General features: G+C 44.9%; 1 protein-coding gene across 7 annotated transcripts; it reads right to left on the bottom strand.

The window, feature by feature from the left end:
• Nucleotides 1-4,043: 4,043 nt before the first annotated feature.
• Nucleotides 4,044-108,963, bottom strand: ASXL2 (ASXL transcriptional regulator 2). Of its 7 annotated transcripts, XM_061350220.1 has the most exons (13): nt 108,712-108,961; nt 80,025-80,235; nt 77,897-77,979; nt 56,909-57,017; nt 54,221-54,371; nt 29,731-29,846; nt 25,188-25,314; nt 20,127-20,267; nt 18,565-18,728; nt 15,009-15,105; nt 13,089-13,194; nt 9,072-9,789; nt 4,044-7,176 (listed from the first exon to the last, which is right to left on the bottom strand). In XM_061350220.1, the coding sequence occupies exons 2-13, from the start codon at nt 80,046-80,048 to the stop codon at nt 4,762-4,764; spliced, it is 4,251 nt and encodes a 1,416-aa protein (XP_061206204.1). In that variant the 5' UTR covers nt 80,049-80,235; nt 108,712-108,961; the 3' UTR covers nt 4,044-4,761. The 7 variants fall into 7 exon arrangements, with proteins under 7 accessions (XP_061206204.1, XP_061206201.1, XP_061206202.1 ...); XM_061350217.1 differs by lacking the exon at nt 80,025-80,235 and having other exon boundaries at nt 108,712-108,956; XM_061350218.1 differs by lacking the exons at nt 80,025-80,235; nt 108,712-108,961 and adding an exon at nt 105,350-105,439.
• Nucleotides 108,964-117,916: the final 8,953 nt, after the last annotated feature.

The following is a 117,916-nucleotide window of genomic DNA, read 5'->3' as shown; positions in this document are numbered from 1 at the left end:
AAATATATATTACTTAAAATATATTACTGTAAGCTTTTAAAATTGATCTTCAGTTATATCAAATGTATAGCATTAAAAAAAGAAACTGACACTAGGCAACAAAGAGAATTCTGGCTGTCACCCTCTGACCATGCACTCGACCGCTCTCCCCATGCAACGTGAGGGATGCCAGGACATTGACCACCACGCCATGGGTCAGCCAGAGGCAGCAACAACCTGGAACAGCCTCCTCACACCTGCACCACTGCCACAATTCATCCGTGCTCATTGCCAGAGGTAATTCAGCGTGCATCTGCCTGCCTTCCCCTCTCAAAACCATGACAGCCATGGAGGCAAAGGCAGGTGCCGAGGGCCAACTTTTGTGGTCTTCAAACAACAGAGCCTAAGCACAACTCCCAAGTGAGACTGAAAGGTTTTCCCAGGGCTCCAAGAGCCCCTGGTGAGGGGGTTCCAGTGAAGGAAGCTGCTGGCCTTCCAATGGAGACACTCCAGCCCCTTCCTTTTTTCCACACTGCAGCACTGATGTGTGCCATCACCTGCCCCTGGAGCAGCAGTGGGTTCTGCCTCAGCCCTTCCACAGGCCACGTGCTTACCCTGGCACTTCTGCACTGCGATGGAGACCATCCACCTCCAGGGAGGCAGGAGGATGTCCAGGCAGGGCATCCTTCTGGGATCTCCCCACCAGAGATGCCTCAGCCCACTTCAAACCTACCACTGCATACGCCATGCCCAAAATGATCTCTGCACCTGAACGAGACTCACCTAATGTTACGACCTGAGGACAGCTCCTGGCTGTAACTTCACGAGGAACTTGCTGTCCATCAGCTATTCCTTACTACCATAAACTTTGCCAAGCAGCCTGTCCATCTGGCACTGTGGTCCTTCCTTTTGGTTTAAGAGGGGACATGAACATTTCACTCAAAAGCCGGTCCCTGTGCTGCCAATCTGCCTCAACACCCAAACTCATTTAGAGCAGCCTTCACGGCTCCACTGCATCAATATGTGTGTGTGGGGAGTTTGCGTTGGGAAGTTAAACTCCATGGCTTAGTCTGTATTTCTAGTTCTCAGGCTGCAGGACTTGGATGTAGCTCGAAAGGGAGAATTTAAATCCAAGTATCTTTTCTTATGCAAGTTGCTTTTACTGCCACAAACATAGTTTGACATTAGGCTTTGAAAACATTTTATCTCAGAAAATTAAGTTTTTATGATGGCATTTACTATAGCACTATTAATACCTGAGGCGGGGGGGGGGGGGTGTCAAAGTAATATTTTTCACTATGTCATGACAGTAGTTTCATTTATAAACCCTGTGTGAACACAGGTTTGTTGACCATCTGGAAGGAACAGTGGGAAGGTCAGATGATGGGAGGAGTGGGGAGTGCCAGCAGCAGCTCCACACTGATGTGGCAGCAGCAGGGGCTGATGCTATGGGGGGAACTCTCCCAAACTGGCTGCTGGATTTCCCTCTTCTAAAATACATGACTCAGCAACCAGCAGCGTAAAACACTCAAAGACTTGAAGGCGTTAATGGCGACCTGTACTTGCACAGATTATTACACTGAGCCCCATTATGTCTAATGACTTCCTAACTACTTAATGCCCACTCACAAACCTGTGGAGATCGTTCCATCAAGTTGCACCTAGTAGCTCATAGCACATGTTAAAATCAAAGACATGCAGTTAAAAGAATTTATTTTCTTAAAAAGAAATAGAAGTAAAGTAGCCCAAGCAAAGTGCTGATCCATTAAAAGATAACTAAGGCACTGAACAGAGTGGTAAACGTCTGAGTCAGCACACAAGATGCCCAACACGAGTCTGGAGCCACAGGGATCTTCACCACACACCCCAGCTGGGGCTCACTAAAGCCAAGCTGCTGTGCTTCCTACAGGGCTGCTTGGGAAGGGGCAGCTTCCCCCACTGCCAGGAGCCATCTGAACCCTCGTGCTACAAGGGGACTCCTCTACAATTTAAAGGGAGAAACAAGAAACCCCTCAGCCAGGGTCGGTGACTGTGTTAGAGAATGGAACAGGCCCAGCAGCAGGTTGAAAAGCCCATGAGCACCAAGGGCAAGGTGGCAGATCTCCTGCATCTTCTCCTCCTTTCCCCTCTTAAGCAGCCTTGAAAAATCCCATTGATAAAAAGCCAAGGTATGAGCAGAATTGACCCAATTATGCCAGCAAAACCTCTTTACTCTTATTTGAGGCAAGAATGACATTTTCACTTCATCTGTAACTAGCAACAGTCTTTAAATTAGTTATACTGGGAGATCTGTCTTGAACAGGAATGGATGTGTCTGCCCAAGGATTACACTACTGTAACTCCTTTCAAGCCTAGATGAGGCATTAATAAGAGACAGGCCCTGCTCTCAGTCCTGCACTGCCCAGGGATGGCAGCTTGCAACCTTTCAACACTGCATCTGAGATTTAAAGTGGCAGAAATTCCTGTTACCGAAGCAGTGATGGAGGCAGGCAGTAATGGCTGCCCTCCAAATTGGTGCCAATGGACGTGGCCACCCAGGGACGGAGCTATTCCCATGACAGCACAACAGGGTAGAAACAGGGTAGCAACAGGGTAACAACAGGAGAAGGAACCCTTCGCACGTGCACACACAGACCAGTGGGGTGTTTCCTGGGCTACAGCCACCACTGGGCACATGTGCAGCCTGCATGCACACGCCAGCAATTTTTTATGTGATTTTTTTTGTTGAGATTTCAGTTTGGGATTAAAAATATGGATTTCACTCCTAAGCCTTGCCTCCTCTGCGCTGCTGGGTGTCTGAGCAGTGATGTGCAATTAGAAAGCAGGGTTGCTGCTCCCCACTAAATATAAAACGAGCAAAATGGAGATCAAGATACGCTGCAGCTCCTGCCACCTCACACCCACTAATCCTGCTCTGGGGGGGCCATGCTCTGCTGGGCAGGGAAGGAAACGCTTCTGTTATGATTAAATCTGCAACTCGCTATTCTTTATCGTTACCAACTAAATCACCACCTCTCCTTGGAAAAACACACTGCTTCACAGGGAGTATCTCTGGGCGCTACGAACAACGTGAGAGAAGGGAAAGGGAAAAGCAGTAGTAAAAGTCAAATGGGGAGAGGAAAGGCAGGCTGAGGACCCCCGCTCACAAAACAGCTGTCCCACCTATTTTGTTTATATTGCTTCATCTTAAAAAGGCCTTTGGATTAAAAGTGAATTCAGTGCTTTTCCATCAAAAACATACACAGATCTGTTACCTGACCAAGATGCAGTATGGCCCCCACCCGCCCCCAACAGTGACAACATGGGACTGGATGTGATCAGTGAACCTGATGTTCTGTGTTTCGGAAGAGAAACACCACACAGATCCTCGATGTGATGCGGATGCGTTGCGATACATTAGAACGCAGGTCGGCATGTACTTCGCTAGCCAGCCTGGCGCCACTTGTTGAGGACAGAGTACCATTTTGTAATGGCTTTCATTTGAATTAACCAAACTGAATGAATTCCCGAACACTGGGAGTGAGGATGAGCATCACTAGAGATATCCCAAGACTGGGCTGAGGCAGGGGGCACAGCCTCCTCCCCAGCCCCACACAACCCCAAACCTCAGCTGAGCAAATCTGCGCCGAGTCGAGCCTGATTTGGTATGTTAAAACACAAAGAGACACCCACAGCGGGCAACAGTGAGGCCCAACAAGACACTTGTTTTCCTTTCCCTATACGTAGCTAAATATAAAATCCTCTATGGAAATGAGAGACATCTGACTGTGGTGGAGGTCTGGAGGAGCATAGCAAGCTTCCCAGAAAGCAGCAGGACTGAGCTTGGGGCACCTCACTCGCATCACGCACTGACACAGCTCTTGACTGTGGTACAGCTCTTGCTAGCTCCCTCGAACCTCCTCAGAGAGCACGTTTCTGTTGAGTCCCAACAGCCTGAAATGAAAGGCAGTTCAGCACATATTTGTGATCTCTGCTTTACATGGTTCCTGGGATTTACTGATCATCACGGTCACTGAGTTGTTTTAGTGACTGAAATTCTTGAATCCTATGGTTAGTACAGTTGCTTTCAGTCTTTACCAGTAGGAAATCAGACACTACCTTCCTTCAAACAAGGTTACTGCAACTGACCCCCTGAAGAGGAGAGGATATGCCAATCAAACCCATCAGCCAATATTGCACAACCCAGTATGCCTTCCGGAAACAGCCAGGTCAGAAGTGAAAGGCTGGCACAATGTTAATGCCTTCCACATCTGAAAAATGGGAACTTGGATTTAGAGCTGGTGAGCGAGCCCGTGCAGAGCTCCTGCTTCGGTGCTCTGTCATCAGTCAGTACAAATACTGTGTTTCTTGACTATCCTGGTCTACCCTTTGTCAAGAGAAGACCAACAACAGGCTAAGGTTTTGCCAGGGGGGGTCACTCCCCCATCTAGAGCAGAGCTCAGCAAACGTGCCGGAGAGCAGGCTGGGGTTAATGAAACTGCAGTACAAGTCAAACACTTATCTCCTAAAAGATTGAAAAAATAGTTTTAAACAAAATAATGTGACATATTTACATAATTCCTTAAGTGCAAACTCTTGTCACAATTCACGTAGTTGAGCTCAATTTAGACTCACTGTACAAGAAGGTGCTCTTTCTTTAATGAAAGAAGAACTCTACTCTGTATTCCTGATTCAGTAATGTGTCTCTTGTGCAAGGCAGTAAATTTCCTGTTTCTTCCCCACGTACTTCCAAAAGCAAAACCAAAATCAAGCCATTCTCCTCCTCCCCGCTTCCCGTCCCAGTTACCGCACGACAAGGCAGGAGACACAGAGCTTAGAGGGGCCGATGCAGTCATCATGGCAGAAGGCCCCACAGCCCTTGCACATGATCATGGCTTTCAACCTGCAGTAACATTTGGAAGGGGAATCCTCCATGCTGCTGTCTTCAGCAAAGGCTTGAACAGGGATGGTCTGACTGTGGTTGCCAGAGTTCACAGCTTGGCTGGTGGGGATGGTGGTTACAGTCACTGAGAAGGACATGACGTTCCCCATGCTACTGGACAACTGGTTGCAGTCAGACAGCCCGGTCATGAGGGACCCCTGGTTCACGTCTGGGGAGGTGGAGACGTTTATTGTGCCACTGTAACTGGGCCCAATGAGCTGTGCTGCAGCACTCGTGGAGAGCTTTGGAGGGTGCGGCGGGGAAAGCAGCGGAGGCTGCTGCGGCGCAGAGTCCGAGGACGGCACAGAAGTACTGAACAGCTCCGGGTTGCTGTGCATCTTCCCCCTCATCGCATGTGCCACTTGCTCTTGAGCGGCCTGAATGAAGTCTCGTGCTAGTATAGTTCCATCAAACGCCTGAATGTTCTCCTTGTTGCCTGCTGCCTGTTGGGACGTGGCTGCTTCTGCCTTTACACCCTTTTTAGCAAGGGTGCTGTAATCCGAAGAATTTATGCCATGTGAGACCTGCTCTTTTTCACACTGGCCAGACACCTGTGAGGCCTGGGGCTCCTCTTTCACACTGGTCTGTTCATGTTCATCACCGGTACTCTCATCATCTGCATCTCCTTCATCACTGCTGCTGCCATGGCCAGCCTCCTCACATTCCCCGAATTCTGGTTTTGGAGCATCAGCAGGACTGTTTAGACAGAACCGGTTTTCAGGGTTCAAGAAGAAGCTTCTCCTCAAACTCTCTGAGCCGCGACCATAGGTGGAAATGTTGAGCAGATAATGACCAGACATGGCAGGCCTGGATGTCCTCCTGCCCATGAAGCCTAACATAAACCTCTGGCTGGCAGAGCTGTTTTCTAACTGGAAACCTGAGGGAGCGAGGTTCAGTTGTGAGGGTTGGAGGACTGGCAACGAATTCTGCCTCTGGACCCTCTTGATCAGGGTCTGGAGGATCTGCTCTTGCGTGGTTTTGCTGAGTGCCTCATGGCCCTGGTGCTGGTCAACATTGGGGTCCTTTCCCGAGGGGAGTGGAAAAGTCCTTGGAATGTGAGGCAGAGGCCTGTTCTGGCAGAAGACCTTCCCAAGCTGTTGTGTGGGTAAACTTGATTGCCTTTCACCACCCTCGGCTCCAGCGCTGCTCCCAGCTACACCTGTACTACTAGCTGCCCCTTTTTCTTCATGGGAAGCTAACAGGACAGTTTTGTTTTCTACTTTGGTGAGAGCCTTCGGCAGGATTTGCTCCAGAGGGACGTTCTTGCCTTGAAGAAGCTGGGTGACTAAAGGGTTGTTAGCAGGAATACTGGAACTTGGCTTTGGGAGGGCCCCACTTGAGCCTGAACTTGGATGGGTTTTAAGGCTAGGTGCCACTGATGATGCATTAGAGGGTGGGACGGATGTTGTGGATGTGACCACACCTCCAGCCTGCGCTTCTGAGCTCATGGATGTCAGCGAAGACACCAGAGGGCAAGGAGATTTGCTTTTACAAACATCTAAGCTGGTCCCTCCTAAGGCCGTAGGTGCTACCTTCGTTACACTTGTGTTGGCATCTGCTGCGGCCATAGTGACGCAGGCTGCTCCATCCCGGACCGCTGCTGTCCCACAGCCCTGGCTTGGGCCTGCTGGAGCAGGAGGTGCATTCTCCCGCTTTTCCCTGCTGCCCGCACACAGGGAGCCTGACACCTGATTTATGGTCGCACTGGGGGTGCATGGTTTTGTTCTGTTGATATTCTCTAGGGCCGCTGCTGCTGGTGAAGAGGAGCCAGTGCCTGTATTGCTGGATGGAGCTCTGGACTGCAGGGCGGGAGTTTGCTGTAGTTGTGCTCTAGAAGGATGGTGAGGGGGTGCCTGGTCTGGGGCCTGGGTCTCCCTGTGGGGACAGCTCCCTGGGCAGTGGGTAAGAAACCTTCTCGAACTTCCCCCGCTTCCAGTTCCTGCCAGTTCCAGTGCATTTCCTCGAGTTCCAGTTTGGGTGGCTCCACTTGCTGCTGTGTTACTCTTCTCTCCTCCACCACCCGGTGGGTCCCCACCACCGCCTGGTCCAGGCCCTGGGACAGCCCCCCCTGTCGAGGCGGCAGCAGCAGCAGCAGCGGTGGCGGCAGCGGCAGCGGCTGCTGCCCTCTGAGCCTTGGCTTGCTGGGCTTTTGCCTTGATGTCTGCCAAAGTTCTGGCTCCCCTTCTTCCTGGACTGGTAAGTGAGATTGGGAAACGTGCCCTGGGAGAGACCTGGCCCGCAGGAAATGGCATTGGGGAGATTCTGGAAACGGGAATCTGAAACAGAGGAAGAGAAAAACACAGCTGAGACATGGGGACCATTTAACCTGTGTTTAAGAAGTGTTTATAGTTTGGTCTTAAGAGAAACAGTTGTAGTTTTGGAGGAATCCCTTTGGAGAAGTCCCTTTGCTCCCTCACTTGAGATAAACAGTAAGAGATGCCTGGCACCCCTGTTTTAAGTCCTTACAATCTTGATAACTCAGACTGGAAGCTCAGCCCTTGCCATTGTGAGCTACTACATCACACAACCTTACTCCAAAAGAGAAAAACCCGTATGGGTGTTCCCAAACTCAACACCTATTGTCCTTTATTCTGTATTTAATACTTTATTCATATGTAATTTATATTCTTTTAAAGGTTTGTGTCAACTTTTTGCTGGATTCTGCACGTCTCTTCCACCCCTGCAGATCTGTACTTGTTTCCTCAGTACATCTTATTGTTACAGTTGTTCCCATGTATCTGCTGACTTCCCTCCTCTGAGTAACCACTCACCACATCTGTCTTTTCTACCTCACAGGGGAACTATTTGCAATCATCCTTCAATTCATTCCATTGTTAAATTAAATCCCATTTTTATTACACTGGCAGATCAACTGTTCTTCCTGTAAAACATTCCAAATATCTTTTATTGACAGTTTCCTCCCAGTTTTGGTTTCACTAACAAGTTCTGTTAATGCTTTCCTGCCCTGTGCTATACTTGTTAGCATGGTGAGAATTACAAACCATTTGTAAAATGTGTTTGTGTGCTTCCCAGTATAAACGACTCTTACTAGGAGAGTAGAATTCTTAGGACATCAAGAAATACACTAACTAAGCAGTTCTCCATTTACAACTTCTGCCTAAGGCCCCAGATGAGGGAGATGAATCTTTACCAGAGCACATTCTGGTAGAAAAAGCAGAGGCTCTATCCTGCAGAAACCAAACTTCTCCTGCCACAGTCACACATGACTGCAAAACTTTTTCTGTGTTGGTTCATCCATTTACCATGCACTGTTGAGTATAAAATAACACCGCTGAAGGAACAATCAGGATTATCCGTGCTGTGCAATCTTGTGATCATTATCTGGAAGAGGATGGAACACCTGGATTGAGTGGATGAGGTACTCACCAGCAGGACACCTCCTGGCAGCGCAGCTGCAGGTGTGTGCTCCCACCACCTGGGTCTCGATGCCATAGGAGTGTATTGTGCAGGCCATAGGCTGGAGTGGTTCTTTCATGCTTCCTTCCTCCTGCCCTATCCCCATGGTGAACAACTGCCTGATTCCTCTCCCATGGAGGTTCTCATTAAGACTCAGCAGCCAAAGGACTTTTGGAATGGAGGCGTTCCCTGAAATGGTCTTTTCCTGCAACCTAGTCTGGTGCTATGCTATATCCAGCTGGTATAAATGATAACTGTGCTACTTCTAGGTGGTCTTTCTTTAAACATGGGTAAATAATTTAGCTACTGGGTTTGACAGATCAGAGGAAGCTGCTGACAGTTAACAGTCTTTGTGGACCATACTGGGGATGCTCACACACCTGCCAAGTTTTGTGCACCTCTGGGTTACAAACTGCTTCATTCTTGTGGCCTTGCAGTTCCTCCCCAGTTTCCATTGGGAACTGCAGTACTCTGTTATGCTTTGCCCTGGGCTTTTGCACTACTCTCTGAGCTTCTGGCCCAAGAGATCTTTCAACAGAGGCACGTGTACAAGAGATACCTAAGTCATGCTGGTTACCCAGCCAGCAGATCCCCTTTAGCAAACCACTGACATGATTTTGGATCAAATATTTCCATCCCTGTAAGCGGGTAACACAATCTACACACATAACTGGAACTGAACTGACAAAGCCACCAGCTGAGCTGCGCTGACCCACATGACCTGCTCTGTGGAGCTGCCTTTGTTTCGCTTTACCTTGAGTGGGGGCACACGTGGCACCGGGGTCCCCGCAGCAGGAAAGGGCTGTGCCTGGCTCCGAAATGCCTGGTGGTGCTGACAGGTCTCCATGATCCGGGGCTTTTTCTCAGGAGTGGTTGGAGCTTCTTCCCTACTCTCTGTCTTCCTCTTAGGGGCTTCCACACTCACTTCCATGTCTTCATTTACTGGGGGCTTCTTTTCTGGTGTTCCTGGAGTCATCACAGGGCTTTTCATGTTTACTACTACTTCACCTGCTTCGGGGCTCTTTGGTTTACTCGGGGCCACACCTGAGGCACTGACAGTCTCTTTGCCCAGCACTTCCTTTGAGGCAGGGTGCTTTCTCTGTTCGTCTGCCTTTTGACTGCTGGCAATTTGTGGTTTCTCTTGAATGGACTCTCCTTGAACGCTCTCTTTTAAAGGGAGGGAATGGTCACTGGGTTTCACTGCACACCCACCAGGGGAGACTGAAGCCTCTGCAGGTTTGGCTGGTTTTGCCTGCACGTCCTCCCTTCTTTCCTCCCCTCCTTTTTTCACCACTGGTGCTTCCCAGACTGCTTGTGCTTTAGACTCTAATGGAGAGGTCATCTCCTCTTTAAGTGGGATGAGAGAGGCTGGCGGGCATTTTGGTGGCTCAGCTGCTAGATTTTCAGTCTCTGTCTCAGCAGGGCTGGTGTTTGCTATCAGTCTCTTGGACTCTTCAGGACTTAGCCCAGAACTATCAAGAAAAACAGATCTTTAATTTTGTGAAACATTCTTGCAAAAAAGCATATTCTGCTCACAAAAACTGTGAGGATTTTCTACATACAACACCCTAAATCACTGAGTCTCACACATCTAATTCTGTGCCAGGATCCTTGAAAGCTTTCTGTACTGTTGGTTCTTCCACATGAAACAGAACTAAACAGCAAAGTTTAAACCCAACTAAGATAAATACTTGGAATACAGGTTAGATCTAGTCCTCTATCCTGATACCAATTTTCCAGGCTGCAAATCAAATTAATCTGGTGTCCTGAGTTCAGCAGTAGCAGTCATTTTTCTCCTTCTTAGTAGCTGGTGCAGTGCTGTGGTTTTGATTTTCAGCCTGGGAACAGTAATGATAACACCGATGTTTTTAGTTGCTGCTCAGTAGTGTTTACTCTGACCAAGGACTTTCTGAGCCTCATGCTCTGCCAGGAGGAAGCAGAAACAGGACACCTGACCCAAACTGACCAAAGAGGTATTCCATGCCACAGCATGCCATGCCCACTATATAAACTGGGGGCAGTTACCTGGAAGGGCTAGATCACTGCTCGGTTGGGCTGGGTATCGGTCGGTGGGTGGTGAGCAGTTGTATTCTCTTCCCTTGTTATTTCCCTTATCATTATTATTGGTGGCAGCAGCAGTGGTTTGTGTCATACCTTAGTTATTGGATTGCTCTTATCTCAACCCGTGGGAGTTACATTCTTTCAGTTCTTCTCCCCATCCCTCTGGGAGCAGGAGGAGAGAAAGGGGGTGAGTGAGTGAGTGAGTGAGCGGGCTGCATGGCAGCTGGGCTTAAACCACAACAGTTCTTTTTGGCGCCCAACATGGGGCACGAAGGGGTGAGATAATGACAGATCTGACCGGAGTGTGTCTAATAGTGTTTGTGATAAGCATTCATAGTCACTTGTCACAGTGCTGATTTATTGGCTCTCAAAGTTGTTCTCTTGATCTCACGGTTTCAGCATGTCACACCTTACTTACAGCTGGTATTTGCTGTGTTAATGTTTATCGGCTGGGGGCCTTGGGCTAAGGTTCTTGTTTCATTGTACTTTATGGTAATGACTTGTAACACAATAGACTCATTGATCCTGAAACTCATCTGGCTTGTGTTCCCAATGTGGTCACCATCTCTATATTTTGGGAGGCATATAACAGAAGTGTATAGCAATTACACATGTTTTTTCCCCTCCTTGGGTGGTCAGCCTATGAGGGAGACATTCCCACACACCCCTGCAACAAGCACAGCAGCTACTCAAACTCCAACCACAGCAGACAGCGCAGCTACTCCAGCTCCAAGCACAGCAGCTACATCAGCCCCAAGCGACAAGTACAGCAGCATCGTTTGAGAGTTCTGAAGGTTTTGAATGGCCTTTGGGTACCCTTGAGACCTGCCTGCTGATTGTGATGGGGATCAGCATGTTGGCACACATACAGAGTGTGTTTTATCCATGAGCAGTTTGTCTGATCTCGAAAGTTAAGCGGAGTCGTGTTTGGGCCTTGTCTAGGATTAGACAACAATATAGGAGGACCAAGAGATTTTCCCGGAGGCTGGACAGTCATGAATAGCAGGATGTGTGTGACAGTATGGGTGAGTATCTAGTCCACTGGGCCCCTCCAGTGCTTTGGAAGCGTTGGAGATGGAAGGCAGCTGTATGGAGTCCCTGATGACAAGCTGCAGGAACTGCTGAAGGGGAGGGTGAATTATTTTGAGCCTGGTGGGCCTATGACACTTCAGACCTTCAGGGCAGAGACGGAACATACAGATGGACTCATGATCAAGGGGTGGACTTAGCAATGGACACCACTGCCCCAGTTATTCACGAGTGTGAAACGTGCTGCAGTTAAGCAAGCCAAGTGTTAAAGCCTCTCTGGTATGGAGGATGACAGCTGAAGTACAAATATGGGGAGGCCTGGCAGATCAACTACATCACACTCTCTCTCCTGCTCTGAAAGACTGTTACAAGAGATGGAGCCTGATATGGACTGGATGGACTCAGCAGCTTTATAGGGATTGGTCCATGCACTAAAGAATGATCTCTCTCTCTCTCTCTCATTCTCTGTGGATGTGTATATATATATATATGTATATATATATATGAGATAAGAGTGATAGTATATTGAAAATGTGGGATCTGAGCATGACGCAAATGGTATGGAATAAGGGGTGGATACTGTCCTGGATTCAGCAGTAGCAGTCATTTTTCTCCTTCTTAGTAGCTGGTGCAGTGCTGTGTTTGTGACTTTCAGCCTGGGAACAGCGCTGATAACACTGATGTTTCTAGTTGCTGTTCAGAATGTTTACTCTGACCAAGGACTTTGTGAGTCTCATGCTCTGCCAGGGAGGAGGGGAAGCCGGGAGGAAGCAGAGACAGGACACCTGACCCAAACTGACCAAAGAGGTATTCCATACCACAGCACACCATGCCCAGGATGTAGAACTGGGGGCAGTTACCTGGAAGGGCTAGATCACTACTCAGTTGGGACTGGGTATCGGTTAGCGGGTGGTGAGCGGTTGTATTACCTTCTCTTGTTATTTCCCTTATCATTATTATTATTATTGGTGGTAGCAGCAGTGGTTTGTGTTATACCTTAGTTACTGGGCTGTTACATTCTTTCGATTCTCCTTCCCATCCCTCTGGGAGCAGGGGGGGAGTGAGAGAGTGGGCTGTGTGGCAGCTGGGCTTAAACCATGACATCTGGCCAACAAGAAAGGCTCCCATTATTAGCCACCACAGGCACATCGCTACAGCACTTGAACAACCCCATGCAGCTTCCATCTGACTCCAGCTCATACAGTGATATTTGCAGAAAGGAACACTGAAAATCATTCTCTAGAGGAATGTGTGTTAATTTAACCAAATACATATCTGACTGGATGTGAAGAAACACAAGATGTTGTGTAGCAAATGATTTGCTGCAGGGTAGAGTATGCACCACCACCATACCTGGGGATCCTGATACTAGAAGAACCCTACAAGGAGTGCCCCAAAGTACTGTAGTAAGGAGTGGGAAAAGTTAAGATGTAAAATGTAAAGGACATCCTTGCCAGAGGAAACCAGTTCTATGCTGGTTATTAAAGCATTAGAAATCCCAACAGCAAACCCATCACTTCTGACCTAGTTCCCTCGGGTCAGAGCTGGATGAAGCTGGAGGCCTTTGTCAGCTTTCAGGACTCATGAAAAATTGTGTTTATTTGTGGGCATGCTACAAATGGAGCAAGAGGTACACCTGGACAGGCAATGAAAGGGTAAAAAAGACAGTTGAGGGTCTTACCTCTGGCCATAGTAGCTCTCAAAAAAATGTTCCTTCCACAGTTCAACCTTCTTTTCCTTTTCTATTTCTTGTCGTATTCTTAGTTGCATTTCCGGTGTAAACTCACCTGCAAAAAGCAGTAAAGGGTATCTTCAAAAAAGGGTATAGATGAAATGTAGCCATGTAACCACAGGAGCCTTCCCACTTACACTGTCTCAGACAACCCTTCACAGCATGTGACACTGCAGCCCTGCCTGCAGTACTTCGGGCTCCTCTCCTCAGCTGCAAAGTGCTCCTCTGCTGTCTGTTGCTCCAGGCAACAGCTTTATGCCCGACAGCTGTAACTCCCATCCCTGCGACTGTCCACTCTGGTAGCCAACAGAATCATAGAAGGTTGACTATGACGATGAGGACATCATCTTTTTCAGGGCAACTCTTAGTTAATTCCATTGGTAATCTAAGTGTGCTCATAAAACCCAGATTCTCATGTTCTGAATATTTTAAAATGAGTTAAACCTCATCTTGATGTTATTTCTATCAAACATTCCTCCATTCCATCCATATTCCTCCTCTGCAGACACCCCCAGCATTCCCACCTCAATGGCAGTAATGCAGAGGAATCAGAGAAAAACAAGGGCATCCAGAAGTGAAAAAAAGCCCAAGACAAATACATACAATGTGTGTCCAGACTTTTCTATTTTACTTCTTATGTCTTTTTCTTTTAAGCATCCTGCCAAAATTACTCCAGTGAGGGGATTACTTAGAGGATCAACAGAAATCAGATACTTCTATCATTGCACAGTTTATTTCTCAACAATTTTTGGCTCCCTTTTCAGCACACTGGTACCTGGCAGTATTAAATCATAATCAAAAATTAATATAAACTCACCTTTTCACTGCAGAAGAACAGAGGGCCCAAACAGAATCTCTGATACATCAACTTCCTTTCATATTTTTATATAAATTTGGTCAGGTAAATAACTACAGAAAATTTGTTGCATCAAAATCAGCAGAACACATGCTTAAAAGACTTAAGAGTAATATAGCAACAGGGTTCAAAATTCAGCCCTTTGAAACAGTCTCTGTCGCAGCAGTGAATTCCTGGATTTCCAGTGATGTGGTGTTCTTTTATTTCCCAGTTGGGACATTTCAGCTGAAAGCACACACTGTCATAAGCTCAGGTGTGCCCTAAGCACAAAGTGCTGTGGAGACGGTCCCTGGCCACAGTGCATGACTGCCCTTCTGGTGATGTGATTTGATCAAACGATGGAATTAAGCCCCTCTAAGTTCAAGATGCAAACTGCCATTGAAGGTGCAGGAATCTTATCGAATAGTAAATATCTGATGTTATGTTATATAAGAAATACTGGCTCAAAGGACTTGACCACACCAGCTGTGTCCAAACAGCTTTGCTAATGATCAAGTGCATTACTTGGGGAATATGATTTACCTTCTCCACTGAGCTCAGCAGTGGGCTATACTTAGCTACCACCACTTCAGAATAACATAGCTATACAGTCATCTCAGTACTATTTTTCCCTCTTGTCTCATCTCTTTCAGAGACTTGCTCATTTTTCAAGGCCAGGCTGGATGGAGCTTTGAGCAACCTGGTCTAGTGGAAAGTGTCCCTTCCTGTGGCAGTGGGGTTGGAACTGGATGAGCTTTAAGGTTCCCTCTAATGCAAACCATTCTATGATTCTATGATTTTTGTACCTGCTAAGTTCAAAACTGAACTCCTTACTGCAGCCCCTCTATGACCTCGAGATGACATAGTTTTGAGCTTGCATGTGCTCTCAGCCTGTGTTGACTACAGCTGTCTTTACCTGGGAACCCCTTCCAGTGCTTCAACCTCTCCATGAAATCTTTTTCACACATCCCCCAAAACATTCATTAGGTGAAAGCCTTCTAAGAGCTCTGCATCATTGTCTGGGGAAGTTTTACCTTCTGACAACCTCTCCTTCCAGCCTTGGGCAGCTGAAGTGAAGAACTCATTGTTGAGTGCAGAGCCACTGAGCTTCATCAAACCGTCTGCCCCAACCTGGAACACATGACAAGGCAAAGAGTATTAACTAGCTGAAAAGGCAAATGTCACATTTCATCATGTGTGATCTGAAAACAGAGCAAGAGCCCCAACATTGCCAAAGATCTCTCTCTGGAAACTGCCTTTGCTGCAGGAGAAAACCTGCAGCCTTAGTCAAGGCTGGGATCCAGGAGGCTGTGGGAGATTTTCCTCATCCTTGCCTCAGCCCATCCTCTATAGCCGCACAAACACACATGAGCAGCGGATGGTACAGGTGGCAAGGAGAAGCACATGGAAACAGAACAGCACAGCCTCTGAGAAGCTAATTCAGCTGCCCTTTCCCCTGTAGAATGAATGAGCTGCTTACCACCCAAAGCACCAGCTCTGCTGCCTTCTCATGAACATGAAGTGTGTGAGGGAAAAGCAAGGACATAAGAGGTATTGTATACAAGTAACTTTTACATGACACCTGAACTGTATGTAATCATAACCACAGATGCTTCAGGAAATGGACAAATAAGGCTCAAAACCCATTCTGTCTTTGAAATATGGTTAATCAAATAGGGCAGTCATGCTATGGAGTAGGACATAAATGAGAAAGCGTGAGGCCAAGACTGGAACAATTGCAGTGGGAAATGATAACCAGGGTAGTAAAACACACATGAAATTTGCTGTTGCTCTTTATTCCACAGAAGTAAATGTGGAATTTCTCCACCAGAAAAAAAATACATGTACGGATCAGTTAGTGGCAAAAACTTGCCATGGGCAAAACTGATGTGCTTCCATTTATTGCCTAATAAATCAGAATGAACAAGCAAAATCCAGCTGTCCCAGTGCAAGCTACTCTCAATTACACTGGGAGACTGTGCAGGAAACCTTCACCAGCAGGACTGACAGAATCTGTGCTCTCCCTGAGCCAGTGTTTGTGGTGCAGGTAACAACAATAATGGAATTGACCTAATAGAAGGTTTTATAGGTAAGATATAATTGGTAGATTTTTAAATTAGAAGCTGCCATTGTAGGGATTACAAAAGCAGAGATTTATTTTCTAGTCCCAAACCCTATTGATTGACTAGAGGGAGCAGAATTGTCATGACTATCCTGTGCTGTGTATATGGGGTTGCCCGTTCCTTGTGCTGGAGGGCAGTCAACTACCACAGGGCTGGGAGGGTCAGGCCTCAGTACCTGCTTTCTCCTCTGCAGAAACACCAGCTGAAGCAGCTCAGACTGAGTCCCTGACAAGCAACACAAGCAGACAGGCAACCTTTCACAACTGGTATGTCCAACGCCTTCGCCTCTTCTCCTGTTTACTACAGTGAAGACTGATGTGCAATAAAGCATGCAGCACCACTTGATGTGGTGGGCTGCTCTAGGAGATTTACTACAGCAAAATGTAAGATCTGGTCTTTCAGGAGCCAAGCAATGTTATAGGGCTAGTCAAAATTTGTTCTTGGTGAAATTCTCATTCAATTTAAGGACAATTAAACTTAAAAGCCAGGGCAGAAATGTCCTACCATCTGCTGTGAGGTTCTTGCCAGTAAACTCCAGCTGCAAACTCCATCACATCATATTCTGACACATACCTAATTATTACAAAGGCCACAGGACTTAAAAAACAATTGCTTCAAGTATTTACTGGATCAGCCTTGGACTAACAAGTCCCCAGTGAATGCTGACTGAAGATCAGAATTTATGAGACAATGTAAAAAGTTAGAACTCCTCCTAGCTCCAAAGGAACACTGTCTGCTCAGGGCAGTGTCCTTCTAAAGCAGACCACAGTGCAGCTGCCAGACCGCAGACATTATTAACACTGTGTGAGAGCCAGGAGAGCAGCATGGCCACAGAGATGGGTAACACTTTACTGCACATGGATGTCTCGGCTCCATCTAGCATCTCCATCTAGGCTGGTGTCCCTTCACAGTCTATAGTGGTCAAGTCACCTGGGTGTGCGGAGGTAGGGACTTGGTTCAGCTCAGGCTGAGGCAGACACCTGCATGTGCTCAAAAGGCTCTTGAGTGTACCAACTGGAGTTCCACTTTCTATAAGAGAAGCCCTGAGTAAGCAGCTGAGACAGACTCCAAGGAAGTGACTGAAGTGCGTAAATGCAGGCATCTAGTACTGATCTGAACATCACACAGGAAAGTATCTTAAAGGGACTTGCAGACCTGAGACAGGACATATGGAAGACTCCCATCTGGAGTGGAATCTTGAAGCCAGCTTTGCTATCTAAAGAACATTTAAAATGGCTCTAGGCACATATGTTAAGGCATCTGAACGGACACTCCTACAACCGAGTAGCATAGCACAGATTCCTGCTTTGCTCAGAAGCTCCCAGCCAGCTGGGGTAGGAATACTGAAGACTAATATAATACAAGTAAGGTAAAAGGAAGGAAGCATCCTTATTCTAGCTGCAACTTTTCTAGTATTGAGCATAAACAGATTGAACTTCACTTCCCCAACTGCATATTTCTCTTTTTACATGCAAGTGCAATGTTTAATCTTTTCTAATTTCTCAGTATCATCCCTGCCTTCTCCAAGCTGATTAAAAAAGCTCCTGCAAGGTTGAGATTGCTTCATGCATCAGAGGAAATTCATCAGGTCCAGCTGAGTTGAAATAACTGTCCTACCAAAAGATTCTCTTAGGTATTCTTTCAGTCCTGAAGGCTAAGTTCTTACCCCCTTGTAACTCATATTCCTATTATCACCGACTGTTTAGTGAAGAGCTCAATGAAAAACCTCACCATTTCTTCTGTGCACTCCCAGAGCAAAGGAGCCTACTTCTCCCCACTAAATACTCCTCTGCCTTTCCAAATTCCTCTCTTCACTTGCAAAGAGATCTTAGACAATCCACAGACATAAGCTGCCTCCACAGCTGCCACACACTGTGTGCTTGGTTCCTTTAACTGTGTGTTTTGGGTCAGGCCTGCTTTGCAGTCTGGACAGTGTGAATGTGCCATAGAAAACTTGTTCAGTTTTCACTTCACCAAATTCAGAATTTGACAGCAGTGATGCCAGAAAAGCAGAAAAGGCTGGAACTAGATGGCAGCATCTGTATTGGTGTTCTGTGGGAAGGCACCAGCCTAAGAAGCTGCAGGGTCAATACTGTACTGAAGAATCCGCGTGAGGACAGGAGACAGGAGGACATGGAAACTGCTGCATGCCCATCACTCCTGGTCCTCTGCAAGTCCAGTGTAACAGAAACATTGTTCTTGCTGTAGCTGGGATCATGGACTGATTTAGCCATCTTTAGATGGCTTTAGATCTTTTTCTGGTAGCAACAAGCACCCAAACACCAAAATTAGATGAATTTTCCAATTTTTTTCCACACTGCACAGAAGCAGCACCCTACCTCATTAGCTATAAGCACAGTGTTTGGGTGTCTAGTTTGAATTTCCTCTGCAGATGCTCCTTGCTGACATCAAATAGCCACTTCCCTCCACAGCAGAACCTAGAAGAAACAGCACACAGAAGACCTACCTGCCTGTCCACCTCGGGCAGCAGCAGCAGCAGGCGCTGCTGGCATTCTGTAGGCAGGACGGAGAACGTGTGCTTGTTGATCAGTGCCCGCAGGTTGGTGTTCACGAGGATGGAGTCAGGAGTTTCCACATCAATTTCAGCACACTTTGTTCTCTTCAGCTGCCCTGCAACAAACCAGCAAGATGTGAGTAACACTGTTCCTGAGAGAGGATTCCAGGCTCCTTTTGGAGTTTACTGCCCCCAAGATTTTCAGAATGCCACCTCTGTGATCTGTTTCACACCCTGACTTTAAAACCACATTTTACCTTTGCACATACAGTTCAAAACAAAACAGGAGGTTCTTTCCAGCACAATTTCCATATCACTGTAGCCTGTGTCAGCTGACCTAACTCCCGCAGAATCCTGCTATCTGGGGAACAGCAAGGAGTCTTTTTCAGAAGGGTTTCTAGAATTGCTTTTAGCCACATTGATTTCTATTTTAAGCCTCTCACTAAGGTCAGTTTGTTCCTTCCTTGGGAGTTCTTCCTGGATTTTCCTACTTTGTTCTTAGCAAAAGCATTTCAGAAAGATTCGTCAGCTCATTGCACTTGGGTGGGAAGACAAAGCAGTAACAATGAGTAACCAGTCTCATTCTGTGTTTGAAAGCCAGCAAGTCAAGCATTAACCCTTACGCCATACCCAGCATCATACATGTGCTGTGAAAGGCAGTGTTTGCACTGTGTGCTCTGTTTCCTTCAGATGCATCCGCTGTCTGTAACTGGCAAAATACCACATATTATGAAGCTTAGATTAAAGCACATTATTAGCACAATGGGTAGTACTACCCTGCTCCCCTGACATCAGGGATGACAGCAATTACTTTTAAGTTAAGAAAACCTAACAAAATAAGTGCCATGGAGGCTTGTTTCTGTAGGGAAAGTGTTTTCCATCAGAAGTCATTCAGGAAACAGCTCTTCGGGTTTATAATCTATTTAAGTTGCTGAATTTCCTAATCACACAGGACAAACAAAACATGCTTTGAAAAGTGTTTGTTTCACCAATGACAATGTAGGACGAGGAGCATAGAGAGAGACCTCAGAATATCCTTAGTTTCACCAAGGTTGAGTCCACCACTGGTGTATGTAAAAGAAACCACAAAAGGTCTGGAGGCCTGAGAAGGACCTAACTTCAGTGAATGGGAAGGAAGTCAAATAACAGGGGAGACTGAACTATAAAGATCTAGGAAGGAATTTCTTTTTTCTTTTTAATGTTATCAAAGTCTCTTCAGTGCATTAACAAGCCTGCTAAATAATGCAAGTCCTTTTTTGCTTCTCAAACAGCAAGCTGGAAATTCACAGGTAGAAAACCCTGATGGTAAGAAATGAGAAAAGGCTTATTTGCATATATACAGTTTGAATTATTTATCCCAGTTCACACAGCATACTAGCAGTACCATCCAGAACTGTACAGAAGTCACTTTAGCAATGCAATTAATTACACATTTTACTCAGTTTTGTTATTTAGCTTTTGCTCTGTCATCAGAGCAACCAAATCTCCTTAATCAAAAAAAGTAAGGATCTTACTTGCGTGAAGCCTGTCAGATCTCTGGAATGGTTTCTTCCCCAACCCTGGCAAGGAGTTATCAAGCTTAACAGAGGGAGAAGAACTAGAGGTGGAGTTCTGAGGGCTGCTCGACTGTCCATCTGACTGCTTTCCTTCCCAAGCTGCAGAGGAAACACAAATATTTAAACACCGGGATGTACAAAGAAGTATTATACGAGACATCTGTTTGGGCTGAAATAAAGATTCTTTAATGTGTATACCCTAGTTCTAGCAGCTCAGGGACAAGCACTCCAAGGATACGTATACTCCTTTGGTCTTGTAGCACTTGCTTCCCAGCAGGGTGGAAATAGAAGTGCCCTTTGTAGCTACCAGACTATCACAAAATAAAGGGCAGGACAACAACTCTGTTTATAGTTTAAGTCTGTTTCTCAGTTTGCCCCATCTTACTTCCCATTTATATTCAGTCCAGTAATGATCTTGTTAAAACTTCCTTTCAGAGGCAGCTTTAGTATCTGTTGGAGTTCACTATCAGGAAAAATCTCTTCATACTGCATGTGTCCTTTCTAAATTTTAAACTACAAGTATAGCTTTTGTTCTTTCAGACCACCCTCGGGAATTCCTCCTCCTCTTGCCAATACTCAACGGATATTTTTGTGTCCTCCTCCAAAGTCACTACTGGCCCAACGAGACAGATTTCATCACTCTGATTTCCCCTTACAATCCACTGACGCCCACATTCTCTTCTGTACAACAGCATTTTTAATGCCAGTAGGAACAGCTTCTTCCCAAGATTGTCTCAGCCTTCCTTTCCCTCTTTCTCTTTAGTGAGATGAATTAAGAACATGAGCTGGTCTTTCCTTTGCGCTCTCCAGGCTTATGTTACAGTAACATCACTCACTCAAGTAAGGAAAGGCACTGGAGTGCCACAGCTTGAAAGAGAAACTCCACAATACATGTGGTTAATTCACAAACAGAACAAATGCTGGCTGTCACTAACAACATGCACTAATCATTGTTTCACCTAGTCTGTATCTCATTCTTCTCTCTGCCTGTGAGAAGAGGCTGAGGGCCTGGGACTTCTTCAGGCTGGAGAAGAAGAAAGACTGCAGGAAACCTGGTTGTCACTACTGTTCCTACCAGGACAGCAAAAAGATAGAAGCCAGGCTTGTGACAGTGGTGCCTGGCAGGAGAACAAGAAAAAACAGGCAAGAATCAGCCAGGATATAAGGAAAAGAATGTGTCTCTGTGAGTGGTCCCTGCAGTGGAGCAGGGACCCAGAGGGGTTGTGCCACCTCTGTTCTTGGAGGTTTGCAAAGATCTGACTGGCCCCTAGAAATGCTGGAGGTCCAGCTGCAAGAGACCTCCCAAGGTCCCAACCAACATAAACAGTCCTACGATTGGAACATATTTTCAGAGTACTACTAAAAAGGCTGCATAAGTTGACATGCACAATGTACAATACCTTGCAACTGTGGTGTAGCAGCAAAATATGGGAAAGTCCGAGAGAAAAAAACCCCAACCCAATAACAAAAATTAAACAGATATGCTGGAAGAAAATGGTTCCATTGTGACTGAAGTGGATGTAGCAATAGTTTGGGAAGTGTGAATCCAAATGTCATGGTTTAAACTCAGCCAGACAGCTTGTTCACTCACTCCCCCCCTTCTTGTCCTCCCCCTACTCCCAGAGGGACAGAGAGGAGAATCAAAAAGAATGCAACTCCCATGGCTTGAGATAAGAACAGTTTAGTAACTAAGGTATAACACAAATCACTGCTGCTACCACCAATAATAATAATGATAAAGGAAATAACAAGGGAAGAGAATACAACACCTCACCACCAGCTGACTGATAACTCGCCCCCCAACCAAGCACTGACCAGTACCTCCTCCAACTCTGCACCTTCCGGGTAACTCCCAGTTACATCCTGGCCATGACGTGCTGTAGTATGGAATACCTCTTTGGTCAGTTTGGGTCAGGTGCCCTGTCTCTGCTTCCTCCCGGCTTCCCCTCCACCCTGGCAGAGCACGAGGCTCACAAAGTCCTTGGCCAGACCAAAACGTCAGTGTTATCAGCTCTGTTCCCAGGCCAAAAGTCAAAACACAGCACTGCACCAGCTACCAAGAAGGAGAAAAGTGACTGCTACTGCTAAACCCAGGACACCAAAATAAGAAGAGAAGGTGATGTGCCTCCTGCCCACAGGGCCTGCCTGTGGCTGGGAACGGCCAGATGGCAGGCTACCAGCACCAGACAGCCAGAAAAGGCAAAAACCTCATTATAATCACAAAAAATAAAGACACCAAACAATACCTGAAATACTTTAAGTAACACGAGTCTTCCTCTGTTAGTCTATTTTATAATTTCTCTATGTTAGCTAATAATCTTACAAAATACCCTGCTTCATTCCCTCTCAGGTCTCCACTGTTCCTACTTCCCCAAGTAGAAATCCAATTCCTCTGGGGGCAGGGAGCTCTGGAGACGAGGTCCTCCAGACCAGCATCTGCCTGTTGCGCTGCTCAACCATTCAGAATTAATCCTGGTTAGCCGAGAAAAAGCAGGAGGGTTTTAAGCAGTCATTTTATGCTGAAGACCTCATAAACCCGGCACTGCATTGTCTTCATAGTGACACGAGAAACATAAGTTTTCCTCTTGGCTTCCTTCTAAGGCCACACCACCCAAGGTGAAAAGGGCACAAGAGCCGTTTAGGACTGCGTTTCAACCAAGCAAGATGATATTAATTTTTTGCCCTTTAACTGTTTTAAAAGAGTCTGAACTGGGAACAACAGGCAACCTCAAGACACTCGCTCTGCTATTAAGTGCTGCATGAAGTATAGCTGACAAACACGCCTGCTCCTTTCTGTCGGATATACGGTGCCCAGCAACAGCAGTGCATATGGCTTAACAGATGTTACAGAAACATTCCAGCCGTACATAACCAGCATGCCCAGCCAGATTGGTCTAGTTTTGGTTTGGATCTGTTTAGAGCTGTTTGGAAAGGGAGAATAAACAAAAACGCCAAAACACAGACAGAATTTTATCCTAAAGAAAATCAGCATGAGATGAAGAAGCATCTCTAATAATGTAGAAGGTGGCAAGGAGAAGAAATCAAATAACCTGCTCTCTATGTCCATGGTGGATAGGACAAGAAATCTTGGGTTTCAAGCCAAGGAAGAAAGAGAAGATTCTGATTACAGACTAAAAAAAAACATTTTAAGTTCAATGCGACCCAGCAGTATGTGCTTGCAGCCCAGAAGGTCAACTTGACTGTACAGAAACACAAAGTGATGTAAAAAAGAACTCCCTAACCTTACACACACACACTGTCAGGCCCTACAACAGAAAACTTCTTCCAGACTCTCAGGAAAGAGTTTGAGAACTGTAATGTAGGAAAATGCCTGCTTTTGATGGGGTCAAAAAAGGAAAATTGAATGCTAGGTATTGCTGAGAAAAAAGATGAACAAAATGTAGACTGCTAAAATGATGCTATACAAATGCAGAACGTGTCCTGCACCGTGAACACCGTGTACAGTTTTCATTCTCTACTGCAAAAAGCACAGAGCTTTGCATATGAGGAATGAGAAATTACAGTGGGACTCCTTAGACTGAAGAAAAGATGTCTACAGAAGTCATGAGTGGCAATTTTTTTTAATAAACAACAGTTGTTCATTGCCTGTTTGATAATGAGAAGAAATGAAATAAAGGTATAAGAAGCCTGGCTCAAAACTAAACAAAAATGAGTCGTTTTCACAACGTGTTGTTTGCCACAAGGCATTTACAAAGTCAACATTCCCTGAGATTAGGCAAAACCAGTGAAGAAAATCCCACCCAGTCCAATGAACACAAAAGACACTTCCTCTTGATTTGGAGGTCCTACTAGGACCTGCTCTGCTATTACACATTCTCAAAACATGTGCCATCAGCACTGCTGGACCCAGGTCACCAGGCCAAATGTGTTGGATTTCAGAAGCCCATGGTTCTGCTTTGGTGCTCAATGATTTGGGAGGTGGTTCAGAGCCACTACAGGCAATGCTTACAGATAGAATCATAGAATAGTTAGAGTTGGAAAGGACCTTAAGATCATCTAGTTCCAGCCCCCCTGCCATGGGTAGGGACACCTCATACTAAACCATGGCACCCAAGGCTCTGTCCAACCTGGCCTTGAACACTGCCACGGATGGAGCATTCGCAACTTCCCTGGGCACCCCATTCCAGTGCCTCACCACCCTCACAGTAAAGAACTTCCTTACGTCCAATCTAAACTTCCTCTGTTCAAGTTTTAACCCATTACCCCTTCTCCTATCACTGCAGTCGCTAATGAAGAGTCCCTCCCCAGCATCCTTATAGGCCCAAATAGATGCCTTGACAAATTGTAGCTTCATAAAATGATGGCATTAGTCTACTAAGTCATTTACTTGTACAACATGAAAATTGCCCTATACAAACACAGAGGCACTTCTTGCATCTGAAAGAAAACAACTTGAATCAGGCTTACAGAACCAGAAGATTATGGCAATCAGTTACCCTGAAAAGCCTCCAGAGAAAGCTAGCTGGAAGCAATTGCCAACAATTTAAGATAACTAGTGAAATGCGGCTGGTGGAAAGACAACTAACACTCCTGAGTGAATAAGAGCAGTGATCTCAATTTCTAATGCAGCATAAATGCTGGAAACCTCTTGGGGATCTTTCCGAGCAGAGAATACATCTTTGGAACAAGACATAAAAGACTTGCTACAGAATGAGAAGCCCATTTCGAAAAACATAAATACTAAGAGAAAAACTACCTCATTTGCTTAGCCATGAGAACTACCTGACCACAGCGTACAGGCAGCTACAAGGAACACATTTATCACAAAAAGAAGCTTTTCACCAGACAATGGCAGAGTAAATTCTATTCAAGATCTATTCTCAACTGAACAAATTCTGAATAAAAACAAATCCAGGGAAACAGAAACTAGACTATTTCAGAAACAAAAAGAACACCGTCAGAAAGAAGCACTTTCTTTTCTCATCCCCTACAAACAATAAAAGGCCAGTTGAAGAGACCCAGCAGTAAAACAGCACACAGAGTTGTCGTTGCACGTACCAGATTTTGCAGGTGTGGAGTCGCTGGCTGCCTTGACAGCCTTCAGAAGGACGTGCTGGTTAGACGACACAGGCATGCCTGCTCTGCATTGCTGCTGCTGCTGCTTCTGCTGCTGCTGCTTCAAGGCCTGTGGAAGAGGACAGAAGAACAGGACCAAAATGAAATTAAAAATAGTCTTAGAAATTATTAGTACACAGTACAAGCCACTTGTTTTACAGCAACTGATAGCTGGATTCTGATTCTAACTACGTCAAAAGTGAAAAGCGACTTCCCAAACACACTCAGTTCACACGGGACACCAATACCATGTTTAAATATGATACTGGCTATTTAAATACACTGTTACAAGCAGACAGATCTCCTACCTTTGGCATCTAAAGGAAAAAATTAATGGTTGTAGAACATCTAGGTTGAGTTGTTTCATTCTCTAGGGGATTCCAAATCTGGAGGTGGTTCAAGAAGTAATTATATAAGTAACTTCAAAGTAAAGGTACCATCATGCTATTAAGTTCTGTCTCCTGAAGAAGTAACTATTACCTTACTAAAAAAACACGCCATTAGAAAAGACTTTGATAATTTAGAAAGTAACAAACATTTAAACACTAGAAGTAAGAAAATAAAATCCTTTGCTTTAGAAAAATAGAAAAGAAAATCCTCTGCTTTAGCAAAGACTGTTAAGGCAACCATGACACAACTGAGGAGGCACAGACAACAAGGCATTGGGTTAGATTGCAGCATCTACCCAAATCAAAGTGTCTGTTCTCAAAAAATGAAATCCAAACCCAAATAAATTTAACAGCAGAATAAATTACAACAGATCGAGTATTCTCTCTCCTGGATCTAACTGCATTATTAACACAGTGGTGGTCTCCAGTTAACAGGCCAATTCATTCGGATAGAGACAGCACACTTCCTGTCACTTCCCATTTTAAAATTCTGCTGTATACTTAGAATCATGGAATGGTTTGAGCTGGGAGGGACCTTAAAGCTCATCTAGCTCCAACCCCCTTGCCATAGGCAGGGAGACCTGGAGCAGCAGAGTATCCCCCAGAGCCCCCAGCATAGCAACCTCTCCACCATAACCAGCCCTCTGCTCTCCTTCAGGCTCTGTCTGCTGCCCCATATGCCCCCTCTGCTCAAATCAGGGGCTTGTTATTTTCCTTCTGTTTGCCTTCAGGTTGTCCTTTGTTCTCACTGTGCCGCCTGCAATTGAAGGCAAATGTTTCTCAGCACACAGGTGTGTTTGCACAAAGGGCAGCTCTGAGGTAAACCCTACTGTGCAGGGCGGAAACCTCCACTTTACTCTAAAAAGAGTGAATTCAGAATGAGTGTAATTCAAAATGGTACCACTTAGTATCATCAGCACCTGACTGCAATTTAAATAAAGAAACTGGTGTCCTCTCAGCACACTCCTCACCAGCGCCGCTATGGATGACGGCAGTGACAACAGCAGGACCAGGAGCTGCTCCTGAACCTCTCGCTTTTCACCTGCCCACAGACTCTGACCATGGTGTTAAAAACCCATTGGAAAGGGGGGGATCCACCTAGTAGGGAAGAAACTACTGTACAGCTCCCTCCTTCATGAAAAAGGTGATAGAACAGCAAAGGGGGTTTCTCCCCATCACTGTTTTATCTTTCCAGCAGGATAAGCACTGACATGTCCACCAATTTAGATTCAGGTACTGGAAACCTCTAGCTCAGGATTCTTCCCAACAAGAATAAGGAATGCAGCCATCCGCTTACTTACCACACTGTGTGGTGATGGCGCATCAGTGTATGCCATACTATTAATCTGTATTTTACAGCTGTAACTCTGATACGCTTATGAACTAAATCATGACCCTTATTTCTTCAAGAACCTGATACTCACTGTCAGTATAGCAACAGCAGGTGTTCCAGGGTTAAAAGTTCTCACTCAGAAATCTGCTCTCTCTTCCTTCCAGTAGAATTACAATTACTTAGCACTCAAGACAGGAGGGCTGAGCCCAACCAGCCATCTTCTCCAGTGCACTCTAGCTAATAAGCTAGGTCTCAGACAAAACTAAAAACACTAAAGCTTTCTTGAATTCCTGTTTCACTCAGGATCTTGTGTTTTTCCTGCTACTCTATTTATAACACCTGCCTCCTTCTTGCAATCTGTATTTTTTTCATTTTATTCACTCTTTTTAACTTTTCCTGACCACAGCGGCAACCATGTTTGGGAAAAGCTGAAATACGTCAAAATATTTGACCATATGAAATATTACCAAAATGGCAGAATTCCATTCAAACTAAAATCAAGCAGTGGTTTAGGCATGCAACGTTTTTAATTTGACCCAAAACTAGAGCAAACTTTAGAAGATCACAACCAGTGACAAGCAGTGCTCCTCAGGGGTCGGTGCTGTTGAACATCTTCCCTCTGAGGGTGCTGAGGCCCTGGCACAGTTTGCCCAAAGAAGCTGTGGCTGCCCCATCCCTGGCAGTGTTCAAGGCCAGGTGGGACAGGGCCTGGAGGAACCCGGCCTAGTGTAAGGTGTCCCTGCCCAGGGCAGGGGTTGGAACTGGATGGTGCCTTCCAACCCAAAGCATTCTGTGATTCTATGACCATCGGAAATAGCTTTTAGCACTACAGACAGCTGCACAACTGTTAAGTACAAACAGAAATGCTACGTAGACATCAAGGCCTCCATGTGGTTCCTATTTTCTTTCAGGGTTTCTGATTTTTTCCCCAAATCAAGGAGATTAACAGTGAAACTGAGAAGACCATCTAAATTTTGGAACTCTCTGACATACTTCATTACATTCAGCACTGAAATAAGGATGCTCAGGAAGTAGATATCTCAGAGTATGAAAGCTGAGGAGCAGAGGAGTGAGAAAGCAGAGAGAGGGGAATGAATAAAAAGCTGAGGGAAAGCTGGTGGGAGCAGTAGCATGCGGAATTTGGACATGACCCTAACTAGTCTATGATTCTATGAAAAGCAGAAAATTATTAGGCATGTAAGGACGGGGGCTGGAAAGAGAAGAGAATGTTAGATGGAGTGTAGGTTTGGAAATGTAGCTTGGGTTTATGCAGAGGTCCCTTCCTTTTCTATGAAACAGGGACCTACAGACCAGAGAAAATGAAGAGGAACTGCTGAGTGCAGGAGAGGAAAGAGTTTTGATAGCAAACTTGCAGTCTGTTTGATCACTCTCTTGAAAGAGAAGAGTCTTTGCGGATGTTGGAGAGAAATGATTGCCAGCCAGGCTTAAAGAGGGATGGATGAGGAGGGGAAAGCAAAGAGTGTAATTAATATCTTGCTGAATTAATGAGAAGCTATTTTGTGAGGATTTAAAGGCAAGCAGAAAAAAAGAATTCTGCCTGAAGTGAGAACAGAATCTCACTTCTTTATTGCTGCCATCAGCAGCAAGCGACATCATCGGAACACTGATGCTTCTGTCAAGAAACAGCCAGGTGGGAAAAGAAAGAAGATTCCCTAAAGCCAGCATCTCAGTTGGACATCAACTCAACTCCCTATTGCTAGAAACAAAGCTCCAGTTTATTCAGTTGCTTTATCTCCCACTATAATATTCTCCTTGATAATGTGCCCTAGTTCATTCTTCTCTCTCACTGGAGATCCTTTCCCAAGGCCACAGGCAGCTCTATCACCTGAATGCCATTCCAAGTGTTGCTTCTCAGCTGGTTAAACTCAGAAAAACATGCTGGGCTAGAAAAGGTAAATCCTATCTGGAACACATCATGATTTCATCTGTCTATGACAAGCTTCCATAATCCCTTGACTAGCACCTCCTATGCAGCTTGATTCATAATTCCTTACAGATTTTTGCTTTACCAAGGAGTAAAGCTAACCCTGATAAAGCATTTCCTTTCTAAGAATCAGGCAAAATCAAACAATGCAGTTGGGGAAACACCTGCAAATAAGGCACTTGGGGAACTAATTCATCTTGCATGTTTCATTAGGAGAAACAAATCATTTGAAGTGCAGACACTCACCCATCCTACACTGCATGCACATAATTAACACTATCTATACAATAGTCATTCTTCAAGCATGGAAAATAATTGGTCCCCCTCTTTCTTCCATTAAATCCAGCGGAGGTGCAATGCAAAGCCAATGCGCTTTCCTTCCCTTTCTTACCTCTATATACCTATAATATCCACAGAACTCCTAGGAAGGGAAAATACACTGCTAGCCAGGGGAAGAAATCAGTGCATTTAATTTTTTTCCCCAAAACCCCTTCATTTTAATAAAACAGACTGTAGAAAACTAAGCACACTCATCAAAAGATTTGGTGAAGAGAAATAACATCTTATATCCATCTTCTAAAATAATAATTTTAAAAAGTCCAAATGCTTATAAAGGGAAAAAGCAAAAGAGCTAAACAGCACAGTATTTTGAATCACCTCTAAGAGAGAGGAATGTTTTAACAAACCTCTATTTACCATGAGACAGCCATGAAGTCCTGTGTTACTTCCCTGCAGAGCACAGTCTCACCAAGATGATTAACCGGAGAAGCAAATTTACTGCAGCAGTCCCCAAACTAGGCTCCAGGAAAGGCTACTTACCTGTTTGAGTGCCTTCTTGCTGTGCTTCTGGGATGAGGAGATGACTTTGCCTGCCTGGATGGAAGGGGACTGGCAGCCTGACTGAGGAGAGGATGTCTGTGACAGTCTAGATGACACTACAAGAAAAAATAAATATATGTGTACACATAACTCGACCCGTATACATTTGCCTGCAGCACATTAGCCAGTCCTCACCATTTCAGATCATCTCATGAGGCTCATAAAAATTGCACCTTTAGCAAATGTTACTTTTTGCATGAAGAATCATTTCTGTTTCCTCCCCACCACCAAAGCAGCTGTTTGCCTCTGAAAGCCAACAGTGATTTCTATGACCAACTTCACATTTTTCATCTCTTGTCCACTTCTATTAATCTTGTAAACAGCTGCTATCAAACAACACTACAGCTTGAGAAAGCACTGGGATTAACCTGGTTTAGCCAGCTCAAATCTAACAGGAAATACAGGTAGAGGCAACTGCTGTCTTCATCTGGAATAACCTGTGGTCAGACACTTAATGGACAACAGTTTCTGATCAGATTCAATCTGAATCCTGTTCAAGAGTGGGAAGATAAATAACATGCAAAGGAAGTGGAATTTGACTATCACTTGCTCATTTTTTGAAAAGAAATAAGGGAATACACAGGATATACCAGCACATGAACGTGTATTTCCAGTGTATGACCCTAAACGCTCAAAGAAATCTCTTCCTCACCATGTGGAGTCCTATAACAAGGCTCCTAGTTTCAGGTAGTTTAAACTTTGAAATGGTATCATTACAACAAAAAAAAAAACAGAGAGGGGAATTAAAGAACAGCTGGTGATGTAGCTCAAATGCACCTGTTTGGCACTGGACACTCAAAACACTGCTCTGGCAGCAGAGGAGTGACAAGACACATGGCCAGCCAGGGAATCCAGTTGCTCCCAGTCTCCCATAATCACAGGTTTGCCTCTGTTGTCTTGGCAAATACATACTGCACTGGCTAGCAACCAAGGTGAACCCACTCCATGTACAGAAAAAGCCTAGAAATCAGCACAGTAGGGCTAGTCATAGAATCACAGAATGGTTTGGGTTGGACGGGACCTTAAAGCTCATCTAGTTCCTGCCACAGGCAGGGACACCATCCTCTAGACCAGGTTGCTCAAATGTGTTTAGCTGCTAAGGCTGAAGTAGTACAACAAAAAAAGCCAAAAGCAAAATGATGTTATGTAGACTGCCTTCCATTGCACAATGGCTGTAACAAAACACACGCTATGGACCCAGAGCCAAAAACATCAGGGAGATACAGTAGCTCCTGCAACGAACACTAAAGTTAAACCTGTGAGACCAGGCATGGAGGCAGATGGCTAAAAAACCAACATAAGTTCACAAATTCATGGTCTGTCTATATATCTGCATGTGAATTTTTGTAGGTGATAATGCCCACTGTAAGATCAAGGAAGCAAAACGAAGAGTAGAAGGTCTGATCACAGGGAGATGGGAAGGAACCCCTACCATAAAGGCTGGTAAACAGATTCACATTTAAATTAGTGCTTCCTGAAGCAATTAGCTCTATAAAACACAGGGCTAAGCTAGTGTCTTGCAACAGAAAGGATTTAAGATGTAAGGACCACAGCTCTTCATTAACAATAGCCACAATAGGATCCCACTCTGGATCCACAGAGAGGGCAAGCTCCCCAAAATAATGCAGTGACAATAAGCTTCAGAAAGGAATATTTCAACAAAATGCACAGAATTACTAACAAAAAATTATAAAAAGTAAGATTCTCACATGTGGCATGGACAGTAAATGAAAAGAGACATGGTTTTTAGACAGGGTGAGGTGATACCACACTTGGAAATGTCACTACAAACAAAATCAATAAAAGGTATGGTAAGAAACTGGTAATTGAAAACTAACTGACAAGATTACCATATGCAGCTGATACATGCACACAATAAAAGATGACACAGTCACACAGCAAGCAAAATTACCACTTAAAAGGATAACACCCCCCCCAACCTTGATGTTATACCAAGATCTGGAAAGCAAAGGAAAGGTTGTAAACCTGCAATTGTCACTCAATTTGGTTGAACCTGCAGTTCAAGAGGAATAAGATCATGCTGGAAAAGATCCGAGTCCAATCAGCAGCTGAAGAGGAAAAGCAGATCTCAGACTCACTGGGACTCTCTGAATGCATCAATCAAGAGAATGGGAAGAAAAGAAAGTCTGTTGCTAAGAGTTCACTCATACTTCTACAGATTTTCAACAAAAGGCTTCTAAAAATTATTTGGCTATTGTTGAAAAAACAAAGAATTGGCACAACTCTGATGCTGGATGGGACAGAAGGCAAAGAACAGAATTAAATGGTAATCAGGCAAGAAACCAGCAGATATTCTGCAAGGTCACGTACTAAGTAGGAAGCAATTTAGTGCTTAGCAAACAGTAAAATAGGAAATGTTTAGTTAAGGTCCGAGAGAACTGTGTGGAAAATCAGAGAAATATAACCTAGAAAACAAAAAACCAAAAATACGAAGTAAAACATAAAAAAAAAGGAATAAGCAAATTTTTTTTTGGAAAAAATTCTAAGATCCTCATAGAACCTGTAGTAAATCTAAACAGTCATCTCAGAAGGGGATCCATTACAGCCAACATTTGCTCTGTTGTATGAAAATGGACATCAAGACGATGTTACATGTAAGGATGCAAAGATAAAGTGTATACAATTCTTATTGTATGTTCACACTGGCAGTCTCGCATAACACATCAACAAAATTTGATGGGATTCAGGGAAGTAAGGAAAACAGTTAAGGACATGGAGAGCCTTGGCTCAGTGGAGCCATCAGCCTCCCTCCTGCAGTAACCAGGCACATTCCCAGTCTGCAGCTGCTGGGAACACCACCCTTGGCTGGGCAAACACCACAGCCCCATCCTTGTAAAACTAACCCTTGGTGTTGAACTACCAAGAGAAAGTAAGCTCAGTTTAACATTTCAAAACCCAGGCCCAGAAACAGATTGACTGTTACTGGCATTGAGACATCTGAATAGCGGGAATACGAACCACATCCTCTCTGAAGCCATCACTGCTGAAACTACAAGTTCTGTATGAAATAGAAAGATTAAGCCAAATACAGGCTAATCTTTGCCAGCCTCATATTCTATTCACATTTTAATTTTTATGCTGCCTCTGGACAAAGAAAACTAATTTTTCAAACCAGGAATGGCAGCACAGGCTAAAACCCACATCTAAGAAGACAACTCAAGTGGAGATGAGACAATAAAGCTGCATTATGATATTCTGCACATTTTCTGACTGGGTAAAAGCCCTTGGTGCTACAACGGCTGCTGTGCTGGACTGACAGCTGCAACCACAACAGAGTCTCAAGAACAAACTGGAGAACTGGAGAAGACCAACCATGTCCCAGCTGCTTGAGCTCATATGTGGGCCCCTGAAGCGAAGGGGGGGGGATGGATGGGAGGATAAACCTGTGAGAATACACTCCTGCATCCTCACGCTCAAAAGCTCTCAGGGAAGTCATATCCTTTTAAGAAGTTTGCACACAGCCAAGTGAAGGCACAGCAAAGACGTGCACGTGTAGAAGACTCCCATAAGGATCAGGCTTTGACAAGCTGAGTTTTGTTTCCTTTAAACAGAATTTGAGTAAAGTTAGTTCTTTCTTCACTTCAGGCTTATAATTTGAAAAATATGTGCAGATGAGATTGATGCCCTTAAATCTTAAGAGCACTTTTGGAGAGAAGATGCAGAAATGATTACCAAATGTAGAGGAACACTGGGAAAGCAGTGCTTCCAGAGAGGCACTCTGATATTAAACTACTCCCTGAGTCGCTGTGCACTGTTTCTGTGTCAATAAGGATTTCCTTGATCAGTTTAAGATTAGGGAAGATGGCAGGCCAGTATCTGGCAAAGAAATTTCAGTAGCTTTTGTAAACTAGGAACAGTAAACAGAATCCCCTCATCCCACAGAGGCATACGAGAGACAGGATGGCAACATCCCTTGATGTTAACTGGTAAGGACAGAACATGCTTAAAGAGCAATCACAAAAAGCCTCTTATGTTTGAGGGTGCTGGCTTGGAGAGGCAACAAAACATATGCATCCATAGCCAGAAGAGCTCCAAACCAGCCCAATCAGCACACTTGGCCCAAAAGTCACTGAGCCAGCTGGTCCATCACGAGGTTTCATTGCTTCCTGCACTTGGTTTGGCGGGGAGAAGAATTTGCCAGGTGAAATGTTAACAGTTCTCTAAGATGAAAGCAGATGAGATTAGAGTGGAACATGTGTCAGCCAACCCTCATGAACCCTGACTCATTAGACAAACTCAGAATGGATCCAGTACAATCCCATGTCCCAGCTGCAGGAATGAATACCAGAAGGAGATCCATCCACAGCCAATTCAAGTTGTAATTTGAGGGACAGAGACTCCTTTACACTTTGAGACTTCTTCCTTGAAATTTAATTCATACAAGAGCATTCCTTCTAATAAATGCAATTATAACACAACTTCAGCTATGTTAGAGATCAATTAAATTAGAAATTTAACTCTGGCAAACCATTTTACAAGGTATTTGGTACTCTTAAGATTTGCAAATCCAGAACTATTGGTCAATCAATTGTATACATTTATAAAGAAACTGCTAACACAGCAGCAAAGAGAAGAAATAAGAATTATTTAACAATAACTTACCAAAGATGAGTGGCTCTTTTAGAAAAATCACAGTAAATTGCTACAGCTATCAAACACGGGATGTAGCCCAGGGATCCCTTCTAACAGAAACAGCCCGACTGCACAGTTTCATCCAGATGCTGCCTTGTGCCTTTCCTTTGTAGAGTCCCAGTTCAGGTAAGAATAAGGACTTTCTGCTCAGCCCTGTTGGATGAAGGAACTCAGATCCCACCATGCCCTCCCCGCTGTCACCTCCCAGAACAGGACTGAGAAGCTGAAACTATCTCACCACCAAGGAAACACTATAACTCCTAATTCTCACGGTGTCAGGTACCAGCATGGTTCAGCAGGAGACTGAAAATAACAGAACAGGGAATGTGCTTAGAATATTACTTTTTTGGCTCCTTGGATGTCTCACCTTGCATGGGTTATTTACCTTTTAGGGTATGAAATAGCAGGATATTTGTTTGAAATCCCACTGGCTTCCACTATATATCTGCTCACTTGCCTCAGATACTTATTAATATTCTGGCTTAATGTCTGTCTTTGACAAACAGTGTCAAATAAACCACAATGAGAAAATACAGAGACATGACTGATCCTCTTTTCACAGTATCACAGTATGTTAGAGATTGGAAGGGACCTCAAAAGATCATCTAGTGCAATCCCCCTGCCGGAGCAGGAACACCTAGATAAGGTTACACAGGAACGTGTCCAGGTGGGCTTTGAATGTCTCAGCAAAAGTAACTGTTCAGGAGTAATGTCCTCTGAGATTACATGGCCATTAAGCAGAACTATAGAGATCTCTGCTCACTCAGCCAGCCATTTCCTTTTTGATTTACTGCCTTATCCTCCCTGTCCCTGTGTGGATCGCAGCTGGCTGCAGGACAGCGGGTTAAGCCACTGCAGGAAAACACCTGGATCAGCACTGAGCCAGAGAGGGGGGAACAGGAAAGTAGAGGGAGATCTTACAGTGAAAGAGCAAGGATGATGACAGAACTGGGGACTTTTTTGGCAGGCACTCAAGCAACTCCTAAATAAAGATCAAGATTTTCTTACACTCATGCAGCAGAGATGACTGCTGGGCTTCTCAGGCTCTGGAGAGAGACTTGTTTTGCAAGGGCCTCTAGGGATAGGAGGGAAGAACTGGATGAGGGTGCTGAGGCCCTGGCACCGGTTGCCCAGAGAAGCTGTGGCTGCCCCATCCCTGGCAGTGTTCAAGGCCAGGTTGGACAGGGCTTGGAGCAGCCTGGTCTAGTGGAAGGTGTCCCTACCCATGGCAGGGGATTGGAACTGGATGACCTTTAAGGTCCCTTCCAACACAAATCATTCTGTGATTCTATGCTTCTATAACACTGCTGAGGAAAGCAAACTAAAGGAATTATCTTTCATTTATACAAAGGTTTTATTTCAGTGGGTGCAAATAAAATTACTCTTAGGGTTATTCAGCTTAAGGTCAACCATGGCAGTTCACTTTACCAAATACTGGCAGTACGGATACCTTCACTAATGTACTGTTTAACAGCATGAAACAAAATAAAAACAGTAAAAATGTACTAGCAGTAAAGGAAAACACAACCACAATTGTTAAGAGAATCTGAGAATCAAAGTACTTTCAAGAAAGAAGGAAAAAAGATATAACAGTCTGCAAAACCAAAATTAATCTGACAAGAAAAGTCTTCTGCTTGAGCTATGGCTGAAGACAACCAAAGGCAACCTACCCAAATGCCACTAGTGTAAAAACACATCACAGACACTGTATTTTGACAGCAACAAGGCCAACGATATAGGCAAAGGGCATGGCCTTGCAAACCACTCACACAGCGGTTCCTGGAACAGTGGGCGTTTACTGGATCTCTAACTTCTTTTTAAAGCTAAGAGCTAATTATGGTTTCAAATATAATATGCAATAGAGGGAACTCTCATCTCTGGGTAAGTGGAATCAAACTATTTTGGAATAATGAAACCATCCTGCTAAATTTATACTCAAGAATATTAGGTAAAAATTCTATCAGGGATAAAAACGTTTATGCTGGGTAACTGCTTCACGAGCACTACCAAAGCACTGCTTTGGTTGCATGGGCTGCAGAAACCATTGCCAACTTACAAATGGGCAACGCATCCTGATAATTCATTCTACCCTTGAGGAGTCCAAAATCTTTAATCCCAATGCCAAGGTAAATTTGATTTATTATTTGACATAGAAGCAGCACTCTTCTGTATGCTCTTCAGGCATGACATTTAATCTTTGCCTTCAGAAGGACCAAACTGCTGCGTGGTCATGTCCCACCAGTCAGCCCTGTGCTTGCCCTCCTCACTCTGGCAGCAGAGCTCAGTGCAAAGCCACGTGGGCACACAGATGAGATGCTCACCTCTGCTGGAGCTCAGAAGCAGGAGCTCTGCTGGGATTTTGCCTCTGATTTTGTTCGAGCATGGGAGAGGATAATAGGAAACAAAATTAAAATAGCAGATCCAGAGCTCCTGCTCAAGGGGTTGCATGCATTTCCATGGGATTGTCTGCCCCCAGATCTACACATTCAGAAAGTAGAGGCTGCACTTCACTCACGTGGGAAGAAAGTACAGTCAAGCTGAACTAAAAATACAATACTCCCCCCACCTATGTGCAATCATAAGCTTAAAATAACCTGATTTTACACAGCTAATGGGATCCAGATGTCTTACATGAAAACCCTCTAGTGAAAGCCATTAAAACATGTTTTGAGAAGCACAGAAATGTCTCCGGTTAATCCAGTACCCTTCTTTTCTACAGGTAACCCATTTACCAGAATAAGAGCAGGAACTCAACCTGGAATTCACATCAGAACATCATCATACTTACAAGTGAGACAGCCATTTAAAAGAGTTCTCCTCCACATGACTGTTCCTGCTAAAATGAAGGAATAAATAACGTCCAATTGCGACTTCCCAGGACTCCCCCTCCCACACTCACCCTGGGTAAAGCTGGAATTTGGACAGGGATCCCATATTCCTCTTATCAGATTAAGGGTTTATAAACATACAAGAGATCAATTGCTTGCTTTGTATGGAGGGACTGGAGTGTGTCTTGCACTGGCAGCTCTGAAGTACTCAACAACTGATAAACTCAACAAGTCTGGGTCTGATCACTGATTTGTCTCCACATGCTGTCTCCTGTCCCAGTTTAAATCTTTCTTTTAAATTTATTATTATGTGCTTTTTTGGATACACTGGGCAACTCCTCTGCTCTAGGAAAGGACATCACAAACATGTTATGGGAGAAGGTGAATGAGAACAGGAAAGAAACAGCTCTGCAGCTCTCTGCTCTAGTGGAGAAATAAAATTGGCATCAAAGACCTCTGCCTAAGTAGTTTAACACCATGAAGAGGATAGTGCTGGGTCACTTAGAGAAAGATCTGAGAAGTGAAGCTGCCAACAGCAGCCAAGACTCAACATTAAATACTCGAGACACTGCCACCAAAATGTGTTCCACGTGTCTATGATGGCTCTTCATTAGAGGGACAGGTCACTGAAGAGCTCTTTGAGATGCAGGACCAAGCACAACCCTTCAGACTGGCCGCAGCACTCTCCAGCCTGGGCACAGAAACATCCATCAGCATTATAAACCTCTCAGACAACATCTGTCATAAAGCCTTACTGACAGCAGAGATCTCCCAGTTAACAAACCCCAGGCTTACCTAAATGACACAAATTTAGTTCTGGTATCAGCCCAGGCATGGGGAGAACATGTGGCTAGGGTTGTTATTTGCAGCGTGCAGCACCTCTAGAACACCAGCCACAGACAGATCTTGCTGCAGACAGAATACGTGCAGAAGGAACCAACCCAGCCTGCTGAGGATGCAATTATAAAACAAATGAAACTAAAAGAAACATTAAAAAAAATAAAAGTAATTTGCATCCCTATTACTTCCTAGGCTCAAGCATTTTCAAGTTTCCTGGAGGACACACAGCAATCACAAAGGCACAGCTCCCTGGGTATTTAAATAGTCAAATCATTATCACCAGTATGTTCTGGATTTAGAGCTCTTTTACTGATCCAAACATTTTTTCAGGTGTTGTACTGGAAGGAAGAAGAGAAATACAATATTTTACATATACTCATGAAAAAATTTACTGCAGTAAGTGGTAATGACCTCAGCTGACATTAAATTAGCCAGCATCAGTGAGTTGTTGAACTGGTTGGAGCTTTTTGCTAAAAACCAAAGATCACAGCAGATGTGTGCCTTCAGGAAAATGTCAAGGCTGTACAGGTGAGCAATAAACCCAAGTTATCCATGATACACACTATGGCAGCCCATACAATTGACAGAAGCGATCATTCATCCCCGATCATTCATTCCCACTGATGATAAACACCCAACACTCACTGAAGAATGAAATACTCTTTTCTGAATTCAACATAGAATCATAGAATAGTTAGGGTTGGAAAGGACCTTAAGATCATCAAGTTCCAACCCCCCTGCCATGGGCAGGGACACTTCACACTAAAGCATGTCACCCAATACACTTTCCTCTTTCCTAAAACATATCTTCAGAGCTCAAAGCACTTTGCACTTCACCTAACTTCTCTCCTCTTGGATGCTGAGAAGCAGAAGTGAAATTATTCAGGTTAAGGCCTTGTATAAAACCAAGAACTGAATCTCAGAGTCCATTCTGTCAACACTTACTGCTGAAGTTGGGTGCTCATGTTTCCGGTGACAGCACATGTGTGCTTCAGGCCTGCCCCTACAGCTCACCACAAAGGCAGCAGAGAAAACCTACCCCAAATACCTGAACAATACCTTCATGATGAAAGACAGAAACACAGGCTGTGAATACCAGCACTGATGAAGAAGAGCTACCATGCAATGGTGGAAGAGCTGTCTTCTTCACAGCCACTCCTCTGATGGCTAGAGGCAGCCAGGTGATTCCTGCTGTGAGGCAAAGAGGTATCACAGAGATGTCTGTGCCCTACAAGTGTGCTGGGTACTAATGGCCAATGATGCCTTGAAATGGGAGAGGAAGAAGGATGTGATACCCACAAGGGAAAAAAAAATATTGTAAGGTGGGTGGTTCTATATAATGATATAAAGTAGGGAGAATATCTACACTGAAGCAAGGGAAAACAGGAAAATCTCCCTCTGAGCATACTAGTGCATGAATTATTTTGAAAAAGGCCAGTATCTTATGTTTTTGCACCAGAAAAGCTTCCAGCCCTAGCATTCAACTCTTAAAGCAGCCAGTTTTGACATGACAGACACCCAAACAGATACAACCCTTGCCATGCCAGCACCTCCTGCTGTGATGCAAGGACATGTATGGCACAGAAGCAGCACCACATCTCTTCTCCCTCACTTTGCAGGCATTGCAACCAGAAAAGGAGCATGAAAGTATTTCTGTATCACACATGTGAAGAAGAGAGATTAATTGTGCAATAGTCAGTACACACACTAGGTGGGTTCGCTCTGGCTGTCATGGCCTGTCAGAGGAAATGAAGGTAGGTCATGGCCCCTGCTCTGCCGATGCATGAAGCTCTACAGAAACAGTCAGCTTGAAACCCAGCATCCTGTCCACACAATATACAGGCTTCAGTAAGACTCCTTCCGATATGTACTCAAAAGAAAGGATGTGAATTCAAGCACACCATCAATAAGGCCCCATGGAAGCAGAAGCGGACGCACAGTTTAGTGGTGGACTTTGCAGTCCTGGGGTAAAGGTTGAACTTCATATCTTAAAGGTCTTTTCCAACCTAGCTGATTCTATGATCTACTGAGAAGCGCAATCAGCACAAATACAGCAACTGTCTTCCTAAAACATCTACCTTGTAACAGAGCTCAACAGTTTGGCTTGGCAACAGCAACACCAAATTAACCAGAGAAAACCAAGGCACCCATGTGCTCATATGAAACCACAGCAGTGCATCTGTGTGCATTCATCACTGTTCCTAGGAACAACTGGTTTTAAAAAATTAAACCAGAAATTGCAGCACACACACACAAAAGGCACTGGTGGCATTTGCTGTTGAATGTTTTCAGGCAGTGCCACTTCCCTGAAAAGCTTGTCAGAAGCCAAAGCTTTACTTCATGACGTCAAGCATGAAATGCCCATAAAGCTCAAGGGAACTTCTGTTGGCTGGCGTGACCGCTATCACTGTATTTTTATTAACAATTGTATTTGTCGCACTGTATTTTTATTGTATTGTATTTTGTATTTTTATTTACAATTTATTTTTAAGAGAATCCAATCTTGATGCAACTCATTCTGCATGGAAATATTTGCTCTGAGGAAGTAGCACACCTGCAACTGAAGTTGCACTCAGCTTTGCTCCCTGTAAAGCAACCCCCTTTGGGCAGCATATACTTGTGTAAAATCCCTGTAAGTTAAAGTGAAGATTCTTCTTATGCTTCTTTACAGAATCCTTCAGTGAAGTATCCTTTTTTTTGAGTATTATTTGCGACTACCTACTAATAGCACAGCATACTGAAGACACGCGAGTACCTGAGCAACAACAATACATCTGGAGCACAGGAAGGCTGTTAAGCTACACAAGCAAATGAACAGATTGACTGGCTTGCTGTCAGACGGAGGTCTTATACAAGCAACCTGAGACCATCTCCCATCCCTTCCCTCAAACTGTCTCCACATGCATCAGATCCCTTCATGAGCTGAATCACATTGCTTATATCACTGTTTTTGCAGGGCTACTGAAGCACACTGGCTCACTGCAGGGTCTCTGTGGCCACCTAAGTCCAGTAAACAGAGGCTGCAGACTGGAGTCCTGGACAGAAACAGTCTTTGAAGCAGCTCAACTGACCCTCAGCATCTCTGCACAGTGGACACTTCGAGGCCAATGTAAGCAGGACTGTATCCTTCGGATGCACTGTTTTAGGGTAACAGAACATGCTTCTAGGTTGCTGACTCACAGAGCAGATTAGAGGTGGCCAAACATGTAACGTATAGGAAGCCAGTAGAGGTGTTCAAGGAGGGGAAGGTGTAGTCATGGTTCTTTGAACTCCCATCTGAGCACCTGCATCCCCTATTACGCTGTTGTGACTGCTTTGGGACAGCATGGCTGCTCTCCTGAAGTCTGGAAAGCTGCTTACAACTAACTCATTAGCTCCTGGGTCTTTTGATCGTTATTACTGCAGCTTGTCTCTGCCAATATACATTTTAATAAAAGAAAATAAGACAATTAAAAAACTTGTATCTCATCCAACCCAGCCATGCAGCAGCATGACCTGGACCTTGCACAGGGCAGTGCCGCAATTTGCCCATTGAACTCCGAGCTACCACCTTTTGTGTGCCTGCGAGGTCTCTCACAAACTAATCCTCTAATGAGGGTTTGTTGCCAAATACACAAGCATGAACACAAATCTCAGGACAGCACAAGTGCCTGCGAGGGGATAATTTGGTTATTGTGTGCTTCATGACAGTGATAAGCAGCGAGGCCTGGACTGTAGCAGCAGTGATGCCAATGCATTTACTGTTGAGATGGCACTTGTACAAGTATTCACTTTCTTGGAGAAAAGCCACGAATTACTCACTACACTGAGCTTCCTGATTTTCACCCCATGAAGTAGCATTTTTCTTTCACTGGTGAAACCACTCAGCTGACATGGAATCAGTCGACTTAGGCAATTTAGGAGTTCTCCCAATAACTTTAATGCAGAGAAATGGATAAAGATAATATGATGCCAATAGCTGCATTTAATACCAACTCTAAGGCGCTCAGCTGAAATGTAAGCTGAGTCCTAAATCAGCGGTCAAAATACAGTCAGTACAGATGAACTTGAACTGTTTCCCTGTATTCCCTCCTCTGCTTTAACCTACTGTCACTTTAGTGACATGCCTACATCTTCCCAGGACAGGAAACCTGCGTACAGCATCCAGCACTGCAGCTTCTGATCTGCGAGCCATGCTAAACTGAGGCTGAGACATGTCCCAACTAAAAGCTCGCGATTGGAGAGCAGGAAAATTCACTGCTCTTGAGAGACCAGTTTTTAGATAACACTGGCCAAAAAAATCAGAATAGAGCCATTACAGCTCTTCCCCACACAGTTGTTTGTGATTAACTCTTCCCGATTCTGTCCACACGGGAGTTATCGCTCAGGATCAGCAAGGTCCACATATGAAACTCATTGTTAGCAGCACTTCCAACTCGCACCCCAAACTCATTTTCATTAATTCGCAAATGCACGTTAAAAATAGCTGAGAAACATTCAATCCTGTCAGCTGCAACTGGAGTGCGCATCGCACCTATCGGCAGCTGCAGCACAGGCACCCAGCGGCTGCTGTGGAGGGGCCGGCCAAAAACCGCTCATCCTGCAGTTTGACAATGAATTCCATGATTTGTAACGGAAAACAAAGGAAGAGCCAAAGTGAGGTACTTACAGTTCTGGTGGAAAACAAACAGCATTTAGAAACTTGCCTCCCAGATGACCCCTGGACTGCACTCCCTCTGCCTGTTGCTTCTTTGACCCGTGCCCTTGCCCATGGCTCTGAACCGAGAGCTGCTCCAAAGCACAGGCACGATGTCAAGGAAACAAACTTGATGTTTTCTTTATTTTTTTCCTTTCATCGAGAAACTACGCAGTCAGATTTCCAGTCCTGGGCTGAGGCGCTGCCATGGCAGTATCTTACACCGCTAAAATAAAGCTTTAAAGTGGACAAAAAAATCCATTTCCCTACACTTTATTCTCAGCAGCAGCTGAAGAGATCCTGCTGATGTTAAAAGACACTCCCCCTTACCCAGAAAGACAGACAACCAAGCTCCAAAATTAAAGTTTGCCAAGTGAAAAAGGTCTGTAAAAGAAGATTGCTGGGCAGCCTTTGCTATAGGCACTCCCACTTCCATTGCCTCCCAACACCACTGAGGAGAACATGCTGCTCACAGCAGGAATGGGGAAGTTTTCCTGCACCCCTCAACTGCCACAGCACTACCAGAAGGCAGAACAAATGCAGGGAAAGAATCCTCATCACACATGGCTGTTTGCTTCACACTTACCGAGGTCCTTCAGAGCTATCAGCTGTTTCTGAATCAGTGTGGTAACCAGTACGGCAAATCAGAGACTCATCACAGAATGGTCTGGATTGGAAGCGACTTCAAAGCTCATACAGTTCCAACCCTCTACCAGGGGCAGGAACACCTTCCACTAGATCAGACTGCTCAAAGCCCCGTCCAACCTGGCCTTGAACACAGTCAGGGATGGGGCAGCCACAGCTTCTCTGGGCAACCTGTGCCAGGGCCTCACCACCCCCACAGGGAAGAACTTCTGCCTAAGATCTCATCTCAGTCTCCCCTCTGTCAGTTTAAAGCCATTCCCCTTTGCCCTGTCCCTGCAGGCCCTTGTCAAAAGCCCCTCTCCAGCTTTCTTGCTGGCCCTTTTAGGCACTGGAAGCAGCTCATAGGTCTCCTTTCTCATCCTTCTCCAGGCTGAACAAGCCCAGCTCCCTCAGCCTGTCTCCAGAGCAAAGGTGCTCCAGCTCTCAAAGAATCTTCTTGGCCTCCTTTTGACTCACTCCATCAGCTCCACATCCTTTTTACACTGGATATGCCAGATCTCATGCATCTGGCTGTAACATACAGAAATAAACTGCAAAGTCTTAAAAACATCAGTTCATGCAGCCTTATGTGGTCACCAGTAAAAGCTTTAATATTTACAAAAGTCAGGTTACTACTGGGGGCCATGTTTTGCAGGGAAAAGTGGACTACTGGACTAGAAGGTGGCAAAGTGCTGAGGGCACAGGGAGTGTGACCATGCTGTAGTCCAAAATGGTAGAGACAGTCTGAAGCACTCATATCAATACTTCATTAGTACTTCACTTTAAATTATTTATTTGATTTCCCACAGTGATGAAAACTCTGACTGGAAAGAGGAACATTGCCAAAAAGCCTAAGTGAAAACCACAGATCATTAGAGAGACATTCATTAGACCATCAGTAACAGGTAATTTCATCACTCATCGGAAACATGGAATAGGAACATTCTTCTCTTAGAGGAGAAGCAAAGGAAGCAACTAAAATAAATAATATATTATACATCACTATGAGTCCTTCACAGTTAAGACAACGGTAGTCACTGCAAGTTCAAACTTTGCTACTACTGATGCTAAAAATGCAAAGCAGCAGTTATGTGGCCAATACTTATTTGAAAAGCAAAGTGCAGGAGGACAGGAGAAATGCCAGTTCCTCTGCGGTAAGCACAGGGCAGTGCTACATAGCCAGGACTTTTAGAACATGTTACATATTTCTTAAAAACTAGATTTTGGTAAGGCAAAAAAAAATTTTCTCCTCTATTGGTAACACATAATGGTTTTGGTCACTTGGGGCAAACACTATGCAATACCCATTAACAAAGAATCCTCACATCCCTACATTTCAATAATGTGTGTGTACATGTATATATACATATATATATGGATTACATATATTATTCCTACTTTAAAGAACATTTGGACAGGACACTCAACCAAATTCAAAACATGAATGAAAAACACCCTAATGTGGTCAAATCCCACTAGCAATACCCCATTTGCATGGATCTGATGCTGCCACCAAACCTTGATGTGCATGTGGCAGCACACTTCCCTACTGTAACGCCTCACTGAAATACAAATGCTTTCAGCTGCCTAAAATACACCTGTGTAACAAACAGAGCTCAAAAAGGACAGCAGGTTTTGCGCCAAAGAGAAGACAATGAGTTGTTCCATCAACATGGTTTTGACAGGCTCAAGCAATTCTACCGTGTAAGATGGTTCATCTCCTTGAAAAGCTGACATGATCATAGAATCATACAATGGCTTGGGTTGGAAGGGACCTTAAAAAGCTCATCTAGTTCCATCCATCCCTCTGCCACAGGCAGGGGCATCTTCCACTAGACCAGGCTGCTCCAAGACCTGTCCAGCCTGGCCTTGAAAACTTCCTGGAATGGGCTCCTCCGATCAATACCACGTAGCCTAGTTTCCCTCCAGCATTTCCAAATTGCACAGTGACATATCTCCTCAGCACACCGCTCTGTGAAGTTTGCTTTTTAAATGGTTTCTGCAACAGGGAAAGAGGGAAGATGCCACAGCCAAATACTGCCAGACCAAGCTACTGCATCCTGTATGCCCTGGTTGCTCCTCACAGGACCTGTCCAGCAGCCAGGTATTACATGTGTAGAGCAAAAACATGTCTGACAGCCAGCACCATCAGGTGGATGTCAAGATATCCAAGTATTATATTCACAAGTTGTGTGGAAAAAGTAAGTAAATAGTGAAGTGGCAAAATTTACTGATAACACCAAATTACTCAAGGGAAAACCCATGGGCTGACAGGCAACTTGCAGGAGAGGGGAAAATGACCATGGAGGAATGTTATCTTAGTGTTATATTAAGCCCTGGTACAAAAGCCTCAGGTCAACAGTGGTCAAAGCAAGCAGAGCCAATAGGAATTACCAGGGAGGAAACACAGAACAAAACATACATACATGCACCTATTTCTTGAAGGCCCTGTACTCTTTTTATACTGGCTCTAAATACATCCAGCTGAGCTAGAAAAGTCTAACAAAGATGGAATGGCCATTAAGCATGCAACAAGATGACCCTGGACCCTCTCTAGCCCATCCACATCTTTTTTACATAGCAGGGACCAAAACTGAACAAAGTATTTTCAAGTTTGCATCCCCTTTTCTCTTACAACATAGAACCTAGAGGAGTGGGAGGTCACAGACAGTCTTTCTTGTAGAGATAAAATGCACACAGCATATGGTTTTGCAGGTTGAAAGTCAAAGCCATTAAGAACTTGTTTGACATGGAATGACAGAACAAACTGCAATAATCTTCAGGACAAGTCAAAGAAACTGAAGCAACTAAAAGGGGAAAAAAAGTCCCAGATAAGAAAGTTCAATCCCAAAGCAGCCCTTGCTCTCTCAGACAGGGCTGCACGTACTTTGCTTCATGTACCCATGTACTGCTGGTGGCAGGTGGGTTTTGAGCTTGTCCTGTCAGGTACCACATAGCAAAACCTTCCCTGCTCCACATGAAAGCCTGTACAACCAACTCCTGTATACCCTGACAGACTGTCATGGAGAGGAGACTTCACTGCTTTGAACAAGAACACTTCCATCACTCTGGGGCTTCTGAGGCTGGACTGTCCCTCAAAGACTGCTGGTGTTCCATCTCCTATCAGCAAAACCAAACCCTTGGATGTGTTCCTGCCGCATCCCTCACCACAGGGCCTGCTGACAGGATCAGAAGCAAGAGATTTCTAATTGTATCGCAGTGTCACTGGAAGGTCTGATCTGAATTGCATGGAACAACATTGATACTTGGCAACTCAACAAATGTACATGCACCAGGTTTTCCTAAGCCTCTGGCTCAGAAAAGCACCAGAGAAACCTGCTGAACATAATCAAAATGCATTAGGACAACAAAGCTCAGGACAGAGACAGAAGCTGTTTTACTGCTCCTCCAATGACCCCATGCAGCTGCAGACACAAGGCAGCAGCTTTCGATTCCTCTTTGCTCTCCCAGCTCCTTGGCTGAATCTTTCCATCCACCATCCATTATGCATCATCAGTGGACATGCCTGAGGGTGCAGGGATACTGCTGAAGACCATGCACCCTTCCCTGCTACCACATACATACCACATATATTGGCCAAGCTCCCATCAGGCCCAATGCTGCCAATCCAAACAGCACCTACACGGATGGTAAGAATAACCACCCCAAAACAGCCATCCTCCCCTACCAGTTGGAGACACAGGGCAGGAGTGATGCCTAAGACTTCTCCAGTTCAGCAATATGTTATCAACTCCTGATAATATAACTGCCTACAGCTTCTGCCTGGCTCTTCTACTTAGGAAAGAGGACCGGGAGCTAGGATGAGCTCTGCAGAGAGCAAGTAGAGGCAGAGAGCACAGCTTAATCAGGACAAGACTGTGAGCTGAGGGTTTGTTAAAGTGCTGGGAAAGCATGGCAACAGCTCACTTGTAAAGCACAGACTGAAGGTGTCCTGCAGAAAACTGACCTATTGTTTCTTCAATAAGCCTTCAGGGTTTTAGAGGCTGAGGAAAATTCATGCATGGGAATTCATGCAAAAAATCTTCTACTGTAGACTCTTAAGTCTATAACCCGTTTTTCTACATGTCTAAAATGTCCACCAAACACAGGGCCGCACGTTAAGTGCCTATGACTGCAGCTGAATGACATGCTCAAACAACTTAAACTGCTGTGAAGTCTGATGGAAACACAACTTCAACCTGAAGAAGGCTCTGGGGAGACCTTAGAGCAGCTTCCAGTACCTAAAAGGGCCAATAAGAAAGCTGGAAAGGGGCTTTTGACAAGGGCCTGTAGGGACAGGACAAGAGGGAATCGCTTTAACCTGACAGAGGGGAGATTTAGGTGAGATCTAAGAAAGAAGCTGTCCCCTGTGAGGGTGGTGAGGCCCTGGCACAGAGAACCTGTGGCTGCCCCATCCCTGGCAGTGTTCAAGGCCAGGTTGGACAGGGCTTGGAGCAACCTGGTCTAGTGGAAGGTGTCCCTGCTTGTGGCAGGGGGTTGGAACTGGATGAGCTTTGAGGACCCTTCCAACCCATAGGATTCTGTGATTTCTGACCAGTAGAGAGTGAGACCTCAGAGGCTGTACAGCCCACTATAAGAAACTACACCTAACTCAAAATTTGGATACTGTGATACACTAGCCTAAAGAGGAAATACACTAACCTACATAAAGGAAAAAGGACTATTTTTTGCTTCATGTTTGCAGATTCCTTGGTAAATTACATAATGTGATACTTGGGGAACAGCTTCCTCATGAGTCATGAGCAGAAGTAGGAATCGGCTGTATTTAGAAAAGCTGATATTTCTACCCAATCTTTAGCAGGAAGAAACAAAATGACATAACCCAAACAGAATTCTTTTTTTAAATCACTTTTGGCAGCTGTTAGGGTCACATGGGATCAGGCCCCGGATGTTAAGGAAGCTAAGAGCCACCACCACAGCAGAGCTCAGAGTAAAACAAGGTCATGCCTCTGCAAACTGGTACTTCTCTGCCTCCAGGTGCCCAAGGTGTGCTAAAGGACAGGGCACAAACTTTCAGCTATAGAATATAGTTAATTACACATGTAGTTATTTATTTCTTATTCCTGTATTCCCAAGTATGGGCTATTGGCAGTGAACACAACACAGAAATTTAACTACTCTACCTATTTTATTTCGCTGCCCTATTTAAGAAGAATTTAGGGGGACACCCTATTTTATAAAATCTTCTAATTCTGACTCCCTGGGAGCCCCAGGGGACCCACTGGTATGTGTCTGCTGCGTAAAAATGCAAGTCAAGCCAAATCCTGGCTAATGGAGAAGGATTATTGATAATCTTACCAAGTTTGTTTCCCCCTTTCCCCTTAAAGTTCATTTTAGCACCTGTTTTTTTCTTTCCCCTTCTTAATGCAGCAAACTCTGGTTGGGTTTTGCTAGAGGAGAGACCTGCTATTGCAATGGCTCGCACAGACAGTAGCAGTTACAAAAGTCAAACAAGATCCTGCTCTTTCACAAGGACTCTGATTAGAAAGGGCACACCACAGACATGTAAGAAATTCAAGGAAAAACCCATTTTGACAGCCATTTTCATTACCAGAAGCCATGAAAGTCCAGGCAGCTATGCACTGGAGCCAAATGACTTTTAATTACTTGTACCAGCCTGCAAAGCCAGGTGTAGGCACTCTGACTGTGGTTCCACTCCAGTCAACCCAAGCTTTGCAGCTGATCACGGAAATACAACTAAGCTATAAATGTTTATTTCCAGACACCATAAGGACAGACTATATTAGTAAACCCGAGCTCAGGTACAATCCTTGGTGTACAAATAAGGTATACACAGACTGTCTCCTCACATTCACAGAATGCATTACAACAAACCACTTCCAAGTTGTCCTGCAAAACATACTGGTGATAAATGCAACCATAATGAGGCATTTAGACTGGAAGTTTGAGGATGATTTAAAACAACACAGAGCCCAAGGAGCCTTGCTGGTATCTTTTACAAGTGCTGTATCCAAAAAAATGCTTTGTTTTATCAGACTCAAAAGACAAGACCCATTTCACTTCAAGGCTGAAGAAAAGGCATCTGCCTTGCCTCTGGTCAGCACAGAGGGACCCCAGCCAGGAAAAAACCCAGTTTGAGCTCAAAAATGAGCATCTGCTGCAGCCACCGCTAAAACAACAGCAACTTACCTGCAAGGGGAACTGCACAAAGCTGCTCCATGAACATCACTGCTGCTTCAGCTCTGCAGTCAATCCTGCTATTGGTTTCCTCTGCCTCCAGCTCAGGTGCAGACATGCAGGTGAAAACGTGAGGTGCTTCTTTTTAAACCTCTCCCCCTGCGCTGCTGACTGTGTAATGCCCATGTGGGTCTACAAATGCACAAAGGTTTCCATCCTTTCTAAAATCAAAGTGTCAGTTTTGCTGCTGTCAGAGCACTTATTTTTGTACATATAAGGAAGTGGCTGTTGATGTTATCTGAATGTACTTCCTGTTTTATATGTATATGAGCAAAAATAATGTCACGTTAAGCTAAAGTGCAGACTCAAAGAGCTCAAGTCAAAGCCTTGAAGCAAAATAATATGCGTGCAGCTCATCTGTTCGCTGTCTACCCCAGTTTGCATTCACTTGGCTGATCTTTATCACAATTTCGTACACTCACAATAAAACTACCGCCCCAAACCCCTGCAAAAACAGCAACCGTGCCCTGCACTAACACCGCTTTCTACCAAGACTTCCAGGATCAGTTGATTTACAATGGGCTTGTGTAAGTGCTGACAGACCAAACTCAAACATCACATTGGTAAAAACATGGCTGGAGTCAAGCAATGCCACGAGGCAACTTGGGCTGAAACTGGCATATTTTTTAAGTGACTAGATATTGATATATTTTTTAATTTTTTTTTAAACAAGGAAGGATGATTTTCTGTGGTTTTTGTTGCACAAACAGTCCAGGAAGCAGCCGTGTAGGAGTGCACATTCCAGAGCTGATGCTACACAGCCCAACACTGAAGGAATCTCTCTAATTGGAATTTAATGATTTGCTGGTTATTTTCAAGAGCAAACAAATGTACTAACAAAAAATAAAACTCATTTTGAAGTAGAAACTACTCTACTTTTCGGGACTTTAACAGGCTTGAGAGGTGAACCTCAGTGAGTTCAACAAGGCCAGCAGGTAGAGGGAGGGGATTCTCCCCCTACGCTCCTCTCTGGTGACACCCCCATTTCAGTCCTGCATCCAGCTCTGGGGCCCCAACATAAGAAGGATGTGGAGCAGTTGGAGTGAGTCCAGATGAGGCAATGAAAATGCTCCAAGGCTGGAGCACCTCTGCTATGGAGGCAGGCTGAGAGAGCTGGGCTTGTTCAGCCTGGAGAAGGCTCTGGGGAGACCTCAGAGCAGCTTCCAGTGCCTAAAGGGACTGACAAGAATCACAGAATAGTTAGGGTCAGAAAGGACCTTAAGATCATCAAGTTCCAAGCCCCCTGACATGGGCAGGGACATCTCACACCAAACCACGCCACCCAAGCCTCTGTCCAACCTGGTCTTGAACACTGCCAGGGATGGAGCATTCACAGCTGAATGAAAGAAAGTTGGAAAGGGGCTTCTGACAAAAGCCTGTAGGGAAAGGACAAGGGGGGGTGGCTTTAAACTGACCGAGAGGAGACTGAGACGACATCTTAGGAAGAAGTTCTTAGTAAGATCTTAGGAAGGTAGCGAGGCCCTGGCACAGAGAAGCTGTGAATGCCCTATCCCTGGAATGCTTCAAAGTACTGGAGCTTAACAGGCATGTGGGTGGCAGCAAGTCAAAAGTACCTAGCTTTAAAGAAAAAGAAACTGCTACCTTCTTGGATCCCAAACACATGTTCATCAGCAGGAAGCACTGCAGGAGTCCCCAGGGCAATCTGATGTGCCTGGGAGCCTCCCACCAAGCAGGGTGGCAGAGGTGGCACCTGGGGGACAGTGGCACACAAAATGATGTGAAAATGCTGCCCTTAATCCTCACTGCGACAGCCAGCAGAGCAGGATGAGACAGAGAAAAGGGAGAATAACAGAGAAAGGAAACATGCACTGCAAAGCAAAACCTCAAAAATCTGCCAGCACAGCAAAAAGCCCTTGGGGGAAGCCCCGGTGTGGTTGCTCCCTTCCTACAGTGGATCAGTGACACAGCAGCATCAACCAGCACCGCACAGGGTAAAGGGATAATACATGGCACACTGAACAACTATGTACTCTTGTTTTGCTGTAAGAGGGAGCTTATTATGACAGATATGCAGTGTTCCTCAAATTGAGGTTACTTTCATGGTTTTGGGGGGCTCCTATTTACTGGAGTGGGCTCACCCCAGCCCAGAGAGGCTCCAATCCACAGCAGGAGGCGTGTCTGGAACCAGCAGGACTTGATCTTTTCTTAGCAAAATTCAGGTAATATCCCAAGTACAAAAGCAAGCTCTGCACGTGTACAGTGCAAAAACTGCCACCCACAGGTTCAGAGAAGCAAAAGACTGTATTTTAGATAAGAGTATGCAAAGAAACATATGCCCATGTTCCTGCCCTCCCCCCTCCAAAGCAACATCCAAGCATCTTGTGTGACACAGCTGAAGGTAGTATCAGAATCTGTGCACACAGGTTTCAGTAGGACAGGGTATTGTCATCATCCTGTAATACCCCATAAAAACAAAAGGCTGCTCTTCTCCTCTTGTTGGGGTTATAAGTACAATGTACTTGCTTGTACTTTGGTGTTGCACAAACTGCTTAAAAAACCCTCCCATATCAAAACCTTTTAAAGAGCAAAGTACCAGGGCACTTATTTATGCCTTTGAAAGTTCTTTTGTGTAATTTAGGTAAGAAAATTATGTTCTTGCATGAAGCTGCTGATTTTTAGCTGAAGAAGCTTTAGGTTTTTTTGTTTTGGGTTTGTTTTTTTTTGTTGTTGTTGTCTGGTTTGTGATTTTTTTTTAATAAACAAGCAAAATTCTAAGGGTAAAACACATGCCATTGGCAAAGACATCACTTACATAAACCAGAACAGATTTCTAGAGGAAGAGCTTATCACAGATCGAAGATGACTCAGGATTTAGAAGTAAACTGATCTGGTTTAGGAAAAGAGTAAAGGAGTCTGCTTTAAGTCCTACAGATCTTGACATCCTGCAGATAATAACCAATTAATATAACAGGAGGTAAAACCAGTGAGGCTGCCCCTTCATCAGGGACCAGTGGGGTGTCCAAGGCAGTGTGCTACAACCCACGCCAAGCAATCTATGCAATCTGCACAGAGACACAGCGTGCAGGCATATGATAAGAAGTTATTCTGCATAATGAAAGATTAAACCAGACTGCAAAGAACGGCAAGAGGATCTCACACACCTCCTGAAAGGGCGCAAACCAGCAGGTGTAACTCGGAAGATACAAGGCAACATGATGACCAAAAGGAAGAACAACTCAAACTGCTGTTCTTGTGAGACGCCCCCCTGAAGTCCTGCATCCAGCTCTGGGGCCCCAAAAATAAGGAGGATGTGGAACTGCTAGAGCAAGTCCAAAAGAGGCCATGAAGAGATCACTAGGTGGGGTCTGAGCCACATGAGCTTCATGCACCCATACAATGAGAGTACATTCTCATTCAGTGACTCCCCACTGCACACCTTTGCACCAATGGAAGGATTTTGGCAGACCCTACCTGTTACTGTCTTTAACAACTTCAGAAAACCTCTCATGCACTTCCACGCAGGTATCCTGTTGCATGGGAAATAAGTTTTAAATCGTGTTTTATTTCAGCCAGGAAATTCTGTACTTGACTGAGGAGAAAAGGAAAAGATTGGATTGAAGGGTAAAGATACAGCACCAGGAGCTGCACGAGCAGCTGTCCAGGAAGACCCAGAGCTGTGGTCTGCTACCTCTGCCCAAAGGGAGGGCTTCCTCACATTTTACTATGGCTTTTTTATTAATTCAACTCCGAGCATCTAAGCAGACAAGCAGATACCAGAGCACGGAACTCAGTTTATTACTAATACAGGGAGTAAATATTATAACTCATTGGCTAGAGCTGCTGGTTTCCACTGTTCCTGAAGCAGCACGACAGCATGATGTGGCAGTATCTGAAAAGATCCATTGCCTTCTCAGGGTGGTAAAGGCACCAGGATTCAACACAGAGAACGAAATCCATTATTCCCTCTGCTTGGTACTTCTGTAGAAAATCCAGAACCTAGATATCCTAGAGCCATCACTGAATCGTCAACTTCAGCAATCACTAAGATAAAGTAGTGGAGGAAAAAAATCAACAGTTTATCAGCTAAGGTGTAAACAATTTCATGTTTAACAGTACTGAATACCTAAATATTTCTGGGTTTATGAGGGAAAGGAGTCCAAAAAGACAGAAGAAAACAGCACAGCAGCTCCATCCCAAATCTTACAGGACGCATCAGTCCACATGCTTTAACCTCAGAGATTATGCACTCATTCCTGGTCAGTGTTCCACCCAAAGGCATCAAAAGAGGCCAGAAGTAAGAGGTAGACTTTTCTTGGGAAAGCTGGTGGATGGCAGAGAAAAGCTGGGAAAAAAACAGATTCCCTGTTCCTGGGTGTGCAGCACAGTAGTCTGTGACTTGTATCAAGGCCTTAAACACACTTGATTTACAGACACCTCCCTTTTGGTGCCCACAACAGTAAATCAACACTTGGATCAATTCAGGAACACCAATGGTAACAGCAGATTTTAGGCTGTTAACTCATTAACAGCCCATCTTTATAAAGCAACAGATGAGATGGATAAAAACCTCCAAGTCCTTCACAGACACGGACCATGTTAAAAAATCATCGCTCCTGAAAAAGAAAATTACCTTTCCGTTTCCATCTGCTTTTCTTCCCATCTTTGTTACTGCACCCATCACTGCTGCTGCTGCTGTTCTCGGAGCTCTGAGAGTCAGACTGGGCATCACTGCTCTCCTCTGAGCCATCTGAGAGCTCCTTCAACCCATCAGGAACATCCTTCTGCAAATGGAAGAAACAGACATAGTTACCCACTCCACCATAAACTCTCCAAATTAACAAAATTCTTAACAGTAGCAGTTTCCTTTATTTACCCAGCACTGATTATGGATTTTTCTACACTTCAGAGCAATATCAGAACAGCTCAGCCACTGCCCTCAAACATGCACCTGTCTGCTGTGAGCCTGTATGAAATACTTAACCCAGGCCAAGCTGGCACATCTTTTACACCACCCTTGTCACCTCTTTCCCAGGTACACTCTTCCTTAACTCATTCTCCATCCCCAATCCCTAATTCCAGTATGATCCCACTTTATGAGAAATTCAGACAATTTTTGAACTTGTGACAGGAAAACAGCCGGACAGCTCAGTGCCTCATAGTCCCCATTATGGTCACCAGTAAGGTTTCTGCAGCCAGGTCCACAGCAGCCCCTGCCCTGCTGACACAGGTCCTTTCAGAACTGTGCCTGGCTGGTGTTTCTGTGTAGTGAGACATTTGCACTGGCACAGACAGTGGGTTCACCTGCAGGGTTTTAGGCTGGTAATCGCCAGCAGGGAGAAGCAGCAGCTTTCGCCCTGTTAACACCTAAACCCAGACTGCCCTCTAGTGATCCATAGGGCCATAAAATCAAAGCACGGTTTGCGTTGGAAAGGACTTCAAAGCTCTAGCTCCAAACCGCCTGCCACAGGGCAGGGGCACCTTTCACTAGACCAGGTTGCTCCAAGCACTGTTCAGCCTGGTGAGGGATGGGGCAGCCACAGCTTCTCTGGGCAACCTGTGCCAGGGCCTCACCACCCTCACAGGGAAGAACTTCTGCCTAAGAGCTCACCTCAGTCTCCCCTCTGTCAGGTTAAAGCCATTCCCCCTTGTCCTATCTCTACAGGCCCTTGACAATAGCCCCTCCCCAGCTTTCTTGTCAGCCCACCTCAGCACTGCTGCTCCAAGGTCTACCCAGAGCCACCTTACTATTACTGCCAGGCTGAGATTTTAACCTACATTGGAAATCAGTGCTAATTAGCAACAACAGACTGTTTGCTGCTGCTGTGGTCTTCAGCTGTGGTCATTAATGCTGCCACTCTCCAAACACCTAAACCAGCTCTGGACACCTTGCAGTGGTGCTGAGCCAAGCCAGGCAGGACAGCAGGCAGAGGCATCAGTCCATTCCCACCCAGCATGGCCACCTGCATCCCCCTCTGCTCTGCTTCCATCCCACCACCTCAGTGAGTCACATGTCAAAGCTGAAACTGTACTGTCATCCTCAACTCCTGTTAATAAATTAACTGAAGCTTAAATGTCTACTGTATAAGCAAACAGGATAGTGGCCATAACAGCTGGACAAGTAGACAAGTCCGCGTGCATCAGGTGGGCAAAATCCTTCTGTTAATACCCACTGGCAGAAGCAAATCAAAACACTTCTCTATTTAACTGGAGACAGTTGATTTCTTGTTCTTTCTCTGAAATTAGAGCTGAGTAATTTCCACATGTAAGGCCAAAGAGTATGCAAGACAATACAAGCGTTAACAATGTAATTGACTCCAGATTTCTTCCATTAGCACAGTGAACTACAGATTCAGATAATCAAGAAAGAAAGCAAGCAAGAGGCAACAGGCACATACTGAAACACATACATTCCACTTCCACATAAGGAGAATCTTCTCTACTACAAAAATGATGAAACACTGGAACAGTGAGGCTGAAGGTTTTCATCCTTGAAGGAATTTAAAACCAGACAGACAGGGTCCTGAGATACCCACTGCAGCTGACTCCGTACTAAACAGGCAGGTTAGACCAGATGATTCCTCAAAGTTCTCTTTTCAGGGAAATTCTTAGTTGATTCCATTGGTAATCTAACTGGTACTTGTAAAACCCAGTTTCTCGTATGTTTTGAACGTTTTAGGATGAGATGAATCTCATGTTCTCTCTATTGAGCATGGAAAGAAATGAGGAGAGCAGTTCCAGTGGAGACACCTGCATGAAACAGGTCTACATGTAGGGAGGGGAATGCTACGTGCTCTGACGGCACAGTCTTCAGAGTCAAACCTAGAGAAAGTCAGGAACAGTGAGAGCAGGCTTCCTCCTAACAGTTTAACTGGGGTAAAAGGTTTCAAATGAATGTTATTGTTAAAGATGCCAATTGGACAAATCAAGGAATACACACTTTCTCTCAACAGATGCTCTCCAACTACTATTAGCAGACTGAGGAAAGGTAATTGTTCATTTCTAGCTGCAGGCTGAGACCAGTAGAGATGAAGTTACCCTTTTAGGGCTAAAATTCCATTAAAGTTTTAATTACTCTTTCATTTCTGGGATAATAATATCAGCAACCATGAATAAAAACTAGCACCTCCAGTTGTATATCCAGCACCCACGTGCTCACTAGCAAGCAGGAAGCCTTAGTGTTTGCTTTCACAGGGAAAATTTATGCTACAATTCATGCCAATGAGGAATAGTCCCCTCTTCAGGATTATCCTAATCCAGCATTTTTAAATGGATAAAAGTGAGCTGCACATTCAAATGAGGTTCCCCCCAAGCCACTTACCTTCAAAGTGTACACTCCCATGCGCCCTGGGACCTTATAGAAAATGCCCTCTTCCCCTCGGGAGTTTGTGTGTAACATGGCATTCAGGCAGGCAAGAGGAGAAGTCCCACTGAAAACAAAACCAAGAGATTAACGTTTGAATATATCTGCTTGGTGTTAAGCTTCTGCTGGGAGACAACCGCAGCCCCTCACCGGACCATCACACATGCAGAGGCAAAAAGAGCACAGATCCAACTTCTATTCCCAAGCAGAATACAAGCTGAAGCTGTGGTAAATAAGCAACAACGAAACCACTTCACATACCCATGCTCCAGTCAAGGGAAAAAAGCAAACAAAAAAGCCCCCGAGTTCAGGCTCTCCAATACTTCTTTGCCAAACATCAGAATGATCCCGCATTTTTGAAGCTCTAGGTACTCAATGCTGCCCATCTGAAACTCTGAGCAGGTTTGTTGTGAGCTAATGATTGACTGCAGACATATTTAAAGTTGTGTTGTTTTCAAAAAACAACCCCAAACCCTGTGTCATACTGAAATAAAGGTTGTGGGATAAAGAATGGAAGCCAATTATGCAATTTCCCCTGAAAAAAGTGGAGATCTTCAATCCCAGCCAGGAGATGGAAACAGAAGATCCACCTTTTCACTGATGCTGGTGGGGGTTTCTTTGTTTGTTCAACCCATTCTGCTGTAGACAGAAGCAAAATCAGGAGGACACAATGATGCAGGTAACTTGTTCCCACTGCAGGCTCAGGCATCATAACCTCTACTAAATAGGTGTCTCTGCTTGCAAAGGATATCAAGCACAATACCTGCACAGAAACTGAGAAGTTTTCACCTCCCAACACCCTGTCACAAAGGCAGGACCAGAACCACCAAACTGACTAAAAAACTAAATTTGTGACAGATTCACTGAAAACCCTGGGCCAAAAGTACAGCTGTTTGTCTGGAGTAAACTGTGCTATGAACATTCAAACCACTCGCACTGAGAGGGGTGAAATAATCCCTGCGAGGAAAAGGAAATAAAAGTGAGGAGGATCACAGTCCTCAATCATGTGGGCAGGCCACACATGCTCCAAGCTCTGCTCAAGAGCTGCAAAACAACTCTGCTGAGTTATTGATGCCGAGCACAAGCAGAAACCAATGCCCTGACACAGCTCTGTCGTCTTCTCCATCCCAGAACGTACCAGTTAACTGGGAGGAAGCAGCTAAGTCTCGGGCACACCAGGGACCATCCACCCGTTTTATTTTGGTTCTTACATGTCAATGGTTTCATTTGGGTACCCTTACACTGAGCCAGTGACTCCACTGGCTAACAGATGTCTTTTGGAGAGACAGCAAACGGTAGTACAACAGAGACATCAGTAATGCAAGCACCTCAGTTTGATTCCTGCCAAGATTTCATGCCTGTCTTCAGACACTGCATACCTAGATCAGCCAGAATTCTGATCACTCAATACAGGTTTCTCTTAAATCATAGAATCATAGAATAGTTAGGGTTGGAAAGGACCTTAAAATCATCAAGTTCCAACCCCCCTGCCATGGGCAGGGACACCTCGCTCTAAACCGTATCACCCAAGGCCTCGTCCAACCTGGCCTTGAACACTGCCAAAGATGGAGCATTCACAACCTCCTTGGGCAACCCATTCCAGTGCCTCACCACCCTAACAGGAAAGAATTTCCTCCTTATATCCAATCTAAACTTCCCCTGTTTAAGTTTTAACCCATTACCCCTTGTCCTATCACTACAGTCCCTAATGAAGAGTCCCTCCCCAGCATCCCTATAGGCCCCCTTCAGATACTGGAAGGCTGCTATGAGGTCTCCACGCAGCCTTCTCTTCTCCAGGCTGAACAGCCCCAACTTTCTCAGCCTATCTTCATATGGGAGGTGCTCCAGTCCCCTGATCATTCTCATGGCCCTCCTCTGGACTTGTTCCAACAGATCCATGTCCTTTTTATGTTGAGGACACCAGAACTGCACACAATACTCCAAGTGAGGTCTCACAAGAGCAGAATAAAGGGGCAGGATCACCTCCTTCGACCTGCTGGTCGCACTCCTTTTGATGCAGCCCAGGATACTTCTACATGCCACAGACCACCTCTTCCTTGACTAACCCCACTGAAACCAGCTCTTGGCTCATCAATCCCTGCTGCCCCATGGCTTTTCCATGCACCTTCCCCAATAGTGAGGCAAATGCTGTAAACATGAACAACGCAACTGGAACTTTTCTCTCACCAGCTTCACCAAGGCCATGAGCTAACTTCACAAGGTTAATCCTCTTCTCCACAGGGTCTCTGAAAGTTACAATTCAGTGTGATTTCCTACAGCAACCCAAGATTCTTTCTAAAGACACTGCTCCCCAGGGTACACCCATCTCCTCATCTCTCCTCCTGGATTCAGTGTCTGCACATGAGCACTACGTGTGAACTGCACACAAGTGTATTTCATACAGGTGCAGCTGTATGTGGCAGTATAAAAAATGTACCCATCCTTCTCCTATCACTGTTCAGCATCATCTCTCATAGAATCATCAAATCACAGAACAGTTTGGGTTGGAAGGGACCTTAAATCTCATCCAGTTGCAACCCCTTTGCCACAGGCAGGGACATCTTCACTAAGACCAGGTTGCTCAAAGCACTGTTCAAACTGGCTTTGACAGTAATGGGGGAGCCACAGCCTCTCAGGGCAACCTGTGCCAGGGCCTCACCACCCTCACGCTGCATCTAGAAAATTATCAGGAGTCACTTCATACTTTCTTCCAGATCACTCCTAGTGTGCGGAGCAGCACTGAACACACCAAAGCATTCCTGTGTTCAGGAAGCTCAGGAGCAGTGAGGAGAGCTCTGCCTGTGTACCCAACCTTTAGCTCATAGAGCTCAGCCTTCTTAAAAACTGTATCAAAGAAGAAAACCAATGTTAAGCCAAGCATTTTACAAAAGTCTAGGCAGAGCTACGCTTTGGAAGCTCACCAAGGAATGAAGCATTGGCAGGCACGATCTTTACTCATTGGCACCTGCACTGCTCCTATTGAATTGACTCCATTATCTAACAGCTAATTCACTCTTCTTACTGTATTGTTTTCTCATGGTTACCCATCTCCAGTTATGTGCCTTCCTCTACAGGCTCTTCTGGAAAGCTAGCACAAGTGCAACATTATCCCAGCCTTTCGCACAGCTTGCTGTAAAACATTTTAAAGGTTAAAACCAGTCAACAAATCCCACCAAACTTTCAAGAAAAGCGGGTTTGATTTGAATATAAGGTGCATGGGTCTTCATGTCATATCAGACCCTTTCTGCCTCTCTGATCGAGTAGCTGTGAGCACTTGAGCCCTTTCTATACAGACCATCTCATTCTCATAACTAGTGCCATAAGGCACCACTCTGGGCACAGTGTGGCAGATCACACTTTGAGCAGTTCCCCACTGCAGCTGCAGAAGGGCTGGAGAGTGGTTGTGGCTGCAGGGTTACAGGAGCCAGCAGCTTCCAACTTAAGTGATGCAGGTCTCAATATAACATATAAACCTCAAAGCAGGGGGTATAAGAGGTGAAGCAACCCCCCCAAAAAACCCTGAAAGTGAGCCGAGGTGCTCATGCCAGAATTGGGATGAAGCCCCAACCAGCAGGGTTGTGTCAAACCTGTCTGCATCCCACGGGAAAGCATAATTTTGGGTGTGTTTCTTTGATAAAAGGTGCTGTTGCCCACAGCTCTGGCAGTTTGCTAACAAACATGCAGCAAGACTGTGGTTACATTGATTCTTGGGTATGAAACTTGTTCTCCTCTGGATGGGAAGGTTTCACCCCTCACTTTTCTCTGCTGCCCCTTTGCTCAGAATCCCTGAATGTTCATTCATCACTTTTTCCAACTGCCTGTTTTGCACCCAGCCTACCTTTTGTTACTTCAAAATGCAATAGCTGCCTAAAAACAGCCCTGGGCACCAGATGTTATTATGCCACTTATTTTATTGCTTTTTTTTTTTAATTGATGAAGGCCATCTCCTCCATTTGACAGGAACACACACCATGTACTCATCAGCCATGCTAGTGGTTCCCATCATCCCACCTGAAAAACAGCACTTCAAGAAGCAGATGCAGTTAAAGATGAGTTCCTGCCTATTCCATATTCATCATTACCCACTATTTCATGTCAGTCCCTTCCATCCCACTTAAATCTGTGCTGTTCCACATGCAGAGCCACTGCAATTCTCCAACACTGCTGACCACCAACTTCTATTAAGGTTACTGCTAACATACCAGTCCTTGTGGAAGTCTCAAAATAGGATTAATCTTTCACAAAATATTATGTGGAGCTCAGCAGGGTGGCAACATGAATAGTTTGTGACTGCTGTGCCTCTTGGTGTCCCCTTAGAGGAAGCTGGGTCAGATCTGCTAGAGCTCAAGCCCCTAACTTGGTTTCTAAAGCTTCTGAACTGAGATGTTCTCCAGCTTTGTGCTCATGAACATCAACCACTCTAGGCTCTAAATAAGCTCAAGCTGTGGTTCTTGGCTTGAAGATGAGAGGTCTGAGGTGCGGATGCACAAACCTTCTCAGTTTCCAGAGGCAGGAATTAAACAGCTGCTTTGGAGTCTCCTGTTCTACCAGTTCTCTGCAGCCAACTATCTTGACAGCTTACTGCAGCATAGGTGGGTGGCATATGCACAGCTACGGCAGGAGGAGAGACAAGAAGGGTATATCCATGTACATCAAGTTCTCCCAGAGACAACTGAGCAAACATTATCCCTTCCACCAGCTCCCCTCCATCACCTTCCCCCATTTAATGCTCAGGGTCCCGCAGCTGCTTTGACCCTCTCCACATACGGCTGTTTCCATTTAATTAGCTAATTGAGAATCTTCCAAAATGAGCCAAATACCACTGAGGTGAATTTCCACTTTCCCCTGGTCTCCCTGACTGCCCTGTTTTCAACCAATATTAACTGCTATGAGCAGCAGGAAGAAGCAAACAAATCCCACTTACAGTTAAATGCAAGGTCAAAACATTTGGCCAGATACTGGCATATTGGTGCAAATGCATTAAAAGAGCAGTTATTTCCTACCTGAGCAATTTCAATGCAAGGGGCACAGCACCTACAACCCCTCCAGGACCTCCTTTGATATTACACTTAAGGTGTGGGGTTTGGGAGTTCCATTTAGGTCTGGAAACAAAGGAAGGCTTCTGAATCAAAATGACATTTTCTCTTAACTCAGTGCATGAAGTTCTTACCCGAGATGGAATGCACACTGTTGAACGCAACAGTAGGCACAACTCTAAACTCAGTTTCAGGGCACCCAGCTCAGTTCAGATGCTTCATCTAGAAAGAGCATGCTTACAATTTTACTGAACTACTGGGGTATCCTCCAAGAACTAACTATGGTAGGAGTAGACGGACATCAGCTTATGTCAGCACCACAGGGGATAATCCCCATGGCCAATTTACCTGGACTGTTTCTATCCCAAATCTAATTTATACACTGAAAAAACATAAATACACACACTATCAAGATATTGTAACATTATCCAACTGCCAAGTAATGCAAGCCCTTATCAGATCTATTCAGATATTTCATTAGTGTATACTGGTGACGTAATTCTGTTTCATGAGGCCACTTTCCTGACGAAAAAAGGATAAATTTCCAATATAGAAAATAACTGATTCAGACATGCTCCACCTCCAGAAAATTACAGTGCCTCATATAGTGTTCCTAACATTGATTTTTGACAAAAAAAAACAGCAGGACCATTCCTACTGTAGTTCATCATGACAGCAAGAATACTGCTCCAAATACAACAGGCGGAACAACCCAGGGGCAAGGTATTCAGCCTCTTAATGCTAGCAGCATGCTGATGCTTTTTCATAGAATCATAGGACAATTTGGGTTGGAAGGGACCTTAAGGCTTATCCAGTTCCAACCCCCTGCCACAGGCAGGGACACCTTCCACTAGACCAGATTGCTCCAAGCCCCGTCCATCCTGGCCTTGAAGACTGTCAGGGATGGGGCAGCCACAGCTTCTCTGGGTACCCTGTGCCAGGGCCTCATCACCCTCACAGGGAAGAACTTCTGCCTAAGAGCTCATCTCAATCTCCCCTCTGTCAGGTTAAAACCATTCCCCCTTGTCCTGTCCCTACAGGCCCCTGTCAAAAGTCATTTTGCTCTCCCAAAACTTCCTCATTAGCCTCACTCGCAGTATTTTTCAGGTTGAGAAAAACTCAGGATTAACTTACCCACCCATTCAAAGCTACCTTTATCAAAAGCAAAAATGGTTCATGTGCTGACACATGCTTTAACCACAGAGAATATTTTAATTTAGTAATGCTGCTTGAGAGGTCAAACACAAGCAAGTACCCACCAATAATGCTCTTAAACCTGTATCACTGGAGTGGGCACCAACCTTTTAGCTACACAGCACCTTCAAAAGCAGGGCCTTAATAATACTCATTTTGTCAGCCAACAAGTGAGGTACTGCACAAACTCCTGCTTGAGATGTCTCCAGTGTGCTGTGGTGGGGCAAATAACAGATGCTATTCCAGTTACAAATTCAGTTCCCAATCCTTCTGCTGCTATCACTGTGCTCCACAGTGCTGCCTTACTCTGAAAAGGGTGTTTTAGTAATTATTCCCTTCTAACACTAGCTTGCCAGCTAAAGCAAACCAATTCAGTGGATTTACTGGAATTTATAAACCTGTTTATAACTTAGAAACCTGTGACTGCTACACAAACTAAATTCTTACACTGTTGACTCACTGAGAGGTTTTGGTAACTTCCAAATATTTAGTCTATTCTGAAAATTAACATTTTCCATATCCGCACTTTCATTTCATTAATGAGTTAAAAAACTGATCTCAACTTGGCCTCCAGCAAAGACAGGCCCTCTTCCTGCAGAGCTGCCACATTCTTTACCCACTTACTGGACTGCTGAAGGGACTAAAACAGTCATAGCAATTTCTGTAGTTAAAAGAGAGTTATAAGGCCAGTCAGTGGCATCAAAAGAAACACATTCTGAGCTTTCACCCCCCCAGTATTTTCTAAGCTACTTGACATTTCAGATGGACGCCTCTATACCGTATTTCCCATCAGAGAATCACCAAATTTAAGCCATCATTAAACCATGTCATTTTAAGCTCCACATTAAATTCAAAGCTTCTTCAGACTGAGCAGGAACAAAGGAATTTGGGAGTGATAAAACACATAAGCATAAGGTGAGAATTCTCTACTCCAAGCAGCTGCTGTTGAAGAGGAGGAGGGAGGTGAAGTGCTCCTGCTCATGCTCTGAAGTCCGACTGCAGCATCCCTCACCATTCACCTTGCTCCTGAGCCCTCAACGACTGAGCCAACCCATTCTGACTGGAAAAGAGCATGACCAAATAACTTTTTTTCAGTCACATGTGGAGTGGAATTTTCAGTCATGATGCATTGCAACTCCTGTAAAACCTTGGCCTCAGAGCATCATGCAAGGTTTATTTATCCATCAAATGGTTAGTTTATATTAATGGTCCATTTTTAATTTGGTTGGAAGATTTCACCGTATTTCTTATGTGCACAACAGCATGGTGGACCCAGCAAATCATCATCAAATTGAATCACAGAATGGTTTGGGTTGGAAGAGACCTTAAAGCTCATCCAGTGCCAACCTCCTGCCAAGGGCAGAGAAATCTTCCACTAGACGAGGTTGTCCCAAGCCTCATCCAGCCTCGCCTGGAACACTGCCAGGGATGGGGCAGCCACAGCTTCTCTGGGCACCCTGTGCCAGGGCCTCACCACCCTCACAAGGAAAAGCTGCAGAGTGCTGTGGCACTCACCAACCTCAACAACAGAGAAAAGTTAATTATTGCCTCCTGCTCTAAATATAAGCTTAATATAAAGTGCATCCAGCAGCAAGTATCTTCATTTCCCGTCATCACTGCACATGGATTTAACTGGATAAAAACACCCAAAAAGACAAGGACTGTGCTTATGGGTGAAGTTTTTTTTTCCCATTTTGTTCTTTGGAGCATCCTCTTCTTCCCCACTTTCCATTTGAATCAGACATTCACACATATAGCTTTTGTTTATTAGTATATTAAAATATGATTATTTTAAACAACAATAGTTTCAGATCTATGGAAGTGTCAGAGCAGAGACATACCATAAGCAGACACCACTTCAAGCCTGTTAAGCATATTCACAATTTAGAAAAGCAGCTTATTTTATGTGTTAGATTTTGCTTCGCCCAATATGCAGTGCCAAACATCCCCAAGACAACGAATGCACAAAAAACACATCATGCAAATGAAGCACACACACCCCCAAACCCCAGGTTGCATGCAGCAGGGTTAACTAGTGAGACACCAAGCATTCACATGCCATTAGACTGACAGACTCAACAAACATTAAGATTTCAAGTTTGCATCACACCAAAGCACTGATGCAAACGCCATGCAGGAGAGGGCAGACTATGGGGACAGAAGCATTAACACCAGGATTGCTACCATTACTTGGTTTCTAAGTCTGCGTGAAACAAGCAGTTGCTCTTTTAATTACAGGGTTTGCAGCTTGCGTTAACAGGAAGAGTAGCTTTAGGACAATCAGCAGTGGTTCTTACCTTCTGGAGTTGGAGTGCAACCCAAAAAAAGGAGAGAAACACCCCTTTAAAAACTTGAGCAAAACAATTTGTCTAATCATTAATATCTACCCTCCCACCCATCCACCAGAACCAAACTTTAAACGTTTCAGGCAGATCTGCAATAATACTAAGACCCGGTTGTAACAAACAGGCTCAGGGGAGGAAGGTGTAGACCTGGTTGATTTTTCTGGTCTACTCTCAGTGAAGCTGGCATACAGGCACCAACCACAGGCAACCCCTGGGTGCATTATTCTCAACCTTCCCCAGCTAATGAACACGTTCTAGAAGTCAGAGAAACCCTTTGGAAATCTCACATGCAGACAGAGAGCAGAATAGGAATTTACTTGTTCTTTCACACCCCCTTGGCACTGCTCATGGTTCACAACTCCAAGTAAAAGAGCAGCCCTTCAAGCCAGAGAAGCGAGGCAGGCTTCTAGTAGTTTAATGAAGCCAATTGTATGTGCTCATTCCTGCACCATAACTGCTTCATCACCTCCATGGGTGCCCATGGGCTCACCACATCATTAATAATGACAACTAATACACTATCTATTTAAATATTTCCACAGTAGTGAGGCTGGGGGCAAGTAAAACATTTCGTGCTATAAGGCCAGTTTTAACACACCAGCAGTCAAAGTTCATGGGAATTTGTATAAGATCAAAAGAACACTGAGTGCAGCAGCTTTCACAGTAGGTTTGAATGAAGCCTCACTCTGCATCGTAACCAAGGGCCCAGGATGCACTCCTGGATAGGGATTACCCAGGAGGACACTATAAAGCTCTTTGGCACATACTGACATTGGGCTTCATTTACAGTTTTAATGGTCTATCACAACAACTGAATCTGACCTGCAGGAACATCAGTAGACTGTTACCATGTGCTACATCCTGGATAAGATTAAACACCCTTGTAGAAGACAACTGGCTTCCTTAGACATGGTTTAGAGGTGTAAGCAATACCTTTGGGATCACAGCACTTGATTAGCTCTACCTTAACTCAGCAGCCACAGGCAAGATACTGTTCATGGGCTGTTCACATCCTTGAGGGACTATGAAGAAAGAAGCATTTTCCAGTTTTAAAGGAGGAATCCAGAAAGTACCACCTTCCTCTAAGGCTTTTGGGACACAGTTAAAATTTCAGAGTTCTTGGGTTTCCCTGCCTTTGTATTTCTGCTACAGAACCATGAGCCAGTTCATACTGAAGATACATCCTAAACCCAAGTATTTTTTGAGACCTTGGCTCTAGCATTTCCTTGAAGAGTGTCAACCTGTTAGATCCCTGCAGTGTTCATCAGAAGAATATAACACCCCACATTTCCCCGTGCAACAGCTAATACACTCTTCCTCATGATGGAAACTTATGTGCAATTTCATTTTGAGACAGCAAAAACTGTTACTACCACAGCCTGTCAGGATGAGAGAAGTAGAATATTTTCCTAGTTATGGATTTGATACCTTGAAATAACGGAGATGGAAAGAGCCACCTCGTCAAGAGTTTCTCATAGTAAATATATTTCACACACACTACTAGTGGCAAAAACTTGACCCTTCCCTACAACCATTCTCTTTGAACTACTGTTTTTCAAATCAGCATCTTTCCCTACATGTATTATTTATGTCACCTACTACCTTATCTCCATGCTTTGCACAGACACCAAGTGGCACAGAAATCTGTGGCTACTTCCATTTTTTGTGAAATTAATGCTAATGAAGCAAAATGAGAAACGTGTCCTGTGAGGGTTTGCCTGACCAAGGGTGTCTCCCAAGGTCTGTGGTCTACAGGAGAACAAACCAGGCTGCCTGTAAGTATGGGTATGATCTACTGTCAGAGGTTCATGATAGAGAACCAAAAGAAAAGGTGGCCTTGGAGATGGTGGTGGCAGGAGAACGTGTTCAAGGGGGAGAAGTTGCATCTCCGGCTTTTCCTCACTTCAGGAGAAGTCCTGGTATGGAGCCCCTGCCTGGTTCAGAGCAAAAAACAACAGAACAGCAGGATAGTCATGAGTGTCCTGAAGAGACACTCTCCGAACATAGCACTAGCCTTGTTAAATATTAATCTGTAACTGTCCTATGACTAATACTTGACAACCGTTTGACCAAAAATAGCTTTAACCTGTACTTTCCATGAGAGACTTTATACACAAATTTCTCCTTGACACAACGGCATCATGAAGGTCTCAGAATACATTTTTAACTGAAGACGACCAGAATAGGGTACGGTGGTAACCATTTATCTTCTCCAGAAAAAGCTGAAAAATTTGGAAAAAACCTGCAAGAACTCAGTGTACCAGCATTTTCTGGCCTTTGCTGCTGCCTGCCCCTTCTTCCTGAAGGCTTAGAGTAATTGATAGAGCAAAACTAAAGGAGAGTGTTGCAATTAAAATGTGTGTGCGTATGACACTGGCCCTAAGGTACCTGCTTCCAACAAATTCCCTCTTCCCATTGGGAAAACATTGGGAGAGAGCCCTGGAATCCCAGCTGTGAGTAATAAGTTCTGCACGTGACAAGACCAAGAGGTTAGTAATAATTCATGGGCATTTTTTAAGGCCCATCTTCCAGCAGAATGAAAACAATCTAACTCAACAGAGAGACTCGAGGTAACCCAACCCTGGTGGTTCTTTAATAAGAAACATAGATGCCCCTGTCCTATCTCCCCATACACACTCAACATTATCAGTATCAAATCCATCAGACATGAACTTAAGGTGTTCCAGCTCATTTGAAGATTACCTTTAAAGAAACCGCTGCTGCACATACTAGAAGCAGTCCTTTTAGCAGTACTCGCTGTCTACACATAAGCCTATCAAGTTTTAAAGGTACTGCAGCAACTCACAATCTTACAAGAGGCACTGAAGCCAAATGACCGCTTTGCTAAGGAAGGAAGCTGGGAACCGTGACAGAATCATTTAGACTGTGAGGAAGCTCTGGAGGTCACCAGCCCAACCTCCAGCTCAAAACAAGAGCACACACGTCAGATGCCTCAGGGCTTTGTCCAACTCTAAGTACCTCCAGAACTGGAGCCTACAGAACCCTCCCTGGTCCTGCTCTAATGTTTTATCACACTTACAAGGGGGAAAAACCAAAACCAAAACAAAAATGAAGGGGCAGGGGGAAAAAAACCAAAAAAATACCACCCCCCAAAAAAAAAAGAAAAAAAGAAAAAAGGAAAAAGTTTCCCCTCATTCTAATCAGATCAGAATTTCCTGCCTTGCAATTTGTGTTCACTGCTCAGTTTAGCATCGTGTACCTTCATAAAGAGTCTGGCCCTATTTTATGGAAGCTATTGACAGAAGTGAATGCCCACCAGAAACACCAACCACCAGATCATGAAAAGTGGGTTTGGGTATAGCAGCTTTAAATCTACTGGCTTACAAAGAGCTCAAGCTGGAGAGTTTCCCTGGTGCGGTTACCTACAGACTGCCAAAGGCATGAATAGTTTCCAATACTGTAGACCTCTCTGCACAAAAAGGTGTTTTTTTGGCAAACATTGTGCTACCTGACCTCCTCACTGTGGGATGCCACAGCTATCACCAGGCAAATTTGAACATTAATATTATTTTAAGAAGCTGTAAAAAGTCTTATTTTAATAAACTAACATTGTAAACAAACCAAACACACCAAACTTCCTGCCTGCCAAATCCCTCAACAGCCAGGAAGGACAACTCCTTCCAGCATCCCCTCCTCACAGCATCTTGCAGCACAGGGCCAGTGAGGTGCTGTGAGGCACAAGCTGCTGTCATCAATACAATTCATCTTGTCCTCATATACAGGCAGCAGCCTTTAAGGAAGGCTCTATGAGCACAGGTGGTATAAACTGAAAGGAGCTCCCTGGAAGTTTTTTCCCTGCAGTTCCCTTGGGGACGAGTCTCAGAGTGTACTGCACTTGCTGCTCACACCTCTCAACACCTCCCATATGGAGCACCGGCTGGTCAAGACAATGTGTGCAGAGAAAAGCCTGTTCACACAACAGGATGATGCTACATATTACAATCTTTGCCACTAGAAAGAAAAATTATTGGTATGCTTGATCTGTGTTCAAGAAGCTACGTGGTTAGCAGAGGTCAGAGAACGCTACACAAACCCAAGTGTCCTCTTGAGGATGCCTGACTGTAGGACCATCCTGAAGCACTTCTGGTAGGTCCTGCGCCCACTTCCTCTACCCTACTCCCACCAGGCTCCCTACAAAGCAGTGGCAGGATAATGAGATTCAAATTACCTTTCTCAATTCAGCACAGGAATCCCAGCTCCTCACTGTCACAAGGAACCAGGAGGCAGCACAAGCAAGCTGAAAATGCAAGCCCGCAGCAGGTCCCATCACTGTCTCTGGACCCTTCCCCTCTCAGGTCCTGCCTGACAAGCTATTTTTCAGCCAAGAGCTAAGATGATCAAAGGACACCAAAGAAATGCTAAAGATGAGCTCATCGGCATGTCAAGTGGCCCAAAGCCATTTTAAGAGCAATACCATGAAGGCTGCTCTGACCCACACCAATTTCCTTCATGAAAACTTGAACTGTGTGTAACAGCTCATCAGTAAAAGCAAAATTTTCAACAGAGACAACATTTGCTGATGTGCAGATACTTATTAAAAGGAAATAGCAAGCAGATTGCATAGCAAGAATGTTTCCTTCATATTTTGACTAGAGACATCAAGGATAAAAGCAAAACTCTTGACATGCTCACTCCACTAGAAATTATCAAATATTCTACCAAGATAATTTTGTGTATTTTGTGTATTAGTCAAAGGTGTCAAAAGGTGGACGATGGCTATGTAAGTTCCTCAAGCATAATGTCATGACCAGAATCAGACTGAGCTGATGAAAATGTTTCATTTCTTGAAAGCAAATAAAAGTGTTCAGAGTCATTACGGAGGATTCAGTCTACACTTAGTATCACAGAATGGTTGGAAGGACCTTAAGGATTACGTATAGTTCCAAACTCAAGACCATTGGATTTATGAAAACACTGAAGAACTAATCTACAGAGGAAGTGAATTATAAAACCTGCTTCAGGGAGCTAAAACTACATTAGTGAACTGAAATCCAAGACCTGACACCTCACAATAGGCTCAGACCAGCAGATCTTCATACCAAGCTCTGCACGACTGCCCTGCCAGGCTGGTGGAAGAACATGGCTCAGATTCTAGATGCAACACAGCTGGCCTGCAGCAAGGATGAGAGGCTTGCCTGCTTTATGCCTAGTGCAGGATGCACATCTCTTCCACTGTGGGACAGTTTCCGTTTTCCCATTTTCCCAATATTTAAGATAAATAAATGAGAAACACATTTTTCACTGGTTGTCAACTAATTCTCTTCAACTAGGTAAGATTTCTTGGCCTGGGAGAGCCTTTTATGAAGACCCACCAGGGCTTTAAAGAGCAGCTTCTACAATGAGAGAAGTCTAGAATTTTCATAGGGGCAGCTTTTAATAGGGAAGCACTTTGTAAGAGACAATCTATCCTCACACCCAGTGTTAGTGGGATCCAATACTTCATCCTTTACAATATAAGAATCCTGCATCCTTTCAAAAGCCCCCCCTTCCATTCCTACCTTGATTGGGGTGCTGGGTTTGTTTGGTTTTAGGAGGAGAGCTATTCTGGAGAAATAATTTCCTGACATCAAGCTGCTGAAGGAACAAATGCCCTGAGGACGGAGGAGCATCCAACTTTTTGCTCCGAATCCCATCTTGCTTCCTAGCTCTACAACAGAAGATAAGGAAATCAAAGTACTGAAGAACAGCTAGGAAATATTTTAGTGACAACGCCTTCTGCCAAGAATGAGACATCACTTCATTGGTCCTTAATTCAATCTGAGATGCAAGAATACTCTCTAGCAGCAAGCAGCTTTCGTCTTCCAACAAACAGCATCTAGTCCAGGCTCCAGCCTGACCCTTGCTCAGATTTCTGAGAAGTCAAGAGCACTGTTTGCCTTTTAAGTTCATCCTCTCTCCTCTTGCAGGAGAATGACCAAGTATAGCATTTCTCCCCACTCAGATGAGATCCTCGCTTTACAGTATACTGCAGGGAAGGGGGTAAAAAAATAAAAAATCATAGAATCATAGAATAGTTAGGGTTGGAAAGGACCTTAAGATCATCAAGTTCCAACCCCCCTGCCATGGGCAGGGACACCTCGCTCTAAACTGTATCACCCAAGGCCTCATCCAACCTGGCCTTGAACACTGCCAGGGATGGAGCATTCACAACCTCCCTGGACCTATTCCAGTGCCTCACCACCCTAACAGGAAAGAATTTCCTCCTTATATCCAATCTAAACTTCCTCTGTTTTAAGTTTTAACCCATTACCCCTTGTCCTATCACTACAGTCCCTAATGAAGACTCCATTCCCAGCATCCCTATTTTCTGTCAGGTGAGGGCAATCCGTGTCACTCTAGTTCTCAGCACTCAGGAATACAGACTGTTCACATTACCAGACTCACAGAGGACAAGCCAACCTCAGAAATACAGCAGACTTCTGATATTCAGATAACAACAAAGGAGAAATACAGGCAACCAGTTAAGAAACTTACGGCAGCCTGAAGTTACAGTGCTGGCAGCTCATTTACACAAGCACCAGACTGAGCAGCTCAAGCGCCCCCCATATAACTACCTCCTTATCCAGAAGCAAGCTCCCACCTGAAGGATTCTCTGTGCTGGATGCTCTTGCAAGGAACTTGGAAGGACTGACTTGCAAATGGAAATAAAGCAGCCACTGCCTGGAGGGCAGCTAGAACTTGAAACAAAACTGTTCATGACACAGTTATCTTTAGCCCAAACACAACTAAAGAAATGGGGACTTCAGCTTATATACTTTTACCCTCCACAAAGTGGTTTAAGATTTTGTTTTGGTTGGAAATTCCATAAATATTTGAACTATAAGTACCCAGAGCACCATATCTGTTTTTCATTTCTACTGAGACTGGAGCTAGTGTTTAGATGCATTTCCTCACTTAATTAGTAGCCAGGGAAAAAAGCGTTACTGTGTTTGGACAGAGGTTCACAAGCCAGTATTTGACACAGTGCCCCCTATAGAATCCAGGAAAGACGAAACATTCATAGCTATTAAGTGGAAAGGCTACCAAAGATATAATAAGATCACAGAACAGTTTAGGTGGGAAGTGATCTTAAAGTTCATGCAGTTCCAACCCTCTGCCATGGGCAAGGACACTTTCCACTAGACGAGGCTGCTCCAAGCCCTATACAACCTGGCCTTGAACACTGCCAGGGATGGGGCAGCCACAGCTTCTCTGGGCACCCTGTGCCAGGACCTCACCATCCACACAGGGAAGAACTTCTGCCTAAGAGCTCATCTCAGTCTCCCCTCTGTCAGGTTAAAGCCATTCCCCCTTGTCCTACAGGCCCCTACAGGCCCTTGTCAAAAGCCCCTCTCCAACCTTCTTGTCAGCCCCTTTAGGCACTGGAAGCTGCTCTAAAGTCTCCCTGAAGCCTTCTCTTCTCCAGGCTGAACAAGCCCAGCTCTCTCAGCCTGTCTCCATAGCAGAGGTGCTCCAGACCTCAGAGCATATCTTTGTGGCCTCCTATAGACTCGCTTCAGCAGTTCCACATCTTTCTTGTTTTGGTGACCCAGAACTGGATGCAGCACTGTGGGGGGTGGGGGGCGTGCACGTCTCACCAGAGTGGAGCAATGGGGGAGAATCCCTTCCCTTGACCTGCTGGTCACGCTGCTGGTGATGCAGCCCAGGACACTGTTGGTTTCTGGGCTGCAAGTGCACACTGCTGGATCTGAATCACCCAAAAGAGGGCTGCATGGATGATAAGGGGGCTGGAACACCTCTCATATAAGGACAAGCTGAGAAAATTTGGACTGTTTAGCCTGGAGAAGTCTGAAGTTGCAGTGAGGCCTCATAGCAGCCTTCCAATACCTGAAGGGGGTCTATGAGGAAACCAGAGTAGGACTCTTCATCATGGACTGTAGCAATAGGAAAAGGGGTTATAGGTTTAAACTGAAACAGGGGAAGTTCAGCTTAGGTATGAGGAAGTTCTTCTCTGTGAGGGCAGTGATGCTCTGGCACAGGCTGCCCAGAGAAGCTGTGGCTGCCCCATCATTGGTGGTGTTCAAGGCCAAGTTGGATGGGGTTCTGAGCAACCTGGTCTAGTGAAGGTGTCCCTGCCCGTGGTATGGGAGTTTCGAACCAGACGATCCTAAGCTCCTTTCCAATCCAAACCATTCTGTGATTCTATGTTGAGCTTCTCATTGACCAACACCCCAAAGTCCTCCTCAGGGCTGCTCTCAATCCAGTCTCTACCGAGCCTGTATTTGTGCTTGGGATTGCCCTGACTCAGGTACAAGACCTTGCTCTTGGCCTTCTTGAACTTCATGACCTTTAAAAGCTAATTACTCCTCAGATATTCTTACACTGATTCTCACATATGGGAAGAAATTAATGAAATCCAATGACAAAAATTTTGATTTAAAAAGCTATTTATCAAAGAAACGTGAGCCTCTGTTGCCAACTCTTGGTGTCACCTATCCCATGCATTCAAGCCTGGGGAGGTTTCTAAGCTGGTGTTGCTTGGGTTAACACCATTATCCCATGCATCTTCAAAGTCTCATATGAAAATCTAAATGTTATGACTTGCTCAGGCTTGCCAAAGCTACATTGCCAACAGAGATAAAGCAATATAGGATGTTGTACAAATCTTAAAGCCAGATAAGGTTATGCTGCCAATTTGTTGAGTGCTTATCCTCAAGTATTTTATTTTTGCAGTGTGCAAGCAGTGACAAGTAGCTAGGAAAGGATTTCAGGATTAGGGCAGCCTGTCAAAACAAGCAAATCAAGAAAATCAGGCTGACAGATCACACAAGAAGTATAGCTCTAGCTTCAGGATGCCCTAAGCTTCCAAAACTGATGCACTGGAGTACTGGTCCTGGGCTGGCCTTTAAAAATCTCATTATTAAAATTGAGTAGCAGATTAAAGTTATAAATACAGGTAGGATAATCAGCCAGTATCACCCCAGCTTTTTGCATTACTACAAAAATTCCTCCATCTTAAGACCTAGCCTTGTCCAAAAATTAGCCAAATTGCCCTCCATGTAAGCAGAAGCCACTGTTACTGGTTTTTCCACTCTCCACTGCCACCCCTCCTCCCTGCAATCCCCAATACTATAAAACAGGACCAGTACTTCCAGCCATCTAAATTTTAAACATGCCCTTAAGCTTCCTTCTCAGCAGCTGGCCAACTGGCAGCACATGCCAGGAATCATTAGAGCAAGAGGAAGATGGACTGGCAGTACAGCCAGGCAGGAAAGTGACTGCTGGACACAAGCTGAGCTCCCCGTTCTCTCCACCTCATTTCAGCACATCCGTAGGAAAGCCGTTTGTCCCTTCTAAAACTATTTTCTTTCTGGAAATCAGATATTTTAAAAGGTTAGATATATCTATAGATTTGAAGCAGCAGATGGTGAATAAAAAACCCCAACAAGCATACACTGAAGTCAAAATGACAGAGTTTAGAGATATGTGGACTGTGGAAATATTTACCAAAGAAATCAGCAATTTTGTTTATTACAAGCAAATTGCATTGATAAGCAATGTGAAAAATTCAAACGCCTCAACATACATGTTAACCAGGGAGCCCATGTTCTGCCTGCAAACTCGCACACCATTGCACCAAACTAAACTCTTGCAGTGCCTCAAGGCAAGTACATGGAAATCGCTATAATCTGCTGCCAAAGGTTTTGCTGTGGTTTCCTGCCAGAACCTCCACGCACAAGAGGACTCTAACACTGGTGAGCTCATCCTGCTCTTCTGACAGCTTTCATGCTGTCAAAGACATTTTATTTTTTCCCCACCAAGTCATAGCACAGTTTGGGTTGGAAGGGACCTTAAAGCCCACTCAGTTCCAACCCCCCTGTCATGGGCAGGGACACCTTCCACTAGACCAGGCTGCTCCAAGCCCCATCCAACCTGCTGTTGAACACTTCCAGGGATATCGATTAATGTGAAGTCCATCTTGTCACAGGTAAGGACATGTCAGGAGCCCAATCCAGCCACAAACACATTACTTACTGGCAGCAACTGGAATTGAATTGCTTAAGAACTGAAAGCCTTTTAGGTCTTAACTTAAAGCTTTATTACATCAAACACTGAAGGGGAAAGGCCACAACACAGCATCGACAACACATGTGCTTAGCCACAGCACGACATATGTGGTGTCTGTAAAGGTGGGCAGCTGAACTAAAGAAATTGAGTTTCACATCTGACTGCTTCCACAAACATCTTTTGGGATTTAAGATATGAGGACTCTGCACTGTCCTGATGCTCACCAGCAGCTCTTTTAGAGGAAAACAACTTACTATTAGCTCAGGCTAAATCCCCAAATTAACTCCAATAAAAAGGTCTTGGGTTGAGAGAGATTATTTGGCACCACAGCATTCCTCTTCTGCTTTTTTTTTTTTTTGGCTGTTTCATCCAAAATCTGGCCTCATCAGCCAGAGAGTGGATCTTTCACACCCCATCTGAGCTTCTGCCTAAGGCTCTGCCTCAAAAAGAGCATTCTGAATTGCCAATGTAAGTGCCTGGATGTCTGCTGGGCTTGCATTTTGCCATCAGTGAGACCACTGGTACAGACAGCTGCATTTCTATTCTGCCCTTGGGTGACACAAGGGAGGGGGCTGACAAGTGTACTCATTGTTTAGGAACATGCCTTCGATGACAGATTAACAGTGTTTAACACAATACTGAAGTTGCCCCAAGGCTGGTAAGCCTTTAGTCTGACTGAAAGCAGTACTGCCCCAAAGTGAAGTGTATCTCCAGAGCAGAAACCACACTTCTATCACCTCCCTAAGAGCTAACTAAGTATATTCAGTCCTTACTTTTAGATAAACTCACAGGCCCAAAAAGCAAACCACCTTCACATTGTCCACAACTTCAGTGGAAGATGTTGTTACCAACAGCAAAATTTCTAGGCTTGGGCCCTTGAGTATTTCTTGCAAAGCAGATGCATTACTGTATTAAACTGGCAAGGGGGACTGGAAAACATCATTAAGTCAAATTCAGGACAGGTATTTAATTCCAAAATAGACCAACTGGCACACCCAATGCTCTTTTTCCCCTCCCTTTTTCTTTGTTCTGAGGAAGCAGAAATGTAAGTACTTTGTACTCCCTATGGAGAATTGTTCCCTATCTCAGCAAATACACCATACTATCTCTGGGAAATATGTATGAGCAAGGACTCATGAATTAAGCTACAGTAACAGTAGTTCAATGTAGTAATTCAAATACCATCTGAATAGCTCCATTTCTAAAGCAGATCGGTGCCACCAAGCTGGCACTTCTTTTGCCCAGCACACCCGCCTGCTTCTTGATGGGAACAGGAAGATCTCCAAGGCAGAACCACATGCTGCTCCAGATAATACTAAAAAAAATAGCATGAAGCATAAAGTTTTCTAAATAAGGATTTGTGAGGCTGGTGTTTTACTTCCTGGACAGTTTTAGCGCTTGTTTTAGGTTGCTTCAATTAAACTGACTATTCCTGCTTAAAAAATAAAAATATATAGATATACATAAAATAATCACAGGACACTTAGAATGGTTTGGGTTGGAATGGAGAAATAAGAAATAATTAAGTTTGCTTCAGTACCTGAAGTCTGAACTGCTTGAACAGATCTAGCTTATCTTATACAAGAGCCATGGACTAGAATCATGCATGCCTGGAAGTAAAGTATGACCCTTATAACAGAATGGTTTGGGTTGGAAGGGACCTTAAAGCTCATGTAGTTCCAACTAGAACTAGTTCTCTCTCTGCCATGGGCAGGAACACCTTCCACTAGACCAGACTGCTCAAAGTCCCATCCAACCTGGCCTTGAACACTGCCAGGAACAGGGCAGTCACAGCTTCTCTGGGCAACCTGTGCCAGGACCTCACCATCCACACAGGGAAGAACTTCTGCCTGAGATCTCATCTTAATCTCCCCTCTGTCAGTTTAAAGCCATTCCCCCTTGTCCTGTCCCTACAGGCCCTTATCTAAAGCCCCTCTCCAGGTTTCTTGTTGACCCCATTAGGCACTGGAAGCTGCTCTAAGGTCTCCCTGGAGCCTTCTCTTCTCCAGGCTGAACAAGCCCAGCTCTCTCAGCCTGTCTCCATAGCAGAGGGGTGCTCTCCAGCCCTCGGAGCATCTTCCTAGCCTTCTCTGGACTCACTCCAACAGCTCCAAGTCCTCTTTGTGTTGGGAGCCCAAAGCTGTATGCAGGACTGCAGAGATCTATCTAGTTTTCTTGTGAAAAGTACCACTGACTTGAGAGCTGGTTTGCAAATGACACTTGGACCTCAATTCTGCACATATGTAGCATTTCAATCCCCAAAACACAGGGGTTAACAATAAATTAAACCAAGCTTGAACCAAAGTATGAATGAGTTTTACTTGTGTAGCTACTTAGCTCACCTGATTTCTTTAAGTCCTTCTTTCTGGATAACTTGCAGGATTTCTTTATGGCTCATAGGTGTATTAGGATATTTCTCCAGGACCTGGCAAGCAAAAGTAGATTAAGAAGAAGTTACTCATTTGCATTTTCACTTTAATGTTTGACTGCACATGAAACTACATTTAACGGTTTGGACTTCTCCATGGGTACAACTGAGAAAGAACTTCTCACATCTCAACAACACCCCTTCCTTCCAAAGGATGCAAGGAGCAAAGAGATTCCAAGATGAATAGATAAAGGGCTTATTTTAGTGCAATACCCAAATTTTATTTCAAATGTGCTGCCCCCTAGATAAAGCCTCTTTGAGAATTCAACGGTCCACGGTAACAGAGTGGCTTTGCAATCAGCACCTTCACTTGGGAATGCTTCAGGAACTGTCAAGATACCTCAGATACAACACTTCCCAAACAAAAATCCCTACAGTTTGCACAGTTGAAACACCTACCAATCAGTTTGGTTGTATGTTAAATAAATTTAAGGAAATTCGGGGTTTAACACCATTGTCTTTCGAAAGTCTCTGGACATGGTTCGGGTTTAAAGTTTATAAATATGGTCTGTGAAAACGCTTCCTGCATGCCACAGTTGGACACACTGCTGCCCTTCCTCAGCTCAGCACCTAAGCACCACACACCTCCCTTCCAAGGGAACTAAGACACAAAGCATACTTCATCATAGCAGACACAGATGCTCAAGACTTCTGAAGGAAGATGCCAATTAAAATACATAATATGGATATTTTAAGCAATACTGGGGAGGGGAAGGTGGGATGTTTCCTTCTTAATCATCTGCTTTTGACTCATGGCCAAGGGCTCATTTTGACATGAACCCCTGAGCTCCAACTTAACACCGGAAAACAAAGCATCAGTATGTTAAGTACAAAAACCTGCAAGTGACTTTGCAGAAGGAAATGGCCTGTTCTAATGTCTCAGTTGAAAATCAATGCTGAGTACACAGCTTCTCCTGAATGCCTGCACCTTATTCCACCCAGAAACATTTAAATTACCCTGATGGCTGCAGATTGATCTTTGTTTAGAAAGGGCTTTGAAAAGACCTTGCTGACCTGAGGCATCTCTCCCCTCATAGAAACAAAAGACCTACAAGACCTATGTCTAACACCATCTTTAGCTGTGGAAGTCTTAGCTGATGTCCTCATCCTTCTAATCTCTTCTTTACTTGTTATGTTAAAGACTGACTTTCACAGCAACTTAAACCATTCCAAAGGCTAGTATGTGACTTTTTCACTGGTGGCTAGGATGAAGCACACTCTTCACACCAGAAGGAGTAGCAGAGTAGCACATGTATAAAAACAGGGAGTTTAAAACAGAGTTCAGTAGGATTTGTTTACTCTCACTCTCCTGTCAGCCTCAGTGACTCATTCCATTTCTAGCTGTATTGGAACAGAAGATGCCCTCAGCAACAGAACACAAAATGAAAGTGGTTGAAGTAATTTAAGTCAGACCACTGCAGGTTTTAGATTTGTATCAGCTCCTAATTCATGTTCTCTCAGCACTGCCAAACAGACTGTATACTTTCATACCATTAACTTGGAACAAAACCTGAAAGCTTGTTCTGCACAGTGTGCCAAAAGCCCATGGAGGGCAATCAGATTTACGGTTATCTCGATTTCCATCTGTGGTGTCAACCTTTTCATGGCAGGTAGCAAAACAAATCAGGAGAAAAATAAAGCAGTGCCAGGATTCCTTTCACTAGGGATTTGAGGGTATTTGCCATTTCTCACATACTGAAATCAAAATGTGCATTCTTCTCTGGCACAGTGCTTTCCTCTTGACTTTCACTACAAAGACATGCTCTCGACAAGCCCCATCCCACTTACACCTAGAGTGGCAACAACACATTTCATTAATTTTTCACTAGGCACAACCACAGTGCAAGCTAAAACTGTGTTTGACCACAGAATCTCATCATTAAGAGCAGAAAGGAAGAAAAACTTCTCTAATTAGAACCTTAAAATCCCACAGGATGCTTCTGTGCATCTCTCCCAGGTAACCTGTCCATACAGCTTCCTCCCACAGGACTTTTTCCTGTAGTTATGCTCAGCAAGATGACCCATCTGGCCTCCTGCCACACCTGCTTGTCTTCCCTGCAAATCATGATGGACCACTCTTTGTCTCTGAGAAGGTTGTCCTTGAAGATCAACCAGCTCTCCTGGGTTTCTCTGCTCTGTGGGAAAGATTCCTGTAGGATCCTACATATCAGTTTCCTGAACAAGCCAAAGCCAGGCAGTTTTCCCTTCTGCTTGCTTTTTTCATTTCACATAAGCTCTTCTCATTTCAGTGACCTGAAAGAAATGATGAACGGGTTGGATTTCCATGATGAATTCTCATTTCATCACGGTCACGGAAACCAAAGGTGCCACCGTGCACCACTGTTCATAGTCCCCAATCAGCTCTTACACTCTGCTAGATTGTAGATCTCCTCTAGCCTGTTCGTCCAGCACCTGGCTCAAAAGCTGTCCTCAAGCAAGTCTAAAAACCTCTTATTAGACTGGCTGTGCCCTGTATCACTTTGTGCTTCCAGCAGATGCCAGGGTAGAGTCAGAACCAATTCTCCACTCATTAGCTTCTTCCAGTTGTCTGAAGAGGGTTCATGCACTTCCTCGTCTTGATGAGCTGGTCTGCAGCAAACACCCACCATGGTATAACCCTCCCCTCTGAACTTAACTGATAAGCTCCCAGTTGAGTTATCAGCAGCTATACAGCACAGCTCTGTACATTCCTAAAGCTGTTCTTTAGCAAAGGCAGCAAACCCTCCTTCCTTTTCCATGTCCCTCCTTCCACTTACAGCACCCCAGTCATCCAGCCCTCCATGAGTTTAATCTCACCAGCACTGAGGCTCTGCACATAACAAGAGCTGATCAAGAGGGAACAGAACTATTAGTATCAAAACTGCACACAGACCTCCAACTCCTCCTGTCCCATGCTGAACACATTTACACATAAGCATTTTGGGCTGGCCCATGGGTGCGCTGGGGAGGTGCAAGAGTTCCTCTGGAGAAGTGGAAGAGGCTCCCCTGTCACAGACACCCAAGTGCCTCTCTTCAACTGATACTTCCCTTCTGATTTTCAGTCTCATTCCCACACCAAACCTAGCTTAAAACCCTCCATGCTGTCAGCAGCCATGCTGGCAAATATGCTTTTGTCCATTTTATTAGATGGATGACATCTCTTGCCGTCAGTCTGCATCCCTAAAAGAGTCCCATGGTCATAAAACCCCCACCCTTTCTATAAATACTAACTGTGCAGACAGAAGCTGATGCCCAGACAACATCTCCTCCTGCCTAAGCCTTTCCCGTTCATCACCAGAATCTAGGAGATCACCCAAACCCCCAAGGCCTCTGAAACTTGATCTCAAGGCCTGGCATTGACCTTTTATCTGCTCAAGGTCTCCTTTGGGAGATCTAGAACAAGGGGAATGGCTTTAACCTGACAGAAGGGAGACTGAGATGAAATCTTAGGAAGAAGTTGCTCTCTGTGAGGGTAGTAAACCGCAGCACAGGCTGCCCAGAAAACCAGTGGCTGCCCCCTCCCTGGCAGTGTTCAAGGCCAGCTTGGATGGAGCTTGGAGCAACACAGTCTAGTGGAAGGTGTCCCTGCCTGTGGCAAGGGATTGAAACTGGATGAACTTTAATGTCCCAACATTCATTTTACCTGCCAGATAACAGCATGAACTCCAATTTATTTTCCATTGGGCTGGATGTACAAGAATATTCACTTGAGGACATGAATCTCTGGTGGCTTCTACATACAGAACTGCAGGGTTTTGCTAAAGCCACTAATGTAATGCCACAAGTCTGGGTACTGCAAAAAGAGATCAATACGAAATGCCCTGTTCTCAAATGCACAAGAAAAGCACTGTAACTCCAGGTTAACTATTAATGCTGACTTCAAAGTAATGCAAATCAATTTCAAGACACTCAAGAACACGAACATATCCAAAAAGGCTGCTTGTCTGCTGGGAGAAAAGACTGATCTCCCAAGCACCTAGACCTTTCATTGAATTTCAATCCCAAATGTTCAACAGATGAATGAGAAACTTCACTTTGCCCCTCTCCCCACCCCACAACACACTGATAAAGGCAAACAGCATAAAATTAATGCTGCTGCCAATATAGCTTGAGACTTGGACAGTGTGCTTTGCTCACCAAAAAACAAACAATTCAAACTCTGGCCATCACTGCTGAGGAAAGACCTCTAAACAGCCTTCACCGACACAGTTATCCACTATCAGGTTGTCTGCTATTTGGCAATAAATAGTAAAAAGAACAAAAGAAAAAAACAACCTTCAAACATCGTGGTTGGTACCAGGTCCGAGACTGTTTTCCATTAACAACCAGATGACAGCACACCCACAACAGGCTCACAAACAATACAAACCAAGGTGGAAATTGATGATGCACAAGACAGCTGTGGGGCCATTCAGAAGGACGCTGAGAAGCTGGAGAAACAGACAGACGCAACCTCAAGTCCACATGGAAATTCCAAGGCCCCAGCACATAGAGAGGAACAGCCCCTTGTTGATCATGAGCCAGCAGCATTCCCTTGATGCAAAAAAAATAGGCCACCAGCACCTGAAGGCCACTGCCACCCTGGGCTACACACGGCAGAACTGGTGACAGCAGGCTGATGGAAGTGATCCTTCCCCTTCACTCAGCAACGTTGAGTCAGGGTCTGAAGTGCTGTATTCAGCCCTGGGCTCCCCAGTTCAAGAGAGTCACAGACAGACTGGAAGAAGACGAGCAAGTGACAACAAAGATAAAAAATGCTCCAGTCACTTAAAATTATATGGAGGGTAAGATAGAGACCTGGCATTGTTTAGCCTGGAGAAAACAGCCTGAGAGAGCTGGGCTTGTTCAGTCTAAAGAAGAGAAGGCTCTGGGGAGACCTTAGAGCAGCTTCCAGTGCCTAAAGGGGCTGACAAAGCTGGAGAGGGGCTTTTGACAAGGGCCTGCAGGGACAGGACAAGGGGGAATGGCTTTAACCTGACAGAGAGGAGATTTACGTAAGATATTAGGCAGAAGTTGGAGAAGATCCTTTCTAACTCAAACCATTGTCGTGAGACCTCACTTAGAGTATTATGCGCAGTTCTGGTGTCCTCAACATAAAAAGGACATGGAACTGTTGGAACAAGTCCAGAGGAGGGCCACGAGAATGATCAGGGGACTGGAGCACCTCCCTTATGAAGATAGGGTGAGAAAGTTGGGGCTGTTCAGCCTGGAGAAGAGAAGGCTGCGTGGAGACCTCATAGCAGCCTTCCAGTATCTGAAGGGGACCTATAGGGATGCTGGGGAGGGAGTCTTCATTAGGGACTGTAGTGATAGGACAAGGGGTAATGGGTAAAAACTTAAACAGGGGAAGTTTAGATTGGATATAAGGAGAAGATTCTTTCCTGTTAGGGTAGTGAGGCACTGGAATGGGTTGTCCAGGGAGGCTGTGAATGCTCCATCCCTGGCAGTGTTCAAGGCCAGGTTGGACTAGGCCTTGGGTGACATGGATTAGTGTGAGGTGTCCCTGCCCATGGCAGGGGGGTTGGAACTTGATGATCTTAAGGTCCTTTCCAACCCTAACTATTCTATGATTCTATTCCATGAAGACCCAGAGGAATCTTATCGGTGTGTATAAGCACTTGACAGGACATTATAAGACTCTTCAGTGGCATCCACTCAAAGGACAAAAGGTAACGGGCACAAGTTGAGTGTGGTGGTGTTTGGGGGGTTGATTTTTTTATTTTTTTTTAGATTATTATTCTGACAGTGGTCAGACACTGGAAGATGGTGACTAGGGTAATGAAATCTCCACCCTTGGACTGGACAATGTCCTAGGAACCTCACTTTCAGCAGAGTGGTTGGACAAGGTGATATCCAGAGGTCCATTTTGACCTCAATTATTCTGTGATTCTGTGATACCGACCTTCCTCAAGTGATCAGAAGAAGCTGATTTAGTCACTAACAGACCAAGGTTAAGTATCGCCACGTAATTTTATGTTCCCCTTTCCTGTTCCTGCTTACTAGCTGGCCAGACTAAATCCACAGAAGACATTTCCCAAACCAAGCTGTGAACCACTTTCCACAGGCTATTATGAGTGCCAAACCATGCATGGCAAGAACAGGAAACTCAGAGGACATTAATAGAAAGTTAACACCTTCAGGTTAGGTACTTCACACAAAGACTGATGGGAGAATATTTTGATGAAAAGAGACCAAACAATGATTGCCTTAATATGTAAGAATTTTCCTTAGCATCTGTTACTATCTATTGTCAAGACACTCTTGTGACAGACAAATTCTATTAGACAATATAGACATTTCAGAAATCATAGAAACAGCCTTCAGAAAGTATCTAATTAAGTAGTTGTCCATGTAATCTAACCAGCTACACAGCAAGAAGGGATCTCAGACTTTCACTTATGATAACTGGAAACATGGAATGGGGGGAAAGAAGGATGCAGAAGTAGAAAAAAAATATTTAAAAAGCTTAGCATCCTCGTTCATCTCAAAATCCTGGGAAAACAAGCACACGTAAGGCTGCAGAAAAGCATTCTGAGATTCACTACCCCTATCCCAAAAACAGGCATTGGAAATCCTTTGATGGTCTGCAAGTTCAAGACAACATCTAACAAGGAAAAATAAAACACTGCCACTATTGCAAAAGCATGAAGAGGAACAGGTCATTGTCTAAAGGCTTTTGGATCACTAAAAACATTTTATCCAGTGAATACTAAACAATTAGGTATGGATTAAATAGAACAAAACCGTGAGAAGGGCCCAAGATTTGGAAAACATGCCTGATACTTCAGCTCAGCCTAGACAGGCTCATCTGGAAAAACAACTTCTCTGGCTGAGCAGCCACAGCTTCTTCAAACAGTAGAACGTTTGCACGAGAATTTAGAGACTTGTTTACAGTCCCAGAAACCCCAAAGCTCACACATGTCCTGTGCACCCTGAGCCCCGACCAGATCTACGAGCAAACCACATGGGAAAGGTTGGACAACCCACCCTCAAAAGTGGCCAGGGGACTCCAAGTTGCCTTCCAATGGCATGCAGCCTCACATCAAATAACTTAAAGTAACATGCCATGCTCTGCAAATGACCCAAATGAGAGCAATGAACATTTAAATCCTCATGAACCTGTCCACCATAGGGCTGCTTCATGTCTATCAACACACAGCTCACGTGTTAACCATAAGTGGCTTTAAGGAAAGGGCATGGAGCCCCAACACAGTCCATGATGTTAACCCAGGTGTTGCTCCACGGCCATTCTGTCTCACTGCGGTTTCGTTAACTTTAGTTAATTCTGCACTGTACCATCAAAGCTTCTTGTGTTGGTCAACTACCACCACAGGTGTAGCCCCCAAAACTACCGGCTTTGGCTACACAGGACCAAGATAGATTAGCACTATGTGGTAAATGTTGTCATCTCGTGTTCTTTAAGAAACTTGTTTAATACTAACTCAGCCTACACAGATAAGCAAAGCAGTTCACAACTTCAGATGCAGTAATAACTCCATGCTGTTTTACAAGTTGACCAAGAAGAACCAGGAACAAGGATTAAAGAGACTCTTAAGAAAATAGATACACCTTAAGTACCTTCACATCTCTCTTCTGCTCTTTTAATCCTGTATCAGATCTTCCATTTGAGTTCCTTTTTTAGTTACTGTATGTAAATAAATTAAAACTACTTCTACTATCTGCCACAGAACTGAATTTGAGAGGCATTTTTAAATTAAAAGTCAGGATTTATAAGCTACCTTCCTCCTATGCTCAGCATTAGCCAAGATGAACCCAAAGAACAAACCAGCAAGTGCCAGCACTGAGTACTGGAAAAGCCTCATTACATGGACCTAGCTATTAAAAGTGTCAGTGTGTGATATAGGTGAAACCAAATACTTGAGATAGTTCCACTGATGCTCAAATTATGCCACCCTGGGCGTTGAAATATTCTAGTTGGCTCATTTTTAACAAACACTACTAACAGGCCTGGCTTCCCTATTTTACAGTACAGTATATTGCTTTGCACCCTGAAGCTGTCCTGGTTTCTGCAAACATTTCCAAGAAAACAGGATCACGAGAGAAAAGGTGTTTTGTAATTTTACCTCTTGGAAGAAAGGCAACTTTCTTACTCTCCCAGTATTTACTGGAAGCTCTGGGGAGAACTTCGAGCAGCTTCTAGTACTTAAAGGGACCAACAAGAAAACCAGAGAGACCCTGTGGGTCTGACAAGGCCCTGCAGGGACAGGACAAGGGGGAATGGCTTTAACCTGACAGAGGGGAGATTTAGATGAGATCTTAGGCAGAAGTTCTTCTCTGTGAGGGTGGTGAGGCCCTGGCACAGGTTGCCCAGAGAAGCTGTGGCTGCCCCATCCCTGGCAGTGTTCAAGGCCAGGTTGGATGGGGCTTGGAGCAACCTGGTCTAGTGGAAGGTGTCCCTGACTGTGGCAGGGGGTTGGAACTGGGTGAGCTTTAAGGTCCCTTCCAATCCAAACTATTCTGTGATTCTATGAAAAACAAAGAGCTCACATAAACAAGCCTACAAGAACCAGTGTGCCCATGTATCAGCATTAAGTGCAAACAGGAGGGGTTTAGAAGTTAAAACTAAGCTAACCTCTGAACATGGTTATCTAGGGTTGGCTGCTTTGGGAGTTTGTCTGGCATGCATTCTTCAGCATTATTAACCTCAAACTCGAAACAATCTCATCTCTACATCAAAGCTTTCACCTCATATTTAGAAATCTTTTTCAATTAAATCAACAATCCTTCCTGCCTGATGCCCCACGTAACAACAGCCTGTCCTCAATGCGAACTCCCCAAAGCTACGGCCATTCCCATGTGCTGCGCTGGCTGAGCTGCAAAATCACATACATGCATAAAAAGGAGACACTGACTTAGAGGGGCAACTGTCCACACCATTGAATTTTTGGTACTGGACACTGGTACAGCCATGGATTAGCTCTGAAAACATACCAAACACAGACCAGCATGGCACATTTATTGCCTCTGAACTGCCCCCCAGGCCTCCCTAGTTAGAAGAAAACTTTGGTTACAAAACCACATATTCGGTTTATCAGAATTAAAACTATTTCATTATCTTCTCATACAATACTGGACAGGCTAGATAATCCCTCCATTATGGATTTTATTCCTTTCTTCAATCTTTTGACAGAAGAGGAGGAAGGAAACCACAGGAAGATAATCTTAAAGCACAAGAGCAAGACAACGGGCTACAATTGTAGTGAACTGACAAGTTGCTAAAAACAGCTTTGGAAGAAACCATTGAGAATCTCACCTCCTACACCTTTGTGTTTACAGCTGTCAATAAGAGTGTGTTTGTTAACTTGGGAGATGCAGTTACAAGCTGAAGATCCTGGTTTAGCTGAAGAGGGATTTCACATATTATTTCGTCTTATCTCTGCCTTCCAATACCTGAAGAGGCTGACAAGAAATCTGGAGAGGGGCTTTTTACAGGTGCCTGTAGGGACAGGAGAAGGGGGAATGGCTTTAACCTGACAGAGGGGAGATTGAGATGAGATCTTAGGCAGAAGTTCTTCCCTGTGAGGGTGCTGAGGCCCTGGCACAGGGTGCCCAGAGAAGCTGTGGCTGCCCCATCCCTGGCAGTGTTCAAGGACAGGATGGACAGGGCTTGGAGCAACCTAATCTAATGGAAGGTGTCCCTGCCCATGGCAGGGGGTTGGAACCAGATGAGCTTTAGGGTCCTTTCAAACCCAAACCATTCTGGGATTCTATGATCTAGATCCTTCCTAAAAAGACACAGACTAAATTTATGGTTTCTTACATTCTACATTTTCCTACAGATTCTTACTAGGAAAAGAAAAATCACTTTTCCTTTAAAGCTTAGATACTGCAGTAAACACCCTTAGGCTAGCAAGAGATGGGAATTAACTATGCCCACCACTGCTCTTTCCCTTCTCATCTCCACCTACTACATGTGAACAAGGCTCCAGGGAGTAGAGATTTCCATCCAGAAATGTTCACTAAAACTCTCCTCTCCTGACGTTTCAATACACCACCACAGCGCTCCAAAGAGATACTTTTTTCCAGTGAAATACTGGAAGACATCGCTTGACTGTACATGCCTGAGCACCACTGCTAATACATGCTTCTCAAACATTTATCCTCAGAATGATGATCAAAAGAAAGCCCACCATGAAACATGTACCTGCTTCCAGGACTAAGTGCAAGCAAGCCTGAATGACTCAAAGCAAATCCACGCAGCATGGCCATTCTTTTCCTGAAGCAAGGCAAGTGGGGAGGGAAAGACAGAAATAGGAATTTAACATTGTAAGAACTGAGAGAATTTGTTCTAACTCAAGTTGAAAAACTTAGCTGTGGTAAACTCATCTTCTTACAACTCACACTGCTCAATATAATGAATTATCCTGTACATCGTCTCAACTTGCATTTCTAGGGAGGAAAAGTTACTGTGGGATGGCTTTGGAACTCAAAGATGAATTATTGATTACTCAGAAGCAGGAAGATCTCTAGATGGTGAAAAGTTGCAAACCTGAATGGATGTGTGTGAAACAACACAGGCAACTAAGCCTACTTGAAACAGGAGGTAAGACAGGATCTCTGTCTCCTAAGCAGCTCTTCAACAAACAGGTTTTCTTTAGCTGAAAAGATTTCAGAGTCTTGGCACCAGCAGTGGTCTCTGTACTGAATCAGAAACTCAGAGAGGAAGAGCTGCATCCTCCTCCCCCATTCTGTAGCTGTCACCCAGGGAACCCCTGAAGTTGTTCTGAGCCCAGTACTTGTTTCCATAGTCAAATCACAGGTTTCCTGCACACAGACAGGAGCTGATCAGAGAGACCATGTTACTGCTGTGTAGTACACGCTTGCCAGCCATGCAAGTGAAGATTACAGTGCCTTTGTAACATGAGGAGCTACTACTACCGCTCTGCCTGGCACACATGACATTTCATGGCTTACTTCATACCATCAATGCAGATGGAGACAATGCAATACTGTTTTTCATCCTACCAGAATGCCTGATGGGGATCACAAAGCAGAAAATGCAGTTTCTACGTACACCTTACCTATTCATCTTTCATCTGCGCAAGGCAAAGCTCAACAAAGTCAGAGGGTATCTCAAGGCACATCCATGAAGAAAGTCCTGCATCTTACGATGCACTGGCCAGTGTTGAGGCCTGTCTGTCAAAAGTTCTGCCAAGCAGCCCTATTCCCACATCAATGCCCTTCTGTTATTTGCATGAGGACCTTTCCACGGCTCAAGTTCTCCTGATGCCAACTGTGCATTCATTCCTCTCTAAAGCCACTGGACTGTAACTGGGGAGAGCAACCCTGCAGGATAACTTGGACAGGCTGGAGGAGTGGGCTAACAAGAACCTTATGAAGTTCAACAGAGACAAGTGTGAGGTCTTGCAACTGGGAAAACACAGTCCTGGAATGTGACACAGGCTGGGACCTGCCCAGCTGAGGAGCAACCCTGTGAAAAGAGACCTGGAAGTCTTGAGTGACACAAGCTCAACAGGAGTGAATAGCGTATGGCTACAGCAAAGAAATCCAACAGGATGTTGGTTAACATCAACATGAGCATCACCAGCAGAGATAAAGATGTCATTGACCCACTCAGCGCTTGTCAGGCTGCTCCTGGAATGCTGTAAGTCACACTGGAAAAGACAAGGAGTGATGGGCCTAAGTTACTCCTGGGTGATTCCAGCTGGACGCTGGAGGAAATTTTTTTCAACATGAGAATAACCAGCTACTGCAGTAATCCCCCCAGGAAAGTGGTGGATACCCAACACTAGACAGTGCTAAGATTTGACTGGACAAGGTGCTGGGCCATCAAGTCTTGGCCATGATGATCTTTGAGGTCCCTACCAACCTGGGATTCTAGGATTCTAAACCTTATGTAGAATCCATTTATGATTTCTAATTATCTGTTACTTATTTCACATTGTAAGCCCCTAAATTTTACTGAGAATAAAACTGTAGCTTCTGGCAATCTGACCACCAACTAGCACGAACAGCAGAGCAAAGAAAGCAGTTCTGGCAAAGCCATTTCAAACTATCTGTCAGCAAGTCTTCCCCCTTTCCTTTTAATACACCCACTGCCCTGCCCAACTGTTCATGGCTCTTGAAAGTTGAAAAAACAGGATTTTCTCAATGCGGCTCAGCTTTCAACACTTGTCTGTATTAAGAACTTCTTCAGTTCTTGGTATGGTCTGGTATTTTACGGATAGAACGTAAACACTACCAGGTATAATGTCTAATTCTGATTACCAGGCAAAGAAGGATGAACATCATGACAGAACACACTCCATTTACCACATGAAGTGAATCAACACCTTCATTCATACATACCCGAGGTTCAAGGCTAGTTAATAGCTTCAGAGTGTTCTCAGGGCACCAAATTAGCATGCACGTCACTCAAACACAGTCACACCACAGGCAAGCAGCTCCTTAGAAGGCTGTAATGAATCATTCATGAATACAGGAGCTGAAACCCTGGTTAAGGGAATTTTAAAAAGACATCCCCTCCCCCAGACCTGTCCAGCACAAAATGACTCTTCTGGGTGATGCTGTTCTCTTTTATAGCTCGTCCTTTGCCAGAACTAAGAGTTGGCTATACTACTCCATTTAAGAAAGCTTTAAGTGGTAAGTTCTGCCCATGTAACTCCAAGTATACCATGCCAGTACTCAAAGTTATATAGGATAAAAGCCCCATGGAAACATGTGTTTGAAGTGATGGAGAGTTTTTTGGTTGGTTGGTTTTATTGGTGTGGTGTTCTGTGCCATGAATCCACAGTAGCTTGAGAAGTTACCAGCACAATAGCCTGCATGCTCTGCAGGGCAGGCAGCAAAACCTGTTTTGGGTTACACCTCAAGTTTGGTCCGTCTAACATGGACCTCTTATCTCCTGGCCATTCCTTTCTAGGAGGAGAATTCCAGCTACAACAGCCAGCAGTAGCTGCATATTTCCATATACACTCCTTCAGAAAGAAATAATCTTTATGCAATGCAGACCTTTTACAGAGAAGTGGGTCAGCTATAAAAAGCCCGAAGTGTATGTGGAATTCCTTTTCCGTCAGTCACTCCAGAACAGCATGCTGGGCAGAGGCAGCATGCGAAATACCAGTTCACTCTGGCAAGTAATGAGAGGAGTGAAGAGGGGGACAGAAGGACTTGACCTAGATTGCAGTATCTTTTCTAATCATCCAATTAGCCAAATGCTGTTCAAGGTTTTAACCAGAAATGAGGTCAAGAAGGAATGGACAACTCCATATTATTAGAAACCAAGTACCATTAAATGCCAGTGCATCTTATTTTATGCAGCATTTAAGACTACAGTGTGCCACACTGTTTTTAAATCTGAACAGCATCATGAAGAGGTGAGACCAAAGAGTCATGTTTCACCACAAGCACCCAGTTAGGCAACTGCACAACTCTGAGCACATGAGCTTGGAGGGGGACATGGGAGGACACCAGGCTATACTGCTGCAGCAGCTCCACAGATACTCATTGCTTGTTTCTGCCAAGACAGACCACTTGAGAGCGAGGCAGAGCAGAGACACACGTCTAAAGCTGTACATCACTACTCAGCAGAGGCAAGAGCCGAAACTGTCTGTATTTGTGACTGTTCTGTTTCAAGGATATGGCTGAAATTTAAGTGTTGCTTCATATAAACCATTTCTGGACTTGTGAAAACTTGTCCAATCAAAATACAACATGATCATTCTACAGACTACTATGCTCCTGCCAACTTCCAAAACTCCCACCCAGACACTCAATAAGCTCAGCTTTAAGCGGAGAACAAGCAGTGTGACAGAAGCATGACAGGATTATATCAACCTGAAAGACCATGAGAAGTTTGATACCTAGGATGGATTTCTGTGCGGAAAACCCTAAAGTGACCATCCCTACAAACCAACTCAAAGCTTCTGGACCTGGAGCTTACATCTCTGAATTCAGAGACGAGAAACCAAAGTAGAATAGCACCTGAGGTGAGGGCTTGCACGCAACATGCCTTCAGCAGTAATGTGCTTACGAGATGGAAAGAAGTCTATCAGTGGGGACTAACAGAGTGGCCTTTGCCAAAAGAACCTCTCTCAAACTTTGAGAGACTCAGGAGTTGCACAACAGTGACCCAAGTGACATAAGAAGGTCACAATTATTAAGCAAGACTTGGCTGAACTGCTCCTTGCTGTACATTTTGTTTCCCCTACACAGCACAAGAGTTCAGGATTCAGATGCAAAAGACTACAAAGTTGTCATCTTTGCACATACGTACTTAGAGTATAAATGGTCTTAAGTTCCCCAATAAGTACTTGTGGAGAGAAAATTAATATTTTAGTTTAAACCTTGTAATAGTGCCTACATTTTATTAGTGAAAGGCGAGCACGGACAAGGCAGCGAAGTGGTACAGGTCACAAGATGATAAAGGACAACACAACTGGAGAGCAAACACCAAAGAGGTCAGAGTCCCAGAACCTGCACACAGCAGGCCAACAAGGAAGTCTCAAAACCACACAGGCCTCAGACTGCCATCCTGCATGGGGCAAAGAGCCAAACTGCAGCCAGCTCTTCCTTGAAGCAGGTGGCACACCAGGCATACAAGGATGAGTTTGCAGTATCTGCATATAAAAGCATGGGTATGTTTAAAACAAGATGTCCAGCTACTAAACTTAGGCAAGTTATTTGACTTAACTCACTGCCAAGAAACCGCATTTGTCTCAAATGACCGAACACTCTATTAAAACACCAAACTTCTGCGAGCTAAAGTGTCCAGGCTGATGCTGAAAGTTGGTCCTGTACCTCCGGCACACTGCCCTTCCTTCAGGCTGCACGACCATGTGTGCTGCCAAGCAGTAAACAAGATCAGGGATCTAATCCAAGCTAAAAATAATCTTACCTCTTTTTGATTTTAATTAAACAAACCAAAACAACAGAACAGCTTTACAACTGACTTTGCCAAGCAGTTTCACACTCACAGAATGGTTTGGTTTGGAAAGTACCATGAAGCTCATCGAGCTCCAACCCCTGCTACAGGCAGGGACACCTTCCACTAGACCAAGGTTGCTCCAAACCCTTCCAGTCTGGCCTTCAACACTGCCAGAGATGGGGCAACCACAGATCTTCTGGTCACTCTTCTGGCACTAAAATGAGAGGCCAGTACAAAGGCAGAAGGTCCTTCAAACAGAACGACCACACAAGAAGTCAAAGCCACTGCAGCTCTTCTCACCCTGTGTGTTACACCTTGGAGGCCTGCACTATGATGCATGGAGTCAACATGCACACATTAACGGTGATCTGTAAAGATCAACACGACTTTCCCTCTTGGTTTCCAGGGTTAGATAGCAAGCCTTTTCACAACAACACTTGCGAGAGACATCATGGATTATTCCTCATGGACAGGTATTTACAAAATCACCAACTGAAAAGTGTATTTAGACATGATCATCATCATTCTAACAATACTTAAAATTGTTTAGATGCATCAATTTAACTGAGGTCACCAGAACATGAAACAATTGTGTAATATGTATTACAAACCATAAGAAAAGCCTTACTTAAACCCCCATGTTGTTCTAATAATCATAGAATCACAGAATAGTTTGGGTTAGAAGAAACCTTAAAGGTCATCTAATTCCACCACCTACCCACCACAGGCAGAGACACCTTCCAGTAGACCAGGTTGCTCTAAGCCTCATCCAACCTGGCCTTGAACACTGCCAGGGATGGGGCAGCCACAGCTTCTCTGGGCAACCTGTGCCAGGGCCTCACCACTGTCATAGAAGAAGAGTATCAATGCTACTTCAACTTCTAAAATTTCTCCTCCAATAATCAGAGCCAGGATAGCATTACCAACCTTTTTTCCTTTAGTGAGTTACCACCTTTGATGTTCTTTTACCCTTGTTAGGAAAAGGGCTCTCTTTCCTACTTCAGCATTCACATTAGCTAGAAAGCTGAAGCAAAGACACTGTGGGAAATTCCTTGCCTACTGACCTGAAGTGAGAGCTAACACTATAGGCTTTCACTTGAACTTGAAGATGAAGCTATTCATCCAGCTAGTCTTCTCTCCTGAAGAGAAATCTCTCAGAATACAAGCTCCTCACCATCTCATTGGAATACAGACCTCGAAATGCAAAACTCTCTTGTTACAGTAAGAGAGTTGGTGAGTGCTGGCAAGACATCCATGCTGCCTGGCAGAAAGCCTCAGTGGCTGCTCTGAAGTCAGTGCTCAGGCACGTCTATCTTTCCGCAAAACCACTACTGTGAACTTTCCTGTCTGGCAGGGAGAGCCAGAGGGGGATAAGGCTGCTGAGCTGCACTCAAGTTTGTGTTTTGTTTGAAATGCTTCAACGAAGGCTTTGCATTTCATTTCATCCATTTTGCCACTGGTAGAGAAAGCAAGCAGCAGAAACGCTTTTCACCAAACCCTAAGTGTCAGGACTGGTGAGCACACTTAGAAACAAACTGGAAGCTTAAATACAGATTAAAAAAAACAAAACAAAACAAAAAAAAAAAAACACACACACACACAAACACACAAATACAACCCCAAAACAAAACACCAAAGGTAATTGTACAGAGGTGGCATCAAACTTCTGAATCCAACAGCAGAGGAGGTGGCTTCTTCCCTATTCACTAAGTCACTAGTCAAAGCTCCAAATGAAGTGGTAGAAAAAGGGGAGATTTAGATGAGATTTTAGGAAGGAGTTCCTCCCTGTCAGGGTGGTGATGCCCTGGCACAGGTTGCCCAGAGAAGCTGTGGCTGCCCCATCCCTGGCATTCTGGCCAGGTTGGACGGGACTTTGAGCAACCTGGTCTAGCAGGAGGTGTCCCTGCCTGTTTCAGGGGGCTGGAACTAGATGGTCTTCAAGGTCCCTTCTGTCATAAACCGTTTGGTGATTTTATGATATTCCTCCAGTTACACAGGAGAAAAGAAAGAAAAAAGGGCAACAAATGCAGAGGAAGCTCAGGACAGGATATACCAAAGGTATCTTGGTGAACGGAATAGATCGATAAGCAGATTTTATGCAAGACACCAGTATCTCTCAGGACTTCACTATAAAGGTCAAGAGATGCGAAGTCCGCAGGGACAGAAGGCAGGATGAGGTGCAGAAGACAAGGGGCCATAGCTCACTTCCCTGCAGAGACAGTAAGACAGTAAGCAGCTCCAGCTTTTCAAACATCCACAAAATGAGAACATAAAGATGACCCTGAAGGTCAGAGCTAACTGGAGCCACCAGATTTCACGTTCAAGTAACCATAGGAAATATAGGTAGATAACTTGCACCAGAGCAGGTCTTTTGGTGGATAGTGTTTTTCCACATTCCTCCTCCCAAAGCAGAGAGGAAACCTCAACACTCATTCTCTCCTTCTAAGACTGGAACACATTTAACTATTTCAGCTCTAGAGGAGACATTAGGTCAAAGACAGACAAGAAGCCTCAGTGGCCCCCAAAAAAATCAAAATAAAAGGTATTCGAAGTACGTTATCTGCTTGGGTAAGGAAAGTACACTACGATTTGTAGAGAACTGTGTCCGTAAGAACAGTCTGGTACCAAAGTTAAGGGCTCATTCTACAACTCAAAGGCTTTGTCAGAAAAAGTAACTTTTTCTGCAGAATTATTATTTGCACAGCACAGCTGAAAGCCTTCAGTAGAACTGAGGCGAGGAAACCCCCTGCAAACACTTTCAGCATAAGGAGAGTGAGGAAAAACATACTCAGCATGTTTCAAGTGGCACTCCAAGATCTAAGACAGCCACTGATAACAACTAGAGCTCCACGTGTGCCTTCCCACATGGTTTTCAGGTTGTTAACTAAAGGCAAGTAACTCAAAGCAAGGACATCAAATGCAAAGATGCAGGTGTTCTTTACTTCAGTTTCCTTTCCAAAACAGATGTTGGTTGTTTAGTGGAAGAAAAACCATCCAAGTTCAGGCCTGAATGAAAATCTTGCTGATCAAGGACAAACTCATTATTGCAACAACACTGCTGATACAAGACATTTGCCATTTCCTGAACTCTGGTGTTCAGACTTCAGCAAAAAGTGAGATCTGCAAGTTCAGATGGAAATGGCTGCAAGGAGGTGAACAAAGAGACCCTGAAGACCTATAGCTGCCTTTTAAAGATTTGGCATTAAAGAGAAACAGACTTTTCAAGTGATGGTGTGTGTTAGCACTTTAAAACAGAGATTATCTAGCTCAGCAAGGCCAAATCTTGGTCAAAACCACTAAACCTTACTATTCTAATGGCAGACAGTTATTCATACAACCTGCACCAGAGATGTTTCATGTTTTCCTGCCCAGTAGCTGCTGAAAAGTAAATTGAGTGATGTTATAACAATGCCATGACTTTTTCATGGCAGTAAGAATGGGATCTAACCTTTAGGGGTTAAGGAGAGCAGAATTAATTCCGGCTGATACACTGACAGGCACATTTGGGAATGCAAAGATTGTGCAAAGATTAAATGGCAAAGATTGTATGATTTAATTTCCAGGACAAAGTGCATCAGAACTTATTTGCTGACCCTCTGCCACTGGAAGAGCTATGTCCACATTACATGAAGACGAAGCAAACTCTGAATTCAGTATTTGCAGAGGTACACTCACTTAATAAGACAGTATAGTAGAAAGCAGAACTATGTTTATACTGCACGTACTTTTGAGGAAGGACTGCAACAGGAACCCTTCTCAACACTCAGTTTCATGGTGGCTTGGCAAGAAGGAAAAAATGCCCCATCCCCGACAGTGTTCAAGGCCAGGTTAAACACGGCTTGGAGCAACCTGGTCTAGTGGAAGGTGTCCCTGCCCATGGCAGGGGTTTGGAACTAGATGAGCTTTAAGGTCCCTTCCAACTCAAACCATTCTGCAATTTTAAGATACTATGAAGACAGATGCAAGTTAAACGTTGGCAACTAAAGGAATATAATACAAATTGTAATGCCTTTCAGTACATCTGCACTACATACTAAGCACTCAACTGAAGGGAGCCAGGCCTTGCGGAATTGTGCTTAAAAGCCTGTGGATCTCCAGCTTACAGTGATCAGCCATTTTCAACCCCTCACCCTGCTCTGTGAATTATTCCTGCAGAAGCTACTGGAAGGAGCTGCAGCAATGCCTAAATCCAGGCAGGACTGTACTCAAGGACTCCAGGCTTTGGAGGTGATGTCCCGGGTGACAGCAGAGCACAGCCCTCCAGAGTGGCTAGGGACCCTGTAGTCCAATAGATGGACAGTGCACAAGCCCCAAACGCAGCTACAACACACAAGACTCCCACAGAGGGAAGCATCATCTGCCAGGCTGAGGCAGGATGAGCGCAGTTAATGCCCTGTGAGTGTTATTGACCGTTTACTTGCTAGTCTTTTTAGATTGTACTGAGAAGAATGCCTGCTTACTGCAGCTTTTCAGCAGCTACAAATCCCCTGACGTGCTCTGTTTGTGGATCGCATGCCAGAAAGCATAGGGGAAAAGAGTAAATGGGTTTTGTGGCTCCCTGGGGTGGATGCTGCATTGGGACAGAGTATAGACTGAGCTCAGAAAAAGCTTCCAAACAGCAAAACTGCAAGTCAGAACAGATAATGTTTATTGCTGCCTCTTGTAAGAGGTTTAAGAGCAAATTCACATTGCCCCACTTGGTAAGTAGGGAAGCAAAAAACTCTTCCCAGCAGAGCACAAATCGCATGACTTGCCAGAAAAGGAACAGGGACATTTTTACGAAGTGATCTTATCAAATGAATCTGGAATTCAGAATACAGTAAAACACAAGTGCTCCCCAACTCTTACAGAGCCAAAGCAGTTATTAGAATGAAAGACAATGTCTAATATCTATAAAACAACTGAACAGTTTCAGCAGAACATACAGTTACCAGCAAAGGCACTGCAGTAATTTGTGCTCATGAAAATAAAGCTTTAATCTGCCTCAAAAAGAGAAGTACAGAAGTTCAGTTCCTGCCCCAAAGTTGCATCACTATGATGACATCAGTGGATTGACTCCTGGTTGGAGTCAGTGGTAGTCACATTAGTTTAGCCTAGGGTGAACATAATGCATTTAAGCAAGGATTCCTTTGGATGTTGTGGACCTGTTGGAGCAAGTCCACAGGAGGCCACAAAGATGCTCTGAGGGCTGGAGCACCTCTCAAAAGGAGAAAGGCTGAGAGAAGGCTGAGAATGGAGACGGAGACCTTAAAGCAGCTTCCCAAACAGGCTAACAAGAAAGGTGGAGAGGGGCTTTCTACAAAAGCATGGAGGGATATTCCAGTATGTAAAGGGTGGTTACAAAGAAGATGGAGCCTCCCCTTTTTACCACAAGTCACATGGAAGGGACAAGTGGTGATGGTCACAAGTTACTCCTGGAGAGATTTTAGTTGGATGACAGAAGAAAACTTTTCATGAGAATCGCCAGCCAGCCATTGCAATAATCTCCCCTGAGAAGTGGTGGCTCCCTAACATCGGACACTGTTGGTTCAGCTAACTGGGTGCTGGGACATCTAGCCTAGATCCTGCTGTGCCTAGGAAGGCTGGACAAGATGATTGCTGAGGTCTCTTCCAAACCGGGATTCTACAATTCAATTCAAACCATACTTAGCAGCATAGGACATCCTACTTTCCTGGTTGCTCTAAAAGCAGAGGAAGGACAACAAACTTGACCACCCACTAATAGTTACCTATCTTACCAAGGCCTGATAATCAACAGATTAGGTTTCTAGCCATTACAAAAGGAGCTTCTGGCACACATCAGTATCAAACCCAAGAACCACCACTGTCATGCAGCAGCCAATAGAACTTTGAGGCTGTTAACACTTTGGTGTGAACCAAAGGCATTCGGGACATGAATTCAGATCAGATCTCCGAGAAGCTAGTAACAGCAGAGATGTTTTAAATACACAGCAAGAATCAGACTGAATGCCTTGGCTGTTCTTGGCCACCTATTTTTACTCCTCCAAACAGTGTAACCCAACCACATCAGCAGAAAAACTGACAACCATAGATTAAAAAAAAAACAAAACAAAACCACCAAACCAAAACCAAACAGATCTATCAAGCATCCACTTCTGGTGCTTGTTTTTAACATAAAGCGTAGGCAATGTGCACATGCAATGCTGAGCCAAAAAGCCACAGGATGACCTTATTCAGCACTGGGATATGTGGGCAGTCACACTTACATTACTATAGTTTTACATCAGGAGAGCATCCATGAGCTGGCTCTCAGTTGTCTCCATTTAGCATGTTTCAATTCCCCTTCCGGAGCAGCTAGTAGAGAAGACAATGGATTCTCTTTGGATGAAACCAGAGAAGCACTTTCCGGGCTGGAGAGGTGGGCCCACGCAAACCTCACAAGGTTCAATGAGGACAAGTGCAAGGTCCTGAACCTGGGTCAGGGAACCCCTGGTATGGGATGGGGGATGAAGTGACAGAGAGCAGCCTTTCCGGGAAGGACTTGGGGTATTGGTCAAGGAGAGGCTCAACATGACCCAATAGTGTGTGCTAGCAGCCCAGAAACCAACTGCATCCTGGGCTGCATCAAAGAACTGTGACCAGGAGGTCACAGGGATTATCCCCCTCTGCTCTGCTGAGAATCCCCTGCAGTCCTACATCCAACTCTGAGGCCTCAACATAAGAAGGACATGAAGATGTTGAGCAAGTCTAGGGGAGGCCACAAAGATGCTCCAAGGGCTGGAGCATCTCTGCTATGGAGACAGGCTGAGAGAGCTGGGCTTGCTCAGCCTGGGAAAGAGAAGGCTCCAGGGAGACCTCAGAGCAGCTTCCATTGCCTAAAGGGGCCAACAAGGAAGCTGGAGAGGGGTTTTCAACAAGGGCCTGTAGGGACAGAACAAGAGGAGAGATTTAAATGAGATCTTAAGAGGAAGGGCTTCACCATGAGGGTGATGAGGCCCTGGCACAGGTTGTACAGAGAAGCTGTGGCTGGCCCATTCCTGGCAGTGTTCAAGGCCAGGCTGGACCTCAGGGGCTTGGAGCAACCTGATCTAGTGGAAGGTGTCAGGGGGTTGGAACTGGGTGAGCTTTAAGGTTCCTTCCAACTCAGTAGTTAATGATTCTGTTCAAAGCACATCCAGCGTGTGACAGGCAGAAGTTCAGCCTTGTAAGTCAAACTGTATCTGCCGTGATGCAAAGCCCTGCAGCAAACACAGCACTGATACCAACTCCTGCTTGCCACCAACTTGCCTCCGAATCAGTGAACGTTACTCCATGTTACATCACTAATACAAATCACACTCAGTGCAAAATAAAGCACACTGTGAAGCATGGGGTTTAAGCACAAAGTATTTTAATTTCCCATCGTTGTATATAAAAAGCTTGCATGATACCCAGAATCAAAGTACACTTTAGGAAAATATTATTCCATTTCTTTAGGACACCAGATAATGTGCTGGTTGCTACACAATGGTTAGGTTCTTTTAAACCATCTTCAGCAGATGCTGCAAAAACCATATCCAGGAAACAAAACTGTTTTTTGTTCTTAAACACTCGCACTTGGAAAAGCCTTGCACAAAATTGCCCAAGACATGCTTGCACATCTGCATTGCTCAGCTGATTGCAAAGGAGACCACAACTTTTGCAGAAAGTTCATTTCAATGTTCTTGCAGCTTTAGAGATGAGCTGTCTGAAGGAAGTCTGCATTATATCTTACATCCTTCCATGCTACAATAAAGTTTGAGAGAAACCAAGCAAAACTGTATCTAAGCTCTGCATAAATTTTAATACTTAGAACCATAGATGCAGTGTAGGTAAGAACAGAAGAAAACATGTTTGAGATCCTTCATTAGCACTAAGTACGTCTACTGGAACACACAACAAAGTGAACCATTGCCAGGACCTCTGATACTGACCTTGCTGTGAGAGGCACTCATGGGCAGGGTTGCGATGCTCTGCCCCGGCGGGGATTCCCCACCTGGCACCAATGCTCCCTGCTTCCCCTTCAGTGCTGTGCTGCTGAGCTGGGTGCTTCCACATCTGCCTCCTTCCTTCTCTGCAGGAGCTAAAATCTTGGGAGCTTTTTTTCCCAAGTGCACTGATGCTGTGGGACAGACAGACTTCAAAACCCTCAAGCCAAGAGCCATCCCCTTGGGTATCACTTAAAAGAAGTTGTACTACTAATAATAAAATTAACCACACCTTCACACAGCATTGCATTGCCAACCCTGTTGATCGGCTACAAAGACAGCAAATTACCTTAACTCAGGCCAGAGTAAGCACAACTGCCTATCCAAATCAGCAGGTATACGTAGTAACTCATGGGGATTTTGATGTCTTTAAAGAGGTTAAAGTTATAACCGGAACATGGGCTATGACTTGGAAATTAGTCTGTAAGTGCCAGCCAAATAACTGGATTGTTGTAATTGGAAGAAGGACAGATTCTATAGTCTGCCGCTTTGCTACCGCAATTGAAGTGGATTACTCTTCCACCCCACCCTTTCCAAATTCTCCATTTCCATATCAGAACCATTTTTTTAAGCCTCCATTTGTCTCTTACAGATTCCCAAGATGAGCTGAAAGCAACTTTCAGTTCACTAGAAGGTCTAGCATACAGAAGAGAAAAAAATCACACAACCCATACTGGGCTGAAACAGTTTACATTTGCAGAGCAATTGCTGACTTCACAATAAATTCCTTTTTTAAAAAGAATTTAAAAATTGCAGGAAAAATACATCCAAGTGCTGTGGTCAGTAAGAGATCCGTATGAGTGAAGAGCAATGGAAACTGCAGTTCTCTGGCACAGGACAATGCTTGTGCCAACTTCTGTGCAGTCTTGTGCAGCCACGAGTCTGTTTCTCTAGAAACCTTGCCAAGGTATTTTCCTGGCTGCAGACACATCGATATGTCACGTGTCAGGAGGCTGCTGTACAATGGGTTGGTCACCACAGCAGTGGCTCTGACTGCACTGAGCCTGTCACACAGAAGTCTCTGCAAAAGCATTTAACAGACTGACCTTAGCCACAGCTGCTTGTCATCAGCAGACACAGGTCTCATACCGGGACATAGTACAGGGAAGGAAGCTGCAATAATATTCAGGGGATTAAAAAAAAGAAACATAATACCACCAATAAACCTAACACACAGCAACAAAGAACCCTTTAAGAAAATCAGTAAAAGAAACCTGACCAGCTTCAGCTGTCAGCTCATTTCACAAGCTTTGATTAATCATTTCACCTTCCACAGCACTACCTCTTTCAGTACCTTGCTGGAAAGTGAAAAGCCAGTTCTCAGATTTATCAGGAAGAGCCTGGTGTGCTCCAAATTACTCTCCAGACTTATTCCAATTGAGCCACCAGGCCTCTGAAGTACCAGTGAAATGAAGAAATCCATCTCAGACATCACGTGCATTTTGTACCCGGTCAAACTAAGTACTGCTGTCAAAAGACATCTGCAAACACACACAACTCAGCTCTGCCAGCCTATAAGCTGCACACTTGAAATAGCTAGTAGGAAAAAATAACAGCATCACCTACTAGGCTGATCAGTCCCCCAAACTGTTTTACAGAATCCTCTGAATTTCTCCCTATTTCTGCAGCAGTCCTAGAACCTTTGCAGATTTTCAAGTCTGATTATAAGGCTGAGCAAATGCACTCAGGTACTTGCAGAGAAGTGGGCAACTTCTACAATCTGGATCCTTCGCCCTCTCTTCTACATACATCTTGAAACAAAGCAGGGAAAAACAGCATCCCTCAGATTAAGAGAATAATAGAACCATAGGATGGTTTGTCTTGGAACTTTTAAGGTCATGCAGCTTCAACTCCCTGCTATGGGCAGGGACACCTCCCACTAGACCAGGTTGCTCCAAGCCCCATCCAACCTGGCCTTGAGCACTGCCAGGAACAGGGCAGTCACAGCTTCTCTGGACAACCTGTGCCAGGGCCTCACCACCCTCACAGGGAACAACTTCCGTCTCAGATCTCATCTCAGTCTCCCCTCTGTCAGGTTAAAGCCATTCCCCCTTGTCCTGTCCCTACAGGCCCTTGTCAAAAGCCCCTCTCCAGCTTCCCTGTCAGCCCCTTTAGGCACTGGAAGCCGCTCTAAGGTCTCTCTGGAGGCTTCTCTTCTCCAGGCTGAACAAGCCCAGCTCCCTCATGCTGTCTCCATAGCAGAGGTTCTCCAGTCCTCAGAGCATCTTCATGGTCTCATCTGGAAAAAGGGTAATATAACCCCCATTTTCAAGAAGGGGAAAATGGATGACCCAGGGAATTACAGACCAGTCAGTCTCACCTCTGTGCCTGGCAAAATCTTGGAGCAGATTCTCCTGGAAGGCATGCTAAGGCACATGAAAATCAACAAGGTGCTTGGTGACAGCCAGCATGGCTTCACTAAGGGGAAATCCTGCCTGACCCATTTGGTGGCCTTCTATGATGGGGCTACATAACTGATAAACAGGGGTAGAGCAGTTGATGTCATCTACCTGGACTTGTGCAAAGCGCTAGACACTGTCCCACACGACATCCTTGTCTCTAAATTGGAGAGACATCAATTTGATGGATGGACCACTCAGTGGATAAAGAACTGTCTGGAGGGCCAAACACAAAGAGTTGTGGTCAATGAATCAATGTTCGGCTGGAGACCAGTAACAAGTGGTGTCCCTCAGGGATCAGTGTTGGGACCGGTCTTGTTCAACATCTTCATCGCTGACATGAACAGTGGGACTGAGTGCGCCCTCAGCAAGTTTGCCGATGACACCAAGCTGTGTGGTTCGGTTGATACGCTGGAGGGAAGGAATGCCATCCAGAGGGACCTTGACACGCTTGTGAGGTGGGCTGATGCCAGCCTCATGAAGTTTAACCATGCCAAGTGCAAGGTCCTACACCTGGGTCGGAGCAATCCCAGGCACAGCTACAGGCTGGGCAGAGAAGAGATTCAGAGCAGCCCTGCGGAGAAGGACTTGGGGGTGCTGGTCAATGAGAAAATGAACATGAGCCGGCTTCAGTGTGCACTCGCAGCCCAGAAAGCCAACCGTATCCTGGGCTGCATCAAAAGGAGCGTGACCAGCAGGTCAAAGGAGGTGATCCTGCCCCTTTATTCTGCTCTTGTGAGACCTCACTTGGAGTATTGTGTGCAGTTCTGGTGTCCTCAACATAAAAAGGACATGGAACTCTTGGAACAAGTCCAGAGGAGGGCCACGAGGATGATCAGGGGACTGAAGCACCTCCCATATGAAGATCGGCTGAGAAAGTTGGGGCTGTTCAGCCTGGAGAAGAGAAGGCTGCGTGGAGACCTCATAGCAGCCTTCCAGTATCTGAAGGGGGCCTATAGGGATGCTGGAGAGGGACTGTAGTGATAGGACAAGGGGTAATGGGTTAAAACTTAAACAGGGGAAGTTTAGATTGGATATAGGAGGAAGTTCTTCACTGTAAGGGTGGTAAGGCACTGGAATGGATTGGCCAGGGAAGTTGTGAATGCTCCATCCCTGGTGGTGCTCAAGGCCAGGTTGGACAAAGCCTTGGGTGACATGGTTTAGTGTGAGGTGTCCCTGCCCATGGAAGGGGGCTGGAATTAGATGATCTTAAGGTCCTTTCCAACCCTAACTATTCTATGATTCTATGAAGATTACTCACTTCAGTATCCCCCAGAAAACTGCATCTTAATAGAACAACAGAATGATTTGGACTGGAAAGGACCTTAAAGCTCATCCAGTTCCTGCCACAGGCAGGGACACCTTCTACTAGAAAAAGGCTGCTTAACGCCCAGTCCAACCAGGCCTTGAACACTGCCAGGGATGGAGCATAAATGTAAGACAGACAGCCTTAATGAAGACAGCTTGCAATAACATACCATTTGTTTCCCTAACAAACAAGGCTTCTATTTGACTTCACCTTTTGACCTTACTACATCATCTTCTGTTTGACACAGCAGATGGGACTGAAACACCAGATCAGATCTCATGTTCAGTGCTATCAGTTTCAGAGGCAGCATATCTTTTCATTTTAGTTCTTCAGTTGACACAAGGGATGCAAAAAAACCCCTACAGCAAGAAAGCAGCAGAGCTCACATCACAAGAGCTACACAGCAACTGTCAGCACCATGACAGGACTCGTCCTTGGACATCCACATATTCAGAGATGAACACTGCCAACATGCTTAAACTCAATCTGCTTTCCCAAGTGAATTCTCACGCTGGATTTCCACCCTCCAGAGCCCAGAAAGTCAATTTGACCCAACAGGAAATCAGCATGCAGGAAAAAAAACACCGCTGCTGCAGCACCCTCTCACAAAGACTGTGGTTTGTGTTCCTAGATGGCCCAGCCAAGGAGCATTTATGGTGCCCATCTCCAGCCCACGTTCACACAACCCCTCTGCCTCAGTGGTCAGAGGCTTTACAGCAGAAAATTATTCAGTGAGGTCACACATGGGGAACTTCCCATGAAAAACAAACTCAAACATCTTCAAATTTGGCACATGACAACATACACCTTCCTCCACAAAAACAAAGCACAAAGGCATCCTGTCTGTGGGTTTTGTCCAGCAGCAGGACTTCTCATCTGGATCTCAACAGGCCACTAATGCACCACAACAGCCCCTCCACTGCTGTACTTCCTCACATCAGAGGATGATACATGGAGCATTCAGCTGTGCTCAGGTCCCTTTCTGCTTTGGAAAGCTGTATCACAAGGACTGTGTTAGATATCAGCAAGAGAAAGAGCAACAACTCTGAGGTTAGCAGTCAAAAGAAATCATAGAATCAAAGAATTGTTTAGGCAGGAAGGGACATCAAAGCTTATCCAGTTCCAGCTCCTCCTGCCATGGGCAGGGACACCTTCCACTAGACCAGGTTGCTGCAAGCCCCGTCCAACCTGGCCCTGAACACCGCCAGGGATGGGGCAGCCTGTGCCAGCACCTCGCCACCCTCACAGGGAACAACCTCTTCCAAGTGTCTAATCTCCAGGCTCCAGGTTCTAAGACTCCAGCAAGACCTTAAAGCAGTCTTCCACTGCCAAAAGGAGCTGACAAGAAAGCTGGAGAGGGGCTTTTGGGAAAAGCCTGTAGAGACGAGACAAGGGGGAATGGATTTAAACTGACAGAGGGGAGAGACTGAGATGAGCCATTAGGAAGAAGCTCTTCCCTGTGAGTGTGGTGAGGCCCTGGCACAGGTTGCCCAGAGAAGCTGTGGCTGCCCCATCCCTGGCAGTGTTCAAGGCCAGGTTGGACAGACCTTGGGAGCAACCTGGTCCAGTGGAAGGTGTCCCTGCCCATGGCAAGGGGTTGGAATTGGATGAGCTTTAAAGGTTCCTTCCAAACCAAACCATTCCATGATATGTAGTGTATTTATCTTAAAATTGCGTACTATTATCTTAAACTTGCACTATATAGCATTAGTTTCTTACATTTTAATGAAGCTTTTTACTTCAACTGCAGGGACACCCAGCCGTTGTCCCAGGAAAAGTCACAAGTTAACAGTGATCTGCAGCTGCAAATTTACTGAATGAGCCAGGAAATAAGAAAAAGGTTGTTTATCAACAGTAACTTCCTCCCTGAGCAGGCTGCCCACACGGGGCACCCTTTCCTTACTTCACACTGCAATTCTGCTCCAAAAAATAGTCTTTTATATCTAAGGGCCAGCATAACTTGAGTTGCACTGAAACCACTTCATCCATATACTTACCAAGGTCCTGCTATCAAACAGGAAGGCCATGCTTTTGTTGCTTACCACCCTGTGTCCAGCTAACAGTGAACTGCTACAACAGATTAAGCTAATTCAAGTAGATGGTGCTCTCCCCTCCCCATGTTACCATCACCTCCCTTGTGCTGGAGGACCTCTAACCTCAAATACCTGGTTAGGGCAAGACTAAACTGGCACAAAGGCAGAACAGCACCATCCTAGCAACAATGGTTTTGGGCTGGTTTAGCTCCCTGAATTACATACACTGACCAGCACTGAGATGATAGAACAAGCGAGGAGGCAGAGGAGGGACAGAACTGCCACAGAAACATAAGCTGTGATAACCTCACACTGCTGCTGAGGGACCACCAAAGGGTGGTTTGTCAGGACACACTGCCATTCAAGCCCGCAGCCCCAAGCCCCTTTCCACTGCAGCTCCATGCTGACCTGCAATTGCCAGGGCTCACTCCACCCTGCAGTGAGCCAGGTCAGAGCTCAGTGAGCAAACTAACCCTGCAGAAAGAGCATAGATATGCAACACTACACTGAAGACCTTCCTCAAACCTGGGGAAAGTTTTATGCTACCTTTCAGGAGCAGAAAAGTAAGTCACCAGAGAGCTGCCATGTTTCTTAATGCGGTTTTATAATACCCTACAAACTTGAACCACCAGCAGCTGAGAAGCCAACACGAGCACACAAGCCAGGGCAAGAATCAAAAAACATTATTTCAAAACAAAAATGCAGAGAAACTTTTTGAAGATTGGAGTTGGAGTTTGACCAGAATATTTTAACATTCCCGCTGAATACACAAATAGAAACATTTGCCAAAGCTGAGGTTTTAGCAAGCATTTACTTATCCTCTCCTAGTTTGAGCAGTCTCTGTCATCAGCCTGGGTATGCAACCCAGGGAAGTGTGTAACCTTCAGTTTTGATAGTTTTCAGTGCAGCTTTTCTAAATAGGTGTTTTAGCCTTTAAGTGGATTCTGGAACAGATCAGTGGATGAACAGCAGTACACACAGCCTGGTCCCACAATACACCCTTGGCTGGAATTCTTCCACTCTTTCAGAATAAATTGTTAAAAATTATACACATTAATACATACAGAGAAGTATGAAAGTATTCACCAGTGGGATAGTAGTTTATATTCTTAGAATAGCTCACCACATTGTCTCTCCTGAAAGAGCACCAGCTATTTTGATGCCTTTCAAACTGTAAAAACAAGGTCCAAATAAATTCCTATTTATTAAAATAGTGCTTGCAAGTCTCAGCCACAGATGTCTATTTACATTTACTTTCTAGCCAGACTTTCCAAGTCCTGTTTTAACAGATACCTCTCTCCAAATGGTTATGATAGAACCTGAACTTCTCCCCCCCCTCCATTACGCAGCTTTGAATCCACACTGTAAATACATATCTCACAGAAATCTATGCTGTATTTTCACAGTTTAACACTTTTACTCAGCTCCTGCAAGTTGCACTTGTTTAGTTTCCTCTCCTGTACTTGTCCCACTACTCAACTTCCCTTTTCTTTTATCTACTCCATAACATGCCTGTCCCGCACAGAAAGTATGGTAAATCCATCTTGAAAGCAGCACAGTAACAACGACTGTCAGGCTGGGAAACTATAAGATAAAAGTTACAGACTTGGGCTTTGCAACTCGCTACCTGACCAGAGGCAATTAGCTCCTACTGCAACAAGTTGTACTGCATGAAAAACATTGACACATCGGGAAGGCTTAAAAAAACCCAATGTGCGTGACAGTGTTACTTACATCCTCATTAATTCCCGCGTTTTGCAAATGCAAAAAGGCAATGCCTCCCCACCACCACCCTGGAGTTTCCCATACAAATTTGTACCTACAAGTATTAAGCAACCAGAGAACAGGTCAAAATCAAAACCTGCCCATACAAGTGCGCGGCGCTGTAAGGAAGCCGCAGCCAGAGCAGGGAATGCCGACAGCCCGCACCTCACAGACCCTCGCCCCAAGCCAGCAGCCCGCAGCGTACATACCCCACGGCCAAGACGGCCCTGACCTCCCCGAGCTGGGCCGGACGCGACGGGAGCAGCCGTCCCCCGTCAGGAGGTAGTCTGCACCATAGCCCAGAGCGTCCGGGAGGCCCGTGACCCGCCCCAGTATCCTCCGGCCCCCCCGCACCGCAGGCCCCACGTACCGTCCGGGCGGCCTCTGCCCAGGTCCTGCCCTTCTTCCTGCGGCCCTTCTCCCTCATGTCGGACGCGACAGGGCGCAGCTGACTCTGAGGTACCCGGGGTGCTCCGTCCGTGGGGGAGGCCGGGGGTCAGGCGGAAGCAGACGAAGCGACCCTAGGTGCGAACAACCCCCACCACAGCAACCCCTACACCCACCGCCACCTCTGCTGCCATATTGGGCTTCTACTGTAAAGGGCCCCGGTCATGTGACCCTGCCCGCGTGACTCCACCTACTGTACGGACCGGCGGGCGGAGAGCCCCGCCCTCCCCGCTCAGACTCGCGCATGCGCAATTCCCTCCCCTCCGCGCCTGCCAAAGGGCGCGGCCGCCCCCCGCTGCGGCCCCGCCCCTCCCAGCTGCGCGCGCGGCACCTCTAGGTGTCATCATGGCGGCGGGGTCGGGTGGTCCTCCTCGCCTTTACCCTGAGCGGTTGCGAGGTCGGCCCCGGGTGATGTCCACCGCTACTAGGAACGGTCTCTGGCTCCCCACTCCCCCCCGCCATCAGCGGTTACCGAGCGTACCCCGTCTACACATGCACCTCACAGCCGGACATCCCCTGGTTCTAGCCGAGTCCCGCACAGGGACACCTGCACTGAGAGCTGCTGGCTCCATCCGCTGGCACCAACCTGCCTCCACGCAGCGGTGGTGAACCAGCACCCAATGTGTCACCTCACCCTGTAACCATCCATTCACGTGGCTGCTAGCTTGTGCTGCAGATCCTTTTGCTCCCTCCTGCAGCCCAGCTCATCACCACCTCCCTCACCAACACTATTGCGGGCTCCCATCCCTTCCACCTCCTGCCATGGCAGCTGTCCTGGCTGTTGGCTGTTCTGCAGTGCTGTGCCATACATTCCCAATCCCCTTTGTAGCACACCATCCCACCTCCCCACCTCATCCTCTGGAGTTGCCATCCATCTTTTCTCGACCAGGAACACCCAGGTGAGCCTCCCATCTGGACCATCATTCTGTTTCCATCTTCTCTCCTGTTGAAGGAGGGATATCGCTGACTGGGTAGAAAAAACTAATTATCACAGTGTTTGAAAGCCTGTTACCTACCTGCAGAGGGTGTATGTCTGTGCACCATCTCTCAAATGGATTCTCTTCCCTATTATGGTTTAATAAAAAAAATGAGCCACTTCTCACAGTGTGCAGCATCGTATGTTCCTGTTTCTATGGGAAGAGAATGTGGAAAATTGTAGTATGTGTCTGTGTGGGAAAGCCACCGTCAGGGAACACTGTGCCAGGGACAAAAGAAAGTTCAGGCCTGTGCTTCTATACCTTAATTCTTGCAGCACCCTCACTGGGCTGCAGGGTTGTGTACAACAAGTAGACCACAAAGCCAAGCAGATTAACAGGCATAAATACATGGCATAAATGGTCATACAGGAGAATGCTGGTCTGAGCATCAAAGGAAAGGAAGAAGTTCTCATTCTGAACTGGTCTTTGGAGAAAAAAACACTCTTTGGTCCCTTCCAACTCAAATCATTCTAGGATTCTATGAATTTGTGGTGAGATCGCACAAGCAGCTCATACTCAACCATCTGACCTTTTCCTCTGGGCTTCTCTTGTTCCCAGGTACCTGGTGAGATGCCTTCATCATCTCTTGTGGCTGAGTATTGTTAACCATAACTGAGCTTGCCAGGGAAATAAAGGGGATGGTACTAGTGTGCACTCTGCTGACTGGCCATACTTCACTCCAGCTTCTTCAATAGCAGCTTCTAGAACTTAAAAAAGAAAAATTGCACATTTTGGGTAACATAAAAACCAATCATTCATCCAATCAGCTAAGGAAATATTTGTGGTATAAAATAATCACGTCTCAATTCATCTTACGGATATGAGCCATCATGTTCTTCCACATAGGATTTACATTAGCCTGGAGTTCTGAATCTTGAGTTACCATCTGAAGGTCATTTAATTTTCACATTGGACATCAGACAAGCTGGAAGATATGAATCACTGGCTTTTTCACTCACCTGTGACATGGACACAGCAGCAAGCAGTCCTGTCTGATGGCAACTGACTGCAGGAAAGGCCAGAGTAGGAACATAAACATTTTCTGCAAAATTTTACATGAAACATGAAGTTTTTGAGAGGATGGGGGGGAGGGACATTTACCTCAGATATGTAAATATAATTAAAAAAACTATTTTAATTTTGTGATTTGATGATCCTGTGCATTTCTCTCATTTCAAATCAGGTCCATAAAGTTCACATGATCTTCCTTTTGTCCTAATCATTTCTTGTGATGGAACAAATCTGCATTTTTCAAATACCAGTACAGACTCCATTAGGCATCAAAATTCCTTTCAGAATCTACTCTTTCTGCTCGTAAGTCACAAAAGCCAGACTCCCACAGCTGTTGTGTACCACATTCCCCACACTGTTCCTTGCAAAGTATAAAATCAAGGATCAGTTTGTATACTGCCTTCTTTACATCCCACACACACTAGCACCTAATGATACATAAGGGACAAAGCAAAGCAGGAAGGCTCCTTCAGCCTCATATCCAAGTTGGGAACGTATCTCCAGGAAGAGATGCCGCTGAGGAGCTCAAGCAGCCACATTGCACTCTGGAGCCTGGAAGCTCATCTTCCAAAGTAAAAATAAACACAGATGACTCACCAAGGCATATATTTTATTATTACTACTACATCTACTGTACCACAGCTTCCTTGTTCAGAGGAGCATATAAAGCACAGAAAGCCAAGGCACATCAAGTTTTAGAAGTAAAGCTGTTATGAGGAGGTAAAGTAGATATAAACAAAACCAAAACCCCCAAACAAGCCTCTTGGTCAGCAAGTGGAGAGGAAATTTGCTGCCCAGGCAGCCTCGGTGCATCATTAGGGCAGCAGCTCTCCAGAAAGCATCCACAGCTGCTTAGAGGACCTTGTGCTCCACTGCCTGCACGAAGTGTCTGTTCACAACTGATACCAAGTGCTGTTGATAGGAAAATGGGTCTGCTTTCCAAATGCTTCCAGTGAGGCTTGAGTAAAACTGCCTGAGCCTTTCCTGGGGAAAATAACATGCTCGAGAGGCTTTCTTAAGAGTGAAGACTTCCCTCTCACTCTTCCCACACAAAAGAGATTAACACAAGCATTTACAGGGGAAAAAAGACAAACCAACCCAACCAAACAAAGAAGAGGGCTAGAAGGAACAGTGCATTGATGCAAATTGGAGTCTAATTCTGTTCCCAAGGTATCTTGGTGGGGACACATCATCTCAACAGCACAACACGTTCTAGCACTCACCATTCCTCTTTTGTACCCCATTAACAACTGGCTACAAGGGTTTAGGGAAAAGCACCATTTTTAGCCCTTGCAAGAAAATCCACCTTGTCCACCCAGGTAAATACTGACAGCCACAGCTGCGTCTGGAAGGAAATCATTGTTTTCAGCCAGTCAAGAGCCTCCTTTGCTTTAGTCTAATCCTCAAAACATGCTCAGAATCCCCAAATCTGCCAGTCTAGCAAACTCTATTCTAAATAATTCTGTTTCTGTTTGCTCCCACCCGAAGATCAGTATCACGTTTCCCTGGTAGTCCATTAGAGCATCAGGCAGCATATACAGGATGGCAGGAAGCCCAGTTTAACGCTGCATTTCAGAGAACTGAGATGTTATTTTGGCTTCTTTTACCTAGAAAGCTGGTGCTCTGCAGGATGGCTGGTGTGCCCTGGGCAGCACAGCGATACCCACAGCCTGTTCCAGGAACAGCTACACCAATCACCCAACTTGCTTTTCTTCTAATATATTGTTGGACTTCCACCTGATTTCAGTGTCACGCACATGGGGTTACCTGTTACAAAAGCCCACTCCAATGGCAGTCATTAATAACTTCCCATACAATGCTTTCATCTGGAAGTTTGACTTGCCCTGGATTTGCACCGGTGCCAAGCTGAGTGTAAATCACTATCAGATCAAGATCTCGCCTTTTTAGAGAAAGGTGTTATGCCAGCATGGTTAGCTGTGAAAGCTACCAACAGACAACAAAAAAACAGTAACCTCATAAAAAATAAGGCTAAAATGTATTATTTCTTAAGTTCTAAGTTATGCTTTGGGCATTTTTCGTAGGAATCATAGGACAGTTTGGATTGGAAGGGACCTTAAAGCCCATCCAGTTCCAACCCCTGCCATGAGCAGGGACACCTTCCACCAGACCAGGTTGCTCCAAGCCCTGTCCAACCTGGCCTTGAACACTGTCAGGGACGGGGCAGCCACAGCTTCTCTGGGCAACCTGTGCCAGGGCCTCACCACACTCACAGACAAGAACTTCCGCCTAAGATCCCATCTCAATCTCCTCTCTGTCAAGTTAAAGCCATTCCCCCTTGTCCTGTCCCTACAGGCCCTTGTCAAAAGCCCCTCTCCAGATTTCTTGTTGCCCCTTTAGGCACTGGAAGCTGCTCTAAGGTCTCCCTGGAGCCTCCTCTTCTCCAGGCTGAACAAGCCCAGCTCTCTCAGCCTGTCTCCATAGCAGAAGTGCTCCAGGCCTCAGAGCATCTTCATGACCTCCTCTGGACTTGCTGCAATAGTCCATGTCTTTCTTGTGCCGAGGTCCCTAGAGCTGGAAACTGTTTAAACCCTGTTTCTAAACTCAGGTTCAGGTAGTGAGCTGGTTGCAGGTTGATACTTTCAACCAGGAAAAAAACCACATGCAAATGCCAGATTGCTGAGCTAAAACAATGAGCAGATGGTCTTTCTAAAGGAGGAGGGAGATGGAACTACAGCTTTACAGTAATTATTTTAAGTTCTGAAAGTGATACAAAAACCAGGAAGGCAAATCTTTGTGCAAATCAATGAATGCAACCTTGAATGAAAACAAGAAATATAACATGGACATTTCACAAAAAAGTGCTGTATTGTCTTCTTGATTATTATTATCCATTGGCAGGATGCTTGGGTTGCTGGGAATGCAGATACCTGACTTAGGGCTGTGCAGAGCAGGACTTCTTTGGTCAGGCAAAGCATTAGCCCCATGTGATCCAAGCAGACCTGTTGCAGAATCAGCTCAGAAATCTCCACATGCTCCTCAGCAGCTGTGTTACTAAATCTGATATAAGTGTGATTGGATGCACCACGTAGCTTCAGTGCATGTACTGCTTCTGGCCTTGAGATGACACTTTATGTTTTCCAGATAATTAAATGGTAGGGATTATGGTGCAGTGGCAATCAAACTCAGTATTTTGGAGCCTGTTTCACAGCAGAAGTCATAGCTGTATTACATATGTAGAAGTGGTATTTAGTGGTGGACTTGGCAGTGCTGGATTAACAGTTGGACTTGATCTTAGAGGTCTTCTCCAACCTAAATGATTCTGGGATTCTGTTTCTACTTTGAATTTTTCACTATTCATGTCCTTAGCTTCTGTTACTTCTGATGGTGAAGAACTGATTGTTCTTACTAGGCTCAATGAAAGACTTCTGGCAGCATTCCTCTGTTAGTTGGTGATGAGAGTGAGGATGACTTCTTACCGATGTGAGGTACCTCTGCACCCGTCACAGACACAGCTGTACCAGCAAAACACACTTCTTGCTTCAGGAAGCCAGTGTTTCTGTCTCAGGAACTGCAGTCTGCAGGTGGTGGGGATATGTAGCCCTTATCCTTGCCCGTGGCCCTACCCATACACATGGCTGTAAACCACTTTGAGAGAGGCTCATCAGGACTCTGAAATACTGTTGTGAACACAGCCCGCATGCCATCTGTATCAGGGTAGGGCAAAAGACAAGCTCCTGTTGCGTGGACCTTCCTCACCACATCTGGTTTGCTCAGAGAATCCCGGACTACAGTGTAGGCATGAGTGACCAGCTCTGGTGCTGCCTTCAGAGCATCCCAGTCCAGTGCCCAAACTCAGCCCAGAGAGATTTTTGTAGGTCACAGTCCCCTGGCAGTATCCCTAAGGCTCCTTTGCCACTTCTTTCCGATAGATTCCCCTCCTGTGCTAGGGGACTAGGAGGTGAGAGGCTGGGGAAGCTCTGGTGTCCTCAGTCCATCATCACTCCTGAAACTTGCACTACTGGTAGAGTTGCCAGGAAAAAGAAACACAAAGCCAACAACAGAAGCTTTTCATTTTCCATCAGTTGTTCTGCCTCAGCAGAAACAGAGAGGCATTTTCTGTCTCCTTATGGAGGGTATCTTCCTACTATGAGCAGCCTTAGAAGGCAGTTAGAGGCTCTTCTTGGCTTCATCCTTTCCTGGAGATATAGGCCAAAAAAAAAAGAGATGGTTCCCTTTGAAGGAAAGACTTTGTTTAATGCTGATAAGGAAGAGTTTGTTAATTCGGCTTTGAACTTGGAAGCTATTTTACAAACTTCTGGGCTCCTCCTTTTACCTTGCATACATCTTAGCATATCTCCATTATTCACAAAAGTCCCTATACCTTTCCCTGCCTCTTGAATGCACCAGGAGCTTCTAAAGACATTGTGCCATTGATGAGTGGTTAACTACAAATAGGCCCATCCCTTTGGTACTTCACTCCTCTGAAGCAACAATCTGAAGTGCCAACAAGGGTGCAAATGAGGATCCAGCCCTCCTACCCCCCATCAACTATGCCCAGGTATTCAGAAAAAGAAGTTTCAGGAGATTAACTGTCCTGGCAATCTGCTGCCTTGAACAGCTGGGTACCAGGGCTCCCCAGCCTGAGGGTACATCATAAAATCCTACAGGACTCCCACTCCAAACCCATCTTTGACCTCTTTTCAGGAACTCTTCCTATAATGCCTGTTTCAGGTGAAAATAGTTTTATCCCAAGAAGTTACAGAATTATTGTCCCTTTATTTCAGGAGAAAAAAAAAAACAGTCCTACTGCAGTCCATTTCCTGCTACAGCAGTGAACAGCAGTTGGAGATTGATTCTGGCCACAGGGAGGCTGACCTTCTCTGTTTAGAAATTCAAGGGCAGAATGGTGACACAACCTGGGGCACAGGAGGAGACATATGAGAAGAAACACAAAAGGAAGAAGCAAAGAAAACACATGGAAGGTAATACTGCTGGGGACACAGCTGGCACACCCTCTTGGAAGGTAGCACTTTATGCCCAAGGAGTACCTCTGTCAGGCCTGTGGCATGTGGATAAGCTGCACCAGAGCAGGGACACCCCAAAGGCACTGCAGCTCCCACACTAGAGCAGGGAAGGTACAAGAAGCAAGGAGCAGAAGAAGAAAAGAGTAAGAAGCAAGGAGTGGTAGACAGAAACTATCAAGCAGTGACCCCAAAGTCCTGCATTGCCTATTGCCTCACCAAAGAGTGAGTGCAGTGCGTGGTGAAAAGATGGGGAGTTTGGATGAGCAGAGAGAAAAGCCTGCCACAGAGGGAGATAAAGAATCTCCCTACATGTTTGTTGAACTGCTTGTCTTGTAACCAGTAATAAAAAGTTTGTTAGTTGACAACAAGTTAAACAAACTGAAATTCCCTTAGTTGAGACTGTTTTGCGCATGACAACCTATTGACCTGCAAGATGTCTGCTCCCTCTTTAGGGATTTGTCTTCCTTTCAGTCTGTGGCTGACACAACATCCTGTGATTTTGCCTGTTCTCAGTGTCCGGGTTTTTCACAAAAGCCATGTAATTAACTGCAACCTAAGAAAGGGGGATTGATTATTCCTGTAAGGCAAGACAATAGACTAGCAAAACACGCTCACAAGACTGTCCACTAGATGCTTTGGGAGGACCCTATACCTCCTGAATGCTGTGGCATTCTGTGTTAATGTATAGAAATTCATTTTCTTCCTTCAAATAAGTCTTTCTAGCTGCTATCCTGGATTCATCCTTGGGCAGGACTTCGCTACTGCAGTTGTTCCATGCTTGTTTGAAATCATGACTCAGTCAGATGTGCGCCTAGGGATGGGACCAATCAATAAGCCCCTATGATCAAAGAAGGCTGAGGGGTGGAGTGCAAGGGCTAATGAAGGAAGGAAGGAGAGGCAGCCTATTGCAAATAAACCTGAACTGACCTGAACACAAAGGGCACTGGGGGGCAGCCTTTGTTTTGGGTCAACTGGCTGTATCAGCTGAGCAGATCAAGTGGTTGTGTAAATGTTTGTAATCAAAAGGGTTTGAATGCTTCCCTGAGTTAGCCAGACCAACAACAGCAGGATGGATCCATGGCTCAGTCCCACAGAGAGTATAAAATCTGGATAATAAGCAACAAGAGAGCATGGGCCCCTTGGCAGGGATTAGAGATGGTAACGGCCATGATTGTGAGTATTTAATGGAGACTGGTAGTGGGAATCACGTTCATGTTGTGACTCATTGGTATACTGCAATTGCTGTTTTCTACTAGCTGTCATTTGAGCTTGCATTGTGATTTCAGATCATTGCTGTACCACTCTGTTTAATCAAAATCACATGTAACATCAAATATCTTCAAATAAGAGAATTTGGTTTTAAACATTAAACCTACCATATATGGGATACCTGTAAGATCCTATCAAGAGAGTGTAAGGCTCTGACAAGCTATAAGTGAAAAAGGTGGCTTGGGAGTCCTGAGTCATTGAACTGCCTATAACTATGTGATTCCTCATGGGAGACTTTACCTGATCTCCACAAGTTGTGGTCAATGGCTTGATGTCCAAGTGGAGATCAGTGATGAACGGTGCTACTCAGGAGTTAGTGTTGGGACAGGCGCTGTTCAACATCTTTTTTGGTGACATGGACAGTGGGATTGAGTGTGCTGCAGCAAGTTTGCTGATGACACCAAGCTGTGTGTCTGAATCTCATGAAGTTCAACACGACTAAGTTTAAAGTCCTGCATTTGGGTCAGAGCAATTGCAAGCACTTTAAGGTCCCTTACAACCCAAACTATTCCATGAGTCTATGCTTCTATAAATTTCACTCTGTTTAGTATAATGTCATTTAATAATCACATTCTCCTTCAGACAATCACAGCTGTCTTTGCCAAGTGCAAGTGCAGAACTAACTATGCAATGGAATGACTTTTGTTGTGCTTCCACGATCTGAAATGACCATGAATGTGCTTTAACACTTGGGTGTGAGTTCATTTCTGATGGTATAAAAGCTCAGAGCTGGTGATCTCACCTGTGATACAAGATGCACCAGCATCCTTGAAAACGGGCACTGTTGAGAGCAGGTCTGGCGTTTCACTCATGCACAAAAGATTGGCATCTGCGATAAGAAACAATAAGATCACTTTATTCTGTTTCCACAAAAAGGATGTAAACT

This window comes from Neopsephotus bourkii, unplaced genomic scaffold (assembly GCF_033783945.1).
Source record: "Neopsephotus bourkii isolate Nb327-2 ecotype Australia unplaced genomic scaffold, CSIRO-AGI_Nbou_v1 NB_481, whole genome shotgun sequence".
NCBI classification, from domain to species: domain Eukaryota; kingdom Metazoa; phylum Chordata; class Aves; order Psittaciformes; family Psittacidae; genus Neopsephotus; species Neopsephotus bourkii.
The sequence above is the reverse complement of the archived record's forward strand: the minus strand, read 5'-3'. Positions and strand labels throughout refer to the sequence as shown.

Excerpts from the sequence above, each read along its gene's own strand:
- ASXL2 (XM_061350217.1), bottom strand. The coding sequence starts at position 108,768 with ATGAGGGAGAAGGGCCGCAGGAAGAAGGGCAGGACCTGGGCAGAGGCC. Across the intron at positions 25,315-29,730 it reads GCAAGAAGGCACTCAAACAG|GCCTTGAAGCAGCAGCAGCA; the intron begins GTAAGTAGCCTT and ends CCTCTTCCACAG. Across the intron at positions 18,729-20,126 it reads ATCTGACAGGCTTCACGCAA|GGCAGCTGAAGAGAACAAAG; the intron begins GTAAGATCCTTA and ends GGTTTGTTGCAG.